The sequence below is a fragment of the Natrix helvetica genome (assembly GCF_964273705.1).
Source record: "Natrix helvetica genome assembly, chromosome: Z".
Taxonomy (NCBI): domain Eukaryota; kingdom Metazoa; phylum Chordata; class Lepidosauria; order Squamata; family Natricidae; genus Natrix; species Natrix helvetica.
The window spans coordinates 26,307,692-26,431,811 of record NC_138554.1 but is presented as its reverse complement, the minus strand read 5'-3'; the positions used below and the strand labels follow the sequence as shown (position 1 = coordinate 26,431,811).

General features: G+C 40.5%; 4 protein-coding genes across 11 annotated transcripts; 3 read left to right on the top strand and 1 right to left on the bottom strand.

The window, feature by feature from the left end:
- The first annotated feature begins 19,526 nt into the window (after window positions 1-19,526).
- Window positions 19,527-41,210, top strand: CD37 (CD37 molecule). The gene is made up of 9 exons (XM_081970807.1): window positions 19,527-19,727; window positions 23,575-23,650; window positions 23,818-23,890; window positions 26,126-26,250; window positions 27,633-27,707; window positions 29,691-29,792; window positions 31,070-31,255; window positions 33,676-33,759; window positions 39,666-41,210. The coding sequence occupies exons 2-9, from the start codon at window positions 23,585-23,587 to the stop codon at window positions 39,741-39,743; spliced, it is 789 nt and encodes a 262-aa protein (XP_081826933.1). The 5' UTR covers window positions 19,527-19,727; window positions 23,575-23,584; the 3' UTR covers window positions 39,744-41,210.
- A 3,086-nt stretch (window positions 41,211-44,296) lies between these two features.
- On the bottom strand, window positions 44,297-70,802 carry TEAD2 (TEA domain transcription factor 2). Of its 5 annotated transcripts, none has more exons than XM_081969684.1 (13): window positions 70,671-70,785; window positions 63,533-63,641; window positions 58,311-58,512; window positions 57,400-57,464; window positions 57,215-57,277; window positions 56,444-56,572; window positions 55,371-55,432; window positions 55,205-55,269; window positions 54,526-54,662; window positions 53,511-53,681; window positions 51,017-51,172; window positions 47,983-48,138; window positions 44,297-44,918 (listed from the first exon to the last, which is right to left on the bottom strand). In XM_081969684.1, the coding sequence occupies exons 3-13, from the start codon at window positions 58,456-58,458 to the stop codon at window positions 44,805-44,807; spliced, it is 1,266 nt and encodes a 421-aa protein (XP_081825810.1). In that variant the 5' UTR covers window positions 58,459-58,512; window positions 63,533-63,641; window positions 70,671-70,785; the 3' UTR covers window positions 44,297-44,804. The 5 variants fall into 5 exon arrangements, with proteins under 5 accessions (XP_081825810.1, XP_081825811.1, XP_081825809.1 ...); XM_081969685.1 differs by lacking the exon at window positions 70,671-70,785 and adding an exon at window positions 67,533-67,651; XM_081969683.1 differs by lacking the exon at window positions 63,533-63,641 and having other exon boundaries at window positions 70,671-70,802.
- An 85-nt stretch (window positions 70,803-70,887) lies between these two features.
- On the top strand, window positions 70,888-82,974 carry DKKL1 (dickkopf like acrosomal protein 1). 4 transcript variants are annotated; one of them, XM_081969690.1, is made up of 5 exons: window positions 70,888-70,963; window positions 78,594-78,771; window positions 79,171-79,302; window positions 80,759-80,845; window positions 82,524-82,974. In XM_081969690.1, exons 2-5 carry the CDS (start codon window positions 78,634-78,636, stop codon window positions 82,854-82,856), a joined length of 690 nt encoding a protein of 229 aa, XP_081825816.1. In that variant the 5' UTR covers window positions 70,888-70,963; window positions 78,594-78,633; the 3' UTR covers window positions 82,857-82,974. The 4 variants fall into 4 exon arrangements, with proteins under 4 accessions (XP_081825816.1, XP_081825815.1, XP_081825814.1 ...); XM_081969689.1 differs by having other exon boundaries at window positions 70,920-71,019; XM_081969688.1 differs by lacking the exon at window positions 70,888-70,963 and adding an exon at window positions 71,087-71,323.
- A 5,875-nt stretch (window positions 82,975-88,849) lies between these two features.
- On the top strand, window positions 88,850-112,194 carry KASH5 (KASH domain containing 5). Its single transcript, XM_081933822.1, has 11 exons — window positions 88,850-88,950; window positions 93,893-93,955; window positions 96,194-96,374; window positions 105,216-105,377; window positions 105,821-105,938; window positions 108,924-108,974; window positions 109,466-109,543; window positions 109,677-109,733; window positions 110,339-110,398; window positions 110,767-110,831; window positions 111,302-112,194. The coding sequence occupies exons 1-11, from the start codon at window positions 88,875-88,877 to the stop codon at window positions 111,408-111,410; spliced, it is 1,020 nt and encodes a 339-aa protein (XP_081789948.1). The 5' UTR covers window positions 88,850-88,874; the 3' UTR covers window positions 111,411-112,194.
- Window positions 112,195-124,120: the final 11,926 nt, after the last annotated feature.

The following is a 124,120-nucleotide window of genomic DNA, read 5'->3' as shown; positions in this document are numbered from 1 at the left end:
AACCGTTCTTTATATATACAATACAATAGTAGAGTTGGAAGGGACCTTGGAGGTCTTCTAGTCCAACCCCCTGCCTAGGCAGGAAACCCTATACCGTTTCAGACAAATGGCTATCCAACATCTTCTTAAAGACTTCCAGTGTTGGGGCATTCACAACTTCTGGAGGAAAGCTGTTCCACTGATTAATTGTTCTAACTGTCAGGAAGTTTCTCCTCAGTTCTAAGTTCTATATGTTTTAGCCTGCAGTCCCCTAATCGTCTTTGTTGCTCTTCTCTGCACTTTTTCAAGAGTCTCCACATCTTTTTTACATTGTGGCGATGAAAATTATGCAGTATTCCAAGTGTGGTCTTACCAAGGCATTATAAAGTGGAGGATGTCGCCTGCTTGCTTACTAATGGTTCAGAGTAGGTGTACAGATAGTCCTCCACTTATGACCACAATTGAGCCCAACATTTCTGTTGCTAAGTGAGACAGTTAAGTGAGTTTTGCTGCATTTTATGACCTTTCTTGCCATACTTGTTAAGTGAATCACTGCAGTTGTTCAAGTAATAACACAATTAAGTGAATCTGGTTTTCCTATTTGCTTGTCAGGTGATCAAATGACTCCAGGACATTTCAACTGTCATAAATATGAATCAGTTGCCAAGCATCTGAATTTTGATTGTGCTACTATGGGGATGATGTAACTGTGAAAAACGATCAAAACTCACTTTATTGAGTGCTGTTGTAACTTTGAGCAGTCACTTAGTGAATTGTTGTAAGTTCAGGACTACCTGTACCTGGTTTATTAGCCATGGCTTAGCATGACATGTAAATCAGATACAAAACATTCTTTATACCGCTCTCCTTATATTCATTCTGGGTAAATGTGATTCCACCTAAGAACCACCAACAATCTCCCATTTAGAGTCCTTCAGATTAGAGCCGTAATGGCAAACCTATGGCACATGTGCCACAGGTGGCACACAGAGCCCTCTCTACTGGCACGCGCGCTGTTTGCCCAGGTCAGATCTCTGTGGCATTTCTTTTGTGAGTCTCTGTTGCATATGTGTGCATGTCCGCACATGCATGTGCGCATGTCTGCACATGCACATATTCATGCATGGTGCACACATACCTTTCTGTTTGGGGCATGCACGTGCACAGTTTGGGCATTGGGTGTCTAAAAGGTTCGCCATCACTGGATTAGGGGATATGAAAGGCTACCAGATCGGGGCTGCAAACAACTTGACAAGCACTAGAGCAGCTATGGCGAAACTTTTTTGGCTCACGTGCCAAAAAGGGGGAGCACAGGGGGGTTGCGCGCGAGTGTGCCACACCCATAATGCAATGCGCGAGCCCCAGCATTGATGCGTGCATGACCAGCGCAACCCCCCATTTTTTGCATGCTTTTTTCGCCTTCCCCAGGCTCCAGAGGCTTTATAGGAGCCTGGGGAGGGCGAAAACAGCCTCCCCCACCCCTCCTGGAGGCCCTCCAGAGGCTTCAGAGGCCTTCCAGAGGCTTCCCTGAAGGCTCTGGAGGGCAGAAAACGATCCTACAAGCAAACCAGAAGTCACTTCCAGTTTGTCCATGGGACCATTTTTAATCCTCTGGAGCCTTCAGGGACCTTCAGGAGGCTTACCTGAAGGCTCTGGAGGACTAAAAATGGCCCTACGAGCAAACCAGAAGTCCGTTCCTGAATTTTCGGTTTGCCCATAGGGCCAGATTTTTGCGTTCTGGAGACTTCAGGGAAGCTCCTGAACCTCCGGAGGACCTCTGAGGGGGGCAGGGAGGCTGTTTTCGCCCTCTCCAGGTTCCTATAAAGCCTCTGGAGCCTGGGGAGGGCGAAAAACAACCTCAAAAAAAGGCTGAAGTCAGCTGGCCAGTGCGCACATGTGTATTGGCCAGCTGACAGGGCAACGCCTCGCGTGCCCTGACAAATGGCTCTGCGTGCCACCTGTGGCATGCATGCCATAGGTTTGCCATCCCGGCACTAGAGGGTAGCAGTGAGATAAAGATAATTTTTTCCTACTACCTAATGGCAATATCTATTATTGCAGCCTAAATCAATTCTGTTCCAATCACTATTAATAAATAATGTGAAATAGTGTGAAATTCAGTACATATTTGATTGGTTTCAGTAGGTAAAGTCTCAATATTTGTTCAGGGTTATACAGTGGTATCTTTATAGTCATTATTAATTGACTATCACGATGAGTACCAAAAATGGTGAGTACTGAACAAAATTTAGCCAACACTAACAAGTTCTAGCTTCTGCACTGTGTACCAAACAAAGGATGAGTACCAGGACAAAATTTTCACATCAAAATGTGTTGAGTACCAAATTAGTATCAAAGCAGTTAAGTACTAAGGTACCACTGTAATTCATGGCTTCTGCACAATCAGGTAATTCATTCAACTCCAGGCATCCATTTTCTGGCAGCTTTTTAAAATATAGATTAAAGAAAATGCAAAAGGGGAAACAAAAGAAAAAAGAGGAAAAGACATACTATTTTGAAAGTAGTGAAGTGAAAAATCAGCACTTCCTAGTATGTAACTCAAACAATGGAATGCAACTGTCATTGTATGTATTGTGGTACTGTATTAAGGAAAATTATTTTATTTATATATTTTGTTAGTATAACATTAGGAAGCCTGAAAGAAAGTCACTTTTCTCCCAAATCTCCTTTTAAGGAGAATTAAGTTTACAAGGCAAATTTCTTGGGAATAGAACCACATTTATAAAATTAACTGAGTTAGCTAGGTACACACAACGCAACGGAGCCATAGTTAACTATATATAGTAAATGACCAGGCTCAGACACAGGGAGGGGTCAAATGCGTCATTAGTTTGGAGACCATTCAATCCCACAAGATATTTATATCCAGCTTCCCTTGACTCCATTGACTCTTTATCTACTAGAAATTTGCTTTGACTGTTAGTAGTTCATATTAAACCTGTACTCATTTGAACAACCCTGATTCCTGATTTCTTGTACCTGACACGATATTTAGGTTAATGTAAAAACCTGATGATTAAAAAATTATATAAGGTATGAAGTATATCATAGCAAAATAATGCATACAGGTGAAACTCGAAAAATTAGAATATCATGCAAAAGTTCATTTATTTCAGTAATGCAATTTAAAAGGTGAAACTAATATATGAGATAGACTCATTACATGCAAGATAGTTCAAGCCATGATTTGTCATAATTGTGATGATTATGGCTTACAGCTCATGAAAACCCCAAATCCACAATCTCAGAAAATTAGAATATTGTGAAAAGGTGCAATATTCTAGGCTCAAAGTGTCCCACTCTAATCAGCTAATTAAGCCATAACACCTGCAAAGTGTTCCTGAGCCTTTAAATGGTATCTCAGTCTGGTTCAGTAGGAATCACAATCATGGGAAAGACTGCTGACCTGACAGTTGTTCAGAAAACCATCATTGACACCCTCCATAAGGAGGGAAATGCTCAAAAGGTAATTGCAAAAGAAGTTGGATGTTCTCAAAGTGCTGTATCAAAGCCCATTAATAGAAAGTTACGTGAAAGGGAAAAGTGTGGAAGAAAAAGGTGCACAAGCAGCAGGGATGACCGCAGCCTGGAGAGGATTGTCAGGAAAAGGCCATTCAAAAGTGTTGGGGACTTTCACAAGGAGTGGACTGAGGCTGGAGTCAGTGCATCAAGAACCACCACACACAGACGGATCCTGGACATGGGCTTCAAATGTTGTATTCCTCTTGTCAAGCTGCTCCTGAACAACAAATGATGTCAGAAGCGTCTTACCTGGGCTAAAGAAAAACCAGACCTGGTCTGTTGCTCAGTGGTTCAAAGTCCTCTTTTCTGATGAGAGCAACTTTTGCATCTCATTTGGAAACCAAGGACCCAGAGTATGAAGGAAGAATGGAGAGGCACACACTGCACGATGCTTGAAGTCCAGTGTGACGTTTCCATAATCTGTGTTGATTTGGGGAGCCATGTCATCTGCTGGTGTTGGTCCACTGTGCTTCATTAAGTCCAGAGTCAACACAGCCGTCTACCAGGAGATTTTGGAGCACTTTATGCTTCCTTCTGCAGACAAGCTTTATGGGAATGCTAACTTCATTTTCCAGCAGGACTTGGCACCTGTCCACACTGCTAAAAGCACCAAAACCTGGTTCAATGACCGTGGGATTACTGTGCTTGATTGGCCAGCAAACTCGCCTGACCTAAACCCCATAAATAATCTATGGGGCATTGCTAACAGAAAGATGAGAGACATGAGACCGAACAATGCAGAAGAGCTGAAGGCCGCTATTGAAGCATCCTTCCATAACACCTCAGCAGTGCCACAGGCTGATAGCTTCCATGCCACGCCACATTGAGGCAGTAATTGCTGCAAAAGGGGCCCAAACCAAGTACTGAATACATATGCATGCTTATACTTTTCAGAGGTCTGATATTGTTCTATGTACAATCCTTGTTTTATTGATTACATGTAATATTCTAATTTTCTAATTTTGTGGATTTGGGGTTTTCATGAGCTGTAAGCCATAATCATCCAATTATGACAAATCACTGCTTGAACTATATTGCTTTGCATGTAATGAGTCTATCTCATATATTAGTTTCACCTTTTAAGTTGCATTACTGAAATAAATGAACTTTTGCACAGTATTCTAATTTTTCACCTGTATAGCAAATTGTAGCTAAGTGGAAACCATGATTTAAAAGTGGGTGATCCAGTTCCTGAGCTGTTGCACCTAAGAATCAAAGATAAAAAAGAACTTTTCTAATTTGTAAGATACTAAAGTTAGCATCCATTTGCCACTAATAAATCAAATAAAAAAATTAAACTTGTATGCCACCTGATTCTTAACAGTTCTGGGCAGCTCACAACAATCAAATAAAAATATACAATAAAATAACTGATGATGCATTGATTATGTTACCTAGTTTGGACATGAAATGTCTGCAATAAACCCACCAAGTTCAGAGTGCACCAATAAATACAATAAAATCAGTAAAACTTTTAATGTTTAGATTGTAAATGTTACAGTGCATTGTAAACCAAACAAATCCCCTTATGATTCAGGACAGAATTAAGCAATCTTTTTCCGAGTGGTGAGGTGTACTTCCTCTTTCTGTCTTGCCTAGAGTTCAGATGAGGCATGACTTTGTGACCCTGGAATGTGGAAATGTAGAAAACTACCATTTTTAAAATCCCTTTTTAGCATGGGGAACAATTTGAGGGGACAACTTTATGTACAACAAATGGTCTCTATTTTGCACCCAGCCCTATGAGTAGGCCAGTGCTGGGATTCAAAGTTATTTACTACCAATTCTGTGGGCGTGGCTTTGTGGGCATGGCATGGCTTTGTGGGTGTGTCTTTATGGGCGTGGCAGGGGAAGGATACTGGAAAATCCCTATTCCCTCCCCACTCCTGGAGAAGGTTACTGCAAAATCCCCATTCCCTCCCCACCCCACTAACCGGCTCTCCAGCTCCTTTCTCCTGTTCAGGGCAACAAAAGAAGATCAGCTGGGAGGCAGCCAGGGCAGGGCCAGCCTATTTGACAGTTCTCTGAACTACTCAAGATTTCTTCTACCTGCTTACCAGAACCTGTCAGAACTGGCTGAATACCATCTCTGGAGTAAGCCATGATGAGTCCAAAGTTACCCCAATGATTGAGGATGGACTGAAAACACAGGTCTTGCCATTCCGAATCCAGTGACTACACTTACTCATCAGGGGTGGGTTCTGACAGAGACTACTGCCAATTTGCTCAGGGGCGCGCTGCGCAGGTGCGCAGTACAATTAAAATGGCATGCGCAGAAGCAAAAAACAAGATGGAACTGGTTTGGGGGCGTGGCATGCTACCAAGCTATTACGAGTTTGACCGAACCGGTCCAAACCAGTAGGAACCCACCACTCATTTTGTTACTCATTGTTACTCATTTTGCCTGTTACTTTATTCTGTATGTAGCAAATTATGCTTCTGTCGGCCAAGAGAGAAGCAATCAAACAGGACACAGGTGGTCCTCAAGTTACAACCATTCGTTTACTGACCATTCTAAGTTATAATGGCACTGAAAAAAGTGGTGTATGACTGTTTTTCACACTTAGATGACCCTTGCAGTCTTCCAGTGGCCATGTGATCAAAGTTTGGACACTTGGCAACTGGCATGTATTTATGATGATTGTGGTATCCCAAATCTCTTTGGTGACCTTCTGACAAGCAAAATCAACGGAGAAGTCAGATTCACTTAACAACCATGTTACTAACTTAACATTGCTGTGATTCACTTAACTTAATTTACTTAAGGTCGTAAAATGGGGCACAACTCACTTAATTACTGTCTTGCTTAGCAACATAAATGTTGGGCTCAATTGTGGTCCTGAATCAAGGATTACCTATAATTATAATTAGACACATAATTCTATTCAGTTCAGTGTCTGTGATCTTAAAAACTTATACTTGTTTGCATTTTTAACCATCCTGCCCTTAGTGCTACCTTAGGTGAAAAACAGAACAAGAAGTAGTTTTCATACTGCTGCTCCGTTTTCTCTGAGGCAGGAAGGAGGATGTTCTTAAAACCATAAAACCACTTATCACGTGTATATATATATTATAGATATAAATTAAATAATTTTTTAATACACTCAAATGGATCATTGCTTAGTAGAGCCATAAATTACTGACTGTGTCTTCACAATATGAATTCACCATAGTTTACTTATACAACATAAAATAAGATTTAATCATAGTTGTCAGTTAGTCTGGTATTTAATTATCTTTGATTATCCTAAAGGTACTCAAAATCAAATGCAGATTTGTTCTTGCATGTAAAACCAGAAGAAAAAAAACGGTTGTTGTTGTGGGGAAATAGGATGAAGGTGTGTTATATATAAGTTATATAGTTGAGTTATTGGTTAAAAAAAAAGGTGGGATACAAATTGTAGGTTTCAGAAATCCATCACGCAGTTTGTGTCCAAAATATCTGTCTGCCTTTCGCAGAGTTTATTTGGCTTTTATAAAGTTTTTACAAGCAAAGCACAGAGCAATAACATATTAGCAATAACTCATTACTTTCGGTTCTGTTAGATCTGGGCAACGAGAGACAGACTGCGGACACGAAGTGACTTAACAGCTTTTTATTAGTAGTAGTAGTGATCCAGCTTGCTCTGTGGTCGGAGGGTTCCCCTTTTATAGGGATCGGGTACGCCCCTCGACCAATCAGAACGATACCTGTTTCCCGCTGTAGCAGCGGACCAGAGGGGAGACTTGCCACGATATATGCTAATATCTAACACCCCTCCCCTCCTAGACGGAACGTTGCGGTAGGTAACATAGTCTTTTAGGTATGTGGGGGGTTGCCTTACTCGGGAGGAACGTCGTGGTTCTGGTTGGTCAGAAATGGTTTCCGGATCGGATGCTTTTCCCGTTCCACGTTCGGGAGGTTTCGTACCCTCGTTGCTAGGGCGTTCCGGAGTCTGCTCGGTTTCATTGCCTGGGGTTTGCTCTGCTTCGTGCGTGTTTTCTTGTTCCAAGCTTGGTTCGCAGGTGTCGTAGTTTTCTATGATGGGGCTCTCGCGTGGCTGACTTTCTGTAGGCAGGAAAATCTCGTCTTCGTTTCGAAGATCTGAGTGTGCTAGGCGACCCCGAAGTTGATCGATGTGCCTTTTCCAGTTCCGCCCATCTTCCAGTTCCAGCAGATACGATCGTGGACCCGTGATGCCAATGACCTTTGCCGGCATCCACAATGTTCCCCCTGCATAGTTGTGGGCGTATACTGAATCCCCTATGCTAAAAGACCGAATTTTGCTTGTGGAGTCTGGGGGAGCTGTGGCAGAGTAATTTGGGTGAAGACAGTCCAGGTGAGACCGTAGACGGCGGCCCATGAGTAGTTCAGCGGGGCTCCTACCCGTCGTTGCACTTGGGGTGATATGCTGAATTAAAAGGTAATGATCAATGCGTGTTTGCCAATCACCTGGACCCATCCTAGCGAGGGCCTCTTTTGCGAATCGTACCATTCTCTCCGCCTGTCCATTTGATGCCGGATGGAATGGCGCGACGAGGGCGTGCCGAATTCCCTGACCTGCTAGATATGTCTCAAATTGCATGGCCGTGAACTGGGGCCCGTTATCGGAGACCAGGAGGTCGGGCAGGCCATGGGTGGCGAAAAGTCGCCGTAGAACCTTAATGACTGCCTCTGCCGTGGTTGAAGTCATTAGGACTACATCTAGCCATTTTGAGTATGCATCCACAACTATAAGGAAAGTCTGACCTTGGAATGGCCCTGCGAAGTCGATGTGTATTCGCGACCAGGGTGCTTTAGGTTTCTCCCATTCTGTGGCGGGCGCTTCCGGGGGTGCTGGTCTCGATTCCTGGCATGGGTCGCAAGTGGCCACCCACTCCTCTATTTCTTTGTCCATGTTTGGCCACCAAACGTAACTTCTTGCTAACGCCTTCATTCTAACAATCCCCGGATGACCCACATGTAAAGCATCTAATACATTCCTACGTAAAACATACGGAATAACAACTCAATCCCCCCACAATAAACAACCTTGCAACACTGAGAGTTCGTCCCGTTTTGACCAAAACACTTTGAATTCCGGGCCCACGTTTCCCTTCGGCCACCCCCTCCAAACCCAGGTTTGAACTTGCTTTATTAAATTGTCTTTAGAGGAGAACCTTGCAACGTCGTATGAAGAAACCGGTCCAGAGTCCAAACAGTCAATGAGCAATACCGGTACTTCTGGAGTGGGGTCTGGCAGAATGTCAGGTAATGGGCAACGGCTGGGTGCGTCTGCGTGTCTGAGAGTGGAGCCCGGTCGATGAATCAATTTGTATGAGTACGCAGCCAGGAAAACAGTCCACCTGGTCATGCGTGGAGAAAGGGAGACCGGAGTGGGGCGGTTTCCCGCCAAAAGTCCCAACAACGGTTTGTGATCTGTAATTAGTTCAAAATCGCGGCCGTAGAGGTATTTGTGGAAACGTTTTACTCCAGCTACAGCAGCCAGCGCTTCCCTGTCCATTTGGCTGTAATTCCTTTCGGCCGATGAAAGAGTTCTGGAGTAGAAGGCGATGGGCGCTTCTTTTCCGTCGGGCATCCTGTGGCTGAGGACTGCTCCAACTCCGAAGGGTGATGCGTCGCAGGTCAATACCAGTGGTAGGGTCTGGCTGTATTGGACAAGCAGTGAGTCAGTGGTGAGCAGGCGCTTTACCCCGGCGAAAGCTGCAGCTTCGGATCGTCCCCATTTCCATGGTGCGTTCCTCTGGAGTAGACGGTGTAGTGGCTCAGCAACGGTCGCCTTCTGCCTCAGAAAAACGCTGTAGAAGTTAAGTAGTCCGAGGAAGGCCTGCAACTCGGTCTGATTTCGTGGTGTGGGGGCGTCCTGGATCGCCTTAATTTTCTTTGAAGTGGGGTGTATTCCCTGACCATCGATTCTATAACCCAGGAATTCTACGCTAGGCACGTTAATTTGGCATTTTTCCTTTTTGAGGCGGAGACCCTTTTCGCTGATTCTGGCCAAAACAGTTCTGACTCTTTTATTTAATTGCTCCTCGTTTGCAGCGGACACCAAGATGTCGTCAAAATAGGGGACGACTCCCGGTATCCCTTGCAAAAGTCGTTCCATGACGCTCTGGAACAATCCTGGGGCAATACTCACACCGAATTGTAGCCGGTTGCATTTGAATGCTCCTCTATGCGTCACTATAGTTTGGGCCTCCGCTGTGGCGCTATCAACTGGCAGTTGCTGGTAAGTTTGTGCCATGTCTAACTTAGCAAATACCTTTCCTGGCCCCAACGAGTGCAATAAATGCTGTACTACAGGCACAGGATATGCGCTCTGTTGTAGCGCGACATTAATTGTGCATTTATAGTCCGCGCAGATGCGGACTGATCCGTCTGGTTTGACTGGGGTCACGATGGGTGTTTCCCAGCGCGCGTGATCCACCGGCTCAAGGATTCCTTGCTCCACTAACTTATCTATTTCCTTATCTATTTTTGGGCGGAGTGCAAAAGGCACTCGTCTCGGTTTAAGTTGGATTGGCGCCACTTTGGGGTCTAAATTGAATGATATCGGTTTACCCACATACTTACCAAGACCGGGGCTGAACACATCCTCGAACTCCTTAAAAATCTGTTCAGCGCTGCTGTTTCTCACGGCGTTGATTCCGGTGACTTCTAACCCCAGGGCTTCAAACCAATCAAGCCCCAGAAGGTTCTGTAATGGCGCGCTGGCGATGGTCACGGGCAGCTGGGCTTCGATGTCCTTGAAACGGATTTGGAATGTGCCTTGGCCCACGATGGGGACTTGGTTCCCCTGGTAGTCTCGTAGCAGGACGTCTGGAGCGCGTAGTTGGCTCTTTCTGAGGCTAGGGATAGCCTGTTTCATGGATGCCCATGAAATAATCGTCAGGGTCGATCCTGTGTCAACTTCTAGCTCGCAAGGTGAGCCCTCCAAGAGGACTGTGACTCTCAGCCTTTTTGGCCGCTTAGGGCGGACCTGATGTATTGTGGTGAGATACGTTCGCAACTCCTCTCTCTGGGTCAACTCTATCTCATCGTCTACATCCTGAAAATACTCTCGTTGAGCGTCTTGATAGAACGCTCTTTCAGCTCTTTGTGTGTATTCTCTCTGGGGATACGCTCGCTCAGCTCCTTGTGAGTAATCTCTCTGGGGATACGCTCGTTCAGCTCTTTGGAAATTTTCTCTCTGGGTAAACACTTGTGGATTTCTCTCTGGGCGCCCTTTTTGATTTCGCCAAGCCCCTGGGTTGGGCTTCTGTTGGTGGTACATGGGTGGCTGCCGTGAGGCAGGGACTCCGCTCCGGCACACTCGTGCGATGTGCCCAAGTTTGTTGCAGTGCGAACAAACAACGTTCCTGAACCTACAAGTAGACCTGGGGTGATTCCCCCCGCAGCTTGCGCAGGGCGGCAAACGGAATCCGGGTCTCCCCCCAGGCCTCAAGTGACTGCTCTGCATCAGGTGACTGTCCTCGAACTCGGGATTCTCGTAGTCGGGGCTTGTGTCCTCATAGTGTACTCTGGTTTGCCTTGGTGCTGGCTGATTTACGTTGGCCCCTCGTTGTATGGTCACCGATGATTTCTCTGCTGACTCTGACGCTCTTGCTTCGTTTAGTGCTATCTGTAAGGTTAAATTTGGGTTTGCCAACAGCTTCTTTTGTAGTGAAATGTCTCTTAACCCACAGATGAGCTACACTAAGATGTGCTCGTCCAGATCCCTGAACTCGCAGTGAGTTGCTGCTTTTCGTAGGGCTGCAACATATTGATTGATGGATTCTCCCGCCTTCTGATTCCTCGTGTTGAATTCCTTGCGGCAGACATGGCGGGAAGGTTTTGGCGCGTAATGAGTTTGCAGGGCCTGTTGCAACGCCGTCCACGATACTGCCTGTATTGGAGTAGGCGCGGTGAGGTCTCTTGCCGTGTTGAAAACTTCTTTTCCACAGTAGCCGAGGAAGATGTTTTTCTTCCTGGCGTCGGTGATTCCCGTGTATTCGTTCGCTTCGAGGAAACACTCGAAACGAATCATGAAGGCTTCCCATTCGTCATTCGCTGGGTCGAATGGAGCGGGGGGAGCGTGCATCGCCATCTTCTTTGCTTGAATTTGCCGCGCTGCGGTGACCTGAGATGGCTGCCGGAATTTCTGCCGAATTCCTGGGCTGGATCAAATCCGGAGATTCTGAAGGTAGCGTTCTTCGTCCTATCTGTCTCTCAATCCCACCTTCGTCGCCAATGTTAGATCTGGGCAACGAGAGACAGACTGCGGACACGAAGTGACTTAACAGCTTTTTATTAGTAGTAGTAGTGATCCAGCTTGCTCTGTGGTCGGAGGGTTCCCCTTTTATAGGGATCGGGTACGCCCCTCAACCAATCAGAACGATACCTGTTTCCCGCTGTAGCAGCGGACCAGAGGGGAGACTTGCCACGAGATATGCTAATATCTAACAGGTTCACTCCCCCAAATCTTCCCTAGTGAATCAAGAAAGCTTATTCATGCCAAGGTTAACTCATGCCTTTGCTCTGGTGAATTAATGAGCTAATAGATAACGGCTGTGCATCACTTTCCCCTTATTCCAGCATCTGGTTCTGCTAATTAGGTGAGCTTGTAGGTTTCCAAGATAGCCAGCTATTGAGATCATGGTAATTTCTAGGCATGCCTTTACATAGCTTTACCTCTCATTCCCACACAAATAAATACAAATAAATAAATAAAATCTGTTTGGGATTAAATATAATTAATAGACATGTGTTTATAGACCATAAACACATGTCTATCATCTGACAAAAATTTAAAAATAAGCACACATAAAAATAATTAAATAAAAATAATAAATAAATAAATAAATAAATAAAATGCAAATCTAATTGTTAGAAATAAATAAATACATTAAAAAGAAAACAAAAGGGCAGCCTTGATAGATCACTGGGTCTTTTTCAGCCCTGAGTTTTCATTTTTTAAATAAATAAATCAAATTAAATCCCAGGGTTGTAGGCTTGGTTGACAAGTCAGAAAATCAATTTGAAAGAAGATGGCAGAGGGCCTTTGGCTTGGCCAAGAGAACTACCTAGCATTCCACTAAATTAACCAGGAACTGAACATGAAACAGACTGTATATTTTTACTAAATTAATTCAGTTTCCCGGATTTCTACAGCAAAGAAACTTAATTATATCATGGTTGCACAGCTGCATATATAAAATTAACTGTCACAAAACCCCCATCCCATTTTAACAGAGAGCATTGCACAAACCCAGACAGTTAGCATTCTTGCCTCTATATGTCTTGCAGACCATTTCCTTCACACGTGATAAGTGGTTTTACGGTTTTAAGAACATCCTCCTTCCTGCCTGATGAACTTTTATGATTTGAAATTTGTCTTAGGGAGGTGGAAAAATGGCTGCATTCAGGCAACATATTAAACTAAAATAGGGTTTACTTATTTGGAATTTAGTACTGTTAGATTGGGTAATGGATAGGCACACACAGGCTTAACGGTAACAACAGCTCTTTATTAAGTACAACAAGTGAGTACAATCCAACGAAGGTTGAGTCTGACAGCAGCCCTTTTATAGGGAGCTGTCAGACCCTTCGACCCTTTAGGATTAAGCCTCTGTTCCTGCCGGAACAGAGGACCTTGGTGGAAACCACTGTAGTTAGAACAAGTATCTAACACTCCTCCCCCCTTGGATAGAACAATCCTACTTGTTACATAGTCACGCAGGTAGGTGGGCTTTTGGGTAGCTCTGCCTGTTCAGTAGGAGGGGTTTTCTTGGACAGGTCAGACGGACCTGTTTGCTCTGCAGCTCCGCTTGGTGGAAGTTCCTGGAAACTCTCACAGGCCGCGGCTGGAGCTTCTAGAACTGGTTTGTTCGGAGCTCGCTGAGGGCCTGCAACAAAATCAGGTAAGTTTCCTGGTACCCTCGGGCTTGAGCTGGCCGTGGAAGGAGTGAGTGTTTGCTTTATTTGGGTAGGGCTTTGACTAACTCGTGCAGGAGTTACCTCCGGTTGTCTAAGAGTGGAGTTAGAGAGGCGGCCACGGAGTTGGTCAATATGCCTTTTCCAATTCCTACTGTCCTCGAGCTCTAGGAGATAAGAGCGAGGGCCGGTGATACCTATCACTATGGCAGGAATCCACAGAGTTCACCGGGCATAGTTGTGGGCGTATACCAAATCCCTTACGCTAAACGTCTGAATCTTGCTTGTGGAGTCTGGGGGCGATGAGGCAGAATAATTGGGGTGTAGCCGGTCTAAGTGAGACCTCAGCCAGCGACCCATGAGAAGCTCAGAGGGGCTTCTCCTTGTAGTGGCACTGGGTGTGATGTGCTGAATTAGCAAATAGTGGTCGATCTGTGTTTGCCAATCTCCCGGGCCCATCCTAGAGAGGGCCTCTTTTGCAGATCTCACCATTCTCTCTGCCTGACCATTGGAGGCCGGATGGAATGGTGCAACCAGGGCATGCCTGATTCCCTGAGCTTCTAGGAAGGTTTCAAATTGCATGGCTGTGAATTGGGGCCCGTTGTCAGAGACTAAGGCAGGCCATGAGTGGAGAAAAGTCTCTGTAGCAACTTGATGACCGCTTCTGCCATAGTGGAGGTCATCAGGACTACCTCTAACCATTTTGAGTAGGCGTCCACAACTACGAGAAATGTCTGGCTGTGAACTGGGCCAGCAAAGTCAATGAGCACCGTAGACCATGGTGCTTGAGGTCGCTCCCGCTCCTTAGCGGGCGCCTCTGGGGGAGCTGGTCTAGACTCCTGGCGTGGTGTGCAAGTAGCCACCCATTCTTCGATCTCCCTGTCCATGTTAGGCCACCACAAGTAACTCCTAGCCAAAGACTTCATCCTGACAATTCCAGGATGCCGTACGTGTAAAGCCTCTAATACTGCATTGAGCAGTTTGGGTGGAACAACAACCCAGTCCCCCCACAGTAAACAACCCTTTACAACCGCTAACTCATCGTGTTTGGCAAAATACATTTTGAAATCAGCCCCAACAGGCCCCTTGGGCCACTCCCTACACACCCAGTTCAAAATTTGTTTGATGGTGGAGTCCTTTGAAGAGTGACGGGCAACGTCACTGCACGAGACAGGCCCAGTCTCAAGGCAGTCAATGAGGAGGACTGGCATCTTGGGGGTAGGGTCAGCGAGAAGTTCAGGCAGCGGGCAGCGGCTTAGAGCGTCAACGTGCCCCAAAGTGGAGCCTGGTCTGTGGATGAGATAGTAGGCATAGGGAGCTAGGAAGATGGTCCATCTGGTCATGCGGGGTGATAATGACACTGGGGTAGGTCGGTCCCCAGCCAGTAAGCCCAACAATGGCTTGTGGTCCGTAACCAGTTCGAAGTCCCGGCCATATAGATACTCATGGAACCTCTTTACTCCAGCCACTGCAGCCAAAGCCTCACGGTCCATCTGGCTGTACTTCTGCTCTGCGGCATATAGGGTCCTGGAGTAAAATGAAATAGGGGCTTTGGTTCCATTGGGCATGCAGTGGCTGAGGACTGCGCCGAAGCCGAATGGGGAAGCATTGCAGGTCAGCACCAATGGCAGGTTCTGGCTGTACTGTACCAGGAAAGAATCCGATGACAGGAGTCATTTTACCATGGCAAATGCAGCTGCCTTGGCTTTGCCCCAGGACCACTTTGCGTTCTTAGCCAGGAGACGGTGTAAGGGCTCAGCAATGGTGGCTTTCTGTTTAAGAAAGACACTGTAGAAATTAAGGAGCCCAAGGAATGCTTGCAGCTCAGTTTGATTGCGAGGTGTGGGGGCGTCCTGAATTGCTTTAATTTTTTGTGTGGTTGGGTGAATCCCAGAGCCATCAATTAGGTACCCTAAGAATTCAACCTTTGGTACGTTAATTTGGCATTTCTCTTTTTTGAGGCGGAGGCCTTTGTCTTTAATTCGAGCCAAAACTGTTCGTACATGTTTGAAAAGTTGCACCTCATTTGCAGCCGATACCAAGATGTCGTCGAAATAGGGGACGACTCCTGGAATCCCCTGCAAAAGCCGTTCCATGATGCTTTGGAACATGATGCTAGGGGCGATACTAACGCCTGAATTGTGGGCGGTGACATTTGAATACACCCCTGTGCATCACAATGGTTTGGGCCTCCGCCGTAGCGCCATCTACAGGCAATTGTTGGTATGCCTGCGCCATGTCCAATTTTGCCAAAAAATTTCCGGGGCCTAACGAATGAAAGAGGTGCTGTACAATGGGTGCAGGGTACGCGCTTTGTGGTAGCGCTTCATTTATTGTGCACTTGTAGTGCGCAGATGCAGACAGACCTGTCAGATTTAAGAGGAGTCACTATAGGAGTCTCCCAGTGTGCGTGATCAACCGGCTCTAGGATTCCCTGGCCTACGAACTTGTCAATTTCGCTGTCAATTTTGGAGTGGAGAGCAAAGGGTACTCTCCTGGGTTTTAGCCTTATTGGGGCTATATTGGAGTCCAAACTAAAGGAAATTGGAGTCCCCACATACTTACCCAGACCGGTGCTGAAGATGTCCTTGAACTCCTTAAAGATGACTTCAGCGCCGTCGTCTTTCAAGGCGTTGATACTGGTCACCTTTAGGCCCAAGGCTTGGAACCAAACTAGCCCTTGGAGACTCTGCAGGTTGCCACTGACCACTGTCACTGAGTTTCCCGCTGAACTGCTTGAATTTCACCTGGAAAGTACCTTGGCCCACGATGGGGACCCGGTTTCCCTGGTAATCGCATAGGCGGATGTCAGGGGTGCGAAGATGCTGCTTCTTTAGGCTAGGGATAGCCTGCTTTAGGGTAGACCACGGCATGATGGTCAGTGATGCCCGGTGTCCATCTCCATCTCACATGGAGAGTCCTCAATGAGGACTGTGATCTTCAGCTTTTTGGGCTGCCTGATGCGGTCTTGGCCGATTGACGTGTGGTAGGTGACTCGTTTGTCTCCCTCTGAGCGTCATGGTGGCTTCTGCCAGGCCCCCTTGGTTGGGCCTCTGTTGGTGGTTTGGTGCGTTTCTAGGCTGCCAGGCAGTGGCAGGGAATTCGCTCCGGTACATCTTGGCGATGTGCCCCTTTCGCTCACAGCGCTGGCAGGTTGCGTCGCGGAAATGGCAAGCCGATCTGGCATGTTCTCTTCCACAGCTAGCGCAAGGCGGGAGACGTGGTTTGAATTTGTGCATCAGCTGAGTGCGGTTACTGCGCATGCGGCAGCTGTCATCTTCCTCGCCCTCTGAGCTCTCGGGCTCTGCAGCCTCGCGATGTACGTGTGTACTCTTTCACGCGTCTTGTGGAGCGCTTTGGCGCTGCAGTCTCAGTAGATTTGACGCCTGATTCAGACGCCCTGGCTTCGCCTAACGTGATCTGCAGAGTGAGGTTAGATTTAGCGAGTAACCACCTCTGTAAGTTAATGCTATGCTTTTTCGGTTCGCCTAGTTGCCTTCCAATCCCATCCTCGTCGCCAGTGTTAAATTGGGTAATGGATAGGCACATATAGGCTTAACGGTAACAACAGCTCTTTATTAAGTATAACAAGTGAGAACAATCCAGCGAAGGTTGAGTCTGACAGCAGCCCTTTTATAGGGAGCTGTCAGACCCTTCGACCAATAGGATTAAACCTCTGTTCCTACTAGAACAGAGGACCTTGGTGGAAACCACTGTAGTTAGAACAAATATCTAAAAATACATTGGCTAACTCCATATGCAAGGAGAAACAAGATGGAAGAAAGTGAATTCTATATTGATTGTAGTGTTTCCTGCCAGTATGTGTGTATTATGTAAGTTACGCTTTCATGTAAGATGTTACAGGAAGAAGTAAATATGAAAGAAGCAAGTAAGTTTGAAGTCGATCTGCAATGAGGGATTGTAATTTAGAGAAAACAGACAATGCTAGATAATATACAGGTAGTCCTCAACTTACGAACACAACTCAGCCCAAAATGTCTGTTGCTGAACGAAACACTTGTTAAGTATTTTACAACCTTACTTGCCCCAGTTGTTAAGTGAATCACAGCAATTGTTAATTTAGTAATACGGTTGTTAAGTGAACCTGGCTTCCTTTGTGCTTTGCTTGTCAGAGGGTCGCAAAAGGGGATCACATGAATTTGGGACACTGCAACTGTCATAAATAAGAGTCAGTTATTAAGCATTCAAATTTTGATTGTGTGACCAATTGTGGGAATGCTGCAATGATCGTAAGTGTGGAAAACGATTGTAAGTCATTTTTTCGGTGCCGTTCTAATTTTGAATGGTCACTAAATGAATTATTGTAAGTCAGGGACTGCCTATGATTTGTTATTTCTCATCCTCAGCCATTTTTAAAATCTGTGGACTTTAATTCCCGAATTCCCAAGCCAATGTTAAAAAAAAAACCCTCTCCTAGAAAAATGAAATATCCTGGGAAATATTGAAAAGACAGAATATTATATTTTCCTGGATCAGAAATGGAGAAATATGTTTTAGGCAGGAAACAGACTCACTCTTAATAGCCCCCACCTTTGTCAATAGGCCATTAAAATGCCTGAATTAATCTATTTTACATAACAAAGATTTCCCCCTTCAGCTCCAGGGTGATGGGATTAAGGCATAACAGCATTAACCCTTTACCCATCTCACCACAGGGCACCTGGGAGGAAGCAATGCTCAACCAAACTTGGACTCAAAGCACAGCCTACAGAGTTGCCCCTGCATGGCCCCATGGGAGTCTGACAACCAATCAGAATACAAGATCAAGATCAAAGCCCAGAGAGGGCATAAAACCAGGAATTTTCAGCATCTCTGCCCTTTTTCTTCTTCACCCAACATCTGGAAGTATGTGACCCCCCTTTTCTGTTCAGGAGCTCAAGTCATGTGAGTCTATCCACCATTAAACCATCTTTCCAAGCAGCCTCCATGTTTCCAGTGTCTTTTCCCCCACTTGGAATGAATACAGGAGGACATTTCTTCCAACACCAGCATCAGAAACAGTACAATTAATTCCCAGATTACTATTTATTCCTAAAGTCCAAACAACAACAACCACCACCAAGCCCAGGCCTCACACCTCTGGAAATAAGAACAGGCAGTCCTTAACTTACAACAGTTTAGTTAGTAACCATTCAAAGTTAAGTGACTGGGGAAAAAGTGATTTATGACTGTTTTTCACACTTATGACTGTTGCAAGTTCCCTATGATCATGTGATCAAATCAGTTGGAAACTGACTCATTTATGACCGTTGCAGCGTCCCAGTCATGTGATTCCATTTTGCGACCTTGTGGCAAGCAAAGTCAATGGGGAAGCCAGATTCACTTAAGAACCGTGTAACTCACTTAACAAATGCAGTGATTCACTTTAACAACTCTGGCAAGAAAGGTAATAAAATGGCGCAAAACTCAATTAACAAATGTCTCGCTTAGCAACATAAATTTGTGGCTCAACTGTGGTCGTAACTCGAGGACTACCTGTACTGTATTATCAAACCTGTTGGCAAAATTTTGATTCCTGCTAAAAACAAAACCTAGTACAAGTTAACAGAGAAAACGTGAAACTTGCCAGTTCTTTTGGATGGCTTTACCTGGGTCCAATAAAAGTTATAATATAGATTATTACACTGCATAAAGTTATCTAAACAAATTATTATGGGGGGGGGGGCAAACAAGAGTTTGCTGTGATCTAAGCGAGTTGACAAAACTAGCAGTTTCCATGGAGAAGCATAGTCAAGAGAATGTTCTCAATGACGCGTATATTTGCATCAGTTTCACCCAGAAAGAAAATTCTACAGAATCCATTGGTATCTTATTTCTATTGTTTTACTAAAAGCATACAATTCATTAAAAGCCGGCCGTGTACAGTATTACATTCTTTTGGAGTTTTTTAAACACAGGTGTGGAAGGCGCAGGAAATCAACGTCATGAAACCATCCCAGCACCCCCCCCCCCCAACAATTCAACAACTGTTTCCCTAATGAATGGAAAACCCTTAACAATTAGCCAGAAAAAAAAATCCGGGGGCGGAGAAAACCGTCTGGAAACTACAAAGCTGCGGATGGAATTTTGGAGTCTATTAATTATTCATGTTTCAGCCACGCCTCCCTGCTTTTACAACCAATGAAAAACGAGAGAAGCCAACGAAGGCGGGGTCTCCCTGGGGGGAGGGAGGCAAGGATGGATGAAGTTTGGAACTAGCTCATCAGAAGACAAAAAGAAAAAAAAGACGATTTGTACTGTGATAGTACAAGTAGTGGCAGAAGCGGGAGGCGAAGCCTGTTTGGCCGATAAGGTAAGTTCAAATGAGCGAGAGGGTTGCAGAGAAGGAGAAAGCTGTTATGATCTAGGTTAGGTGAGAAAAACCTAACCTAGATCTGGTCTAGGAAGTGCTGTTTTCCCCCCCTCCCATGTCTCTATTGATTACAAAGGAGTGAATCACCTTATGAGCCATGCATAGCCATGGTCTGAGTTTGGATGGATATGCAATGTATATGTGTGTGTGAGGAGTTTAGTAGGCAGGCCAGTGTTGAAACAAGGGCCTTGGGGTGTTGAGCTTAAGGACTGGAGAGTTAGTGAGATCTTTGAGACCAGGATATAGATTCATGGTGGTTTAATGCTAGCTAAATAAAACGAATCTGCCTTTCCCAGCCTGAGACTTTTCAGTTGGTTCAACTACAGTCTGTTTGGGCATCATGGAGGGGAAATTTTTGTAGAGGGTTACATGAGGCTGGAGGTGAGTGGTGGGCAGATGAATGCCGTGGTTGAGTGGTTTAAAGGTGGTTGTGTGAATTGTTTTTAGAATGAGTAAAATGAGAACAGGAAAGACAGTGCTCCAGTGAATGAGAATATGAGACCCCACAAAATTGGGGGGGGGGAAGGAATTTTAGCTATGTTAGTGTACTAGTGCATTTGGACAGCCCAGAGAAAAATGTTCTTGAATAGTACTGAGTAAGATGGCTTGCAAGAAAGTGAAACTAATGTGTGAAAGTCCAAATGCAGCTTCGAAGTATGTAAGACAGCATGCTTGCACACACAATCTCTGGTGCTCCTTAATGTGGAGTTATGTAAGTGGCACCAACTGCAGAGACACAAGGTGCAAAATGAATACCATTGTTTCGTCTGAAATGCTTTATGTGAATTAGGGTGTGAACGAGTGGGGCAAAAGACACCTCATGTTTTCAAAGAGACAGGTCCGTGAATCTAAATATGGGCTGTCTTAAATTTTACATTAGAAAATGAAGGGTATAAGTACGGTACAGAAATAATTGTGGTGAACACATGCAAAGAAAGAAACATGGATCTGCAGCAGAACTGAATAACACATGGTACATCTATTCCATATCTTTTGGGAGAAATGTGCGGAAAAAGGGAAATAACAATTTAATAGTGTAATTGGCTATCTTAAAATGGGGATAGTCTGTGAAATGCTCAACTTGCATGAGGATAAATATATGTTACTTAGCTTATATGACAGATGTGTATCAGCAAGGAAGCTAAAATGGCACCTCATCAGTTTGTGTGAAGAAGGGGGGTAGAATCACTTACATCAGTACCCCAGGAAGTGAGTCTATCTTTCTGAGAATCTGTGACACACACTAACTCTGAAATATAGCGCTTCCTCTTCTGCTTTGTTCTGAAATGTCTTATGAAACTTTTTCAGTAGTAGAGAAATATAATCTATCAGGAAATTACGATGAAAGTTCCCCTAGTTTTCTGAAATACCATATCTTGTCTACATCTGGTTTTTATTTAGCTGTTTCTAAAGCTTAAATTCTGGGCATGAGATTAATAGCGTTCTCCTGATATTACTTCAGCAACTCCCATCCAGTTTTTCCTATCTCCTCATCTCCCCCATATTGTGGACTCTCAATATGTTCAGTCCTCATTGGTTTGGTTTGTATTTATTTCTCCCAATTTTTTAAAAAATAAAGTATACTTAGTTTCTTTTTTGCTTTGGTATTTAAATAGACTGTGGAATTCTGCAAGCTTCTGATATTTTTCCCTCCTTATGTTTATGCACATCCATATGAAACATATTAAGAGTTTGATTTTGTTGTTATTGTATAGAATCCTGTTGATGAACATGGGAAGATCTGTACCGTATAGTTGCAAGAACATTTCTAGGCTAGCTCTCATCACTTGGATAACCATACTAATATGTCAGAAGGGAAAAACTGAAGAAGAAAGTAAAATCAGCCTTGAAGAAAAAGTGGATTGAGCTTTTTAATAAATTAATACAAGTAATCCTTGACTTACAACAGTTCCTTTACTGACTATTCAAAGTTACAATGGCACTGAAAAATGTGACTTATGATCATTTTTCACACTTACGAACTTTGCAGCATCCCCATGGTCATGTGATCAAAATTCAAATGCTTGGCAATTGGTTCATATTTATGACAGTTGCAATATTCCAGGGTCACATGATCCCCTTTTGCAAACCTTTAGACAAGCAAAATCAATGGGGAAGCCAGATTCACTTAACAACCTAATTTAACATTTGCAGTGATTCAGTTAACGACTGTGACAAGAATGTCATAAAATGGGGCAAAAACTCCTTTAACAAATGTCTCACTTAGCAACATAAATTTGGGCTCAATTGTGATAAGTGGAGGGTTTTCCTGTAAAATGGAAAATTATGAGAGCTGAAATTCAACAAGCCTGGAAGATATCTGGTTGAGGAATGCTGTGACATGTCTCTAAATATAATTTAATGTCTGTAAAATGACTTTATTCAGATGTTGGGCAATGCCTCGTGTTTCAGTTCTGATGAATTTTCAGGGGCATCCTCGGGATGTGTATGTTTTTGTGTCAAAAAGTAATACCCTTTCCTCTTTTTTATATCTATCACATGCACAATGTATATAAAAAAGGGGTGGGTTTGGATCAGTTGCTGGTATCATCTTGACCAACTCTGTCGATGCTCGCAACCATCTAGTGCTCCTTCTATACTGGAATACTGGAATAATCAGAAGAAGGAAAAATGATATATGCTCTTCTTCAGTAGCAACTAGATATACCTCAGTATTTCTTCAATCTGGCAATTTAAAGATTTCGTATGGTTGAGAAATTTTGGGAGTTAAAGTCCAAACAAGTTAAAGTTGCCAAATTTGAAAAACATTCATGTACAGCCATGTTCTGTTACTGCTGAACCTTAAGCTGTATTCAGAGATACAGCTGCCATGTCTCCTTAAAAAAACATCAAAATTTAACTTAAGGGTGGGGCCTGTTAATCATTTGGAAACAGCTGGCAACTGTCATTGTTATTATCAACAAAGTGTGTCATCCTTGTCAATGAATAATGTTTTCTTACCTTTTTCAAATAGTTTCTGGAATAATTTCTAGTTTTCTGGAACCAAGTGGGCCATTGCTGTGACCTCACCCTGCAAATTTTGAGGTCACAAAATATGTAGTCCTCAATTTATAGCAGTTCATTTAGTGACCATTCAAAGTTACAATGGCACTGGAAAAAGTGACTTATGACTGTTTTTCACACTTACGACTCTTGCAGCATCCTCATGGTGATGTGATCAAAATTGCCAAAATTTGGCAACTGACTCCTATTTATGATGGTTGCAGTGTCCTAAGGTTATCACTTCTTGTGACCTACCGTATTTCTCCGACAATAAGACAGGCTCTAATTTTCTTTTGACCCCTGAAATAAGCACTTGGCCTTATTATTTTTGAGGTGCAGAAGGCAGCGAGCGTGGCCACCTCATGATTGCTGCTGTGTTGCAATATTTTCGGGGAGGGCTTATTTTAGCACATGTGCTCAAAAGCCCGATTGGGCTTATTATCCAGGGAGGTCTTATTTTCAGGGAAACAGGGTACTGACGAGCAAAAACAAGATTCATCTAACAAATTGCGGTGATTCACTTAACTATGACAAGAAAGATCGTAAAATAGGGGAAAATTCATTTAACGTTTCACCTAGCAACATAAATTTTAGGCTCAATTGTGGTCATAAGTCAAGGACTATCTGTAAAGGACTAGGCTCCCATTTTTAGAATCGTTCTTTTTTTTTTAATAAAGTCCCTCAGAGGATGGTCTGGATATCACCTGTATTGATGTAGATGGGGCCTAGAAGGGGAATGGCAGAAGTAGAATAAAAAACCATGTTTTTTTCCCCCTTCCAACAGGAAGAAGATAATGTCTCACAAAGGATGTCTCAATGTTACAAAATACTTCCTCTTCCTCTTCAACCTTTTCTTTTTTGTAAGTACCATGGCTGAGAGCCAGTTGGATAGCCAGTTAGAGAATTATTATTTGCAGCTAGTTATGAAGCTGTGTTTATGCAGGGTGGGAAAAGAGGAAAAAATGGCTAATGTACAGAGATGTATACTTTAAAAATAAAATCAAAAATCTATTTTCCCTTTCTTCAGATTCTTGGAAGTCTGGTCTTCAGTTTTGGCTTATGGATACTTTTTGATCAAAATAATTTTGCTTTTACACTTGGTAAGTTGCAGAGGCTCATTCCAACTTTTCATAATTGAATTGGAATCTTGTGCTAAACCAGTGTTTCTAAACCTTTTTGGACTTAGGACATCTATCCATTTTTTAAAATTATGCAAACCACAACAGCTTAGTTTTCACTAGGAACTATGTAAGCATGATTTACAAACTATAATGGCTATATTCATGCATCGGGGTAAACCAGAATTAAAGAAAATAAACATGGTTTTGCACAATGTATCACCCAGCAAGAGGGGACGTGGTAGCTCAGTGGTTAAGACGCTGAGTTTGTCAATCAGAAAGGTCAGCAGTTTGGCGGTTCGAATCCATAGTGCCATGTAACCGAGTGAGCTCCTGTTACTTGTCCCAGCTTCTGCCAACCTAGCAGTTCGAAAGCATGTAAAAATGCAAGTAGAAAAATAGGAACCACCTTTGGTGGGAAGGTAACAGCGCTCTGTGCGCCTTTGGCATTTTGTCATACTGGCCACATGATCATGGAGACATCTTCGGACAGCGCTGGCTCTTCAGTTTTGAGATGAGATGAGCACTGTCCCCTAGAGTTGGGAACAACTAGCACATATGTGTGAGGGGAACCTTTACCTTTACATTATCACCCAGCAAATTGTTCTTCCACTTAGTACTGTACTAAGTACAGTAGCCAGACTCTACGAGAGCCTTGACCTAAGGGGAAGTTGAAAACATGTTTTCATAAAGGCCACACCTTTGCTTCCCAAAAAACAATGCATTGTGAATTCCTTCATCTTTATTTACTTATTTATATTTCATATTTCTTAACTGTCCGCCTCCCTCAGAGAGGGGCTTCCTTTTCTAAATACTGTAGAGAACTTAGGATCATAATTGGGACTGAAAAAATTCATTGTTAATTGGTATGGTCATGTGACCACACCTTTACCACCTTTTTTGCCATCATCATTAAGCAAACTATCATCCTTGTTTTTTTTTGTATTAGTTTATAATACAAAATACAAAAATTCAAAGGAAAATATTCAGAAAATAGGGGAGGGAGAAGGAAAGGGAAAAGAGTAGGGAAAGGAGGAAGAAGAAAGAAAAGATGTTGATTTCTAACTCCCTTTAGTTAAAGTAAGTTAATAGCGTCAAACCTCAACTTTTTACTTTTACACATGGTAATAGTATAAGTCAATCATTTCTATAACGACAAATCTATCTAATTGGTAAAATCCAAAATCAGAATTTTAGTTTCCCCCACCGCAAGCTCAAAGTCCAGAAGCAGTTTCCAACTAGAAACAAAAGTAATTGTGATTTTTTTTCTTTAATGAAAGCAGTCAATTTAGCCATCCCTGTTAACTCCCATCGATTTTTCATCCATTGTGGGGATCAAAGTACCCTTCCATTTCTGTGCCTAAAGTAGTCTTGCTGTCGTCAACATACAGTATATAACATCAAAGCTCCAACAAATTTTTCCAAGTCTTTTTCCATTAACTATCGTGTTTGTTCAGTGAGATCTGACCGTCCCTGCCAGCTTCCCAATTGACTTTGCTTGTCATAAGTGGCAGGATGGTGCAACAGCTGTAAATACATGCCAGTTGCCCAGCACCTGAATTACAATCACATGGCCGTAGCGACACTGCAGCAGTTGTAAGTACAAGGATCAGTTTTAAATCATATTTTCAATGCCATTTTGATGTTGAATGGTGACTAAATGAATGGTTGTAAGTAGCTCTCTTTCAAAAGACTGACACTTCTTTGGACATAGGCCAGTGAAGCAGGCTTGGCTCCTCCAAACATTTCTGTCAATTGAGGAATAAGAAAAGAATAACGGTAAAGGTTCCCCTCGCACATATGTGTTAGTCGTTCCTGACTCTAGGGGACGGTGCTCATCTCCGCTTCTAAGCTGAAGAGCCAGCGCTGTCCGAAGACGTCTCTGTGGTCATGTGGCCAGCATGACTAAATGCTGAAGGCACACAGAACACTGTTAGCTTCCCACCAAAGGTGGTTCCTATTTTTTCTACTTGCATTTTTACATGCTTTCGAACTGCTAGGTTGGCAGAAACTGGGACAAGTAACGGGAGCTCACTCCATTACGCGGCACTAGGGATTCGAATCGCCGAACTGCCGACCTTTCAGCATCTTAGCCACCGAGCCACCGCGTCCCTAAGAAAAGAATAGAGGCTACTTATTATTATTACAGATTTTTTTCTATAATTTGTATCATTTCAGTTCTTGATTGTTCTGATCTGTTTCTTCCTTTCTTCCCAGGGTCCTCATATTATGCTCTCAAGATATGGTCGTATGTTTTCTCTGGTGTGGGCATCCTAACAATGTTTTTGGGATTTCTTGGGTGCTTGGGCTCTCTCAAGGAAATCAAGTGTATGCTAGGACTTGTAAGTAGCCGTGTGTAAGCAGTGGGCCTCGATTCTGGTACTCTCTGAGAAAAGGAAACAACATTTATTGGGTTCAGCCAGGTGGGAACATCATGTTGCTCCTGTATCCCAAATGATGCTCCCCTTAAATTAAACTTCAAAAAATGCATTATAAACACTTTACCAAATGGAACAGATTTTGAAAAATTTTGTTGATCTTTTCAGGAAGACAAAAACCTTCTAAAGTTTTGGGATGAAACACTTAAGTTCTAAGAAATAGGGTGGGCAATTTGAGAAGGATATTTTAACCATGTGATGCAGATGTGTGGGACAGAGTTTAGGATTGGAAAAGGTTGCCAAATCCTGGATTAAAGCACAATTCAGGAAACTGGGATTTCTTTGGAAACTGCATCTAAAGACTTAGACAGTGTAGCAGTATGTAAGTGAAGAATTCTATGCAATTTAAAGATTACGAAGAATCATTACTGAGGGGGCCTTAGTGCTCTCTGAGCATGGTTGTTTTCTTACGAATATTTCATTGCCAAAACTTCAGCAATGATTAATATTGATGATGTTACCTAGTTTGGTATTGAAAGGTCTGCAAAAAAACTGCCAAGATCAGAGAGCAACAAGGACCCTACTTTCAATCCTGAGCTACAAAAATTCTATTCTATTGGAAACATTATTGTATAAAACAAATGAAAAGGCTAACATACTTTTTTTGGAGGGTAGGTATAATTGTGATAAGATTTATATGCCATTCAATTACAGGGAGAATTCATGAATACTGTATATGGATATTTCATATTTAATATAACACTGATATATTATACTGATAAAATGATGGCACAGCATCCTAGTTAATTAATGGCTCAGGTGATCCCTCAAGACAGAGGTAGAAATCCGGTTGTGTACTTTTTAATAACACAACAGAAAAAAGAAAGGAGAAACCTGTATAGTGCATGATGTGGTAATTTCCCAAGAGGCCTTTGTAGTGGGAAATGCAGAAAGGTAATTACACTCTGTCATATTTTTCCTTTTTAGTTATATATTTGGTATTGTGTGATTTAGCACAGGTGCCTTTGCAAAGTTTATGGCAGTGCTTCTCAGTTATTAATGATGACCGGTAGATTTTTAAAATATTGATTACTTGGAGGTCTGGTATAGCATGTGGGTGTATTTTAATAATATTTATTGAGTATAGGCAAGAATGCAGATTAAAAATAAATGTAGCATGCTTGTTTGTAAGAATCTTGAAGAAATGTTTATGTGATTGGCTAATAATATGATGATATAATGAATGGCTAATAAATGCATGCATGCATGCATGCATGAATGAATGAATAATTGATGCCATGGTGATGTTGACTGATTTTGCTGACCTTTTCTGTCTCCATCAATAGTACTTTGCCTTCCTTTTGCTCCTGTTTGTTAGTCAAGTCATCATTGCAATCTTGATACAAACACACAGCAACACGGTAAGCAGTGTAATAAATCATAGGATTTTTCATAAGATGATCACTATAATCCTATTTCAACAATGCCTCTTTCTACCTGGATAAGTTTCCCCCCTGCTTCTCATTCCGTTTTTTTTTTAATGTTATTGCTAGTCTTTGATCTGGTTTACATACTGGATAACAGCCTTCCCCAGGATCATGCCTTTTGATTTCTAAATGGTTCTTGGCTTAAACAATGGTCCACATGTGCAAGGGAATCTAATGTCCTCTAGATCAGGAGTCCCCAATCCCCAGTCCACGGCCTAATCAAAATTGGGCCGTGCAAGCAATGAGTTTCTGTGAAGAACCATCCTCTCTCCTCCCACGCGCCACTGCAATCACTGGTCCGTAAACCAAGAAAGGTTGGGGACTGCTGCTCCAGATGTTAAGTCACAAACAAACTAACGGTTTGCTGGGCAGAAGAGATTTGTAAAAAAAAGCATCTGGAGAGAAAGGCATTTCTAGGGAGTGGGGGGCATAAGAGAAGATGTGCGGCAGGGTATATAAAAGAATGAGAAAAGGTATCTAGACCTTGTCCAGGAGTAAGTATGATGTTTGTAAATTATGAATGCTTTTTTTTTCTTTTTTGCCAATCACAAAAAGTTCTGCCGCCCTTTTTCTTCCAGCTTATGCTGTAGTCTAGCCAAAGTTAGCAGCATCCCTCTCTCGTTCTATTTGCAGGCTTGGGTTCTTTAAACTCCTTTCCCAAGCATGCATTCTGTACGTTGATGCCTTTAATAATTGGTTTGGTGCCTTAACAAAAGTAATTAAGGCTTGGGGTTAAAGCCTTGTACGATGCAATGAGTAAGAGAACTAGCTCGCTTTCTGGAAGAGCCGGGTGATCAGCAACTCTGTATGGCCTGTTGAGAAGATGGAAAATATTTGGCTTTTCAGTTGCTGTCATCACTGTTCCTCACTGCTGGATTCTCTGGGAAAAGAAAATAAACCTTGCATCCTGTTTGAACTTTTGTCCACTGAGAATAGAGTTGGGGCAGAATCTCCCGTTCTACTCCAAATACAGGTAGTCCTCAACTTACTGCAGTTCATTTATTCACAGTTCAAAGTTACAATGTCACTGAACAAAGCAACTTATGACTGTTTTTCACACAACCATTGCAGTATCCCCATGGTTAAGAGTTAAAGTTCCCTTCACACATATGTGCCAGTCATTCCCGACTCTAGGGGGCGGTGCTTATCTCTGTTTCAAAGCCAAAGAGCCAGCATTGTCCGAAGACATCTCCATGGCCATGTGGCCAGCATGACTAAACGCCCCAAAGGTGCACAGAATGCTGTTACCTTCCCATCAAAGGTGGTCCCTATTTTTGTACTTGCATTTTTTAATGTGCTTTTTAATTGCTAGGTTGGCAGAAGCTGGGAAAAGTAACGGGAGCTCACCGTTACACGGCACTAGGGATTCGAACCGCCGAACTGCCAACTAGATCAACAAGCTCAGCATCTTAGCCACTGACCCACCATGTCCCAATGATTATATGATCAAAATTCAGACACTTGGCAATTGACACTTATTTTTGATGGTTATAGGGTCCTGGGGGTCTTGTGATTCCCTTTTGCGGCCTTCTAAGAAGCAAAGTCAATGGGGAAACTACATTCACTTAAGAATGGTGTTGCTAACTTAACATCTGCAGTGATTCACTTAACCTCTGTGGCAAGAAAGTTCGTAAAATGAAGCAAAACTCATTTAACAAATCTCTCTCTTAGTAGCAGAAATTTTAGGCTCCGTTGTGCTAGTAAGTTTTACTCCTAGTTGGGTTTTTCAAAGAAGTGGATACCTGGTTTAGTGTGTTTGAACCAAGTCCCATCTGTGAATGAAGACTTGTCTCCTCTTCTGCAACCTGGGAGGACTCCAGGAAAAACAGGGTGCTGATCTGTCACTGATAGAGACACCTTTGTTTTTTTATACGATATAAAGAGCCTACCTAAGATTGCTATTCCATCCACATGCAGATCACTTCAACTGTGGCTGGACATGTAAAAACCATCATTGCAGGCTATGGAACAAATACATCCCTCTCAGATGGTGACAGCTGGGATTTTGTGCAGGAGCAGGTAAGCTATCTTCCTGTTAGGACACTCTAGCAGTAATGTTAGTTTTACATCTTTTAGCTCCATTGATGTGATTCTAATGGGGACATATTTGGCCATTCACAGAGAGGCTCATATAATGTGCTAAGCCATAAGTGGTTTGTTTAGATTTGGCCTAGTGCAATGATGGCGAAACTTTTTGCCGATGAATGCTGAAAAGGGAGTGTGCGCGCATACTCACCTAATCTGCAACCTGGAAGAGGAGCTGCCCAGGGGGCATTCACGCACCGGGAAATGAACTTCTGGTTTTCAGCATGCGCGCATGTGCAACAGTCAGCTAGTCTTCTGGTTACTGGTGTGCATGCGCATGCGACAATCAGCTGGCAGGGGCGCATGCTCACGCCAGAAAATGGAAGACCAGCTCTTTCAGTTTCCAGCACTGCCGCACACACAAAGACCAGCTGATCATCATGCGCACATGCACGCCAGAAACCTGGAAGGGGAACGGGCAGTGTGTGTGCCACATAACACTTTGGGCATGATTGCCATTGGTTCACCATCACAGTCTAGTTTATTGGGTTGGACCCAGCCTCATGGCTTGAAAGTCATGATATATGAATTCTAAAAAGACTGGTTGATTGACGCGATCAAAGTCATGTTGGATGAGTAGAGCTATAGAGTTGACCTAACAATGAACTTAGTTCTTCCATCATATATATGTGATGCCATGGTGGCACAATGGTTAAAATGTAGTAATGTAGGCTAATTCAGATCACTTGGCAGGAGTTCAATCGTCACCAGTTGAAGGTTGACTCAGCTTACAGATTTCTGAGGTCGTTAAACCGAGGACTCAGACTGTTGGGACCAATATGCTGACTCTGTAAACTGCTTAGAGAGGGCTGTAAAGCACTGTGAAGTGGTAGATATGTCTAAGTGCTATTGATAAACATGCTGCTTTTCCTCCATATTGGAGCTCAAGTTGGCATAGATAAGAGCAGTTGTTCTCAACCATGGCAATTTGAAGATCTGTGGACTTCAACTCCCAGAATGCCCAGTAAGCGACATCATTTAAGAGTTCTGGGAGTTGAACTCGACACATCTTCAAGTTGTCACGGTTGGGAAACATTGGATAAGGGACTTTATGGAGTCTCCCATTTAGGCATGGTCCATGCTCATATCTGCTTAGCTTCAGCAAAGTTGGGCCAACCTTGTGCTGGATCTTTTCCTCTAGTAGTTTTTTTTCTGTTGCAATGACTGTGCTTCTCTTTCTCGCTGTCTTCAATCCCCTTCCTTGTTCTTAGTTCCAATGCTGCGGCTGGAAAAGCTGGGCAGACTGGATGGAAAACAGCAGAGTCAGAAATGCCTCAAATAAAGAGTACCCCTGCTCCTGTCAAAACACCTCTGCTCTGAACTCAGCCAACAACAGTACAACTGACAAGCCGGCCCTCTTTTGCCGAGCAGAGGCACCGTTGCAAATCAACAATAGAGTGAGTAGCCCACACATTGTTCTTGAGTTAGGGGTGTATGCACAGTGCAGTCCAGCTCCTTTGGGTACTTGTGGTGATAGTTGTATTTCTCTGTTGTCATAAAACAATTTTTAAAAACTTGACCCAAATCCTGCAGGGAAAAACATCATGAAATGTCAGCATTCTCTATGCCCATCAATATTTGTATCCAAAATGTTTAGGCAATTGTTTAAAAGAGGGCAGGGAGGCATACAAGTGATTGTATGACAGTGTTGTGACCTGCTAGTGGCCAGCAGAGCTGGCAGTAGATTCAGACAGTGAGGAGGTTGGGGAGGAAGATGGGCCAGTCCTGGAGTTTGGGGAAGGCTCTGATGAGGGCTCTGTGTCAGAGGCAGAGAGGAGGTCAGGGCCGTATGCCAGTTATCAGTGCCTTCAGAGGCAGACCTCAGTGATGCAGACAAACAGCTGGAGCTGATTCCCAGTGTGCGCATGTGCAGAATTGCCAGACATAGGAATCAGCTAAAGAACAGGGGTCGACTTGGGGTAAGACCACAAGTGGACAATGAATGGCCCCTCCCAGAGGAAATAAAAGAGCAGCGAAAGGGGGGTGGAGTTTGCAGGAGACAATTAGTTCACGCTCCAAGCCAGATAAAGTCTGGAACTGTAAATCCTCCCTTGAAAGACTTTGCTGGATGTGAATGAGCAGAATTCACATTAAATTAATAAAAGGAGTTTTGTCGGGACAAGGAGTTTGCTTCGTGCTCTTCGGAACCCTAAGTCAGAACACACAGTGTCTGAAAAGATTGCCAGTTCCTGCTCATCGGGAAGAGGGAGAATTTGTGCATAAATATTAACCTTGCCATGTTCATTCTCTGGTTTAATTTCTGAAAGAGATGACTTAAGACAGGGGTTCCCAACCCCTGGTCAATGGACCAGCACTGGGTCATAGCATGCCAGAAACCTGGCCATGCAAACAAGCAAAGCTCCATCCATGGGATTTAGCATGCAAAACTATGTCCTCTCAGGTATACAGAGAAAACTCTCTGTGGAACCAGTCCCTGGTGCCAAAAACGTTGGGGGCCACTGACTTAAGAGACAATTGGGTATGGCAGATTTTTGTAAATCTATGTAAAGTAATACATAGGAAGGAAAGTGTACAGTATATGGAACAACTTATTCCAATGCATTTAGAAGATGCCTATTGGAGGGAAATTTTAATAGATCTTGTAGGGCCCTCAACCAAAAAAGCGGGGTGCATATTGATGGTTGATTCCAATTTTGAGATTGCCAAACTCCTTGTCAACTGACTTGTTTACAAATAAACCTTGAAAACATAGCAAGCGAGAAGAACAAAGCTAAGCTAAATTAAAAGATGCTTCCAACCATCCTCTCCCAAGGCCCAGGTGAACATCCAGGTTTTTAGTAATTTCTGGAACATCATAACAGCTTTTGCCCAATTTGGCACTTTCTAGGCAGGTGATTGTTTTTTTTCCCCACCCCCACCTTTTTTTCATGCATTGATTTCCACATCACTGTACCGCTGCGCCTTGTCTTACTTTTTCCAACCATTAACCTATTTGCAAAAAGCAGTTGTATGGAAGAGGATTACGCACTATTTGGGGGGCCACAATTGGTGTATCCTTTTGATGGAAGTATTTATTTCTGAGTAGCATGCTTGTTTACAAAAAATGATATAATAAAATGAGAGGCAGTTGCACATGATTATAATGTTATATAAGAAAGAAACAAGACTACTGAGGATAAAGTACCTAGACACAGCCCAGAATGTGTGTGTGTGTGTGTTCTAGTTTATAATGAAAGCCAAGTCTTATAGTTCCCCTAACCCATAACAGGGTGGGGCTAATCAGATCTCCGGGTTAGGTTATTCCAAAGACGAATGGCTGCAACAGAGAGCAGTCTACATCTTGGGCTTTGTAAACAACCTCCTTAAGGGAAAGGGCTTGGAGTGAATCTCCCCTCAATCTGTTTGGATGGACACAAGCTACTCGGGCAAGTTGGTCTTGTAAATATGTAGGCCCTTAGCCATAGAAGTATTGATTTCAGCCTCTTTCTGCTGAGTCCTTTAAATGAGCCACCAGTCGGTGTGAGAGTGATGAAAGGAAATAGGCATTCATACATTGCAAAAGTAATTTGTGGGACTCAACACTTCCTGATATGGAGAAGGACGGTGCATGGGTGTTTCTGAACGTTAGTAAGCCAGGTTCTAAAAGGAAAGGACTAGAAAAGGCAAGGTTAAGGCCAGAGTGCAGAAAATAAAGGTGAAAGGTTCTTTTCTGATTTTTTTTGGTGAGTTTTTTGGCTGTATCTGATGGGCTTGCAATGTGGGAGCGAGTGAGACGTGCCTTATAATTGATCTGTCAAGGGTTGTCCTTGGAATGGCATCTGACGCTCCTTTTTAATCTATCTTTGTCCATTTTCAGGGCTGCAGGGAGAGTGTCCAAGCCTGGCTGAACAATAACATCATCAGCATTGTAGGGATCTGCCTTGGGATTGCTCTCCTAGAGGTAAGCGCTCCTGAATGACAACTGGGTACAGCTACATTTCTACCAATGGTGCTGAAATAATACAGGGAGGGGCAAATATTGATAGGTTTGGTGACATCCCCAAAATCATTACAAAATCATTCATTTTATATTCAGTTTAGACACCTTGCGTGGTGTTTATTTTCAGGACTGTCCAAAGACATTTTGTAATAATCACAATCTTTTTTCCCCATCAACCCCAATTTATATCTAGGCATGTAGCACTGCCGTACAATTGGGTCTTGTAGGCAGAAACTCACTTACAGTTTCTCACATACAGCCACTTCGTCCTCTGGAATATTAAGCTAAATATGATGCTGTTTCACAGCATTCAGTTTTGAGTATTTGAGATCTAATTTTTTAAAAGACTCCCAATAGTCATAGCTCCTTGGGTAGTTAGCTATTTGATGATGGAATGATCCCAGACCTGATTTTCTTCTGCCTGGCTAAAATGCCATTATATTTCTGCCGTCAGTACTATTATTCAAATCATGTATTTCCAAGTGTTGTCCCTACCAGTCTACTCATTTGGAGCAGTAGGCATTGCTGGTAGACACCAGAAACATTTATATGTGTTTGTGAGTGCATTACGTGATAAAGAATCAAGGTCTTTATTTCTCCACCCTGGATCTTTCTTGTAGTTACTGCAGCTGCTGTGCATGTTGCTGGTCACTGCCTTAGAACACAAGGACCTGCATAGTGGTGGCTCCCAGGAGATCCCTAACAGGTGGCTAAAGGGAGTGCATAGATGTTTCCAGCTTTCTGCCATGCCTTGTTATTTGTGTCTTCCTGTGTTGGGAAGGATGTGTTACTTCCTCTCTGTGCATGTCCTGTGACTTGTGTAATTCATGAGTGCAGTGCAGGAAATACTGATTTTTCTTGGGTGGAAGCATTGGCCCTAAAAGCTGCTGTCATCCCCAAATGCCATGGTGCCATGCTTGTGTATTTGCAAGGAAGATGCTGAGCAGGACCTGGGCTATTGAGAAATCCCATATCAATCCTTGTGAATTCACTTAGGCCAGGGGTGTCACACTCAAGGCCTGTGGGCCAGATCCGGCCTGCAAAGTGCTTAAAACTGGCCCACGGGGCCAGACTGGAAATAGCAAAGGACCAGCCCACAGTGCCTCTGGCAGCCAAAACAGTGTTTGTGTGTCGGGGGGTTTCTGCACCCCCCCCACCCATGCCCTGTTTTGACTGGCAGGGTGCTGCAGGAGGCATATGCCCCGTCTTCTCCCACCCCCAACCCAGCCGGCCCATAGAGGAGAACTACAATGCTGATCCGGCCCTCAAAGAAATCCAGTGATCTAGGCAGTTTCTTCCATCTGGCATTCTTCACATTTGCTGGATTATAATGCAGAATAGTGTAGTAATTGTAGAAGTATGATTTATGGCAGAAAGACCTGGGAGCTGTGGTGGCGCAGTGGTTAGCATGTAGTATTGCAGGCTCATTCTGCTGACTGCCAGGGTTCAATCCTGACCTGCTCAAGGTTGACTCAGCCTTCCATGCTTCCGAGGTCGGTAAAATGAGGTCCCAGATTGTTGTGGGCAATATGCGGACTCTGTGAGTAGCTGAGAGAGGGCTGTAAAGCACCATGAAGCAGTATATAACTGCTATTGCTTTTAAATTTATTCCAACTGTGTAGTTTATTGACTAATGTTGGGCCATTCATTCTTTCAGCCCAAACTTAGAGAATGGTTATTCATTAAAATAAAAGGAGACCATGTGCAGAGCTGCCTTGAACTCTGGCACAAACAAGAGATAACAATTCCCATCACCCCAAGCCAGTACAGCGAATGGTTGCTGAAGATGACAGCCAATGTGGCCCAACACAACTAGAGGAGGCAACAAATAGCTTTCTCTGTGAGCATGTGTGGCAATTACCTTTCTGGGAATCTGTTGTTCTCCTTGCTGACTTTCTGAATTGACTGGAAGACAATAGATTGTGTGTGTGTGTGTAGGATTTGCTTTGGAAGATTACAAATGATTGTGTTACTTCTATTTGTTTTTAAAGAAAAGCAAACACAGCTGTTTGTGCTGTTCTGCAAAGTTTTTAATGAGTTGGCTTATGTCCTAAGGGCCTGGATTTTAAAGGAAGAGGCAGAAGAGGAACAAACTGTTTCTCTGGAATTCCCCAATGAGAATTACATTGATTTGAAAAACCCATGAATTTAATCTACTTTCTGATGCGGATCTAAATTTAGAAATCAGAGATGCTTACAGTTCTTTTTCAAAGTCTCCTTAACGAATTTGGCTTCTTTCATTATTCTTCCTGTCTGCACATTGAATGCCATCCAAGAACAGCTTTTAATCTTTGGGCCTTTTGTGGTAAGCCCTGCCTGTGGTTGCAGCCCAAATATCTAAAACTTTTCCAGTGTGCTTTTGATATGCTGACTGCTGGGTATATGCACTTGCCTGCTGTGTTTCTCAACATCTACAACACCCTATTATTGGCATAGGTCTGGGCATGTCTGAAGAGGTTGATTTGCTTCCCAGAGTGATGCATGATGCATGGGTTATGTTTGTACTACTCCTTAATTCTCCCTCATTTCTGAAACCTTTTTCCATGAGAGTGGAAGTTCGTTCTCCGAGCTTGTGGGTTGGTTTCTGAATGTTTCATTACCAGACTAGGTAACATCAGCAGAGTTTAGGAGATGTCATTGTCAGTGTTCTTCTGTTTGTAAGAGCTTTCTGTGGTCTTGTAATGGGTCAGGTATGGGTGTGTCAAGCGAGGGTCTTGTGTGGGTCAGGTTTGAGTCATCAGTGAGACACTTTTGACGTGTCTTGTGATGAGGAGGTTACACCAGGTCAATGTCATTGGGAGGTGAACTGATGGAGGGGCTTGCATGGGTTGGTTGAGAGTTGATGCTGTCTCTGGTTGGCTGTGCGGTTGATTTGGATTTCATAAGCTGGTTGTAGGTCCATGTGTCTGTTGATGAAATTGCTTGTGGAGTGTCAGGCTTCAAAGAACTCATAAGCGTGGTGGGTAGTAGCATGGCCGATTTTTGTGTTGCTCCAATTGAACTGATGCTGTTTGGTGTCAGTGTGGGTAGAGCTTAAGATGGTTCTCCCACAAGTTTGGAGAATGAACCTTCACCCTCATCCTACCCCCGAACTCCAGATATTCGCCACTACTGCAAACCTCTTTTCATTTTTATAATCACTTAAATTATTTCACATACCTGCTGCACAGGGACAGGTACCTGGAGTTTTGGCAAGGTAATTCATTCCAGGGCATTGTCAGGCCTGAATGTTCCTTTAGTACAAATGTTACTGCCTGGAGTGGGAAACGTGCCTGAAATTTGAGCACCTCCATAAATAAATCAGGGGTAGGAATCTCTTCCTTTTCCACGTGTGGCTTATAAAAGGGCCCCGTCTTGGTCCCCCCACTGGAGGTGGATGCAGTAGCAGCTTGAGAAGGGGCTGGGGTGCTATCCAGGTCTGCAGTAGCCCTGGCCTTGCGAAGCAGGGAACCAAACAAGGAGGGAGGAAACAAGTCAGCAATAGCAGGGGCCTCTGGAACCTGGGAATCTTCGTCCTCAGAGAAGGCCACGTTCTTCTGCCCCTCTTCTTCCAACCCCGACCCCTCACTAGCCGTGGAAGGGGAAATCGATCTGCGCTCTCTAGCTGCAGAAGATTGGGGTTGGTCTGGATGACCTCGTGGGGTCCCATGAAAAGATTTTTCGTCTAGAGGCCTGAAATTGAGGCTGCATGCCTGATGAGATGCCCTGAGCAATGGCACGGGCAATCACATTCTGAAAACCTTCAGAAAGCTCTGGATAAGCCGGTGAAAGGCTAGGGGGCTCAGCAGATTGAGGAGCCAAGCGTGGCCTGGAGGAAACAGCTGCCCTGCAGCCGAAGGGGTCTCCCAAGTGCCCCGAAGACTGGGCAGGAGACAGAGGGGGGGATAGGGGGCTAGCCCCCCTTGCAGAGCCAGGTGGGGAACCAGGAGAATCCAGCTGGACCTCTGGCAAAGGTAAAGGCCGAAGAGGACAGCGTGACCTGGATGGGGAAGGGCTGATTTCCTCCCTTATCCTTCTACCAGCTGCCCTGGTGATGCGGGGCTCCTTGCTAGGCTCTTTCCTCCTAGCAGATTTAGAGATGGCCTTCTTTGAGGTAGACCTCCCCCTCATTACAGGGGTAGTTCCACGGGTGGTCCCCTCGCCCGGATCTGAATCCCCTGTTGATCTAGGGGCAGCCATCCCCCTGCTCCTCTTGGCATCCGCCATCGCTTTACTCACAGTTGTCGCCTTCCCACCTCCTCTCACGCTGCCAACCAGCCTGGGCTTCTGTGCGCGGTCCGGAGCTCCTTCAGACCGGTGCCACCTACCACCACGCCGCTGATCCGCAGCCTGAAGAAGCCGGCCCACCGCCAAAACAAAGGGGCCCTTCCCAGATTAGCAGCGGAGCACAGGTCCAAAGGATCCTTCCCAGCAGTGTTCCTGGGTGCTTGCGGCTGCTGCAGACAAGCACGCTGATCTCCGCGCCCCACCACGTGCATCCCAAGATGGCCACAATCCAAGATGGCGACCACCGACCACACAGTCCAATTGCGAGCCGGCTCCAACTGAGCCGCTCCCTCAGAAGCCTCCTGAGTGCTCCACAACCCCCTCCGATGGAACCAGGGGTTATGTGGACAGCGCCCTCCGGCGCGTGGCCTGGAGCCTCCCCTTTAACCGACCAGCGGCTTGGGGGTTCCCCAGTAACGTAGGAAGCCCAGCTTGTGCAGAGAGAAAGGCTTAAACAACACAGAGATGTAAGGAAGAGAGGTGGAAGGAATCACAAGTGGGAAAAAAGCTAGAGGCAAAATTAAAGTAAGCAAAAGAACTTGAAACCAATGGAGAGTCAGAGAAAGTACTCCTTCTGGGCTGAAGACTGAGGTTAATCTGGGGAGTCACGAGGAGGAAGTAGAGGGAGTGGCCTCAAAATTACCTGTCTCCGGGCAAATGGGCCGTGATGATACCCACATGTGACTCCTCCCACGCCCCGCTTCTGAGATTGTCAATGTCCACAATGCTTCGTTTTCCCCACCTCATTACTCCTTTGCAGGTTAATGTCTTGCTTGCACCTTGTGCTGTTGCAAAAAGAGCTTTGCTGGCTCGCCTGGGCCCAAAATATCATGTCAGGGGCCCCAAGAACTGCAGTGGCTGCATGAGCACCAATAGGGAGAATTGGAGAGGGCAAATGTAGCAGAGAACAAAAACAAACAAACAAACCCATAAGATGCTACAGGGCAAAGACCCCTTTTTAAGCATTGATAGACATCTTCCTTCCTTTCAGCAAGATATATTCTAGGAGCTATTCTGCTCTTCGTAGCTTCTTTCCATCTTGTGTATTTACTTTCTCTGTGGTGGATTATATTTCAAGAATTCCACAGTCAGCCTGACCATTGCTGATGGAGCAATGGTGTCTGGAGAGCACCTAGATAAGGGGAAGGCCTTCAAGGATAATGGGGATTGTAGTTCAGCACACATGAAAGACACCTGGTTGGGTTCAATAACTATCTCTGAATAGTTACTGTACTCATGAGTTGTAATTTCAGGGGTTAGGTGTAGACGAGGAATGGGCAACTGTGGCTTCTTTACAACCTGTGGGCTTCAGCTTCTGGCTGGCTCAAGAATTCTGGGAATTGAAGTCCACAAATCGTGAAGGGCCCATCCCAGTATCCAACCTTCCCAGTGTACTGGATTCTCAACAGCCAGGAATCTAAAGCAGAAATACTGGAGGTTGAAGTCCAACACATTTAAAGGGCACGGGATCAAATTAAGAATCTTATTTAATCTTATTTTTAAGTTGCTTTACAAACTATCTCAAACATGGAGTTTAGCTTTTCTTATGATAGATCTGTGATTGATGTTTCTGTAACTAAAATCTCTTTTCCCCCCCACAGCTCTTCCTCATGATGGTATCGATGTTTCTGTGTAGAACCATTGGCCCCAACTACGACAAGCTTTCTCGTTATTCCTAGGCAAAGAAACTTTTGGGGGAAATGGCATTGAAGAACATTGTGTCTTATTCAGACATTCAACCAGGGTTTTATAACAGTATATTGTACGACTGCGGTTATGTTCAGCAAGTTTACTACCTAACTTTCTTGTAATCCAGTTCTGGAAACTGAGATGAAACTTTCAAGAATCAGAACAACCAATAAGAAAACAGAGTACTATGAAACAGGTTTTTACCTTCACTTAGCTAAAGATGTCCTCCAAAAATTATAGCTGTATCGGCTTTTGGCTTTACAGTAAATCCCTACAATAAGATACGAGTTCTTTTTATATTGCATTGTCCTGGAATGCACAGATTTTAACAGCCAAGCCCCGATCTACTTTTGCATGAGAAGAACTATTTAACCATAAATCACTTATTGCAATACAACCTGAGGAAAAAAAATTTTTTTTTAAAAAGCATATACATATTATACATCCAACACTTCCCCAAATCTTTTGATATAGCTATTTTAGACCTAAAGCTAAAAAAGTTACTTTTTTTTTAAAGTGAAATTTGCAGCATCTTATTTAGTCAACAATTCAGGTTGTGAATTAACAGTGGTGTTGACCCACCTGATTGGACCAAGAGGTTTTTTTTTTATCATTCCTGCTACCATTGAGGTATGATCTATTCATCCAGACTTCAAGCATTCTCAACCATAGGTAGAATATAACCACACCTCAAAGTTGCATGTTCTATGCTATTCTTGACATGTACTTTAATAGTCTTTTATATCGCAATCTTGTCTTGATTTGGTTGAATTAACCTATGTTGAAAACAGGCCAGTTAAGAAGGCTGCATTTCTCCCTTACGCTTGGACTAAACTGTTCCATCACCAGCCTTTTCTTCTTGTTGGATAAATGGCATGAAGAACCTGAAATCCATCTGATATTTTTTCGCTGGTGGCTCCTAATTGTCCCAGCCTTTACAGACAGTAGTAAGGAATGTTGAATGACAAGTTCCACAGCACTGAATCTACAAATCTTCGGAGCTTATGACTCCATTAGCTAGTTCAGAGGCAGGATATACCTGGTACGGAATGAGGAGGTCCATTTGCATTGGGAATGCATTGACATAGCCATTAACACTTCTGTGGATTTTTGGATAGTGTCTCTTTACTGCCCCAGCAGGTGTAAACAAAGAGGACACCTTATCTTTGAACTCAAAAAAATTGACATGGTTTTGTGTTGCGCCTTGCACACTTATAACTCTGTTCAGGTCAGATGAGAAAACCCCCCCTCTTGTTTTTGCTTTTTTGGTGGTATTTATATATTCAGCTTGAATGTTTAAAACAGAAATATAAAAGGGGAATTATTTTGAGGAAGGGGATGCAGGTGGAATGAGGTACATATACAATTTCACCCCCTTTCTCAGCTTACTGTGGTTTGTTCTTTGCAGAGTTAAGCTTTTTAAAATTTCTATTTTATAAATAAAAATTATCCATAAATGGTTGTGTTTGATTCTTTGCACTTGGGTGTAAAATAGCTTTTAGCTAAATACAGGTAGTTCTCGACTTTAGTTCATGTAGTGACTGTTCAAAGTTAAAATGGCACTGAAAATAATTATGACGATTTTTCACACTTGCAACCGTTGCATTGATCACATGATTTACATTCAGATGCTTGACAACTGACTCACCTTTATGAAGGATTGCAGCGTCCCGGGTCATGTGATCATCATCTTCTGACAAGCAAAAGAAGCGGGGAAGCCAGATTCATTTAGCGACCATGTTACTAATTTAACAATTGCAGTGATTCTCATGTGGCGAGAAAAGTCACAAACGGGGAAAATTCAATGTTTCACTTAGCAACATACATTTTGGGCTCAATTGTGGATGTAAGTAGAGGACTTCCTGTATTTGCGATTGTGACAATTATTGTAGGGAGGGTGGAGATTCGTTCTCCAAGCTTTGTGGGCTGGTTTCCAAATGTTTCATTGCCAGGCTAGGTAACATCTTCAGTGGAATTTGGGAAGGTTATTTAGCTATTTCCCCAAAAGAATTGATGTACTGTTGATAAGGGACTCAGTGGCTAAGACGCTGAGCTTGTCGATCAGAAAAGTTGGCAGTTTGGTGCTTTGAATCCCTAGCGCCGCGTAATGCAGTGAGCTCCCTTTACTTCTGCCAACCTAGCAGTTCAAAAGCATGTAAAAATGCAAGTAGAAAAAATAGGAACCACCTTTGGTGGGAAGGTAACAGCGTTCTGTGCGCCTTCGGCATTTAGTCATGCTGGCCACATGACCACGGAGACGTCTTTGGGCAACGCTGGCTTTTCGGCTTTGAAACGGAGATGAGCACCACTCCCTAGAGTCAGGAACGACTAGCACTTATGTGCGAGGGGAGCCTTTACCCTTACCTTACTATTGATAGGATCCCTTGTACAATAGCCAAGAGCGAGTAAGCAGAATAAAAGGCTTGGCTCCTGGTCAATTCTACGCTATGTCCCTTATTCCAGTTGATCAGTCATTGTCAATTGGCTGGTTTTGAGTAATGAAGGAGCCTCCTGAGATGTAACAGACCTCTTAAATGAATCTGGCTTCCCCACTTGGCTTGACAGAATGTTGCAAAAGTGATTGCATGACCCCAGGACATTGTCATAAATATGAACCAATTGCCCAGCACCCAAATTTTGATCAAATAAGCATGACAATGCTACAACGGACGTGTGAAAAATGGTCATAATTCACTTTTTTTTCAGTGCTGTTGTAACTTCAACTAGTCACTAAATGAAATTGTACATTGAGAATTACCTGTATATCGTCCCCCTTTCCTACCAAAGAGGAAGAAGCACCTATGAATGCCAAAAAGATAATAATTACGAACATACATTTAGCCAGATAAGGCTTCAGATTGAACATATAACAAAACTCAGTTTACTTTTATTTTTTTGTTTCATTTAAGAGTGGGATTATGTGTGGAATAGAACAAGGTGGTATTCTGATTTCATTCATTTTTTAAAAAAGAAATGCTTCCTTAGATATAAAACTAAGGCAGCAGAAGACAAGAGAAGGAGGGTTTAGAAGACTACTTTTTCTGTTTCCAATTGTTAATGCTCTTGCTAATCTTTAATCGCTCATATGAGTAATATTAAAATGCCTCCCACCTGTACTTCAAAGATACATAGCTGACTACATGATCTCATGCTCAGTGTGTAAATGAAGCCTGAGTTTTGCAAGGTAATACCTTCCTACAGTGTGAATTCTTCTCTACTTTTGAAACATGAGTCTTAAACTCCTAGGCAGCAAAGGAAAAATTAGACAACGGAGTCAAGAATTTTGCTAAGTAAGATGGTTGTTAAATGAGTGACATTCAATTTTACATATATATATATATTGACCATGGCTGTTAAGTGAATTGTCATTTAAGCGAATCTGTCTTCCCCTATTGATTTTGCTTGTTGGAAACCAGCTGGGAAGATAGCAAACGGCAATCACATGACTCCCAAATGCTAAAACCCTCATAATTATATGCTGGTTGCCGAACACCCAAATTTTGATCACATGATCATGGGATGCTGTGATATTGCAAGTGCAAGGAATGGTTGTAAGTCACTTTTGAGTGCTATTGGTAACTTCAAAAGGTCACCACGTGAGTAGTTTTAAGTCGACTACTCCACAAAGGAGATTAATTCAATACAGGACAAGAATTCAAATTTGATTTAAAACTTGTATTAACCAATATCATTACTGCCACTGTATATAACAGTCTTCAACTTCAGTCACATTAAACCCTCCTGTTTGTGGTGGACTCTTAAAAGGATCCAGGGAGACCTGTGAATTAGGAGCACCAGTTTATGAATTCCTGATATAAACCTTTCCCTAGCAGTGATGGCGAACCTATGGCACACTTGTCACAGGTGGCACGCGGAGCCATTTGTCAGAGCACACGAGGCGCTGCCCTGTCAGCTGGCCAGCTGAGTTCACCCTTTTAAAGCTATTTTTTGCCCTCCCCAGGCTCCAGAGCCTTTATAGGAGCCTGGGGAGGGCAAAAAGAGCCTCCCCCACCCCCACGGAGGCCCTCCAGAGACTTAATGAGCTTCCCTGAAGCCTCTAGAGCGCAAAAAAACGGCCCTACAGGTAAACCGGAAGTCACTTCCAGTTTGCTTGGAGGTTTGTTTTGACTGCTCCAGAGGCTTCAGGGAAGCGTCCTGAAGGTCCCTCAAGCCTTTGGAGTGCTCAAAACGACCCTCCGAGCAAACCGGAAGTAGCTTCAGGGAAGCGTCCTGAAGGTCTCTCAAGCCTCCGGAGGACTTCCGGGGGGGCAAGGGAGGTTGTTTTCGCCCTCCCCAGCCTCTTATAAAGCCTCTGGAGCCTGGGGAGGGCAAAAAAAGCATGCAAAAAATGGGGAGCGCCTGTAGTGCACGCATGCGCACTGGGAGGGTGTCGCACATTGCATTATGTGTGCGGCACGCCCGCACACTACCCCCCTGCGCTTCCCCCACTTACAGCACGCGAGCCAAAAAAAGGTTTGCCATCGCTGCCCTAGAGTCTGACATGATAATGAAGGAATAATTCACTCTTCAGCAGTTTGTGAGAACTAAGTTTTAATGTACACCAAAGCCTGACTGTCATACAAAACAGGAGTCCTAAGAAATATCGTTTCTTCTTACAATGGAGTGTTAAATCCCAAGAAGCAATGACATGAGACAATGTTCTCCCAGGAGATTTAGAAAGATACACATGGAGTTGAGATTTAACTATTGTCCTCAACATTCCCCGAGATGATTTGACCAAAAGAATATTCTTCCAGAAGTACACCTGTTCAAAGGACCATCCCACCTGTAACATGGTCTACTGAGCTATGCCACCTTTAAGGTGGTCTACTGAGCAATGGATTCAAGCCTTTTAAAGGTTTAAGTCTAAAGCTTGGTTTTGTGGTCATCAAAGAGAGAAAAGTTATCTGTTAGTAAACTTAAAAGTTGGCATGAATGGGGTCAGCAGTTTTTCAGCCATCAGTTCTGCCATCTAGTATGATGTGATGAGATAAGAGGACGATGGCCTAGTTGGCTGTGAGATTGATTTGTTGAGCATGTTGAACTATTTCTCAGTCCCGGCCCAGCCGGTAGATATGATGCTGTGCTCCCCGTTCGCTTGCAGACACTTCAAACACAAAGGCCACACACAGTAGCAATTCCTGAGTTTCTTGATCCCGCAAAATCTGTTTAAAAAGTGAGAACAACAATTTTTAATGGCAGAGTTCCCTACTTGGCTCATGAAACAAACAAACCCATAACACAGAGCAGATGCCTTTAACCTCCTAACCCCCTTTCCAGGGAAATTAACACAATATAAAAGGTACAGCTGGCCCTTGACTTGCAATCATTTGTTTAGTGACTGTTTGAAGTTACAATGGCACTGAAATGCACTGACAATGGCACTGACTTACAATGGCACTGATTTATGACCAGCTTTCACGCTTACGACCATTGCAGCATGCACATGGTCTGCTATAAAATTTGGGTGTTTGGCAACTGGCATGTATTTATGACAGTTGCATTGGGATCATGTGATCACCTTTTGCAACCTTAGATAGCTTCCGATAGGCAAAGTCAATGGGGTCAGATTTGCTTAGTGACTGCATGATTCTCTTAACTATGGTAAAACCGGTTGGAAAATGAAGCAAATATCGCTTACCAGCTGCCTTACTTAACAACAAAAATGTTAGGCTTAGTTGTGGTCGTAAGTTGAGGACCACCTGTAATGTCAAGGCCTCCAGAGTCTCCCAGTCAGCTCTTTTATGGTAGGGAGTAGCCATTGAAATTCTATACTTGATTATGGGCTGCTCTTGACGTTATATTCCCTTATGTAACATGTCTTTCCTCATTGGTTGATGCACTGTAGCGTTCCGCTATAGGCAGTCCTCAACTTACAACCACAACTGAGTCCAAAATTTATGTTGTTACATGAGGCATTTGTTAAGTGAGTATCGTACCATTTTGTGACCTTTCCAGCAATAGGAGCTAAAGTGAATCACTGCAGTCATTAAGTTAGTAACACGGTTGTTAAGTGAATCTGGCATTTACTTTTCTTGTCAGGAGGTCCCAAAAGGGAATCACATGATGCCAGGATACTGCAACCGTCATAAATATGAACCAGTGGCCAACTGGCTAAATTTTGATCACGACTCATGGGGATGCTGCAACGGTCGTAAGTGCGAAAAATGGTCATAACCACTTTTTTCAATGCTGTTGTAATTTTGAATGGTCACTAAACGAACAGTTGTAAGTTGAGGACTACCTGTATTTTAACGAGAACTATTAACCAATTGAATCTAAGTGTATTACGAATGTCTATGACAGGGGTGTCCAAACTTGGGAACTTTAAGACTTGGCTGGCTGGGGAATTCTGGGAGTTGAAGTCCACAAGTCTTAAAGTTCCCAAGTTTGGACACCCCCGGTCTATGACCATTCCAGAAGACAAACTTTTGGACCAATAGTTCCTGGGACCACTGACTGTCTCCTAGGAATCTTTCAAGTGATTCTTGGTGCAGTCGCCAACATCAAAATAAAATATTTAAAACGGACAATTTAACATCTCAACATTTCCAAATGTCATTGAATCTAGGCCATATGGAAGGTATATCTTGCATATTATTGATCTTGCGATTTCAATTTATAAAAGAATAATTAGCAATAGAAATTAGCAATCCTCGAGGCATCCCTGGGAGTATGATGAATCTTGGCTTATGGAACAGTTGCCTCAGAAACACTTTCAATGATGATGGAGAAAGTCATAGAAAGAAAGGCTGGAAACCGATATTTTCGATGATGCATGTGTGAATCACACAGCAGTCAGCACATCCTTTAAAAAGGCATTTACATTCTTAACCCAGGATGCCTCTGTCAATAAATGGAACTGATAATTAGCGGTTGTTATATAAGCATATGAAATATCTTTTTATCTGCTCAATTAAGTCGGGGACATATTTAAAGCAACAAAACATTTAATGACTATTCTCACTATTTAATTGATTAAATGTTCCAGACATAGACTTAATTGCACCTTACTCATTTCGGGATGCTGAGAAAGAAGGGATCAGATAATCTCCATAAAGACTAACAGGAGAAGAGTTTCTAGAACAGGTTTAACTTGCCTGGCATTCCCAGAAAAGCGACTAGCATAACTAACTTTTGTTTCTTGAAAAACAAAACCTATCTAGCTTAAATATGCTCTCAAACAGGCCATAGCAATTTTGCAAAAATTTTTACAGTCCCTCGGAGTCTCCTGTGGTTCCTCGCTGCTGCGATTCCTCAGCGATCGCAATGAGTCACCACTGCGGCACGTGGCCTGCAGCCTTCCCCCCCCCGCGACTGCTCAGTCGCTTGGAGGCTCTTTGCAAGCACAGCCTGTGTAAGCTAGCAATTAGAGAGGTGCGAGTGAGGAGAGGTGGTAAGTAGAAAAAAAAAGTTGAAATTAAGCGAGTCTTTGAAGTGAAGGGAGAGTCAGGAAAGTACTCCTTCTGGGCCGAAGACTGAGGTTAATCTGGGGGAGTCAGGAGGAGGGCAGAGGTGTGGCCTCAAGATTTACCTCAGTCTCCAGGAAAATGGGCCATGTTAACACCCAGATGTGACTCTTCCCAGGCCCCTCTTTGGAGACACTAAAGTAAAACTGAGGTTTGGGCAAAATTTTATGTCTAACCATTGCTTCCGTGGAAGTATACCATATTTTTTGGATTATGAGACGGACCTTTTTACCCCCAAAAAGAGGCTGAAAATCTGGGTGCACTGAATACAGCATTTTTGGCCTCCCGAAACCCCGCCCCCTTCACAAAAATGGCTGTGCTGAGGGTTTGGGAGGCCTGCAAAGTGCTCCTGGGGCCTGAGGAGGGCAGAAATGAGCAAATAACAGGCCGCTTGTTGCTCATTTTTGGCCCCCCAACCCCCAGGAGCACTCTACAAGCCTCCTAGAGGCTATGCATGCCCTTTTTTTTTGGCAAAAATGGGCCAGTTTTCGTGAAAAAAGGGCCATTTTTGCTTGGTTTTGCCCCCAGCACCCAGGAGCAATTTGCAGGCCTCTCAAACTCTCCGCATGCCCCATTTTTCACAAAAAATGAGGTGTGCAGAGGGTTTGGGAGGCCCGCAGAGTACAAAACTTAAAAAAAAAAATTACCTCTTCAAAATCTTGGTGCGTCTTATACTCCGGTGTGTTTTATACTCTGAAAAATATGGTAGTTTTGACTTAACATTCTTTCTCACCCTCCCCATAATTCCTTTCCCGAATACCTGCAGGATGGTGAAATTTTCAAGCACGCTATCCATCATTTGTTTTTCTGGTAGTGTTCGTAGTTTGCGAATAAAATTAATGAGGTACTCGCAGAGTGCTGAACGTTGCATACGGAAAACAAAACGGCCGTCTTCCCAGTTTGCAGGCTCAGCTGTCTGGGAAATCAAGGGGATGAAGTGGGGCAGATAATAGAAAGTAAGACAGGTCAGAGAGAAACCCCAAACCTACAACCATACATGCATTACTTTCAGGAATCATTTTTTAAAAAACTTTTTTTATTCCACCGTTATTACTTTTATAAGTAATTTAAACCAGCGATTATATATAATACTCTTTCGTCCTCCTATTTTCTCCACAACAACAATCCTGTGAAGTGGATTGGGCTGAGAGAGAGTGACTGGTGCAAAGTCACGCAGCTGACTTTTGTGCCTAAGGTGGGACTAGAACTCATAATCTCCTGATGATCAGTCCAAAATTATCCAGCTGGCTTTTGTGCCTAATGCCAGATTAGAACTCACAATCTCCTGGTTTCTAGGCCAACATCTTTACCACTACTTCCAAAATGGGGATACCTTACAAAAGTAACATGAGATTTTTTTTTTATTTTATTCTAAATAAAAAACAAATAAAGGCAAATTTCATTGACAACAGGGACACCTTAAAAAAAGTCCAACACTACCACCTTGCCCCAATTCTTTTGCCTTTCTCCTTTCAGGTCTTGATAGCATCCAGATCTTTCCATCACTGTCTTAAATCACTGCAGCTTCATTCCCCAAGCCTAATTTTATGAATCCCAAACCTTTTGCTTCTATAGGCAAACAAAGCTAAAGCTCTGATTTCCTGTTATTGGGCAACGACCAGACATGTGGATTTCAACTCCTAGATTCCCACAGCCAGACTAGAGCATTCCGGGAATTGAAGCCTATACATCCAAAAGTTGCCAAATTTGAGATACGCTGTAGATAAAATAGCACATCAAGGCAGTGGTGGGATTCAGCCAGTTCCCACCACTTCAGGAGAACTGGTTGTTAGTTTTCTGAGCAGTTTGGTGAACTGGTTGTTGGAAGAAGTCATTTGGGCAGAGAACCGGTTGTTAAATTATTTGAATCCCACCACTGCATCGGGGGAAAGATTTTAGCCCATCCAGTTATTGCTATGGTAGCTTTCTGCCCAAAAATAATCTGTAAAATAAAACCAATCCAAAACTTGTTCTGTATTATACCTGTGGAGTTCAATATAGCGGTATACATATATGGCCTAAAAATTAGTGGCTTTTGAGCTCAGTTTTTTTTTTTTAAACAGTGCCTTTGATCTGAAAGCCTTTCCTGCCTAAGCCCAAAATAAATCAATTCCTGGGGTTTTGTTTGCTTAAGATGCAAAAAGAGATGATTATGTGGAACTCACATTCAATATGAGGGCTTGGTTTAATTATGATACCCCCTGACGCGATGGATCCGATCTTAAAGTCAGCAACCAGAACAGAGTATGATCTTGCTGATTGGGGGATTATGGGAATTCGTCTCCAGTACAGGTAAAGAGCACAAGTGTTAGAAAGACTAATCTAGACCAAGACATTCACAGCGTGAAAAGTAGCCATAGTTTGGTTCTCTGTATTGAGAATCCTAAACTTTGTCTTGGAGAAGAATTGAGGAAACCCAAAGGAATTACAAGGAGCTCCTCAGAGGAATTCCTAGCGAACTTTCTCCTATTGATTATTTCCCTCACCCATTCTTTATCTTCTAAGATCAGGCAAGATGAACTTTGTGTAGTCCCTCCAGACCACAATTCTTTTGCCAACTCCATAAGTCAGATTCCAAAATAGCAATAGCAATAGCGTTAAACTTATATACCACTTTACAGTGCTTTAAAGCAGTTTACAGAGTAAGCATATTGCCCCGAACAATTTGGGTCCTCATTTTACCCACCTCAGAAGGATGGAAGGCTGAGTCAGTCTTGATCCTGGTGAGATTTGAACTGCCAAATTGCAAGTAGCCGGCAGACAGCCCCCAGTACTGCATTCTAACCATTGGCTCATATAAAGTGCTACAGATTTTGCCTCTAGCCAATGAACACACAGAGAAAAACCCCATATCTTTGTGTCTATTTATTTTTATCTTATTTATTTGTCAAATGAAAATTACAAATTTGAGCAAAATGAAAAAAATAAAAATAAAATGTGACAGGGATGATAGGCACATTAGTGCTCTTACACATATACCCTTAGGAATTAGTATTACAATAACAGAATTGAAAGGGACTTTGGAGATTTTCTAGTCCAAAGCACTGGTTAGGCAGGAAACCATCTAATCTCTTCTTAAAAACTTCCAGTGGCTGAGCATCCACAGCTTTTGAAAGCAAGTTGTTCCATTGATTAATTGTTCTAACTGTCAGGAAATTTCTCTTCAGCTCTAAGTTGCTTCTCTCCTGGATTAGTTTCCACCCATTGCTTCTTGTTCTACCCTCAGGTGCTTTGGAGAATAGTTTGATTCACTCTTCTTTGTGGCAACCCCTGAGATATTGGAACACTGCTATCATGTCTCCCCTGGTCCTTCTTTTCATTAGACATACCCAGTTCCAGCAACTGTTCTTTATATGTTTTAGCCCCCAGTCCCCTAATCATCTTTGTTGCTCTTCTCTGCACTCTTTCTAGAGTTTCAATATCTTTTTTACGATAAGCTTCCCAGAAGTTGATTACAATTAAAATGGTGAAATTTCGTAGCTGAGACAATGTAATCAGATAAGATGTTCCAGGCTTTGACCACTCTGCCTGTCTCCTTCACTTTTTCTCCTGGAGAATGTAATGTTGCCCCATCAAGCCAAGGCCAGATAATGCTATACACAGGCCGAATACAGTAAACAGACTTGGAATAAGGCAGCTTTTTAGCATAGTTGCATGCAACAACCTTGACATTCTATGGGTTTCTTAGCTATACATTTAAACACTCTGCTCCCCATATCCCACCCTGGCTTGTCTCAACATGGCCACCCTCATCTCTGCCCTCAATCTCAGTGCTCCACCCTCACCTCACCCACCTCCAGTTTTTCCACCACCTGTTTGCCAAACGAGCAGACTTTGGAGGTGCAATTGAGAGTCAGAGCCCGTGGGCCCTCGTATCGACTGCTCACCCCATAGAAAGCCCCTCCTGTGCCTCCAGGTTCTTCTCCAAGGAGGGAAAAGCTTAGGTCAGCCTAGAGCAAAAGATTGGAAAACAGAATCAGAACTATTTTTACAACTAATGCAAGGTTGGGACAAAGATTATTGTTAGTCTCTAAAGCAGTGGTCCCCAACCTTTGTGGCCCAGCTGGGGAGAGGAGAGGGGGACTGATCTGCACTAGCAGTACACTGGCACACGTATGTGCAGCTCAATTTACATGAGTGGTAGGCTGGCGTGCATGTATGCAGCTGAACTTGAGCAAATGCCAGGCTGGCATGCACGCATGAGCGTGCCCCTCAGCCTGTTGCTTGCACAAGTTGAGCTTCATGTTGTGCATGCACATGCTCCAGCCAGCCACTCGCATGGCCCAATTCCAAATACGCCACGGCCTGGTAGTGGGCTGAGGCCTAGGGATTGCAGACCCCTGCTCTAGGGTAGTGCAATGACATCCCCAGTTATTAAAACAACATATCTATCTATTTCAGAAGCTGGGACAAAACAGCAGGGAAAAAGACACTGCTCACCGTAACGGCCCTGCTTATCATTTTCTTAGAAAAATACAGGTAGTCCTCATCTTACAACCACAACTGGGACCAGAATTTCTGCTGTTAAGCAAAGAGGTTCAGTGAGACGTGCCCAACTTTGCAATGATTTTAGCCATCTTTGTTGAATCACTGCAGTTAAGTGACTCACACGGTGGTTAAGCAAATCCAGCTTTGCCCATTGACTTGCTTGTGATCCCAGTTCACTGCAGACATCATATAGACCAGCTGCCAAGTGTCTCATTTTTGAGATCACATGACCACAGGGATGCTGCAACAGTTGTAAGGGCAAAAACAGGTCATAAATAACCTTTTTTAAAGTGCTGTTGTAATTATGAACAGTCACTAAACAAATTGTTGTAAGTCAAAGGCTGCCTATATAGAATTCTGGATTAAGTGCAGCATATGTCCCAGAGTCTAAGAAAAGCATAAATAATAAGAAGCAGAAGCAATAATTATTTCTGATTTAGCACAAGTGATAAATATCTTACATTACATTCACCTGTTGTTGATTTTAAAAATAATGATGTTATTTGAACATGAGGATGTGACTTGGAGCACTGTATTGTGGAAGAGTGAATATGTGACTGGGAAAGTAATATAAAGATTTAATGCATCCAACAGTTCTAACATTTGTTCTTGATATAAAGTTGTCTAAGGTGACTTTTAATTATACCCAGGGTCAGAATACAAATATCTCAGCAACAGTTTTATTGACAAAGCCTCCCTGTTTCTAATTTACTAGCTGTGAGGAAGTAGGACTTGAGGATTGCCACTCTTAATAATTGAAAAGGGATTTGGACTGAGGTCAAATACCAACCAACAAGATGTTGTTTAGTTCATTAGCTTAGTTTTAAACTTAGTCTTGAGAATGACTTGATTGCTGCTGTTAACCAATAAGCACGTGTATGTTTCAGCAAGCCATTTTGAGAGGTGCGGGATGGCTGTCTTCAGATGTAGGTAGTCCTTGACTTACAACAGTCAATTTAGTCACCCTCAAAACTTGCAATGGCACTGAAAAAAAGTGACTTATGACTGTTTTCTACAGTTACGAATATTCCCATCCTCATGCGATCAAAATTCAGACGCTCGGCAACTGATTCATATTTATGACAGTTGCAGTGTCCTGAGGTCATGTGACTACCCTTTGCGACAAGCCAAGTCAATGAGGAAACCGGATTCGCTCAACAACCGTGTTACTAACTTAACTACTGCACCGATTCACTTAACAACCGTGGCAAGAAAGATGGTAAAAGGGGGCAAAAGTCACTTAACAGTGGTCATACTAAGCAACAGAAATGTTAGGGCCGAATGTGGTTATACAATACAATAAATACAATACAATAGTAGAATTGGAAGGGACCTTGGAGGTCTTCTAGTCCAACCCCCTGCCTAGGCAGGAAACCCTATACTGTTCCAGACAAATGGCTATCCAACATCTTCTTAAAGACTTCCAGTGTTGGGGCATTCACAACTTCTGGAGGCAAGCTGTTCCACTGATTATGTGTCAAAGACTACCTGTATAACCTAAGTACCAGCTCAGAACATCTAAAACATGGATAAGCAACTTGCAAACGTTTGAACTACAACTCCTACAAGTCCTTGCAACTTGCCATACTAATCAGAGCAGACAGGGTTCAAAGCCCAAAACATCTGGAATACAACAGATTGGTTGCCTGCCTCTGCTCCAAATCTATCTACTGACCCCTGCTCTCTGGATACTAATACCAACAAGACACACCGTTTCACGCGAGCTCTGATGGTAGGTCTCAGGGGAACATGCTTGTATTCCTGATGATTTGGGAATTCAATGAGCAAAAGAGTTCTTACCCAGAATTTAACTAAGAAGAAAGCATGAGGAGGGCCTTGATCGTACAGATCTCGCAGTCCACCTCCTTCCTCTGGAAATTTGTCATAGATTTGGCGTATGTCCACCATCTCCAGGGGTGGCTCACATGTGGGTGTTGGGTCAATGTGAACAAAACGATGCTGCTCCTGAAACTATGGAGAAGAGAAAGGGAAGCCAGAGCTGTCAGATGAACATAGCCTGCCTAAACCAGCATAGTTTTCATACATGCAGAAGGGAGTTGAGAGGCAGAAGTTAACTAAAAAGCAGCATCTGCACATTGTATTTGTATTTGTATGAATTCAACCTTTTTTGTTTGAAATTCATGCTTTCAGACCTTAGTGCAAGGTTTATCAATCTTGGCAGCTTGAAGATATGTGGACTTCAACTCCCAGAACTTAGCCAATGCAGAATTGCCTTAATGTGTTGGGTGAAACCAACTATTTATGATGTATTCAATAAATCATGGTTAAGCAAATGATCCTTAGCATAACACATAAATACATTTACCTACTATTACTAAGACCTAAACTAACATTTTCATCCCAAACTTCCTGCCAAAATCAGACGATTAGGTTTTACACTGTACGATTTTTCAGGTTTGACTTCCAGATGGTAATGGACCTGCTAGCATCTTAAAACTTAAATTCTATCTGTACTGCATTGGGTTCCTTTACCTTTGTTCCCAATTTATTCTAATTGATCGTGATAACCTATCTTTCCTCCAAGAACTCTATGCTATTTATCCTGTCTTTCCTGGATGAAGTAAAGAATATTTTTTTTCCCGTATGATTCTCTTAATAACTCTGGAGCATCAGGTAGGAAGACTGTTACTCTCCCAAATTGGTTACTGAGTTTCACATACCAAGCAAGACTAAGCATCATTTCTCTAGCTTTAATCTTATAGTCAGTTTTAAAATTCCTCAAACTTTTCAAACCAAGTTTAGCAGATGTTAACAGCACGGGGGCATTGAAGGGGCATATGTGCACCGGTTTTACCATAGCTAGTTCATTCTGCCACTCCATAAAAGCAGTAAACTCCACCAGTCGAAGTGTTTCTGTACCAATATGACTTCTTGGCCAAGAGGTAGTTGTGCTGGGGAGACAAGAGCCCATCCCTGGGGTTGTGGGATAACCTGAAAAGCCAAGAGAAAAAGACTTGTGGCTAATGGAACACATCCCCATGTTTAGTAGTATAGGCAGTCTTCACTTAATGATGGTCATTAATAATGGTAATTGGGACCAGCAAACAATACAGTTATAAAGAGTGGCATTATATGACCGCATTGACTTATGATGGCAGTTGTGGCAGTCCCAGTTGCTATTGTTAGGCCAATCCTGCAGGGTTACAGCTTCCCGTGTTTATGGGATTGCCATTTGCAATCTCCTGCTGGCTTCCCCATTGACTTTGCTTATTGGAAGCCAGCAGAGAAGGTCACAAATGGTGATCACATCATCACAGGAAGCTGCAGTATCATAACTGCAAGTTGGTTGCCAAGCATCTGAATTACAATCATGTGTCTATGTGGATGCTGTAACTGTCACAACGACGAGGACCTGTGTAAGTTCCCTTTGTTCAGTGCCATCGTAACTTGGAACAGTTGCTGAACGAATAGTTGTTCTACGAGGACTACCTGTAAGGTAACAAATGGGTGTTGGAAATAGGAGTAATCCTTACCTGGGGCAGCAGGTGATGCTGCAATTGGTGTGATGGAATATGGGGCCTGGAGGATGGGCTTGATACTGAAGAAAGGGAGGACACATAAAAGTAGCAATTCAGCAGAAAATGCTCCAGAGATAAGACATAAACATGCTGGTTGCAAAAAGATCAATCCAAAACTTACTCTGGAGTAATTTGGCCTTGGTTTATATCCCCAGCCCAGAAATGGAAAAGGTCTGTGGGTTGCTGAAACCAGAAAGAACATTTAAAATATTCCTACCATTTCTGTATTATATAATATAAAGCAAATTTCTTTTGCAAATATGGAAATGTTATTTAGTTGACTCAAATAGTACCCATGATTAAATGTAATGATAGTTAAATGTAATGAATTAGTTTTTAAAGGCATTTAAGTTTTATAGATTGCAAACACCAAGTTAGAAAAAGCATTCTCTTATATTAATAAAACAGAATACTTGCTATGATAAGAGGTGTAAATAATCAGAAAGCATGATTTGCTTAAAAATATTCTGATAAACCTGATGCCAATTTATCAATTACGGGTAGTCCTCAATTTATGACTATAATTGAGCCTGGAATTATGGTCATAAAGCATGCCAGTCATTATGTAATCATCATGTGACCAACCCAATTTAATAGCTTTTGTGGAGATTGTTAAATGAATAGTCATGATTATTAAGCAAAACCATTGTCTTTGCTGGGCATTTTGTGCTGGAAACCGGAAGCAAACACCAATTTCTGACACAAAATGTCATAAATCATGGTGATGTGACCACAGGATGCTGCAAACAGCTGTAAATATGGACTCCCCAAGCTCCCAAAATACAATCACATAACTGCAATGGGGGACTGCGCATCAGAACTTCGACTCTAGGTCATAAGTATCTATTTTGGGGTCTGTTGTAAGTCGAGGACTACATGCAGAGGCAAATAAATAAAGTCAAGGACTACCTATAGAGAGCCATATAACTAATCAACAGAGAGTTATTTCACCAGACAAATGTCCTACTTAAGCAGGTGACTTAACAATGTGGTCTTCCCTCAGACAATGCTTTCAGAAAAAGCATGGAGAAAATTCCTGGAAATTCCCCAAACTGCAATTTCCCAGATTCTTTAGGGGAAACTAAGCATTAAATGCAGAAAACTCCAATCTGAAATCTGCAGTATGAGAGTTCCCCCCAAAAAGAGCTCCAGAGAAATCCCAGCTCACAGCTTTTCCCCCCACATAATGCTTACAGTGGTGGTGCTGGATGGATAGTTGGGTTCAGACAGGCCTAGTTTCTCCTGGAGGACAGTGGCCGAAACAAGCTGAGCAGAAGACATGGCTGCCATACTCTGCAGTGCTTTGTCCTTTGCCACTTGATCCTGGGAGGCAGAGTGAGGCAGGAAAGAGAGACGCATTCTGTGTTTTAGGAGATCATTTCTCTTGCTTTATGAACCCATGTTGCCCTTTCCACATAGATTGCTCTACCAAGGAAATCTTGCATGTATTGAAATTGCTGTGGCCGTCCTCAGGAGAGTCATTCTGGGATATCCACAATTTTGCCTGCTTTTCTTCCTTCCTTCCTTCCTTCCCTCCCTCCCTCTGTGTTCCTAGCACTCCTCTATTCATCACCAGCCTCACACATACGTACCTGCCAACTTGCTGCTCGCATGGCCCAGTTCCCCTATCTCCACCCCCCCAGCTAGATCGCCAAGCCGCAAAGGTTGAGGACCACTGGTATTTGGTTATATATTTTTACTGGAATGCAGTCAAACTTATATACCTGAAACTATCTCTTTCCTTATCTGCTGTCACCCTTTCAACCTGCCCTGGAATGGATGGGTACAGAAGATTAGCAAAAGATGGCATTTTGCATAAATACTGACTTTAGATACTTTATCAGGTGCAGAACCAATAAAATATTAATACACTGTGTGCACCCAGTTCATTATGTGTCATTCTTTCAGCAGGACAGGCATATGAGCTTAGCATGAATTAGTCAAAAGTGATAGCAAATCTCTCACTTTGAGCTTGGTTTGAATTTCTCGTGTTTTTCTCCGGGCCAACACCTGGATGTGACTGGAGACCTGAGAAAGGATTCAGAGAGAGATAAAAACATAAAACGGTTTGAAGGAGAAAGTGGCAGATTTCATTCCAGCTCCCTCAATTCTTATGGCTTACAGCTCCCTGTCCAAACCTTCTTGTTTACCTGTTTTCTTGTCCGTATTTTCCCAGTCCTCAACTTGATATAACGGGCAATGAGCTCATTACGACCTGCAAGAAAAGAAAAGAAATGGGAAAAGAGAAAATGAGAAAAGCAGCTGGAAAATAAAAACAAATATTATCTGCCATTGTGAGGTCCATTATTGGTAAACCAAATGGCTACATTAGCAGATGGAAAACGTGGATCTCAGATGTATGAAATTATGGATCATTTGGATAAGTAGGTACCCAGATTTTATATTTTACAGATAGCTAGCTAGCTGGCTGGTTGGCTGATGGATGGATGGATGAGGGGTGACTGGATGGATGGATGGATGGATAGCTGGATAGATAGCTAGACAGATAGATCTGCCCATATCATGTACCATAAATCTGAGTATACACAGAACAATAAAGTCATAAAAAACACAACAAAAACTCCCAGCACCCCAAACACATTTTTATACACCCAGATTCAAATGTTATTGGGCTCTTAACTTCATTCATCACTCTGGCTGGAGAATTCTGGGAGTTGAAGTCCACATGTCTTAAGGTTGCCAAGGTTGAGAAACGTTGTTCTAACTCTAAAACGATGGTTCTGCTTTGTTTTTATGAGAGCCTGGAGAAGATTTACTGCACACAATTTTGCTTCATTCAGGACTACGCCATCCGAACATGATCAACTGACTTTGCATTTACCTTTATGTCTTTGGAGGGATTAGAACCTTGTTCATTGTTTTTTAAATTTTTAAACCTAATCCTATGTATTTTTAAAAAAATGTATTCTGTAGTATCCACAATCATTACCATAAGGAATCATAGGGTTGGAAGGGATCTTAGAGGTCTTCTAGTTCACCCCTACTCAGTGCAGGAATGGAAATTTGGGATAGGGAAGCAGAGGCTCACATGTCTACCTACCATACATCTTCCCTTCATCTGAAAGAATGATTTTGCGCCTCCCGCAGGGTGGGTAAATTGCCAGTGCCTCCTGGAAACTCTGCTCGATGTCTGGGCTCCACACTCCTTCTGCATCATTATCCAGAACCTTTTCCCCAGCATCCCCCATCTCTCTGGAGGGGCTGGTCACCTTTGCCCAGCTCTATAACGCCAGGAGAGATACCTAGAAGGAGAGAAGCCGAAGAAATGCTGAATCTGAGTTAAGGCTTCGCAAAGCCAATTCAACATCAGCAAAAGAGAAAGCGGTCCATTCAAGGAACTCTTTCCAATCTAATCTTTTCTAGATACAGGCAGTCCTAGACTTACAACCATTCACTTACTGACCATTTAAAATTATAACAGCATGGAAAAAAAAATGACCTAAGTTCATTTTCACATCCCCATGGTCATGTGATCAAAATTCGGATATATGACAATTGGCATATATGGTAATTGCAACATCCTGGGGTCATGTGATCACCTTTTGTAACCTTCTGATAAGAAAATCAATGGGGAAGCAAGATTCACTTAGCAACTGTGTTACTAACTTAACAATGGCAGTGACTCACCAAATAACTGTGGCAAGATGGGGCAAAATTCACTTAACAACTGCCTTGCTTAGTAACAGAAAATTTGGGCTCAATTCTGCTTCTAGGTCGAGGATTCCAATGGATTACCATTGGATTACAGATCCTATCACGTTGAGCCAGCAGAGTCAAAACAGAAGCATTGAAGTAGAAAAAAACCCCTAAAAACCAGCTCTCCACACATCCTCAATTTGGGTCTCCTAGTTTTATTGCTTTGATCATTGGTTGAGGAGAGAAGAACTGGACTCCACCATCATTTCAGGGCCCAAAGCCAAGAACATCAGAGATACATGATTTTGTGTGGCAGCTCTGAAAAGACAGAATGTTTGCAAAGCTGATATAAGTCAAGAGTGAGAGCACCGGCTTATAGATGGGCTAAGAACCAGACCTTCATCAGAGTTGGCATCATTTATTCTAGACCAGTCAGGCTTGAAAAACAGGGTTCAGTTCTCCTGTTTTAGAAAGACAACAAAGTATTTGGTTGCTGACAACCCATCACTATGCACACTTTGTTTTCACCATTTTTGTTTAAACAGGAAGATGGTATCTGTTGGTATAAAAAAAAAATTCCTTCCTTCCTTCCTTCCACTGTATTTACAATCTACCCTAATCCCAAAATACTCAGGGCAGCCCTCAAAATCATCCAAGAGAAAACCAAAACCATCATCATAAGTAAACTTGAACAACAAAAATAACTACAAAAAGCAAAGTTTAGACTCCAGATAAAAATTAAGTTTGACCTACACTCAGCTGGGACTGAAGATTGAAACAAAACCATTTTAACCTTTCTTTTAAAAAAAAATTGTGGTAAAATGGGGGTCGCATTTAATTTGTGTGCGTGTGTGTGGGGGAAATATACCATAAGCAGGCGTTGGCTGACATATCCTGATGCGGTGGAGTTGCTTTAAAGCAGTGATGGTGAACCTATGGCACGCGTGCCACAAGTGGCACGCGGAGCCATTTGTCAGGGCATGCGAGGCGCTGTCCTGTCAGCTGGCCAGCTGAGTTCACCTTTTTAAAAGCTATTTTTCACCTTCCCCAGGCTCCAGAGGCTTTATAGGAGCCTGGGGAAGGCGAAAAGAGCCTCCCCCGCCCCCCCGCCCCCCCACAGGCTTCAGGGACCGTCCGGAGGCTTCCCTGAAGCCTTCGGAACGCTTAAAACCACCTTCCGAGCAAACCGGAAGTGACTTCATATATTGATCGTGTCTCAGAGGGTTTTGGTCACTTCCAGTTTGCTTGGAGGGTGGTTTTAAGCGTTCTGAAGGCTTCAGGGAAGCCTCCGGACGGTCCCTGAAGCCTCCGGAGGGCCTCTGGGGGGGCGGGGGAGGATCTTTTCACCCTTCCCAGGCTCCTATAAAGCCTCTGGAGCCTGGGGAGGGTGAAAAAAACATGTAAAAATGGGGGGGGGGGTTCGCACGTTGCATTATGGGTGCGGCACGCCCGCACACGACCCGCCTGCACTCCCCCCACTTGTGGCACGAGAGCCAAAAAAGGTTCGCCATCGCTGCTTTAAAGAATGCCCAAGTCTTTGCATTGAGCACAGAAGCCTAACAGCAAAGGAAGAAGTGACTTTAATATATATGTTATACTGCCAATAATCTTGCTGCTAGAATTTATACTAGCTGCAGTTTTAGATTATCTCCAAAGTCAGCTGCAGATAAAAGCCCATTGTGAAGACCATCTCAGTAGTGACTGAGACACGATCAATATATGAATGAACAATAGTGGCAGATATTGAAATCTCCTGGGGTGGTAATCACTTACCTTCCCTACCAGTTTGCAAAGTGAGCATGCACGCTTCGCTCGCACACACCACGTCCATGCATGCCCTCCGCCTTCCGCGCATGCACTTTGCCTAAAAAATGGTCTAAATGGGATGCTGTAGAGCCAGGGCAGATGGGCGAGGGCACCTATGATTTCCACTATGGTTCAGACAAACTGGTCTGAACCAGTAGAATACCACTCTGGAAATCATTAAATAACCAGTTCTAAAATCAGCAACAAAAAAGGATCTTTAGACATATCCTTATATCCATAGAGTTGAAACTAGAGATAGCTATAAATTCAGAGACAGTTAAAGGTTTTTTTACCAAGCAAATGTAAATTCTCATGTGTAAGCCAATATAATTATTTGGATTCTGCCCTACATATTGTACCCTGCTGTGTCTCCGAGACAGTCAAACTGCCATGTAAAAAATAACCCAAACTGAATAATTTCATAACAACCACGTAAGAGAACTTAGCTTGCAAGGCTAGCTTTTTTCAGTCTAGCTCAGAAGAAGCACATAACTACATTCACTTCTATTGTTAGATATTTGTATAATTCTCAGGAGACTATAATAGCTTCTGACATCCAGTTATTCTAACAGAGAGATATTAGACTGCTGATATCTGTAGTCTTGGTTGCTGAATGTTTGTTGGAAAATGTTTGTTGGAAAACCAGGGGTGGACTTCAGTGTCAATGGTGGAACAGTTCAGTGCTGGTATTCTTATTCTTAGCTGCTGATTCAGTTCTACAGAGGAATTATTGAGATTGTCATCTGCACCTCTATAACTGTCTGGTTTGGCTCTGCAACCCAACAAGACAGACACGGACTTCAACGGATAATTAGAACTGCAGAAAAAACAATTGCTACCAACCTACCTTCCATTGAGGACCTGTACGCTGCAGGAGTCAAAAAGAGGGCTGTGAAAATATCTACAGACCCCTCACATCCTGGACATAAATTGTTTCAACCTACTACCCTCAAAACGATGCTATAAGGCACTGCACATCAGAACAACTAGACCCAAGGACAGTTTTTCCCCAAATGCCATCACTCTGCTAAACAACTAATTCCCACAACAAACTATTTACTAAGACTGTATTACTATTATTCTTCTCATTCTTCCTATTACCTATGTCCTCCCAGTTATAACTATAATCTTGTTGCTTGTATCACTACGATTTATATTGTTTTTATTTGTTTCCTAGTATGATTTGATTGCTTATTAATAACCTATGACTATCACTAAGTGTTGTATCATGATTCTGGATGAATGTATTTTTTTTTCTTTTATGTACATTGAGAGAATATGCACCAAAGACAAATTCCTTGTGTGTCCAAAGAATTGTGTTTTTTGTAGGAAATAAGGTCTCTTGAGTGTTTCCCAACCTTGGATACTTGAAAAGTTGTGAATGCCCCAACACTGGAAGTCTTTAAGAAGATGTTGGATAGCCATCTGTCTGAAACGGTGTAGGGTTTCCTGCCTAGGCAGGGGGTTGGACTAGAAGGCCTCCAAGGTCCCTTCCAACTCTACTATTGTATTGTATTGTATTGTAAAATGTGTGGACTTCAATTCCAGAATTCCTTTGCCAGAATTGGTTGAAGCTCATACATATTCATGGGGCTTAGATTGCGAAATATTGCTATAATGGATGATTAGGTGATTTAATTGGATTGGAGACCCAAATAAATTTGTCCATTTGGTTTCTCTATCAATTTTCCATTTTTAGCTTTGTTTAATATAATCAATGTTGGCAAATATATATATATTTCATATTGTTATACATAAACATTTTGGGGGTGGAAGCTTTTCCACTCTATACATCTTTTATTACTGGCACACTTGACTGGAAATAAAAGTAAAATCAAGCTTCAACTAAACTTTGGCCTACAAATCAGATAAATCCATCTTCAAATGCTGACTAAATAAATGTATACCTTATTCATTTAAAAAATTTACTTAGTCACCCATCTTCTCTCAAATTCTGGATGGCTCCCTATCAACAAATAAAACAACATCACTAAAAACCAGCATTATACATAGCAATAGCACTTGGACTTCTATGCAGCTTTGCAGTGTTTTACAGTCCTCTCTAAGCGATTTACAGAGTCAGCATATTGCCACCAGCAATTTGGGCACTCATTTTACCCACCTCGGAAGGATGAAAATATGAACATTAAAAACCTGGCACCACAGTAAGACTTCCAACATCCTGGTTAAATCCTCTCATCTGCCTCAATCTATGAAAGCACTTGGAAGAAAAGCCAAGTTTTAAAGGCCATTCAGAAGGCTGGAGATGGAGTGGGTTTGAAGCCTCCTGAATCTCAAGGGGAAGAGGGTTCCATAGGGCAGGGGCTGCCATGGAAATCACATTTTCCTTCACCCCATAAGAAGGTAATGTTGAAGGGAAAAGATTAGGAGTGTTCCCATCTCTCTTACCTTGTAGGAAGAGTAGACATCCTTAGGGAGAGGTTGTCCTGTAGATAACCAGGCGCTGTGTCATATAGCCAGCTACAACCATTCATTTAGTGACCCAAGTTACAATGGCACTGAAAAAAATGACCTGCAACCATTTTTCACACTTACGACTGTTGCAGCATCCCCATGGACATGTGATCAAAATGTGGATGCTTTGCAATATCTACAACAGCTGCAGTGTCCTGGTATGATCACTTTTTGCAACCTTCTATTAAGCCAGTCAATGGGGAAGCCAGATTCACTTAATTGTGTTACTAACAACTGCTGCAGTTTATTTACTTAACTGTGGCAAGAAAAATTGTAAAATGGGTTAAAATTCATCGTCTCGCTTATCAGGATAAATTTTGGGCTCAGTTGTAAGTTGAGGATTACCTGTGTAAGGGTAATATCCAGCACCTTGAATTGCACCTGGAAGGAACCTGGGAGCGAACACAGTTTGTGCAGCAGGGCTATTATACAGCAGGGGTCCCCAGCCTCCAATCTGTAGATTTGAGACAAGCATGCAAAGCTTCATTTGTGCATACACGGGGTCTAGGTTGCATGTGTGAAACTGTCTCCCCCCTCCTCCTGCCACCAGACTGTGGAGCCAGAAAGATTGGGGACCGCTGTTGTATGGGCAAATCCAGGGGCATTCAGCACTGTGTGCAACTCCACATTCTGGACTAGTTGTAACTTCTGGGTGGTCTTCAAAAGTAGCTCCATATAAACTGCATTGTAGTACAGGTAATCCTTGAGTTACAACTGTTTGCTGAGTGGCCATTTAAAGTTATGACAGATCTCTCCAGGGATACTTGATTCTTAAATTCTAATAGCTGCCCCAACAACTTGACAACTGGCCCACATTTATGGCTGTTTGCAATGTTCTGTGGTCACACGACCACCTTTAATGGCATTTTTGCCAAAACCTGGTATTTACTTCTGGGTTTCAGCAAAATTGGCCCATAACAAACAATTGGTTTGCTTAACAACTGCAGCATGACTGCCACAAAAAAGTCACAAACTTGGACCAGTCACATGAGTGACTTGCTTTATGACCATCAAAATTTATTATTTTATTGGGCAGGCTCCATTACAGTTGTAAGACGAGAACTACCTGTAATTCAAATGGGAAGTGACTAAGTCATGAATGACCCTCTCCTTCACTTCTCCGACATCCTAAGTGAGGGGGCATATAGTAAAAAAAAAGTCAGGATAGTAGCCACCACAGCACAAAGCCCCCCTGTTCTTTACAAGCATTGTCGCACATAAAACAGGCAGAAATCTTATCACACTGCAATGGCTGCCATCTTGATTTTTTTGAATTTACTCTGTGGATCTGTAGATACCCCTGGAGAAAAGCTTTCCTTACATACACTCAGTGGACAGCCAAAACTATGAATTATACTGCAGAAAGTATTCGAGGAGTGTAATAATAATAATAATAATAATAATAATAATAATAATAATAATAATAATAACAACAACAACAACAACAACAACAACAACAACAATTCTGTAGGGAAGGGGTATCAGAAGGAAGCAGGATTATGCTTACCAGTTAAATATGTAAGTGTTAAAGAAGCAAGCTTCCAAAATGTTTTTTTAAGTGGATTAGAACAAAAGAGTAGAAGAGAATAACAGAGTTGGAAGGGCCTTAGACAACTTCTAGACAAGTGGTTCCCACACTTTTTCAGTCCACCGCCCCCTTGGTGCTACAAATTGATCCTCAATGCCCCCCACCCAGTGGTGGAATTCATTTTTTTTTACTACCGGTTCTGTGGGCGTGGCTTGGTGGGCATGGCTGGGGGATCATGTGACTGGGCGGTTTGCACGACGGAAAGAAGATAGTAACAGTAAAATTCAAAACTGTAACAATTAATTGCACATTTATTCAAAATCCAATTTAAAAACCTTTTTAGTTAATGTTAATTCAACAAAATTGTTGAACATTATCCAGTGATACCAGGTTTTCAAAGTCTGATAGTCATTTATCAAGAATCTTAGTAACTAGTAACTTAGTAAACTCAATAAAATTTAGTAACAACTTCACTGTTCTTAGTAGATGATAATTCCTGTGTAGATATTGAAAGAAGTAATCTCAGTAAGGTATTATCACAAAGCACAAAACTGCAACAGATATCATTAAGATATCACAAACTTACACAAAAAGATGTTCTTGTAAGAAACCCAAAATGGATAATAAACACTTTTGTCTTTTATCTAAAGTTTTTCATCTTTAGATCAATGACCTTAATTATTCTTTCTCTCCCTCACAAACATACACATATGCAAGTGGTGGGTTTCAAAATTTTTTAGAACCTATTCTGTAGGTGTGGCCTATTTTGTGGGCATGGCTTGGCAGTCATGTAACCGGGTGGGAGTGGCTAACTTGTAAAATGTGGTGAAACTCATTTAACAATGCTCTTGCTTAGCAACCAAAATTTTGGGCTCAATTGTGATCATGTTATCTTTCTTTTTCTTCCTTCCTTCTTTCTTTCTTATATCGCTCTTTCCCTCTTTCTTTCTTTCCTTTCTTTTTTTCTTCCATCCATTCTTTCTTTCTTGTGTGTGTCTCTTTCTTTCTTTTCTTCCTTTCTCTTCCTTCCTTCCTTTGTTCCTTCTTTCTTTCTTGTCTGTCTCCCCCACTTACTTTCTCTTTCTTTCTTTCTTTCTTTCTTTCTTCTTTCTTTCTTCTTTCTTCTCTCTCTTTCTCTCTTTGTCTCCCTCTTTTTTCTCTCTCTCCCCCCTCTTCCTTCTTTTTATTCTCTCTTACTCTTTCTCTCTCTCTCACCCCCACTCACTCTCACATACACACATACCTTCCAGTTGGTGAAAATTTCTGTTTTGCCAGCTGGGAAGCTGGCAAAGAAGCCTCGTTTTCCCTGCCACCTGCAGCTCTTGGAGGAAGGATGATGGGAAGCGAGCCCCGGGCCTCATCTCTGCCTCCTTCCTCGAGAGCTGGCTTCAGGGACAGCCAGCCTCTCCCATCACTGCACCCTTCACTTGCCTTTCACCCGGAGGCTCTGCTAGCGGGGTGCCTGCCATTTCAGCTCCTGAGAGAAGCTCAGGAGAGACATGCAAACGGCCGCAACTTGAGGCTCCTGAGGAGGCTGCTGGACACCAGGGTTGGCAGTGGCTCCCGCTGCTGCTCTTCTGCTGCTCCCGGTAATGCAGGGTTCTTGGAGAGCACTAAGTTGCAGGTGAACTGATTCCAGCAGCTGCATTTTCCCTTGAAATTTGCTGTCCCAGCAACCCGAAGGGGACATTCTCCCATTGGCATCTCAGGCACTCCCACCCTTAGCCGCGAGGGAGTGAGGATGGCTGGGCGCAGTTTGGCACCTCCCGGCTCCCCTCAGATCATCGAGGGGCCTCGCGCCCCTGCTCGTTCATATGGCCTGCATGCTTCCAGCAGAAATGGGAAGCGCGGGGATCTTAATGTAGTAGGGTGGGGGAGGCTGGAGTGGGAGGTTAAATAAACAAATTTGGCTTTGTTTCCTTGAGCAGCAAGAGAGAAAGGTGCCTGAGACACCGCTGGGAGAATGTCCCCTTCGGGTTTTCCCCTTAAAGCCCCCCTGCCTCTTAGCGCCCCCCCCTAAGTTATCCCACCCCTCCAAGGGGCAGTACCGCCCACTTTGGGAACCACTGTTCTAGACCAAGAGTCTCCAAACTCAGAAACTTTAAGTCTTGTGGACTTCAACTCCCAGAATTCTCCAGCCAGCCATGATGGCCAAGGAATTATGGGAGTTGAAGTCTACAAATCTTAAAGTTGCCACGTTTGGAGATCTCTGTTCTAGACCAATCCTCTGCTGAAGCAGGAAACTCTGTACCATGTCAGACAAATGGTTGTCCAACTTTCTTCTTAAAAACCTCCAATAACGGAGCACTCACATAAAGCCTTCCAATTTATAGATACTATAAATGACCCATTGTGCCAAAAGTTTTGCTTATCTAGAAATTAAGCACTGATTTGTGTTTATGAACCATGGCTGTGGCTTAACATAACATAAACCCAACTGATTGTGGTTTATTTAATAAACAATGGTCAAACTTAACTCAGATTACCACAAGGAAGGAAGCTGTAACTAGCTTTCAGTGCCTCTTTGATAATCCCTGAGGCTGGCACTCAGAAAGTATCATGTTGAGAAATGACATAGATCTGAAATACAATTTTCTAAAGGGCAGATCAAATTCCCCCTCCCCCCTCCCCTTCCTGAGTGGAAGTCCAACATATACTAATTAAGCTTCCTCCAGAGAAACTATATCCCTCAAAGAGAGAGAGAAAGAAAGAAAGAAAGAAAGAAAGAAAAAGAAAGAAAGAAAAAAAGAAAAAAAAGAAAAAAAGAAAGAAAGAAAGGAAAGAAAGAAAGAAAGAAAGAAAGAAAGAGCAACCCACCTTCTCTTTGTCCCCCTCCCAAACTTTGCTGTTTCTTGTCAAGTTGAAACCCAGTTCTCTGCTTGGTTACTCCAGTTCAGATGACCTCTGGAGCACAGCATCACAAGACAAAGAAGCCCTCCAGCCTGGATTACATCTTGCATTAAAGACAGGAAGGGGGTTAGCTCTTTCATCTCCAATCAGATTTTCCCTCTTCTTTTTTACACACAGCATTCGGGCCTCTGTTTCCTTTGCTTCATCAGCCAAAAGACTCCCAACAGCTAGAGACAAATAACTTTTTTTTACAGTATTATGAATATTTTACAAAGTACTAAATCACTTCCCTGGTGTAAGATTAATCACAGCCCCCAGCTTTCTGAAAGCTGGGCCAAGGACATGGGTTTGTGGAAGTTAAAACAACTGGTTTGTTTGGACTGCTCTGAAGTTTTTTGCCTGCTTTTGAGAATCAATTTCCAAGTAGGGTTAGGGAGGAAAGCTGTTATTTCGAGGAACATCCCTTCAACAAAACTGCACTTCATATCCTGGGAGTGTTTCCCACGCAATTGGATTTCCTGTTTCAACCCTTGCAACTTCAAAACCACTAATATATAAGTTAATTTTCAGAAAGAGGCCTAGTTCTGAAGCAGTGAGCCATAAAAAGATTTAGATCAAAGGTAACTGTGTGTCCCTCACAGAAAAAAAAAGTGAGTCCAAAAAAAGAGTGCCTGGCAAACAATTTACCAAAGAAAAAGGAATTAAAAAAACCTGAAAGATGCAGCGATTTGCTTCTTTATGGTTAAATATTTTCAAAGCAACAATATCAAAACAAACAGGGGAAGAAAATGGATGCTGAATTGGGCTTGGTAAGTGCTATTGGAATGCATACCTAAAGTAGTAATTGCCAAAGAAGATGACTGTACAGTTCAGCTGTGACAGTACAAAGCTAAAGAGTTTTACTATAGAAATGAGTCAACCATTCTAAGATGATGCCAATTGCCAACCAAATTCTATATTCTTGCTACAGCAAGTCCACACATAAAGATAAAACAAAGAACAGGAAAATGTATGAGTGAAGGAGTGAGATCACTCCAGGTAATTGTAATGCAGAAGTGCGCCACTATCAGCGTTTCGATTTACTTTATGAAGGTTTTTTTTTAAAAAAAAATTAAGAAATGGTTTGCAGTTGCACAGGAAGTTAAGAAGAGCAGGCTGCTTGTGCCCTCCACACAGCAGTAATGGGCCCCAGCCTTATCCAGTAATTTGAGTAACATAAGCACCCATGTGAAAGGTCATGTTTGTTTTTGGAACAAGTCACATCAAGGTCTTGGGCAAATGGAAGCTGCTGTAGCCAAATCCCTCTCTGTTTTAGAGAGAGAGGGAGAGGGGAGAGGGAGGGAGGGAGGGAGGGAGAGAGAGAGAGATAATTAGGCCTTCTCTCTTTTGAAAGCAATCATTACAAATGCAGAAAGCACCACACACTCACATTAGTAATCACCATATCAAACATCCCATATGAAACATGACAATCTAATCACAATTCTATGTTCATCTCTGCAAGAGAGAGAGAAAACTTTGGAGAGTACCATAATGACATTGCTGGTGCTACCCGTATTCTGAAATAAATCGACTTGGGAAACATTTTTTTCTCTTTTAAATCCCTGCTATCAACCCAAGATGCATCATTAAAAAAAACACAGTCCTCCTAGAGGCTGTCCTAAAATCTCTTCCTAACTCTGATGTAGGCATCTGTCAGAACAGCATGGGGGAAATTGAACCGACAAAGATAGAAAACTGGAAGATCGGGATCTGTCAGTACACCTCCAAGATGATTTATTGTATATTGTCAATGTTCTCTGACCCCCATGAGGTTCAATACAACAGCAATAGAAAGGCTATTGACCTATACCTGTACATTTACTGGAGCCTCAGTATTCCTGGCTATAAAATGAGGTTTTATCTATGCTGGCAGGCAATTTTGTTCCTCAAAATTGCAAGTAAAAACGAGCAAGCAGAAAATAGGTACACGACTAGATCTCCTGAACCATGTACAAAAATCACTAGGAATGGAACTTAAAAGTTTACTTATTGATAAATCCCTGCGTTCTATTAAAAAGCAAAGCTCATTCCCTCCCCCGCTTTCCCCCCGTTATTTTCTTCTGGCATAGAATACAATCCCTGGAAATTACACACAACAGAATGTCAAACTTGGGACTTCCTACTGCCACAGAATGCAAGAAATTACTTTTGCTTTAGCCTGCATGGATTCAGATTACAGGTTCTTCGCTGTTCACTGAATTAAATTATTTTTTAAAATGCTCAGTCTAATGATTTATAATTGGAAAAGTTTTCAATTTGTTAATATCGTTCTGAATTCTGACATGCCCACTGTTTTAAAGTTATCTTCCGTCATCCCGTTCAGGTTTATCATTATATGTACTCACAAATAAGAAATATTATTCTTGCAGCTCTTATTATTACAGCCCAGTTTCCCAAGACTAATAAAATGTAATCAACAGTGTAGAACTTAAACACCCTCAATTGAAACTATCAAAGCAGATCTTGTTTGCCCAACCATCCCACCACCACCACCACCACCACCACTGTTGCACACTCAGGCTTGGCTTAAAAACAAAACATTATCAGTTCCCTCCCCTTTCTCCAAACAAAGAAAAACGTCCAGGTACACAATCCATGTATACAAATGATTGATCCTTTTCTCCAGCTTTTCTCTATAATACTTTTTCCTCATGTAAACAGAGCTCCCCATTTTCTCTTTAAGAACACAGAACTAAAGTAAGCCATACGGTATTTGAACAATCTTTTGCAAACGGGCACTCATATTTAGGTTAACAAAATTAGGTGACAAATGCTGGTTTTTAGAAATATCAATTGAGAAATAAAATCAACAGTTCTACATATATACCTCCTTAAAATCCCAGACCATCCTCCCCCATTTAAATTCAAGGGTTAACATATTTCCCCCCACCTCACAAACACAGAAAGTTAATTGCAGTATTACTTTCCTGCTCTGCAGCAGAATCCATATTTTTAATCAATATCTCTTGTAATAGGACTTGTTCCCAACAAGAATCTGATTAATCACTGATTATTATTATTTTTTTAAAAGGATGCATTGGAAGGGAAAAGAGTCTTACTTACTTTCAGAAGACACTCAAGAGCTTGGTTTTGTGTGTGCTAGTGGAGGAGAACAGGGGAAAAGGAAAGGAAAAACTTTATCTGAACTTTGCTTTATTTAAAAAAAAGTTGTGAAGGGCAAGGGAGAAAAAAAAGTGAGAGATAATAATGAAGCGCTCCACTGGCAGGGTTAATTTTGGCTCCTCCAAGAAGTTACTGCCCACTCATTAGGATGCAAAAAAAAAAAAAAAAGAAGAAGAGCTAAGATGTGGTAGTGTACGCAAAGAAGCAACAGGCCTGCGTGGTATTTTGGAAAGGTGACAGTTTTCCTCTGGAATCCTTGGAATGAAGCAGAGGAATTAAATTAGCAGCAGTGAGTCAGTTTCACAGGGGGAGGAAGGGGCGGGGTTGGAGGCAGAAGGGGGCGGGACCTAGAAGACTGATATCACATCCCCACGGGAGGAAAATACTGGACGGCAAAGGAATTGGGAGGAAGGATGGGTCGTACCTTTATTTATGATGAGTCTTGAAAATGCTGGGACAAAGTAACCCATGTGCAATCGGGTTCTGCACTGATAATTTTCAGAAAATTTAGACACTTTAGATGGCATTTAAAAGAAATCTGACAAACTAATATTCATCGATGAGTGCCAGCTAAAACTCAAGCAGTATTACAGGTAAATACTATTTTGACGGCTGAAAACTGCAAGAATGTACTGTTTCCTACAGATTCTTCCTGAAGCATTTAGTTGGTGATGGAGTGAAGCATCCATCACCAACTAAATTGAAATAAAAGTATTATATTGGCCTAGATTTGATTTATTTCCTGCCTTTATTTTTACAAATAACTCAAGGAAATGAACATATCTAATTTCTTCCTCCTCATAGTTTCTTCTCAACAACAACCCTGTGAGGTAGGTTGGGAGAGAGAAAAAGTGATTGGCCTGAGGTCAGCCCAGCTGGCTTTCATAGCTAAGGCAGGATTTGAACTCCCAGTCTTCTTCCTTTTAGACTGGTGCCTTAACTACTAAACTAAATTGATCACCCGAGACATTGTGGGTTGTAAACATGAATTATAAAACACAGCTTAGAGGACCAGTGTTGAGTTTCCTTATTCAATGCCACTGTGACGTCGAGACTTCCGGTTCCGGCGGCTACGGCGACAGGCAGATCGCTGCCTGCTCCAGCTCTCCCGGTGGGCTTCCCCCGCTTCTGGGGGGGCACAAGACGCCTTGGAGGGGCGTCTTGCCGAAGGAACGGCTCGCGGAGGGTCCTGGCGTCGGCGGCGGCTGGCGGGGGCTCCTCCGCTTCGTTCTAGGCATCGGGGAGCAGTTTTGGAGGACGTGCGTGCGCACGCGTCTCGCCCCATGCCGATCGGAGAACACACTTCCGAACGAAGCAGCGGCAGTATGGTGAGAGGCTTCCTTTCTGCATTCCTTTGCTTTTGAATTGATGAACTTTTCAGCACTTTTAAAAAGTTAAACTTTCGGATCCCTGCTGGAGGTGCGGCTAGAGGGAGGGGGATTTCCCCCCCTCCCTCGGACAAGCGGCTTGAAAAGACTTTCCTTCCATCCCCAGAGAGGAGGAGGGGGGAGAGCCAACTAATGATGCCTCACCCCTATAAAAGTGATTTTCATTCGACCTAGCTCCAGAACTAATGGATGAACTGAGAACTTTTTGAACTTTTAAAAATTTTACTATGCCTCTGAGCCCAAAGCTGGCAGGGCAAGATGGCACACTTCCGTTGTCTTCATGAACTGTGAAACCTGACTCCACCTTTAAAATTCAGGCTTCCGGTCTTTGTCTCCGAGTCACCCAGAGGAATTTCTTGTGGATTGCTACTTTTTGAACTCTCTGGAGAAAAAAAACTTTCATCTACTGCTAGAGTGACTAAAGAAATCCCCATCTGTTTGGATCCTCTGCCTTCTGAATTCGCCTGCCTGCTCTACCTCTCCAGCTGCCCAGTCTCTACTTTGACTGATCTCCTTGCTTCATAAACCATGTCTCCAAAAAGACCACCTCCTGGAAAGCCTGGCTTTGCTACTTCTGCTCCAACGTCTGCAACGTCTAGTCCAGCTACACAGTCAAAGATATCAGAATTGATGCAACCCAAGACTACAGAGATAGACTTCCAACAAATGCTTCAACAAATTTTACAAGGCCAGGAGGAAATTAAGAAACAGTTAAGGGAAATGAAAGATGAAATTAAACAGAATCAAGCCCAAATCTTTAAGAACTCACAGAGACTGGACCTTGTGGAGGGTGGGGTGGCGGAGGCGAGGGGGGGGGTAGAGGCCTTACAGAAGGGGAACAAAGAACTTGATATCCAACAAATGAAAGCAGAGTTTGAAAGAATGTCCTTTTATCTTAGATTTCAAAATGTAATAGAAGCAGATGGGGAAAATATAAGGGACATTATGACTAACATTCTAGCTGAATACATACACAAAGATAAACAGCAGATGGAATGGGAGATAGATCTAGCTTATAGAGTGAATTCAGCATATGCCAGAACACATAATGTACCCAGGGAGGTTCATATTAAATTTCTTAGGAAAACCACAAGAGATGAAATTCTGGGTGTACAAAGGGGGCAAACACTGACATACCACGATAGGGAGATAACCATCCTAAAGCAGATTCCCAAAAAAATTAGGGAAAAAAGGAAAAGTTATTCGCAACTGGCGAATAAATTATACCAGAAGGGGGTGTGGTTTAGATGGTTGATGCCTGAAGGTATGCTGATATTCTGGGAGGAGACAAGAATCAGAATCAACACACCCATAGAGGCACAGGCCTTTATGGAAAAAAACAAAGCGAACCTAGAAAAAACAGATGACACTACAACAGTTATACAGGACACGGGAGGGGCCGGAGCTCTGCCAGCGGGGGGTGAAGGGGCAACACCAAGAAAGCTCAGATCACAAAAATAAATAAGAAAACCACAATGTTATAAACAGACCGAAAGTATTAATGAATTTACAACTAGACTATATACTATAATTATATAAACTGATTGAAAAGTATTTTTTCTAGAATTAATATGCTGATTTTTTTTATGACTATGTAATAAGGTTTGATATTTTGATGTAACCTAGGAGTCTGGAGGGAGGGGGCGTCTGCCATACTTGCAACTGCCAAAATTTGTAACTATTCCACTTACCCTTTTCCGCATAAATGTTTTTAAAAAAACCAATAAAACTTCTTGAAAAAAAAAAAAAAAAAAAAAAATGCCACTGTGACGTCGAAAAGTTGCTGAATGAATCAATGCTGAATGAGTAAATTAAACCAACCATTTATTCAGTAAAACATGCCATGCATGCAAATCAGGACACAGAATAGAGACAATTGGTGAAAACTGTCTAGGTTCACACATGCTTTAAGCCATGGTTTTGTTGGAAGAAATGTCCTTCTGGGTTCGGCTCCAAGTGGGGAAAAAGACACTGGAGACATGGAGGCTGCTTGGAAAGATGGTTTTAATGGTGGACGGGACCACATGGCTTGAGCCCTGAACAGAAAAGGTGATCACATGCTTCAGTGTTGGTGGAGAAGAAGAGAAGGGAAGAGAAGAGGATGAAGAAGGGCTTGCAGGGCTTTTTATAATCTGTTCTGTCCCACCTATCTGTTTCCTGTTCCTGTGTAAGAAATGTATTCTGATTGGTTGCCAGACTCCCATGGGCCCATGCAAGGGCAACCCTCTAGGGTGAGTTTTGAATCCTGGTTTGATTGAGTTCAGATGCCATGTGGTCAGTTGAGTGAAGGCTTATTATCCTGCCTTAATCCCATCACTCTGGAGTTGAAGGGGAGAACTCTTTATTATGTAAAGTGGACTAACTTGGCCTTCTTAACGGCCCATTGACAAAGTGGGGATGGGCAGGAAGCTGCAGGAATTTACTTTGTGTTTAAAATGTGTTTCTCCCTTTTTCACATCCAGGAAAATATAATACTCTGCCTTATCAATATTTCCTAGGATATTTCATTTTTCTGGGAGAGGGCTGCGTGATAACTTCCTACAGTTTGTTTTAATATTTTTTTAAACTATCACAATTCTTCACATTGGACTAAGCCAGGAGTGTCCAAACTTTTTGCAAGGCGGGCCAGATTTGGTGAAGTGAAAATGTGTGGGGCCAACCATTCAGCCTGACATTCTTTGAACCATTAACATTAAATACAAATGAACTATTTATGGAAGACTGAACAAATAACTCCAGTGGGGGGAAGCGTTCCAATTGGCCCCCGGGCCGGACTTTGGACATGCCTGGACTAAGCCATAAACATAGCTTGTTGACCACAATGGCTGGATTTACATTCTAAGCCAAAACCAAAGAAATCTCTTCATTGTTGTAGCTTGGTGAGTGAACTCAGACTCTGACTGGCAACTGCTTTCCAAGAGTTTAAGATAAGGCTGGGAAAGACTTATCTAAAGTTTCAGATAAAAGTGATTTTGGATCTTTCAGTTCTAAAGTATGCCCCATAGCTATAGCATTTCTATCCTGCAGCCACAGACAAGATGATCTAATCAAACAAGACTTATTCTTTACTGTTCCCAGGATTTTTTAGGATGCATGTAAAACAAGAAAAAGATAAGGCAGAAAGGATAAAATACTTAAAAATGGGGGATGAGTGATAAGACTTGGGGGACAGAGTACAATATGTTCATTCAAGTGAAGTATTGGAATTCAGCCACATGTATTTGAATATAAATTCTGGACCAACAATCCCCATTATTGCTCTAATCACTTCCTGCCTTGACTATTGCAACACACTCTACATGGGGCTGCCCTTGAAGAGCAACTGGAAGCTCCAGTTAGTGCAAAATGCAGTGGTCTGCATGGTTTTCTGCAGACTCCAGTGTGCAGGAGCTGCATTGGCTGCCGATTTGCTTCCAGGTGCAATTCAAAGTGCTGGGTTTCACCTTTAAAGCCCTTCCATGCTTGGGACCAGGTTATCTGAGGGACCGTCTCTTGCCGGTCACATATATCCAACCCGTAGAGCGGAGAGGCAGGGAATGCTGCGGGTCCCATCCCTGAGGGAGGTACACCTGGTGGGACCCAGAAAAAGGGCCTTCTCCATGGTGGCTCCCTCTCTGGAACATAATTCCCCCAGAGATTAGAACAGCCCTCACTCTAATAGGGGTGTGCATAGGCACACCAGCATGTCTACTGTCCCTGTCTTATTGTCCCCATTTATCTATATTTATTTGTTCATGTTTATGTTCATACCTATACTTGTTATCTGATCCATGATCCCAGTCTATGTCAGAGCACAGCCCCCTAATTGAAAGACCTGAGGTTATTTCATAATATCTTCTCTATGGATAGCTGCTCAAGTTGCATTTAAAGGAGAAGGTTTATAGAACTGTAGAAAAGTTTGATATTGTTCACAAAGACCATCTGTCTTGCAGATTGAATGAACAAAATATATACCGATGCATACAATGCATAAAAATTGTGTGCCATTTTAAAAACAAACTGGTGCCCTGGTCTTTTGATGTCCATTTCAAAATGTGCTGCTTTAAATCTGTTTTCTTTTAATTAAATAGATGAATTAAATTTTCATGATGTATAATATAAACATCAAACTATGGAGATTTAAACCTCCTACTTGCTATTTGCAGTTTGAGAGATTTGCTGCAATGAGAAAAAAAAAGGTGAAATCACAGGTGCTATGCAACCAAGGCTGATTTTAGAATTTAATCCCACAGAACACAAGGATATAAAAGTATAGGAAAAATAATGAGTTTTCATGCTTATTTGTTCACAATTAAAAGATGTCAACAAAAATGTATATGTCTATGCAAACTTTTTATGGTTGTATATCAGTACAATATTCTTTTAAAATTATGTTTTGATTACATTGTTTTTTTATCATTCTTGTTGAGGGTCTTCTGTTGGCAAAAAGGCGGACTACAAATCCCATAAATAAATAAACAAAATAGTAAGTGCTGCAATATACATGTTGCAAGTGAATTTTCAGTATTGTTTGGCTAGTAGTAAAGGAAAGGAAATTCTCCATTTGTTCAGTGGCATAAACCTCAAAGTTGTAGAAAGTTGGACACATATTATAAATAACTGCCCTAATAAGGAGATTCAAATATTCTGTCCCAGATCAGCGTAAGTATTTCCACTCTCAGGTTTGTAATTTACTATATGAACTCAGGAAGGGAGTTCGGAATGATGTAATCTCTTTTTCTCAGTTATGAATATACTCCCACTCACTCAGTTTTTCCCTGGGGGTTGGGGGTAGAACACATTTCCTGACATTTTGAACATTCAGTAGTGAAAGAATCTAGGGCCAAGACCTACCAGCTTCATCAAAACTCTAGGCTGCCATCTAATGGTAACACAAGAAAACTGGGATTTTATCGGAATTGAAGAAGCTTCTTGGATGAGAAGCGGAACATTTTCAAAGAAAAAAAACAAACCAGAAAGTCCAGTTGCCTTTTGGAAAAGCACAACCATGATCTGGATGATTGAGAATCTCCATAGTATTTTATCAAAGTTCTTTGTATTGTAGGACTATCACGAACGAAAGTAAATATACTTGTCCCAGGATAATGTTGCAGGATCCAATCTAGGTTGGTCACTGGGACTAGAGGTTTAATCTTCTGAACTTCTGAACTGGTGCTGGAGTCCATCCTCAGGGAATTGCTCTCTCATCAGATGTAGATGTATCATCTTAGCTACAAGTTTATTGTTATATGAAATGGCTGATTTAATTCTTGGATTTCAAAATTTCTGTCTACAAGGTACCTTTAAAAAAGAAATCCTGAAAATATCCGTTTCATTGACGATCTTTGTGCAACAGACCCAAGCACAAGGTAGCCAACTACCTTTGACATGCCACTTCAGGCAATGGTTGGTGTATGATGCAACGCACTATGTGATCAGAGAAAATTGGGTTAACCAAATAAACTATATTTTTCTTAAGCATGATATTGTTTTTGTATATTGTTAGTGTTGAATTGTGGACTTGAAGGAGTCATCTGTTACTGTTCGCTCCTAACAGGAAAAGTTTGAATATTTAAACTGAGAATTCTTTTATCCTGTGTCTCATGTTCTTGTTTTATCTGTGCATACACTATAAATTGTAATTTGTTAGGGCAATAGGCCTTAAATAGCCTTCTTCAGATGTGTTCGATCAATGTTTCTCAACCTCAACAACTTTACAATGTGTGAACTTCAACTACCAGAATTCCCAGCCAGATGAGAATTGAAATCTACAAATCTTTAAAGTTACTGAGGTTGAAAAACATAAACATCTGAGTATGGCTCTTGTTATCTCCAACTATACAAGCTGCTTGGTAATTATGGGAATTATATCAAATACCTCTGGAATGGACCCAGAATAGAGAAGAGTGAATTTAAAAATAACAGTCTCCTTCTAATCCAGACTAACAATACAGCATGTGGGCAACTAAGGTTCCTTTATGACCTGTGTCATTCAACTCCCAAAATTCTTAAGCCAGCCATGCTGGTTAAGGAATTCTGGAACTTGAAGTTCTCAGGTCATAAAGATGTCATAGTTGCCCTCTCCTGATCTATAGAGAAACAATAACCTGACACATGTTCAGTGATGTCGGCAAGTTCTGGAATTGTTTTTTTTTTCAAATCAACTGTTGGCTGAAAGGAATGGATTAGAATTTGGTAGAGACGGTGGAGAGCTAGCAGGCTGATCACTAAATCCAGACACGAGAATAGCTTGCGCTATTGAGAAGTGACTGTGGATGGCAGAACTCTTTGTGAGTTGGATTTGGGGATGAGACATGGGGCACTATTTAGGCTTAGTTTCACCAGTCGGATATATCAGTTATTATCCGAGAAGATGATGGAGGAATATTTGGAGGGGATATATAAACAAGCAGGGGGCTAGGGAATAGCTAGAAGGAGCAGTGTTTGTAAGGCATTTCTTCTCTGATCTTTCTTCCTGTTTCTGCCTTTTATGCAGGTCTAGTTCAGGTAGTTGCAGTACGGTGCACTAGGCAAAGATGCTGCTACTGGTAGTTTTGTGCTGCCTGTGGGGACTGACATCTCTGAAGCAGGGCGGTACAACTTCTGCTAGTTTCCTGCCCTCCAGCATGGATACACTGTTCCAGAAAATTAGCCACCTCTTCGAGCAAAGTCGGGTAAGGAAGGGGGGAAAAGGGTCCAATTCCTTCTCTGGACAAATGGAAGGGAAGTTCTAGCACTGTGCAATTATCAGATACTTTCTAAGAAGCTTTGATGTTTTAAACTAAAGTACTACTCTATAGTATCCTTTTAGAAAAAGGAGACTCCTCATAATAAATGGACAACATACTTGGCTGCTCTGTAGAGAATCTAATTTACATTCAAGCTGATGTAATAATTGCATGCAAATTTTTGTCTAATTTGTGTTCTGAAGTTTACACATTTTAGCAAACTTTTGGCAAGTCCATTCTTGGAAATATTTTTGAGGCATAGGATTGTCTGTGCACTTTTTAATTTTCATTGACTTCCTTACTTTCTCTACACTGTACATAAGGACCATTCTTTGCCTTTTGTAGGAAGTGCTGGGGAAAGATCAATTTGATACTCCAGTTGACATTGATAAACTGCCCCCCAACTACCATCATGAGGAGAATAAGCAGCGGAGAGTGGGAAATTCCACTTTTTCCAGACACTATGAAATCAATAAAGTGAGTAAACTATAGAAAATGGGAAAGAAACATATAAGTTATTTAAACATTAAGAATCTTGGAGAGCTATATTCACTTTGATACATTGATAGATGTATGCTATATAGAGCTCTAACCTACGTTCTGGGGTTTGTTTCTCAATGCCTTAACGTTAATTCTGCTGCATTTTGATGAAGAGTCAGCTATTAAAAGTTTTTACACATTTAAAGTATTAATAACCTGCTGCCTTACTTAAAATAGGAAGCAGATTAAAGTTGTGGGGCAAACTGCACCAGAATGATAGACGTGGGATGAACTTTTGCTCTCAATTTTAAAGAAAATTGTCTGTGGATATGAAAAAAGCACATTAAAAAGGATCATTCTAATTTGGCTTTCCGCCTGATAGAAATATTCAGCAAAGTTCAATAAAGCAAACTTTACTGACTGAAAGAAAAGTGCTTTTTACTGTGCTGACTGAAGTGACACAATTGAGTCTATCCCTTTGGCATTTTTTAATCTTATTCTGTTACAGGTATAAAGAAAGTCCAATATCAGTTAGCATTCTTTGGTAGTAGCTATAGTTTCAGTGGCTTGCCAGAGGCCTGCACTCCCCTTACAGATTTGAGATTGCCCTCATTCTTTGACAATTAGTGCTGCAATTCACCATTTTCATTTCAGCAATGTCCCAGGGAAAATTGGTATCAAGAGCCTTATGGGAAATCATACACATGGTTTTGAGACATCTATACTATCCGATGTGAGTGCCAAGTAGTTCCCTATCCAACAGTGCTCTAACATAGAGTTCCAGGATGACAAATTGCCACAGATCTTAGCTAAGCTTGAGGCCAGCCATAGCAGGGACGTGATTTAAATGCTCCCAAAACTTGTACTTTCTTGGCTGTGGCTCTATATAACCTGGAGCATATTTGAACATACACATTCCTCTCCTGTCTACTTCAACACCATCAGACTCTAAGGAAATCATATTGCCCTCTGACACCACTGGATGACATCGCCAGATCTCTCTGCTTTAGCAGAGTAAGGAAGATACTCAGAGATGATTCACACCCTGGTCGGTGTCTCTTTGCACTTCTACCATCAGGCAGAAGGCATCAAAGTATAGCCAGCCGAACAAACAGGTTTAAAGATAGTTTCTATCCTTGGGCTGTGAGACTTTTAAATACAACCACAATCACTCCATGCACACACTAGTTTTTTTTCTTTTTCTTTCTTTTTTCGTTTCTGTTATAATTTTGCACCAGTGAGGTTAAAACCAATTTCATTGTATTTAAGTACAATGACAATAAAGATTATACTTATATTGCTGGAATGTGTATTTTCCTGTGCATCGGAGGGGACTGCATGGAAATTCTGATCAAAGGATCCCATAGCCATGCAGTGCCTCAGCCACTAGGGAATTTGAAAATGTATCCTTTCTCTTTGCGAATCCTATTCAACCCTATATTGTTCTTTGTAGATGACTGATAACCATACAGGTGATATGATGTTTTCAGAGAAATCTGTGACCTCTATTGAGCAAAAAGAGATTGATCCAAAGGAGGAGGTCAGTATGCAAAATATGAACATATTTCCTTACCTTTTCCTGCCAAATTTAACCTATGTACTGTACATGTTTGTGTGTGTGAGAGAGGAAATGAGTGTGTTGGACAGGTATATTAGAGGTAAGTAACATGTGACCCTTGAGTACTCTCTCTCTGATCTTTGGATTTTTCTGACTATAACTGATGAAAACAGACACCTTTCTTGTTATTCTAAGGTGAAAAACCCATAAAAATTATGGTGCAAATCTTGAAATTGGCATATTTCATTACAAAAAACCCTCTAACATCCAACCCCTTCACCTGCCATTATGAGTTATGTAATTTTGCTTACTTTTTCATATAATTTTTCATCTGCCTTCTTGCCCCCAAAATATAGATATAACCACCTAAAGATCGGATACTTTACTGCAGGATTCTAAAATGGGTGGTGCAAGTGTGACAGTCATATGAGTAGACTTGTTATCTTTTCTAAATGACCATATTGAATTCGTTACAATGCCTGCCTGCCTGCTTTAACAAATGTACTTGGGAAATTAATGTTATATTACATGTGAGCTATATCTACTTTAGAATATTAAGGTTAATGGGATTTTCGGGGAGGGGTGTGTTTTTATGTAACAGTAGCAGTCAAGAGCATTCTTTCTCTTCTATAATTTGTCAACTGATTATTACCTTCTAATGGACTCTGCTCTAAAGGACTTAAGGCAAGGAAATGAAAAAAACCCTGCCAGAGCAATGAAGTGAGCATTATGATGTCATAATCAAGTTTTACCATTTAATACTTGTGCTTTGTTGCATGCAAGGATGTCAGGGCCATAACTTACATGTTTGTTTTATCACTTGTCCACCTTATCTATTATGAATCAAAGAAATTAGTACAGTGCTGTCATTTTTAATATCTCAACTACCACTTTTAATGAAATACAAAAATTTTATTAAAATTGAAGCAAAATCCAAACTGGTTAGATATGAGATAAAAAAGGTATAGAAAACTTAACTGATTATTCCTGACTTGTTCTAGGATTTTGTTAGTCTTCCCTCATTAGGAACCTGACAGCAAGCTACTATATCATTTCCCAAAGTGAGAAAAACCACAAGTTAACATACATGGAATGTTTTGGATTTTTATTCACATGTCTGACTGCAGGCAATTCAATACCGCTTAAAAACTTTTAAGCAAGGATCAAAGGCAATAATTTCTTTGTTTTCTGACACTTTCCCAGAATTTGATACTAAAGCACAGTATTACTGAAGATGATTTATTCAATTATTAAAGGTAACAGCATTTGTTAAACCTAAACCATCTGTCCAACCCATTTTCATAATCAGAACTCATGAGTCCCTTCCTTTTACTAATTTTTGATTAGATTTATATTTCCGTATCCTAGAGTTAAAAGGAACAAAAAATTTGGATTCCAAAATCACCCCCACTCTTAACATACATTCTCTGACCCTATAGGTTTAACAAATTCACATAAATCTTCAGGGCTACCCTTCTCTAGGATCTTCCAGAGGAGTTGGACTATATGTTCTGGCACTTCTGGGCAACATAACTATTTTGTATTCTTATAGAGGAATTTTTTTTTAACAGAATATAGGGTGAGGAGGATTAGAAATGTAGAGCGCTCAGAAGACAACAATAATACCCATTTTCATTGCTTTTTATCTCCATCTTTCCAGGACAATAAATCAATGTCTAATGAAGAAGAAAACAGTGTTGAGCCAGAGAGAACAACTGCTGGGCTTAAGATCTTCAAGCTAGGTTTCCCTCAGCTTCGGCCAAAGCTAACTTTTCTTATTTTTCGCTTGCCCCAGCATCTTAAGAATCAGCAGATGCCTGAAGCCAAACTAGTAAAAGAAGAGCCAATCAGTGATAAGAGGCACAGATTGCTGGCCATTCGGAATGGGCTTTTAGCAGCCCCCCATCCAATTAAGAAGACTCTGCCTGTGACCCCAAACCACAAGGTCACTCCACGAAAGCGTCATTTCTTTTTCTTCTGGAGGAAGATATAAGGCATTAAAAACAGATGAGGCATTGGGAAAACATAACACCTGGGCTAGTGGAAAATGTTCTAGCTTCCCAAATATTTTATTGTCACATCAAAAGCTTAAAGTGAGGTTAGCCCTACAAAAGGGGAAATGTTTTCTTCAAGAATTCAAAATAAAAGTTCCTTTTGAAAAAGCTCTTGAAGATGAAATAATGTATTGTTTTTTTCTGGAATATTATGATGGTGATGTTATTCATTCAGTCGGGTTCAGCTCTTGGGCAATTCTATTGGCTAGATCTCTCCAATCTTCCAATCTTGCACTACTTGAGTTCTTCCATGCTCTGGCAGGCATCAACTTTGATGATGTCCAGCCACTATATTCTTTGACGGTCTGGTTTCCTTTTATCACTAACTCTTCCAATCATGATTGTAGCTGTATGAATCTCTGGGGGCACATTGTATTTCAAATGGTGGGTATTGCAAACAAATAGACACACTACTTAGGTTCCATAAGATGACACTGTTTGATGGATAGAATCTAAAGCATACCTACAGTATCCTCCTCGATCACATCAAACAGACCACAGAAATATACAATCCCTTAGATAGCCAAGCCCTGTGCCATACAGTTCTTTGAAACTGATAATCAACAACTTTAACTGCACCTAGAAACAACTGGTAACATTATGAAGCAGTACAGGTTCATGTGCTGGTCCTATCAATATTTGTGCTGTTATATTCTAGACCAGTTGTAGCTTCTGGATGGTCTTCAAGGGCAGCTCCATTGCTGTAATACAATTGTGAAGTGGCCAGGGCATGACTGACTGAAGAGCCTTCCAACTCAGAAAAAGGTGCAAATGTGTCTGTGCAAACCATCTTGGTTACAACTGCCACCTGCTCTTTGAATAGGAATTGAGAGTCCAAAAGATTCAAGATTGACTCCTTTGGGACACAATCATATGGAAAAGCATCATCCTATTGAGAGTTAAAAATGGAATTGTATTCCTAGGAGTGGTGGTGGGGGGGGCATATTCTTTTCAATATTGAGCTTGAGTCTGTTCCTCCCATCCAGACCCACATGGCCTCCACATACTGGGCTAGGACTTCAACAACATTGCCTACATGACATAGGATTAAGACTTAGAACTGGATATAATTAGCTTACTGATAATACTGGATCTCAAAACAATGGATTACCTCACCTGGAAATTTCTTGTAGATGTTAAACGAAATGGGGAAAAAGCATTGTATCCTGCAGTACTGCCAAAGTGCTTCAGGCTCTGTCTCTCTGCCCACCAATGCTGATTAGAATTGGCAACAGAGAAAGGAGGACCATTGTAAAACTGTTTTCACACCTCAAAGCCAATCCAATAGGATACCAGGATCAATGATACTGAAAGTCACAGAGAGCAAAAGGAGTACAAGTTGAAATGCAGTGTGTGTGTGTCTGTGTGTGTTCTGAAGAAATCTTGATTGATGGAGGAGGAGCCAACGTCGTGATGTTACGGATGTGTGGTCTCGATGCTCCGAGACCGCCGCCGATACTTTTGCTGCTGGGTGGTCCAATCGGACCTAAACCGTCCCAAAGAGACGGTGAACAGGAAGACTACATCTTGCTGATCTCAAGGACCCCGCAAAGTCCCTGATTGATCCAAGAGGTTTTCAAGCTGGTGGCAAAAGGCAGCCTAGGCTGATGAAGTTGGGACGGCTCCGGAATGGAAGGAAACAGAAAGAGAAAGTGTGTCCATCTGGTGAGGAATCCTTTTTCTTTTGAAAAAGACTGCCACAAAAAACTTTTTTTTAAATGCTAAATTAAATCCTTAAGCAGAAGAAGTAAGCAGTGAAATTGATCTGCATTGGATTGTTCTGGATAATATGCTTTTTTTCCTTTTGTAATTACACTTTGTGGATTGAAATGCTCGCAACTTTTCCCCCCCTCTCTTCTTCTTAAAGTGAACGGACCAGTTTTTTCTTCTTTGACTTTTTCTTGCTTTACTTTTTAACTTAAGGATTAAAATCTCCTTCTCTACTGTAACAAAAGTTTTTATTATTTGCTATTAAACTCCATTTAAGAACTTTGTTTCCCTTAAGTCTGAGACAACATCAGAGAGTGAAAGGAAGCAATACTGCCGCTCGGAGGCTAGAGGCTAGAGTTTCTGAAACTATGCATTAGTTCCTGTTTCTCCTTTGATTTCACTCTCTCTGTACTTCAAAGTTCCGTAATTAAAAGTGATAAGAGCCAAAGGCACGAAGTGTTTACACAGGTGTCCTTTGAGAGCCTTATCGGCACTGGAAGAGGGGGGGGAACGGAACCTCTTTCTTGTGAAGATTACAAATGATCTTGTGTTTAAGCTAAATATATATATTTAAAAAGGTCTGGAAAGCTAGAGTGGCAGTAATTTACAATCTTGAAATATGGATCAATTTTCAGAAGAGGAAACTTTAATTTTGCAAAAGATTTGGGATGGAACTCAAAATTTATTGGAGGTAACTGGGAGAATTGAGAAGAAGATGGAGTTTATACTAGAAAAAAATGATGGAGATGGAGCCCCAAAAATTGAAGAGAAAAATGAATACAAAGATAAGAAAACTAATGATTTGATTTGTGGAGTGAAAGTGGTTGAAAGCGAAAAAATGGGAGTATGGAAAAGGGAATTTGATGGACTGGAGCCCTACCCCAAATTTCAAGGTACAGAAGAAAAAAGGGGAAAAAATGATGGTTTTAAGGAGAGAAACCGTACCAGAAGCACGATCGACAACCAAAGATAAATTAATTAAAGTAGCAAATGGAGGGCGCCGAGACTACCTGAGAGATGCAACAAGTAACAAGGTGCGGAGAGATGTTCATAAAAACTTTACTAAGGAAATAAAGAGAAGACTAATTCCACAAATGGCAAAAGAAATAAGACAATATGCATTCTGGAAGGATACAGATTGATATATGAAAGTTGATAATAAAAAGTAGCTAAGTTTGGTGATTAGTAAGTAGGAATTTAGTAATTTTTAGATTGCCTTTTAAATAAATAGTTGATAATGGTAACAAGGTATATATTTATGTTGGCTGGAGGTGAGGAAGTTGAATATAAGTAGTAAATGATTTTGTTAACAAATATTAATGATAACAACAATAATGAAATGATAAAAGATATAGTTAATGATATATATATATATATATATATATATGTATGTATGTATGTATGTATGTATGTATGTATGTATGTATGTACGTACGTACGTACGTACGTACGTACTGGTTTAACATAAGGAATTTGGATATAAATTGCAAACAATGATTTGGGAAAAAAGGCTTTGAAATTATGTTAATTAATCCTTATTTTGAATATGTTATAATGGTGTAATGTTATTGGATATATGAAAGTTGATAACAAAAATTAACTAGGTTTTATAATTAATAAGTAGTAATTTAGTAACTTTTAGATTGTTATGTTAAATAAATAATCGATAATGGCAATAAGGTACACATATGTGTTGGTTTGATGAGAAGAAAATGGATACAAACAGTAAAGGATTTTCTGTTAACAATATTAACTATAACAACTAATAACGGAATGATAAGGGATACAGTTAATGGTACTACCATAACAAAAGGAACCTGGACATAAATTGTAAACAGTTACTTGGAAAAAAAGAGCTTAGAAATTTAGTCAACGAATCTGTATTTAGAATGTTATAAAGGCTTAGGGTTATTGGATGATTTTTGTAATAACTAATGAAATGCCAACAGGTGGCTGTGTTTTTAACTATGGATTATTTTAGGCAAAAGGACACTAAAAGAACTTCAGTCAAATGAGAACTATGCTATGTTGATAGTAAGATTCATTAAGAATCTTTGACATCTGATATGAATATAAGTAATGACTGTTGGAAGAGATGCAGGAAAGCTAATTGTAACCAATTGACACACTTTCCACAAGACGTAATGTAAGATGATGATTTTTTTGTTGTTTGTTTAATAAAAATAAAAAAATGCAAAAAAAAATCTTGATTGATGAATCCCTCCCCCCCTTCTTTTCATCACTTTTTAATAGTAAATTAGTAGGACATTGAAAGACCAGGCTCATCTCTACTCTTCTTCAGTAAGGGAATAGTGAAAGAATCGACAGAAGAGAATATTTGTAGCTTAGGATTGATCAGCGGAGTCATTGAATGCTCTCGGAGTTTGCCGATTTTCCGGCACGTTTCATTATCAAACTAGATAATTCACTAGGTAATATCAGTGCTTTAAGTCTAATCATCTAGCACTGATGATGATTTTATTACTTTGGTAATAAAACATCAACAAGAGAACCACCAGATTCATAGAACACCAAGGTGAAAGTGAAAGGCTAGAACTTCTTTCCTTCCATAGTAAACCTGGCAAGAATTTTGTCATTTTTGCCTTAGAACCTTCCTGTCCTGGGATCTTCCTTGGACTCTATCCCAAATAACCATAGCTGGCTGGAGAATTCTGTGAGTTGAAGTACACAAGTCTTAAAGTTGCCAAGTTTGAAGAGTCTGCGAGGTTTTCCCGCCTCCCCACCCTCACTCCAAAGCAGCCGGAATTAGGCGCGCGCGCCCAACTGCCAAACCCCTCCTCCATCTTGGCTCGCGCCTTGGAAGAGGAATCGTTCTCCCCTTCTCTCTCCCCCCCCCCCAATTTCCTTTGTTGTCTGAGGGAAGAAACTCCTTTCCTTCGACATCGCTCTTTCTTTTCGCCAAGCGGAGGAGCGGCCTTTTTCATATGCGCATCCCAGGCTGAGGTGGTCGCCGTGAACTCTTGCTGTAGTGATCTTTCCACGCGATGAGCGAAAATGCCTTCTAGCGTATAGCGTTTGAAGGACTACGGTGCTCGGTGGCTTGGTAGTTCCCGGGTTTCCCTCTTCAGTCAATTTAATGCGTGCAGATTTGTAATAACGCTGCAAATTGATTGACAAACCGATCCGCTTTCTTAACTGTTCCGAACCGAATCTTAATAGCATTGGCTAATCTACTAGTACAACATGGGATTCATAGCTATTAGCCCTTACAGTGCCTCGTGAGCTATAATCTCTATTATAATACAATCCTCAGATTTGAGGACTGCTTTAAAAATCCTTCTGACTTCCTTAATGAACATTATTCCACAAGAATGATTGTACAGTTGCTAATATACTACCATTTCCTTAAAAAAGGGTGTCTCAAATGTTCTAGAATCTGCCATTTATATTGGACTAATTAATTGATTGATTATATGCCACCTTTATCATCAAATTTTACCAATCACACATGGATTGGAAATTCTAAATCATTTGACCAAATGAAATAATCTGGTCAGATGTCTTCATGGAGAGATTTAATTCTAACTTCATATTTATTTAAATAAACCTGAATTTGTGCCTAGTTTATCCTAGGAACAATTTATTTCTTTGCTAATCCCTCTGTGTGTGATGTGAAAGAAATAAAGTAATATTTTTTGTTTCTTGATTGTCATACTAGGAAACCTGGTCCAATAGCATAAAAATATCACAGTGTGCTTTAAAAAGGAGGAAAGTATTGTTCCTGATTAGGGGGATTTATTACTACATAGTAAATAATACTGGAGGAAAGTATTGTTCCTGATTAGGGGGATTTATTACTACATAGTCTAAATACTTCTCCAGTTCTAACAGTATAAGGCCTAAAACAAAGGCTTTTGTTGCACAAATGTAATATGTATACCAACCAAGACATGAATGTTGCAACCACTACCAAAAGCATAAAAGTAAAATTTAAAATATTAACTGATTTTGTAACATTCATATTTTAAATGTTTATCAGATTTTTGCACAATGAATACATGGGAAGCTTTGATGCCCAATTTATAAATGACTTATTTGTGGACATTCCGTTGGATATTTTATTACAACCATAAAGCCTGCTATGGGTATTAACTAAAGAGATTTCTTTTTTAATAGGTTGTAGAACTTATGGTTTGTTTGTTGCAATATGATAAAAATGTCATTTTTTTCCTATGAAAGAATTCTATTGTAGATCAAAGCCTTCAGTGAGGAAGTACTCATTAGTGATGATGGATCATGCTTATCACAACACTCTTGAGAATACAACAGTTGTGCAATTAACTGCAGTTTTGTCAGCAGATAGTAAGTATTAGCTATTCCTGAATTTATTAATATTATAGCAGTTTATATTTAGTGTAGTGAGTATCGGCTTTATGAATCATTATTCCTTCCTATTTAACTGTATTAAAATTAATGTATACTTTAGTTTTTATTGCCATCTTATTTTTTTTTTTTATTAAAAGAGTTTTGTACAAACAAATTTTCCCCCTTTTCACCCCCCCTCCACACAATATAAATCTCATACAAATGCTATACCCCCCCAACCCCCCCGCAAAAATTCACATTCAAATATTATACCAAACACTTTACCCCCTCCCCTCCCCCCATCTTAAAATAGATTACTCATAACCCCTCTCCTCCCAACAAAAACTATATAAATTACTCTTAAATTAATAATAACACATTGATCATTTTCTAAGCTAATTTAACATCTATAACTCTTAATATAAATTTCTCCTAGCCTAACAATGTTTCATTAGTCCCATCTTCTAATTTATTCATACATATATATTGCCCCACCCTCCACCCTAACCCTCCCCCACCTCCCACACAAACCCATCCCCCTGACTTCCGCTGTATACCACTCTAACAATTCCAAACATCCCATATACTATTTACTCAGATCATCTATCGGTCTAAACATTCTTACCTAAAGGCTAGATAATAACTCCTAGTCTGGTATTTATTCTGTATATAATCAATCCATTTTGCCCATTCCTGTGTGTAATCCTCCTGTTTCTGAGCTTTTAAGAAAGCTGAAATTTTTGCCATTTCAGCGAACCCCGCCACCTTCTGAATCCATTGATCAATTGTCGGCAAAAAATCTTTTTTCCAATGTTGCGCAATCAACAACCTAGCTGCTGTAACCATATACAAGGCCAATTTTGTTTCCCCTTTGGTAAAATCCTTAACTATACCCAATAAAAACATTTGCGGAGTGAATTGTATTCTTTTCTTAAATACATTCTGCATAACCCACCATATTTTTATCCAAAAAGCTTTAACCTTGTTACAAGTCCACCATACATGAAAAAAGGTAGCATCTAGACACCCGCATCTCCAACATTTTGGTTGAACATTTGGGTACATTTATGTATGACAAAGTTCCAGATACAACTGGCTGCCAGTTTTATTTAAATGAGAAACAATTCAGTAAGATATCATTACGACAATTGGATGAGATATGCATAGGCTGTATTTGGATATGCAATTTTTTGGAGGTCAGTAGCATTGGGTGTGTGTGTGTTGGACTTTGTCCTTGTGATTACCTAGAGACTCTAAGCTGATGCCCTGCTTTATGCTCCCCCATGGCTCTGCCAGTCTCTGTCCAACAGCACCTAGATAATTAAACATTTGCATACTTTGACTCAAAAGAATGTTTATTCTTAAAGCTTTTGATTCTTTAAATATAGGGGTATAACTAACTTATGTGCTACCAAAATTGCACAATTCCTGACAATTTGTGATTATAAAAATATAATGCACAAAATGTAAAAAGTGATAATCAAATTAAACTTGAACATTGAAATAAACCTTAACAAATTTTAAAATGTGATGGCACCCATCCATATTAGGGCATATCAATTTTTCAGAACCCTCTAGAACAACTCCATTTGACGGGTTTTCAAAAAAGATAATGTGACCTCTAGAAGAAGAATATTCTTCTGATTCAGGTCTCTCCTAGATTTCATCTCTTGTAGCCTGGGAACCCACCCTCAAATAGCAGAAACAAATTGGATAAGAAGAGATGGTTTTGCAATACTAGGAACCAACCATTTAGGGTTTTAAAGGGTAACCCTTTCAGTCTGGAAACCTATTAGAAGCCAGTACATCACCCACAATATAGAGGGTATGTTTATATGGTTACATTCTGCACCAATTCCAATTTTCAGGTTGTTCTCAAAGCACATTGTAGTAGTCTATCCTAATGGTGTTGAGGGAATGAATGAAAATATTATTTGCCAGGTATTTTCACTCAGGGTCTCTGTATACTAGATGAAGCTAAATTAAGGTGGTCTTTATATCCTAGCAATGACTTGGAGTCCTGAAATGTCGCAGACTTGCTCTTTCAGGAAGAGTGCTACCCCATCCAGAGTAATTGCTGGAACAGACAGCAACTGCCTTATTAGAGTTCAGTCTCACTCGTTTTGTCCTGTCTAGATCCTCACAGCTTCCATGTACTGAATTAAGATAGTCATGATATCTGTATTGGAATTTGGAAACAAAAAAAAAAGCATGGAAAAAGAGGGTTATTTCAGCCTTAAGAAATCAGCAATGCCTCAATCTAGGAATTTATGGAGGTGGGATGAGGGACAAAGAACATGCATTTATGTACTTATTAACAAATGACAACTATGGGCTTTTCTTAATTTAGTTTTCAAAATAAGTAAGTTATTCATTTCTTCCTGAAATTAAACTCATTATGTGTCAATCTTGCTTCTTTGGATATACAGCTGTTGGGGGTTGACAATATTTGGCTCAATCCAGGGTACAATATACTGCTGAGTTTAATCAGCATTCTGATGATATCAGTCTTTGAAATGATGGGTGATTAAACAGAAGAGGTAAAAGGAAATCCTCTGTGGGACTATCAAGTGAGTGCCCAAGGGAATCACCCACTTAGGTAGAAGTGGAACCACAATAAAAAGTTCCTCCAGTTTTCAATCCTGGATATGATCATATGGATCATATGACCATTTATCATATTATGATACATATGATCATAATATGGCCAGTGGTATTAAATGAGCCTGGAGATCACCAAGGATCAGAAGCCAATTCACAGTTCAAGCCATTCCTGCCCCATGCCCATGTCTGAATTCTAAACTGAAAAAAGTTCAGATATTTCATTACCCCTAAAAGACTTTACAGCTGGAGTCAAAGCATCTTTTTAGCACTCCCTAAAAAGGAGATGTTGGAAACAGTAGTGATGTAGTAATTAGCAATGGTTCAGATACTTTTTTTTCTTCCTTTAGAGTAAATACAGGAATTTGACAAATAGAGACTGTAGATCAGTGGTTCCCAAAGTGGGCGGTACACCCTCTGGAGGGCGGTGGAATGATTTAGGGGGCGCTAAGAAGCAAGTGGGGCGGCAGGGGGGCACTAAGAAGCAAGAGGGGCAGCAGGCGGCAGAGAAGGAGCTGTACTGAGACTACAGCTTCAGCTGGCCAGCCTGCCATAAATGCCCTTTCTTCGTTGATCTACTCGATACTACCACTGCTGCTGCTGTCTGCCGCGGCAACTTAAGCAACAACAGAATCGATCCTAATTATCAGCGGCCTCAACCACCACCCAGCAAAAGAGAGAGAGAGAGAGAACATACAAAGAGCGTGCAACCGAGGAGGACAGGGAGTCGAAACAACTAAATCGGAAGACACCGAACCACTCCCACGCGGCGGTTATGCACATGCCGCTCAGGCTTTTTTCCTCCCCCCTCTCCAGACCGAGCACCATGGCTCGGAACGTGCATGCTCCCTGAGCCCACTGCAAACATGGGCCACTCCCGTCCTCCCCCCTCCCCGTCCAGTCGAATGGTTGCTTCTGGCCTCTTGCATACCGCGCATTCCATGGGGTAGGCAGTCAGTCGGCGTACGTTCCGCCAATCCGCGCACTGCACCAAGGATGGCAGTATCGTGTTCCGCAGGCAGGGAGCCCTCTTTTCTGCGGGCGCGCGAAGGGCGATCCCAGGACCAGGGATTCCCATATGTACATGTGGCAACAAATCCTCCGGCGACAAAAAAAAGGGGGTCGTGGGTGATGTTCCTTGGGTGGGAAGGGGGCAGCAGGGCAATGGCCAAAGGGAATTTTGACGTGGGTGAAGACGAAGCAAGTTTTGTATGAACTCCAGGGGCAAACTGGTAGGAAACGGGCTGCTCTTTTTAAGTGTCTTTTAAGACAAACCATCACCCAAAACTACTGGAAACTAGAGCCAGGAGTTAATTCCACCAAAAAGGCTCCTCTGATATAATAGGAGAGGAAAACAGTTCTGATGCTTTTAGAGCAGTGTCTCTCAACCTTGACAACTTGAAGATGGCTGGACTTCAACTCCCAGAATTCCCTAGCCAGTATTCCCTGGCTGGGGAATTTTGGGAGTTGAAGTCCAGACATCTTCAAGTTGCCAAGGTTGGGAAACATTGCACTCTGCTAAGTGACTTAAAACCAGACATTGGCAAACTGGTATCACTTCATCAAGCCCATCCATCACATTAAGAATTTACTGAACAGTGAAGTAGTTACTAAATTTTACTAAGTTTACTAAGTTACTAGTTACTAAGGTTCTTGATAAATGACTATCAGACTTTGAAAACCTGGTATCACTGGATCATGTTCAACAATTTTGTTGAATTAACATTAACTAAAAAGGTTTTTAAATTGGATTTTGAATAAATGTGCAATTAATTGTTATAGTTTTGAATTTTCCTGTTACAAACCGCCAGGCCACATGACCCCCCCCAGCTACGCCCACCAAACCACACCCACAGAACCGGTAGTAAAAAAATTGAATTCCACCACTGGGTTGGGGGCATTGAGGATCAGTTTGTAGCACCAAAGGGGCGGTGGACTGAAAAAGTTTGGGAACCACTGCTGTAGATATGTAACCATATATATGTATAGCTCAGAGCAAGTATCATTGAAATCAGTTTGATTTGTATTCCCACTGGCAAATGTAACATCCTAAGATTTTCTATGTATGTTCCAAAAGAAAAAGCTAGCAGTCATTTTATACAACCGAAAGAGATAGATTTCAGAATCAGTTATAAAAAGTTCAGAATCACTGACCATAGAGAACCAGTTAAGATTTTTCTTCTTTGATTTTTTTTTAAAAAGAGAAAAAAGGTCAAGAGTAGGCTGAGCAAATCTTAAGAAAAACATCCACATTTTTATTAAATGTAACTTCCTAATGCCTTAGCAATACCACGGGATAGCATTGGTATCAGCAATAAGAATATCATTTTGAATGCAGGCCAGTACTCGGAAGAACACGTTCTAAAATGCACATTCAAAGCATGTGATCCAGAAGAAACAGGTAAAAAACATTTTAATATCATTTGGAAGCACTTAGCATTTAATCAAAGAACTGCTCTTTATTTTGCTAAGAGGTTTTGAGAATATAATATTATTTTACCAATGTACTCCAACAGAAAATCTCAGTTAATGGAGTTTGATTTAATGGTAGTCCTTGCTTTACAAGTAGCCTATTTAGCAACTGTGTGAAGTTACGATGACATAAGTAACTTTACAAATGGTCCTCACAGTTAGATTCCCATGGATACATGATTGCCATTTATGTGCTTCACAACCAGCTTCTGACAAGCAGAGTCAATAGAGAAGCTAGCAGTGAAATCTCAAGTCACAGTCATGTGACATCTCACTTAATGATCATGTTGCTTAGTGACAGATTTACCAGTCTCAATTGTTAAGGGACAGAAAGTCCCAGTTCTTAAGTAAAGACTATCTGTATTTTTTTAGTCTTAGATCTTGCTAGCCATTATCCAAGTATATCTTCATTTTAAGAGGGATATAAGTTTGAAAAACAAATGAAACCTACAATGATGATGAGAAACTAACTGATGAGAATGAGAAACTAACATAATTTTTCATGCTTATGTACTATAGAAGCATATACGACAGAGTCCAGGATGGCAATGATGTTTCGTTATATGCAGGTTCTCCTCATTCTAACTAGTGAATTCTGTAGTAAAATATTTTTGTAAGGGAGTAGGTAAAGAGCATTCAAGGACATAAATCATTTTGTCACGACTTAAAGCATTTTTATATCACCACTCAGCAGTTGATGAACTGCTGTAGGGTCTTTCTGATAGCTCAGTAAGAATACTATCTACCAGTCCTTGACCTGATAGAAAAGTATGTTAACATAATACCCCATTGCAATCCTTATTCTGCCACAGTAAAAAATTTTTGTGAATGGCTCATCTTTATTTATTGTGGGTCAAGTTTAAAAAAACATTGGATTCTCTGGTTTCATTTTCCTTACCATCAAATTTTTACCTGCTAGCAGAAGAAACATCTACCAGTCACTTTTCTTATGTTTGATGAGGAGTGCTTAAATGGGTACTTAGAATCCTCTCATGGGTCCTTTTGCAATCCCTCTTCTGCACCTGTGACCTGTCACATTATTTCTTAACAAGTTCTAGTGCTATTCTGAAAGAATGCTAAGCCTGAGCAAAAATAGCTCAGCTGATAGGTAAAATATAGACGAGGGATGCAGAGTGAAGTGGGAGGGAGTGATGACAACAAGCAAACCCAGTCTTCAATTAGTGCTACAAGGGAATAGTCAGGCCTGCAAAAGGGACTAAGCTTAGTCAATTCTGAATTTATCTGTTGCCAGTTGCACTCACTCAATAGCTGAATTAACCTTCATGTACTAAGCACATTCAATACCATAGCACCAAAGACGTAGTAGTTAAAAGTAATTAAATGGAAAAAATATGGCCACAAAAAACTTCAGCACCTAAAAGGCCAATGCAGTACTGTGCTGCATCAACAGAAGGATAGCATCAAAATTCAAAATAATGAGAACTGATAATACTGCTTTATACCACACTAATGAGGCTGCATTTGGAATATTGTGTACAATTCTAGTCACCATTATATAAAAAAAGATGGTGAGACCCTAGAAAATGCAGAGAAGAGCAACAAAGATACTCTCTCTCTCTTCATCTCTCTCTTCCTCTCTCTCTTCCTCTCTCCCTCTCTCTCTCTCTCAATCAGCGTAGCTGAAAAATGAACTTATTTTATCTTTTTTTTAAAAAGGTTTTGTTATTAAATGGCATGTATAAAGTTAATGTAGAAAAGATAATATAATTAACAGGGAAATGATATATTATGCTGAAAATGTTTTAAAATTTAGTGAAAATGTTTAGGGTATTTTAGACCTTTCTCTACTTAAATACTGAGGTTTCAGAACAATATTTTGCTGCAACTGATTTTTTGTGTGCATAAGAAACTTGTAAAAAATGGAACAAAAATTATTCTAAATTAAGCATTTCAAACAAAATTTTCTTCTGTGAGTTTTCTAAGATTTTATTGATTTACTGAACAGCTAATTCACATAGTTTATTGTAGTGGTTAAAGCACCAGGCTAGAAACATGAGACTGGTGTTCTAGTCTTGCACAAAGCCAACTGGTGAACTTCGACCAGTCGTTCTCTGTCAGCCCTAGGAAGAAGACAATGGCAAACTACCTTTGAAATCTTGCCTGGATTTTATACTCATATTCATGATCCACTTTATTTTGATTATAGGACAGGTTTCGGTTTTTCGCATCATTGAATACTTGCAAGAAATGACAGGGCAAAGCTGTGAAGACTGGAGGCTTCAATCTCTCTACAAGAGATTAGACCCTGAAGAACAAGGGCTTGCTGTTGATTTTTTTACCTTCTATACTGTTATGAAAGATTGGATTGCAGACTGTCAACAGGAAGGGTGAGTATTAACAGTATTCAGAAATTGTCTTACACCAATTTGATCTGGCACCAATTTTAACTTTCCCTGATAAATCCATTTGTACTATAAGAGTTCTCAAATGTTGTGATGTTGCGATATTATATTAAAGAAAGTTAGGCATGATAAAAAAAATTGTTTGACTTTATGTGCATGTCACCAATTTCCAAAGGCCTTACCTGTCACGATGTTAAAAAGTTTGCTAGGCCTGAACTGACATTCAAGAGTTAAACTAAGAAAGAGTTATTGCGCAGGTCATAAAAGTTCTTATCTGAAAGTGATTTATTGCGCATGCGTCACACATTCCAGAATTCCTTTCTTCTTTGTTCGGCTGCCAACTTGGCAACCGGAGCTTTTATTATCAAAATGTAACCAATTAGTTATTTTCTGTTTCATTTACTTTTATTATTTTATTATTAAAGTTTGTTTATTAATTAGAATACTTCTTAAAGACTTTTATTTTTCTTAATATCTCAAAAGATATGCGGAAGGGAATCAGCCCGATCCATTGATCTCAAATTTCTCCAGGGCGTTTTTCCCCTGACAACTTGGTATGCAGAGGTTGGTTGATGATACCAGCTGAGATGGCTACAATTTATGGCTGTATTTTCCCTTCATGCTATCTTATGATAACCGACTAAAAGCTAATTAGCAATGTCGAAGAGAAAGAGAAGAAAAAAACGCGGACATGGAAAGCGCTCGAAAGAATCCATTCCCTCAGACACAGAGGAGCAAGATTCTTCAGGTGCCGAGCCAGATGTGGGGGAAGGAGCTACAGAAGGCAAGATCTACGGACTGAGGTCAGTAAATCTCCCTCATTATCAAGATACAATTAATGAACGGCAAAAGTCTAAACGGCAACTGCCGGCAGAAAAAAAATCCTCCCACGCAGAAAGCAGATTTTATGAATCCTCCCCAGATGATTACGAAGAAATGCAAAGCTACCTTTATCAATTAAAACGTTTTGAAAAATATGCTAGGGACGCGAGAGAGTGCTTTGAGGAGATGAAGAGGAGTAGGAGGAGCTCCCCCACTCCCAAAATGTCTGAGGACGCCATCTTGTCTTCAAAACAACAGCCTAAGACACACCCCACAGAGTTCATTGGTCAATTAGAACAAAGAGACATGTACACGTCACCGAGGTCACGTGGTCCCTTTGAGTCAACTGAACTTCCGCACACGTATAGACGACTGCAGCCAAAAAGTGAGGCTGCACTGCCATCTGCTGGCGGAGAAAAATCATTACAGCAAAAGATGATGCAGCTTCGTGAAAGTTTTAAAGATTTAGCTATGAGCCCTTTAGAAGCCAAAACTTTGCCTCCAAAGGTTAAGTCTTCAACACCCCCTGGCGGTGCGGAATCCTCCCTAGATGGAAAAAGGCAAAGCCAAAGGCGAATTCGAGGAAGCCAATTTGATGTTGCCACGCAAAGGCCAATGAAGCAACCCCAGCATCCCCTGGTTCAACAACCAGCTTTGCAACCAGATCAACAAATTGTTCCGATGCACATTCCTCAGCAGGTATTCACAGTCACCCCCTTGACTGGTGAGTCCAAATTAAAGGAGTCAGGAGAGAATTATAAAGCCTGGGTCAGTGAAATTGCGCTCTTGCTTCGAAGAGAAAGCACACATTCCATGATTTTTAATCCTCCTCCTCAGCCCTGGACACCTGCAATGAGAGACCTGGAAAACAGAGCAATCACGACTTTACTCATGTCAATGGAAATTGAGATCCAAGGTATCTTTCCACCTGATGCAACTGCCCAAGAAATTTGGGCTATTTTGGAAGATTGCTACAGGCCCGTTTCAATTGAATCTTCATGTTTGCTCATGTCTGAGTTCCATGGTTCGAAGTTGAAACCTGGTGAACGAATTGGTGGACATTTGACCAAACTGAAAAGAATGAGAAGTGAATTGAGACAAAATGGCCATGTAATCGATGATATCCAAATGATTAGCATCATCATTAACTCATTGAATTATGAATGGAAAGATGCTGTTGCAAAGATTAACTACGTGCCTATTGCTCAACGCACAGTTAACCACGTTTGCAGACTTTTAGTGGAAGACGAAGCTATCAGGTTAGCTACACCACATCTGCAACGGCCCCCAGCATCAAAGGCTCCAGCCAGACGTCCCTTCCGAGGAAGAGGCTACGCTCCAAGGATGCCAAAATGCTACACCTGCAACCGTGTGGGACATGACGCCCGGGATTGTCCCCAACGAGTTCCAGCTCCCGTCACGTACCAGCCCAGAGGAACAGATTCCAGAGGCAGAGGTAGAGGCGGAAGACAAGGTCGTCGTGGTCCAAGGCGTAATCCACAAGCTCCACTTGTAACACTGGCCATAACCAACGTTCCACAACCTGATCCAAAGTTCGACAGACGTCTTTTGTGGACTTTGGACAGTGGAGCAGCTGTGCACGTTACCCACAGAAGGGAACTTTTCACAGAGATGGGCGAACCAGAGCCCGAGTATCGAGAACTGTATTCCTTCACCAACCACACTTGCAAGGTTATGGGAAAAGGAACTGTTTACATTGAAGAACTCGATACACACATCCCTGATGTTTATTACATACCTTCAGCAACCAGTAATTTGCTTAGTCAAAGTCACTTGTCTAGAGATTTAAAGTTCCAGGTTCACCACCTCGAAAAAGCAAGTTACTTAGTTAAAGATGGAGATATTGTTGCTGAAACTATGCTGATTGGTGGTGTTTATTACTTAAAGCCAAAGCCTAAAGGGCAAGCACAGGCAAGTATGCAAACTCCAAAAAGGCACAACGCGAACCCAGAGAGAGTTGTCCCAGAGAGAGAAAACGTTACTGTGCCAAAGGCTCCTAAAGCCAACAAACAGAGAAAACAAAAACAGATTGCTCAGAGCAAGCCTGAGGGTCCTCATGAAACTGTTAATGTTGAGAATTCACTAACTGGTAAACCTTTACATTCCAGGTGTATTCACAAGTGGCACAGAAGATTGGGACATGCCAGTTTCCGTGTTCTTAGAAAGATGCCGGAGTTCGCAAAAGGTTTGGATCTAAAGGGGTGTAAGGTGTTTTTGGATTGTGCGGTTTGCAAAAAGGCTAAATCCAAGGCGGCAGCAATTCCAAAACACGCTACACGCCGGTCAACACGCATTTTTGATTTGGTACACACTGACATAGTGGGTCCTTTCCCACCAACACTTGGTGGCAGAAAGTATTTTTTAACAATTGTAGATAATCATTCTAGATATGGATTTGTATATCCTATGAAAGAGAAATCTGAGACCTTTCAGATCTTTAAAGACTTTGCAGCTTTTGTTTCTACACAATACCAAGTTCGCATCGCCAGAATCCAGAGTGACCGTGGTGCAGAATTCATGTCTCAGCGTTTCCAGGACTGGATGCGTAAGAATGGAATTCTTCATCAGACATCTGCTCCATATACACCGGCTCATAACGGAGTCGTAGAAAGAAGACAAGGGGTTCTACAAACCATGATGCGTTGTCTTCTAGAAGATGCCAATCTCAGTAACACATACTGGGGTGAAGCAATCAAGTATGCAAATTACATTGTCAACCGTACTTGGAGCAGTGTAATCAATCAAACTCCTTTCTACATGCTGTATGGCTACAAGCCTGATCTCAAGAACCTACACATTTTTGGTTCATATGCTATGGTGAACACTCCCTTAAGTCAAAGAAGAAAGGGAGGTACAGTAGCAAAGAGACTGAGATTTATGGGTATTGATGATAATTCAAAATGGTTCAAATTCATTGATACTAAACATGTGATTGTTATTTCACAATCTGCTAATTTTGAGGAAGATATTGACTGGTCCAGGATTCATTCCAATGATCCTGAAGTTTATTTTCCTAGAGATGGTGTTCCAGATGCCACGCAGCCTGATGACAATTCGCAGGCAGATATTCCTTCTACCAGTTCTTCACAACCTGATGTTCCGTCTTCGCAAGCCGCGGATGCTGATGCTAGCGACGAACGTGAGGACGAGGATGATGATGAAGAAGAAGAAGAAGACTGGACTGATGTTCCTAGACGTTCCAAGAGGGCCACAAAAGGAATCCCTCCACAACGTTATTCATGGCAACTGACAAAGTCACCATTACCTTTGATTTGCAACGTTACTCTTCCTCCTGAGACATTCACACAAATCAAACAGCTTCCTGATTCAGAACAAGACAAGTGGTATGATGCAATGCAGGATGAAATGGACAGTTTAAAGAAACTTAATGTATTCACACCTGCAAAACCTCCAGCAAACAAGAAAGTCATTGGCACTCGATGGGTCTACAGAATCAAGAAGAAACCGAATGGTGAGTCTTTATACAAAGCCAGACTTGTAGCTCAGGGTTTCGCTCAACGTTATCCTGAGGACTACACAAACACTTACTCACCAACAGTCAGAACTGAAAGTGTAAAAATTGCCTTAACCACTGCAACTATTCTTGGTTTAGAAGTTTTCCAATTTGATGTGGACACAGCTTATCTACATGCAGACCTAGATGAAGAGATCTACGTGAGAAGCCCTCCAGGATTCCAAAAGCAAGAAGGGAATACTTGGTTCCTGAACAAAAGTCTTTATGGTCTGAAACAGTCAGGTTTAATGTGGTATTTATGTCTTACTGACAAACTAAATTCAATGGGCTTTATTAAGTCCGAAACTGATGAATGCGTGTTCACAAAAAGATCTAACAATGCATATGAGATAATTCTTGTTTATGTTGATGATATTGTTTATATTGGTCCAAATAAGAAAATGAGTGAGATTTTTGCCAAAAGTTTGCAGAGATACTTCACACTAAAATCTTTAGGACACATTAGCACTTATTTAGGTGTTCAAATTGAAAAGACACAGAAGAGGTTTAGTCTTTCACAAGAAGAGAAAATTGATCACATTCTACATCATTGCAACATGAAAGATGCTAGCACAACAAAGACACCCATGCAAACAGATTTTCACAACTTAACACATGAACCAAGTCCTGAGTTCGAGGATCAAACACTTTATCGTTCAGTCATTGGTTCACTATTATACATTAGTAGTTGGACCAGACCTGACATCGCACTTAGTGTTAATCTTTTATCACGACACGTAGGTAAGGCAACACAATTTCATTGGTCATGCATTAAGAAGTTGTTGAAATACCTGAAACACACTAAACACATGAAGTTATTGCTAGAACCAACACACGCTGATCAACCAAAGTTGATTTGTTTTGCTGACGCCGACTGGGCGAGCGACAAGAAGTCACGCAAAAGCACTTCTGGTTACATGATGTTCCTGAATGGTTGTCCTGTTTACTGGCAAGTGAGAAAACAGAGTTTTGTTTCATGTTCATCTACGGAAGCTGAATATGCTTGTGTTTCAGATGCTTGTAATTCTCTAACGTGGTTTGATGCTTTGATCACAGATATCTGGACACGTCCGATTCGACCAATCACCGTGATGGAAGATAATGTATCTGTGGTTTATATTTCTGAGTCACATTTTACAGGTTCTAGGTCCAGACACATTGACATTCGTTATCAAAACACAAAGCAATTAGTTAAGCAAGGTTTTGTTAAATTGCAATATGTTTCTACACATGATCAGATCGCAGACATGCTTAACAAACCACTTGCCGCAAATCAACACGAGTATCTGCGAAAGAAGATGTGCCTTAATTGATGATTTGATGACGTCAGCCCAGACTAGCAAAAGAAGGGGTGTCACGATGTTAAAAAGTTTGCTAGGCCTGAACTGACATTCAAGAGTTAAACTAAGAAAGAGTTATTGCGCAGGTCATAAAAGTTCTTATCTGAAAGTGATTTATTGCGCATGCGTCACACATTCCAGAATTCCTTTCTTCTTTGTTCGGCTGCCAACTTGGCAACCGGAGCTTTTATTATCAAAATGTAACCAATTAGTTATTTTCTGTTTCATTTACTTTTATTATTTTATTATTAAAGTTTGTTTATTAATTAGAATACTTCTTAAAGACTTTTATTTTTCTTAATATCTCAAAAGATATGCGGAAGGGAATCAGCCCGATCCATTGATCTCAAATTTCTCCAGGACGTTTTTCCCCTGACATTACCTGGCTAACAATGAACAATAAACAATGAACATTTAGAATCCTCCAAAACCAAGTACATAGAAAATCAAAATCTATATAAATAAGCCATGTGATGCAGATTTGATTTGCATATTATGGAGTTCCTCTATTGCTATCTGGAAAGGAAAATTTTTACAAGTTTTTCTGAAAAAAAGGGATGAAATTAAAAAATTGCCCTGTAATTATTGCATTCTCAGTACTGGTATTAGCTACTCGGTTTGGAAATGGAAATGTTGGAAGTTGTAATATAGCATTTCTGGAGGGCATCTATTTAATTATGCTTACAAATATCCTGAAGGCAGGCAGCTAAATCTCTTGCCTTGAATCTCAGAGAGGCTGTTAATGGAGTTAATGTTGCATTTTTGGAAGTTTAATCATTAGTATAAAATTGCAGAGTTTAAATTTGTCATACCAGGAGTTATTTCAAGCCAAGAAATCAAAATGATTCAAATAATTGGCATAACCGTGCATTCTAAACATTGATAGAACTGAACATAATCAATAAATGTTACTGCCAAAATGGAATAAGTAAGATAGGGTGTTTCCAAACGTTTTGCTTGTTGATAATAAAATATGGTATACGTTTGTCATCTGTTGATACTTCTGAATTCCTGTTCCTGTTGAATATGGCATTTTTTATGTTTCTTTGCCCCCAATTTAATAAGGATTTATATTTTCATCAAATCTTCTGCAAATGACCTCTTTATTCCAATAGCAAGTTTCTCCTACCCAAAGAGTGAACATTCTTGAATTGTTCATTAAGGTGTTCTACCCATACAGGCAATATTAATTCTGGTTTCTTTAGTCTTTCTTTCTGCTATCTGTTTTTTCATCTATGTTTCTGTGCTTGTAACTGAATATAGGTAGTCTTGAATTAGGAGCATAATTGAGCCCAAAACATTTGATGCTAAGTGAACCATTTGTTAAGTGAATTTTATCCCATTTTATGACTTCGTGCCTCAAGTTTTAAGTGAATCATTGCAATTGTTAATTTAGTAATACAGTGATTAAGTGAATATGGATTCCCCATTGACTTTGCTTGTCAGAAAGTCACAAAAGATGATCATATGACCCCAGGGCATTGCAACCGTCATAAATATGTTTCACTTGCCAAGAATCTGAATTCTGATCATGTGACTATGAGGATACTGCAATGGTTGTAAGTATGAAAAACAGTTACAAGTCACTTTTTTCAGTGCGGTTGTAACTTTGAACAATTACTAAATGAACTGTTGTAAGTCAAGAGCTATGTGTGCTGTTAGTTTCATAATATATCCTCAATCTGAATTTTGCCATCAATATTCATTCATGTTCTGCAATACCCATGCCCTTGATCCTAGGAGATGAGATGCCCTGGTTTTGAAAAGTTAAAATGCATTTGTATAAACATTTTGGTCAAAATATGGCAAACATGGTCTTTTGTTTATTTTAATGACAAACATGATCTTCAGTTTATTTTTATATCAATTCAAAGTGTTATAACTCAAGAAGGTTGGATAAATATTCTACTAACACTTAGTAGGGCAAACAAATTAAGGTTGTGACAAATCAAAAGGTTATTCAATGCCAATTTAGTTCCTCAAATTACTGATTTTCAATGGAGAGAATATCTTTCCCCTTGTTCAGATACAGTATTTATCCATGTGTATAGTATCCATTTGGACCATTAATAACTGGACTTCCAGTGAGATGGTGATGCAGAGGACTGTACACAATTGAATTTCATTTGATACTTCTAAATTTTATTCCATAAATTTTGTGTAGGAACTTTTTTAATTGAAGCACATAGCATGAGTATTAGCTGTTGTTTGACTGCAACAAGCTAAGTTTGCAGAAATGTGGTATGCCAGTAATAAAGAATGTAAACTAAAGGTGGAATGCCAATAAACCTATCTCACATAGTATCAATTTTGAGAAGCATTTGGTAATTATAAATACAGATTGATAAGAATAGTTTTATATTTTTGTTTAGTTTTCTCAATAATACTTTATTAACATGAGTAACTAAATGCTATCAGAAATAACAATATATAGTAGTTTGAGTACAATCTCTTCAACACAATGTAGAAAAAATATGATATACATTAATGCTATTTCAAGATGTAGTATCTTCTGTGAATTCTTATATTCAATCCTTAATCTCTTGCTAAAATAGTTTTAAAAGGATTTATATGCCACAACATGTTATGTAACAGGATAAAAAAAGTTTTTTTAAACAAATATTCTGCTTACTTTGTACATATATATGGTATATGTAGTGATCTGGCTAACTGACTTACTATTTGTCAGCCACTATGAGAACTTTTTGAATAAGAAGTGAGGTGAATAATGTTTTAAATGTAAAATACACATAATATTTGCTATAATAATTGCAATAGTGAAAAGTTACTTGCATTGAACCTGTAGCTTATTCGGCAATAGGAACTATTCATCCACAAGTATTATGAACCTCATAGTTGTAATGAAAAAATTAATGGCTTAAGATAAAATATTTGATCCAATGTTACATACCATATACAGAATATGCAATGCTGAGCGTGGTATAATTAGAATTGTAATAGAATAGAATAAAAATCTTTATTGGCCAAGTGTGATTGGACACAAGAAATTTGTCTTTGGTGCATATGCTGTCAGTGTACATAAAAGAAAAGATACAAGAAAAGATAATGGAATATAATGGCAAAAATCACTTTCCAATTTATTGGCTTTTTCTGTTTTTTCTAAAAAAGGGAAGAAGCTATTGACTTCACAAATAGCATCAAGGACTTACAGCATGACAACAAACAGTTAGCAGTGCAGAATGTTAAACTACAGAGAACTATTGAGGCTGCAGAAGAGCTCAATTCAAGACTCTCTGAAGAGATTTCTCAATTGAAAGGGAAGCTGAGAGGGTAAATGACAGAACTGCCTTACATGGGGCCATTGATAAGGATTAATCTGAGAATGCAACTAATACATTAAAAATGTGGGAAAGCGCTTAGGAAAAGGAAAAAATAATTTGAATATGTTTATGCAACATTATGCATATATTGCTGAAAGTTAAACAGAGAAGTAACTCAATGAGAGATCAGTATAGAGAATCTTTGAAATATTCTCACTCCACTGAACATGTCTTATGCCTCATATGTTTTTCTCTGTCAACATTTTGTTCGCTGTTTTTGGCTTCTGTCTATAGTGCCAGTTTCCCAATATAAGTTTATGCCTAGGTTACCTTCTTTCTTAATTTTGAACTTAATATCTAATTTCTTCCTTTCATTTTCAACTTTGTTGACAGTTCATCACAAAGGCAGAGTTCAGGCTATTATGACTGAACACAATCTTTGTTATATTACAGTAACCAGCAAACACTGGAACAAGCTAAAATCTCAGCAAATGAATTGGAAGATCTGAAAATTTTTTCAAAAAGTATGGAGGAGGAAAATAATAGATTACACACACAAGCACGGCAGTTGGTAGGTCTGTTTGTACATTTAATTTATGTTGTAATCTACCAATATTTTTTCTCTTTTAGGAAATCAAAGTGCATATTTCTTTTACCTTATATTTATTATTTGTTTGGTCTTTTAATTGGAAGGTTCTGTTCTGACTGAGCCTTAGCAGAAACAAGAAACAGACCTGTCCTGAAAAACCCCTCATTATCTCCTGTGAATTAATGACATTCACACACCAAAAAGTCCAGGCAATAATCATTCAAAGAGTTAACTGCAGTAACAGACCTTATCAGTTCCTTGAGATAATTGCCAGACTGGGAGCTTCCAGCTGTAGAGGTGGGAAGCACATGAGCTAAATCATTTGAAATCCCAATGGTTGTCTCCTACAACCACCACTCCCCTTTTCTTTTATTTATTCCCCAGCCAGAGGGGGGCCATTCAGCCTGGGAATGTGTGCCTTGCTTCCCAAGTTGACTTCTTGTCCTTAGTTGTTTTAACAGCTCTACACATGCATCTGGAACAAGCCCCAGCTGTTCTTCCTCCCCACTTATCTCAGCTTCCGAAGGCAGCTGCCTGTCCAGTGGCTGGGAAATGTCGGATGGTCCTGGCTCTATCTATATGCACATTGAGGTTGGGCAGCAGAACTGATTAATTTTTTAGCAGTTGCATGGGAGGTATCACTGCAAACAGTTGGTATATGAAATACTTGAAAGCATTTATTTTCCATTGGCACGTACTCCTGTCACACTCCAGTACCTTGAATCTCCTGCTTCAGACTGGATTTAAGTTACAATTTTAAATAGGAAAGTTAGGAACTCAGAATTCATGTCCTATGGAGTGATTATTGTTCTGACCAACCTTAGCAGAACCAAGAAACAGAACTCCTTGTCCTGAAAAAAACCTTTATTTAACTACTGTGAATTCATGGCATTCATACACAGCAAAGTCCAGGCAATAATCCTTCCAAGGGTTAACTGAAATACAGACCTTCCAGACACAAAGCTGTAAATAAAATTCTCTCAAATAGTCTCTGAGACACAAATCACAATGAACAAATCTCCCTAAATCGAACTGTTGTTTCTCATGATGCCACTCGCCTTCTATGTATTCCCCAGCTAGGGAGGGCCACTCAGTGTCCACGCATGTCTTTCTTTCTGAGTCAGTTCCTGGTACTCAATTATTCTCTCCTGACAGCTCTGCGCATACGCGCATCTGGAACAGGCTCCAGCTGTTCTTCCCCAATTCTCTCTGAGTTTGAAGGCAACTGGGAAATGTCGAATGGCCCCGGATCTATCTCTGCCTCCAATGCAGAGCATCCATCAGAGCCTTCCCCAGACTCCAGGGCTGGCCAAGTTCCTCCCCAACCTCCTCATTGTCTGAGTCTGCCGCCAGCTCTGCTGTCAGCTGGCGGGCAACAACACTATCTCTTACCGCAGAGCCCTTCTCCTGAGACTGAGGATCCGGGTGCGGCCGGGATGGGAATTGGTTGTGGAAGGCCTGTACCAAAGCAGGTGCATGCACAGAGGTCGCATCCTCCCATGTGAAATCCTCCGGCCCATAACTCTTCCACTTGATCAGGTACTGCAGCTGTCCTTTCAGCCACTGGGAGTCTTGAACGCTGCAGTTCTCGTACTTGGGTGGCCCATCTCTGTCACTTGGTTAAACATGGGCATTGGTGCAGGCCGTCGGTAAACCACGACATGGAATGAAATGCATTATCTTCATCAAGCATGTCTACCACCATGAACACAGTCGTAAATCCAGAAAACTGCGGCAAATTCGTGAAGAAGTCCATGAAAATGGCACCCCAGGGTCTCTCTGATGTCAGCAATGGCTGGAGCAGTCCGTCACCACTGCTGGCGCCATACACAGAATGTGTTGTAGGCTTGGACATCATGTAATCGGGGCTACCAGAAAGTAAGAGAAACGAGGTTCAAGGTCTTGAAGAGGCTGAAGTGCCCCATCGCAGGATTGTCATGGCACTGCAAGAGGATAAGTCCCTGGGCATCCCACAGGCACATATACTCTTTCTCAATACTACAAGAGCTCCTTGGTGAATGTCCATGGAGAGGTGGGCCCCATCTCTTCTTGATGTTGCTCTACCATGTGTCATGTTGCTGCGCTTCCTATATCTGAGCCCATAAGTCCACTGGCTGCTGAACCACAGAGAAGGACTCCAAGGAAAGAACCGTCCTGGGTGGGAGCTAGTCTTCGGAGTACTCTGGTTTTGTAGAGAGTGTCCACCCTTTGGTTGCGATTACTCGTAATGTAGGTGACTCGGAAATTTAACCTGGCAAAGAAGAGGGAACACCAAAACCGGCGTTCGTTTAATATCTGGGTGGTCTGCAGGAATTGAAGGTTTTTGTGGTCTGTCCAGACCTCCAGTTGATGTCACCCCCTCCAAATGATGTCTCTAAACCTCAAACGCTACCTTAATGGTGGGCATTTGTGAGTTGCCTCAGGATCAGCACTCGTCTCCCTTTTTAACATTTATGTGAACTTATTGGGAGAAGTCATGCAGAAGTATAGGGTACAGTGTCGATATGCTAATGATATCTAATTCTGCGTTGCCACCCCAAGCTATTATTTCCCAGGTTTTGGAGGCTGTCAAGGTCTGGATGACAGAAAAACTGAAATTGTATTCAATCAAGTTTGAATTGCTGTTGATACATTGAGGTCCTTTGCCACAACGAGAGTTACTTTAGATTTCCTTCATTGAAATCAAACTGCTTTTTGATAACTTTTAAAAATCAAATTATTTTGGTGAACTTTCCTGTAATATGAACATTGTCATTTTTATTGATATTTTGTACTTTTTCAGTTTATGTTACACAGGCATGGTTTCTTTTCTCACTGTGTTAGCAGTTTTTATTCTCTACTGTGGATGTTTCATATTGTATCTCAAGCTTATTTAAAGCTTTACAGTCATGAAAATGTTGTGTTGACAGAACTTTTTTCAAAATTCTTGTGACGGCCATTCAATCAATATTTTTTCTTCTACTTTAGGAAAAAGAGCAGCAGCTTCTATCTGTTAAGATGGATAACCTTCAGGATGAGGTGAGGTAAAGAGGGGAGAGTTCAGAAAATGAAGTTATAGTAGTTATGCCTGAAATAATTGCAGAGCTCACTAATCACTTTAACAGAATTTCAAAGGCAGCAGAAAATTGTACCAGCTTGAAATTTTCTATGCTCATTGCTGATCCCTATCTAACCTCGTTCCAAGTCACTACAATTGCCTAACCTCCCTCTTAGATATTGGATAACAAAGTCTAACCAACATTCTATACCTTAAGGCTGCCTTTGGATAGTGTCAGAATAAAAGTGAGATATTCTTTAACAACTGCACAGGTAATTTTTTATTTCCAAAAGAATCACTGCATGAAATTGCTTAGTCCCCCATAAAAGTGTAATTGTATATATTATCTACTTGTACATTGGATTTTAACATCTTCCTCACTCAGCTGAAAAAGAAACTTGAAACCCATCAGCACCTACTGCCTTGAAACAAAGGTAAGAGACATTAATAATCTGTTGAATTTGTCTTCCAGAACAAAAAGTTGCTTCTAGAAAAAGAAAGGTCAGAGAGTAAAATCAAAGAGCTATTTACAAAGAAAGCCAAAATGAAGGTATGAATGAGCTGAGTTGTCTGCTTAGCTTATTGAAAATGTCATTGTACCACTAGTTGGGTAGTTAACTGCAGTACTTGTAATTTGGCTATATGATTGCAACTACTATATTTGTATTTTTATTTCCTCGTAGTCACAACTCTCTGAGTATGAACATCATATCTTTTGCAAAGAGGCTGCCCTTAATAAGGTCAGTTGTTTGTCCAGGGTATGCTAAATTGAAAATGTAGTTATGTCATAGTGTGGGGAGGTGTAAAATAACTGTGGGTCTTAGGATATTTTGTGCTATTATGGATGATTATAGTAGTTGAAACAACTATTGTTTTAAGGTGATGAAGAGGTTTTGCTATCATAGCTACTATAATAATAAATGCAGGTACCATTTTAAAATTCATCAGCACTAATTTATTAAAGTTGCTTCACTTTCAAACTTTTGCTATGAACCTGAACATTTTTTGCTGCATTTTACAGTAATTCACAATGATTCTTCAGATGTTAAAATAATTGACAACCTCAGCCTAACTTGTTTTGTCTCCCTGCATTTAGGAATCCCTAGGTGTCACTGCAACTTCAAATTTAAATTTAATTTGATTATGAAAAAAGAAATGATAACTAGGCTCAGATCCTCTTCTTGTTGTGCCATATCCGTCATTCGACGTTGGGGATCATGTTGGCAATCCTATTTTTACTAACTAGGTTCAGATAGCTACTTTCAAAATCTTCACTAGAGCACAGTTTGCTTTGTGATGCTGAGTTACTTTCTTGCATGGATTTTATTAATGTTTATATTTACAGAAAATAAAACAAATTGAAGAGCTTACAATAACTCTGGATGAATATCGAATGATGGTACAGGTAATGTACATTTTAATTGTGACAAGAAGGAATCTGTCCAGAGTGTCATTAAGCAATCCAGGCACAAGCTTGCTTGGAATGTCCACAGATTATTATCCTAAACTTTCCCATTTCAGTTACATAATTATAAAAGTATTGGTAACTCAGATTAGGAAGGTGAAGGTTTACATATTTTTCGACCCTTTCTTCAGCTTATTGCAAGTGTTTTACATCAGTGAAATTACTGAAATGTTAATGAAATTGAACATTTCTGTAAAGTAAGTCTATGCAACTTTGTAGATATTCTTGTTTAGCTACTGTCTTGCTTCTTTCCTCTGCACTATTATAGCAGCTGTTGTAAATATTCTTATATTGTACTGTCCATATAGGAATTGAAACTAGAAGTTAATAGGCTTCAAGAACACTTATGTCAATCCTATCAAGACTTAAAAATGTAAGTGCTATCACCATTGGATATTTTTAGTGTGAGAGTTTTAAGATGTACTGTAATGCCTATTGGATACTAATTACTATAATATTTGTTACAAACTGTATTTTTAAGGGAAGACTAAAAAGTGTTATTAAATAAATGTATATATTCCAATAAATTTTGAGGCTAATTTGTAATTACATTATTCCTTTTCACCCTGAATCATGGTCAACCTCATATTTATTCACAAGAAATTATGTAATGCATATGTAATATAAAGGCTTTTTATTATATTAACTTAACTATATCTTAATTTTGGGAAGACTTTTTTATTAAACAAGGAGAAATAAATGATTAATAATATCATATTTTCCAATGTATTTAGTTTTATTATATATATTTAAACCATTTTTCATACCAGATGTATAGCTGCAGAAATGTAACAGAAATGGAAAATTTTCTACAACTCAGCAGTAGTTATTTTCTTGATGCAGGCCACCAACAAACTCTCTACAAAACATGAATGGTCCCATACAGGCATCTGCACAGTCACTCTACAAAGAGATTGAAGAATCACGTAGAGTAAGAAGCATTTCAGTTTAGAGAGTTATGCCATTGCTTTAGATGAACTGATGATAATTTTGGGTATTTTGAACATAAATTGGGAATGTATAAGAATAGAAGACCAAACATGTATCACAAACTTTTTCCATTTAACTGTATCTTATCCATAGAATGAAATGAATAGACAATTGCTACTTGCATTCTTTGAAGTATAAGCAGAGCCAAGTAAGCCCTAGCCAACAAAACTAACTCTGTTAGAATTCTGGAAGACTTGTAAGACCTGGCTGTTTTCCCAGGCCCAATGTTAATTGGAGCCCTTGTGGTTTTGTTTCTTTGTTTGATTCTTTGACTATTAAGACTATGTTTTGTTGTTATGATTTTAATTATTTGAAATTGTAAATTTGCTCAGGATCTTTAAGAGTGGGACAATTATAGTAATTATAGTAAATCTAATAAAACAGTAAACACGACAACTATTAAAATTAAGAAATTTATGAAATAGTTGATTAATCTTTGGAAAGTGTGTAAGGATTGGGATTGTTTGAATTTAAGGGCCAAAAATCACTTTTAAAGTACCTGCTTGCAATTCTTTAAAGCTGTCAGAGTTTCACCCAGGATTTGACAAATTTCTGAAAATTCAAACCTGCAGCCTGGAGCAATATGAAGAGACAAAGACATGACTCAGATCAATAAGTTACTTTTACTGCAGATAGAAGCCCAGATAACTAAGGTCAACTATGTGATCAAGCCCTTGATAAACAATTCATGGTTTAAATATTACAATTCCTCTGCCTGTTTTTATACAATAATGGACAGTCCCACTCATTTCTTAGCCCTGAATGTGCAGGTAATAATAATGCATGTTTTGGTAATAGTACTGTTTGATCTCACATTGTTTGTTTTTGGCTTTAGTCAGTCCACACAAAAATAACTGCATCTTTTCCTGGAATTGTATAATTCCGTTCATATTCCTTAGAAGTTGAATGTAAGGAATTGCAATTGTGTTATCTGTATCCATGTTCCAAAACACATCTTTTTTTTTAGATTTAAAGCTTTGCACAATACCTGAACTGTATATGTTACTATTAAATTATAATTAAAGTTGGATGATCACACCTATGCTGTCTTATAGTGAATTAGTAGTCATTACCAACTCAATCAGCATGGAGTTGTCACACTACAGTCCAGTACTAGAATGGAGTTATCACATTACAGGCCAATCTTAGATTGATACAGTTATAATATATATAACGTATGTAGTAGAAACATGGAGGGGAATAGCGTTTTGCCAAGAACAAAATATTTTACTCTGAGTGTTAGAAAAAAAATCTCTCATGAAATGCTATATTAATAAGTATTAAATTGTATACAACATTCCTCAAACTATGACTTGATTATACCTTTGTTATATGTAGCAGGAAATCAGTAAGGAGTGTGGCTTGCCTAGTCCTTTGTATAGGATGTTGAATTCTTTGGTGATACAGCCAGTAGCTGAAGGAAGCATTGATTGCTTGGCAGAACAGGTAAATATAGAATCACAAGTACATTGGGTTTCCCCTCCCCTCTTTCCCTGAAAACCTGAATTATAATGATACATACTCATAGCAGTGAGCACGAGTTTGATTCCTGCTTTAATAACGGCAAATGATTCCAAAAGTTGATTTGGACACATTTCTTCAGTAGCCCCTACTTCTGTTTTTAGGTTTTTAAAAAAAAACAAATTAATTCCAAGTGATATCTGCAGCTAATTCAACATTGCATGTCCAGCTTTCAGCAGATACTGTTCGGGATTTCAATAGACATGTGAACATCCCTTCAAGTCTATTTAGACATATTCCCATCAGCAGAAGGTGACTGATCAGCCAACAATGACTGATTTTCAGCCCTTTTGCTTTTGGAAATCTGCCATAATGGATTAAAACAATCCAAGTTTATCGCCAAGATAAACTTATTATTATTAATTTGGAACTATTTGGATGAACAATGTAGTGTTAAAATTAATATATGCTTAATTAGAATTCAAAGCATCACCTTTATTCCTTCATATAAAAGATAGAATCTCATTTTCTTTAACTATCTGAGCAATAATTGTCTGGATATTTGAAACTTATATATGATAGCACTACTTTCATAACCTTTTTAAGTAGGTTAAAAAGTTCTGCTCTCAGTCTTCTTAAGAACTGATAAAGAACCTAATGTGAGATTTATTGTTTTGGCAACTATTCTTTTTCTTTTTCTCTAGGAACATAACAAGAAAGGGTTAGATGATATCAAAGCATTACTTCCAGTTTCACATAGCTTGTCTCAGTTAAGCCTTTTGGCTGATGATAAACTAATATTGAAGATTCAGGAACATACACAAAAGCAAAATAATCTTCTGTCAGAGAAAGGGGGAAGGTAGGAATGATGGTGACATTGCTGAATAAATGAGAATGTTTTAAGTCTCAAAGAGTGATTGAGTGGCAAGTGATTGAGAATACTCAGATCTCTTTCGAAATATTTTTTTTGATAATTGAATGCTTCTAAGGGATGGATGTAAATAGGGACAATAACAAACCAATATTGGAAATATTGGAAAATGAGAGCAACAGATGTTACCCCAGTGAGATTTTATGGACTCCCCAAGATAGGAGTCCCTCTCAGACCTATTGTAGTGCTACAAGATATCTCTACCTACAACTGGGCTAAATGGCTGCACAACGTTTAAGCTTCCTGATCCCATCCCTGAACTTCAAGATTTAAATGTGGGTCCTGATTAGATCATGGTCTCCTTTGATGTAGTACCCTTATTTACATCTCTCCCTCCTCACTTAGCATACAAAGTAATAGATAAAAAAAACTAGAAGAATAAAACAGAGATCACAATAACCTAACCAGGACACATATCATGAAGCTACTCCAGAACTGCCAACATGCTGTCTTCACATTCAAAAGTATGAGCAACTAAAAGGGACACCTATGGGATTCGCAATATCAGGAATCATTACAGAAACTGCCCTGCATGAACTAGAACTAGAACAACATGCATTTAAAAATGACACTCCTAAATTTTGGTTTTTTTTCTTATTTTTTTATGTTTTGAATAGACACAAACAAGACACAACAAACACCATAAAAACATATTCCATTACAAATTATAAAAAGTGTCAATTGGTTACAAAGAACTTTCGTGCATACCTTCCACAGTCATCATCTATAATCCATATCAAATTTTATATTTTACATCAAATATATTTATATATATTACTAGCATCATACCTCATCCTTCATATGACTATAGTTGTTTTAACATCCCTTTATAAAAAATCTTCCAAAATTCAAATTAAAACCACATAATTGCATTCCATTGTCTATTTTCAATATCATCCAACAACATTCTGTCTTCGTGAAAAGTTCAAAATGAAAATTAATTATGTTTGATAACAAAGTTTCTAAACCTCCTTTCTTAATCACTGTTTACAATTTATATCCAATTTCAATATTATAGGCTTTCATACATAACTAAGTTTCAAAACTTCCTTTCTTGGTCACCATTAAAAATTTATACCAAATTTCCTCTTGTCAAACCAATACATATGTATACATATCATTATCAATTATCTATCTAGCTATATCCATTATCACTTCATTTTTAACATAATGCTCTAATTTTAACTATTTAGTTAGTACTTTGTTAATAGTTTTCATGTCTCAATCTGTGTCTTTCCAGTAGTAATACAGTCTTATTTCTTTTACCTTATGTGGGATTAATCTTCTGGTTATTTCCTTAATCAACTTTGTGTAGACTTCTCTTCGCACCTTGTTGCATGTCTTATAAATTCTCGAAACCCTCCATCAGCTTCTTTAATCAGCTTATATTTGGTTATCAGTAGTGCTTTTGTCAAAGTTCCTCTTCTTAAATCCATCAATTCTTCTCTTTTTTCTCCTTCTATACCTTGAAATCTGGGGTAGAGCTCCTTTCCACCTCTCTTCCCTTTCCATGTTCCATTCTTTCCATTTCTAACCACGCACAGATCACTGTCAATATCCACAGTTACCTTGCCTCTTTGTTCATTTTTCCCTTGGGTTTTTGAGACTCTAACCTCCACTTTTTCCATTAGCTGGCTATCTTCAATTTCATCAAATTTTGCTATATTACCATCTATATTTTCCAATTTCTTCTTAATTCTCTCTGATGTTTCTAATAAATTTTGAATTTCAAACATAATGTTTTGTAATGTTATGGTTTTTTCTTGGTATTGTGTCATTGTCCAATTTATAAACACTGCCACTCTAGTTGGAAAACAAAGCTTTGTTTTTCACTTCTCTCTCGCTGCCAAAGAGACATCCAAAGGGCACCTGCATAAATAACCCATCTTATCTCTTTGCAAGCTAAAACCTTTGAAGTGCTAGGTCAAAATGATCAAAGAAAAGAGAGAGAAAATTATTTCCAGAACTCAGCCTTCAACCTCCAAGTGGCAGTGTAACTTCTTTTCCCTCTGCTGTTACTGCTCTCTTTATATTCCTTTTATATCCTCTTTATATTCCAAGCTTAAAAGAAACAAGGCTCTTAAATAGAAAAAAAGAAAAAGAAAAAAAAAACCATCCAAGCCAGTAATGTGGAAAAAAAAAAGATTTAATCCATGGGTAAAAAAAAAAGTAGAAGAAAGGCCAATACTTTCACTTTAAAAAGTAGGAAGTGTTTGCAAAACTTCCATCCATAGAAGACAATTTTTTTAAAAAGGATAACACACTGTCCAGAATAGCTTAAATTCACCACTTATTATAGCTTAAATTCGCCACTTATTTTCTTTTCTTTTTTTTACAAGTTTGATTTGGTTTTAATCTTTTTTGGGCAGTCTCTTTTGTAAAAATAAAATTTCCTCACCAGATGGACACACTTTCTCTTTCCGCTTTCCTCCAGTTGCGGAGCTGTCTCGACTTCAGCGGCTTGGGGCTGTGCTTCTATCACCGGCTAGAAGAGATTTTCTTGGATCAATCAGGGACTTTGCGATGTCCCTGAGATCAGCAAGATGTACTCTTCCCTGTCACCGTCTCTTTGGGACGGTTTAGGTCCAGATAGACCACCCAGCGGTAAAAGCATTGGCTGTATCGTCTCGACGTCAGCTCCTTTTTTGGTGCCATTATGTGGCTGACACATTTTTCGTTATAAACAGAAATGCACTGAAAGACTTTCATGCCCTACTAAAATCCATCTTCCCAAATGTACAATTCACAATGGAAGAAGAAGCGGCTAGACAATTACCATTCTTAGATGTGCTTGTCTAAGCACAAGCAGGAAGAAACCAGTTTATTTCAAGGTCACCAACACTCCATGCATTCTTAGTTTCAACAGTAACTATCCACTGTCACACAAAAAGAGTTATGTCAGAACACTATATGGGAGAGTGAGAACCCGCTCTACGGTAGTACCCAGCAAGCTTAATCAACTGGAGAAAAGGTACCTACAGGAAGAATTCAGGCAGAATGGGTACCCACAAGCATTTATTACAAGATGCCTGTGTAACATACAAGGAAGAGAAATGAAGAAAGAAGATATAGGACCAACTCTATGGCCCATCCCTCCATACATCAAAAACATTTTGGAAGCAGTAGAAATCAGCTTCCGGGAGGCCACTGGGCACTGTACCACAAAGAGGCTACGAGGACAAATCATGAATTGCAAAGATTGCTTTCAGGTGGGAGTACTTCTAATGTAATCTACCAGATCCCCTGCATGGATTGCCCCTATGACTACATAGGACATATGGGGAGGAAGCTAACAACCAGACTGCACAAACACAATCGGTCAGATGAGACCTAAACTCGTTGGTAGCTTCACACTGCCATGAACAAGGACATATATTTTCTTTCGCAGCTACTAAGATTATTAGCTGAGCAGGTACAAAGGTAGCCGGGGAAATGATTTAAGCCTGGGAAATGGGCCCTTTGTCAGTGAACAGGAGTGCTGATTTACCACCAGCTTATTAGGTACTTGGAGCCGAGAACTCGGCAACACAAGGAAATAACAGCCAATAGTCAGTCATCAGCACATTAGTCAAGCAATAGGAAGCCACACCGACCAGGCACCACATAAATATGATGGAGCCCAAATAACATTCTGGTAGAGAGAAGTTCCATGAAGATGGGCTCCAGCACGAATCTGAAAACTCGGAAGACTAAACCTGGTGAATGATTCATTGGACCCTGCAAACTTATTGTAACTATTATAGTTCTGGATAGCATTCCAATTCCTCCTTTGTTTATTGTAGCTTACATACCTAGCAGGTATATATGATGAAGGTGAAGATTATATTCCTAGAAAATTTGTTTATGACTTATGCCTGCTTAATGGAGAAAACTACTTTAAAGTTAGAACAGCTAAAGACAATTTAAGACTACCTTATGTATGAATTACCAATGACTTAAGGATATGGCACAAGAGTTTCCAGGGCATGTTCTGCTATTGCTATCTAGAGAATGGAAAAGTCCATATATAGTGAGCATTTTAATCTTGTGGCTAAAAGTTTCTTCATATCAGACTGAAGAAGTTTACATTTTCTGTTGTATCTCTGTATCTATCTGGGTATAATAAATATCATTTTTTTTCCAATTTAGCAGAGAGGAATCAAAACAAATCCTGACAAATGAACATGTTGGCAATAGCAAGACTCTTGAATTGACTCTAAAGAACATGGATCTTTGGGCCTACCCATCTAATATAGAGTCTCAGGTACTTTCTTGTACTTGCAAAGAGAGATAATGACAGAGATTTCTAATCTGGAAAGGGGATATTTTTAGACAGAATGATTGGCAGCTTCTATGCACTGAATCAACTACAAGAATATCTAAATTGCAGTTGCTATATACATGTTTAAATCTGTGAACAACCTGCTTGCATTCATATCTCCAGAAAAATAACTTATTTTACAACATAGAATTTAACTAATTATAACAGACTTTTCCATAAATTGCATGGTATCTCATGTAGTACTGTTTTATACTCCTTAGATATTTTCTTTTATGTTTGAACATACCTATATTTTTCAATCTCTCTTCATAAGGCTTAGTATTACATATATTTTAATATTCTATGTTTTGGAGTTACTTTTCTTAATTTGACTTTTGTGATAATGAGTCAGGTTATGGAATATGATCTGATTTATTGCTCATCTGCTGTATAGTTAGTGAATTTTGGCTTTGTTAATTATGGTTTATCAAAATATAGTTAAGTAAAACAAGAGTTTAGTACAGTGTATAATATAAATAGGTCTGAAGTAATCTCCAAGACATTTTTAGTTAAAGCTAAACATCATAACCATTATTTGCACAATTATTTTCTTCTGTTACTATCTGTTGTTCCTTATTCATACCATATTCCTGTATGACTTTGAACCTAAGCCAGGGTATAATCGACAGTTGATTCTCCTTCAAGAACGAAGGCTTTGGAGTGACCACAAAACAAGACTGATTATTTTTTCTTTGTCTGTTAGCCCTGTCTGTCTTCTCAAACTCTGAAGAAGAAACAAAGAAACGGAAACAAAAGAAATTGAGGGCAATAGGAACTGAGATTTTTTCAGTCTGTCTACTGTAGTTGTGTTTAAGAAATCTACAGCAGTAGTGAACCTGTCTTTTTCAATTTATACTGCTATCCATTGTTAGAATTAATTCTCACAGAGCCAAATGAGGTCTTTTACAATCATTTCCTATTTTATTTAATTGCCTTTTCCTAGGTAAAAGAGTTATCTTTGATTTATATAGTTGCAAGTATCTTTTTTTAAAAAATATTTTTTTATTATTTTTACATTTAAAACAATGCAGTATTGCGAAATCGAAGTGACCATACATTCACATTATATACAACTAATTCAACAATTAACTATTAGTCTACTTAGTCTATTGTCTATCCTTCTGTCCAATCACAATATATACAGTTCCAGTCTTGTCACCTTGTCTTATACCAATCATAAAATCTGTTCCAGATTTCAAAATATTCTGATTCCCCTTTATTTTTAAGTTCAAGAGTGAGCCTATCTGCTTCCGCACAGGCCAACACTTTTCTGATTATATCTAGCTCTGATGGTGTATTTTATTTTTTCCAATACTGAGCATAAGTTATGCACGCCACAGTTAGTACATGTATAATTAGATAAAGTGTATCTTTCTTAAACCCCTCTGGTATAATACCTAGGAGAAAAATTTCTGGTTTAAACAAAATTTGGTCTCCCACCATTTGTTTTAACCATGATTGAATCATTTTCCAATATTTTTTGCCTCATTGCATGTCCACCACATATGATAAAAAGTGCCTGGTGTTTTTTTACACGTCCAACAATTGGGGGCCAGATTTTTAAACATTTTGGAGAGCCGTGCTGGGGGGAGATGCCATCTGTTTATACACCTAGCTGTTATTAGCCAATTCTGCATTATAACCGAAATTTTTTGCCCAGGTGACCATAGTTTCTTTGACATGTTCTTCCTCTAGTTTATGTTCCAACAAAAAACTATACAACACTTTGATCAACCTGTTTTCTGTCTCTATCAAAAGGTTATCTAATATTGTGTAATCTTTGGCAATACCTTCCTTCTTCCTATCCTGTGCAAACCTTGATTGTATCTGTAAGTAGGACCACCATTCTACTTTTACCCCTTGTGATGCCAATTCTAATCTAGTTTTAATCTCCCCGTCTGTTCAATAACTCTTTATATGTAACAATATTTTCCATATTAATTAAATTTGGGTGTATGTATGCTTCCATCGTAGATAGCCAAATGGGTGTTTTGGTATAGTAGTCACGTTTAATTTTGTTCCACATTAATAACAGGGTTGTCTGATGTAGTGTCTATTGAAATATTTATGTGCAGATCCTTTTTCATACCATAGGAAGGCACGCCATCGTGCTTGGAGATCATTACCTTCCAATTTGAGTAATCTTTTATTTCTCAACATTATCCATTCTTTTAACCATGTTATAACCGCAGTATAATAAAGTTTCCAATCTGGTATGTCAAATCCTCCTTTTTCCTTAGTATCTTGCATAGCTTTGAGTTTTATTCTTGGTTTTCTTCCCTGCCAAGTAAATTTCGAGACCAATTGATTCAAATCCTTAAAAAAACCTTTTTCTAATTTAAGGAGAATATTCTGAAATGGGAAAAGAAATTTTGGTAGTACATTCATTTTTATGACCACGATCCTACACATCAGGGACAATTGTAGGTTTTTCCACCTTTGGTTTGGTTTTATTGGACTTACATGGCACCCTTCTCCCAAAGGACTCAGGGCGGCGTACAACATAAAAACACATATAACAAAAGTTTAAAAAGATTAAATAGGCAATCCAATAAATCAATCCATTGGATTAAATAGGCAATCCAATAAATCAATCCAATCCTTTCTAAGTCTTTCTTAGTTTTATCGATCAGATTAGTATAGTTGTCTTCTTTAATGGACACACACCTTGCAAATAAATGTATACCTAGATATTTGACTTTTTTGACACTCTGGATACCCAGTTTGTTCGTTAACTCTTTCAATTTAGATGTCATATTTTTAACCAGCATTTTAGTCTTTGTCATATTTATCTTTAACCCCGCTACTTTCCCATACTCTATCAATTCCTCAATAAGTTTCATACCAGACTTTATAGGATCCTCTAACACGAAAACTAGATCGTCTGCAAAAGCCTATAATTTAAATTGTTCCTTTTTAATTTTTAGTCCCTTTATTTGTTCCTCTTTACGTACATTCCTAGCTAGAACTTCTAAGGTTAATATAAACAGCAATGGGGATAGGGGACAACCTTGTCTTGTACCTTTCTGAATTAATTCACCATTAATTATTACTTTGGCTTTTTGATTTGTATATATTGCTCTAATCATATTTATAAATTTATCCCCAAATTCCATGTGTTCCAATTGTTGATGCAAAAATTCCCAGTTCACATTATCGAATGCCTTTTGGGCATCGAGAAAAAATAGTGCAACCTGTTTTTCATTATGCACTTCATAATATTCGAGAATGTCCAACATAATTCTCCAATTTCTTTATTGAGCATATCTTTTATCTCCTCTGGTATCTTTGGTAGATCTGACTTTCAAATTTATTATTATTATTATTATATTGTTTTTAATTTGTGTTCTGGGGAGGAATCCATTTTGATCTGTATGGATGAATGATGTGAGGAATTTTTTCAACCGTTCTGCTATTATTAGAGCAAAGATCTTGTAATCTGTATTTAGCAGTGAGATTGGTCTGTAATTTTGTATAAACATATGATCTGTGTTCACCTTAGGTAATAATACAATGTGATTCTCCATCCATGATAACGGTGTCTTCGCCTCTTTCAACATAGCATTATAAACTTCCAACAGCGTTGGAACAAGCATATCCTGGAATTCTTTATATATTTCCGCTGGCAATCCATCCGGCCCTGCAGCTTTATTATTCTTCTGTCTTTGTATGTATCAGTTATCTCTAATGTTTTAATTTCTTTATTGAGCATATCTTTTATCTCCTCTGGTATCTTTGGTAGATCTGACTTTTCCAGGTATTGTAGTATTCCTTCCTTTGTATAGTCTCAGTTTTCTCTATATAGTTGTTCATAGAACTCCTGGGTAATCCTTTTCTTTTCCTCTAGTTGATAGCAGATTTCACCTTTTTCATCTTGTAATTTATTGATCCAATTCTCTTGCTTCTGCTTCCTCAGTCTATAGGATAGCCGCTGTCCCGGTTTATTTGCATTCTCAAAGAAATTTTGTTTTTCTTTTTTTATAGACTGTGCCAATTTTGCTTTTTCAAATATAGCCAATTCATGTTTAATCAATTCCATACTTACTTTTATACTTCTATTTATATAGTTCGATTTATATAGTTGCAAATATCTTGTGGAAAGCTAATAGGTTTTCTCTTAGGAAAATATAACATAAAAGGGCACATTTTTGCTTAATACTATTTAGGCTGTAATAAGAATGATGAAATATTAAATATAGTATACAGAACTATTTCCTGCAAATGGGATCTGTTTTTGTAAGCTACCTCTTGTCTATCTTCTCTAGATATGTATTTGATTTTACTGAGTTAATATTTGCTAGAAATAGCTTCAATTTGACTGAATAAAAGAAGGTATGTAAGTAAATTTGGGCAGGTAAAACAGTCCCTGGATCTTCCCCATCTTGCCTCTAGTCATTGCATAAACATGCCCTAGTAACATCTATTTTCTTCTATATGCTCTTGATACTGCTTTCATGTCATTTCTGGCCCATGAGTCAGAGATTTAAGTTATCCTAAGCTGTACTGGAATTAAAGGCTCATGTACTCCTCCCTGCAACATGAACATGCCCCAATAACATTTTTTTTTAATTCCATGTCCTCATGACATTGTCTTTATCTCATCCCTCTTACACAGCTGAACTAGCTTAAAGCCATATTTAGCTGTTCCAGTTTTAAAGCAGTGCCTTCTAGATGTTTGCCATGTGGCAAAAGCTACAGCATGCTTCATCCACAATATAGTTTGAAATAGTCAGGGAGAGAAACTGCCATATTCATATTTGAAATTTTAGGCTGCAAGGGGGACATTTAATACAAGAGATATTGGATGGTGTTATTTTTGCCTATATCATTTCACATTTATGGCAATCTATGGGTTATTTCTTGGTGCTCCATTGCCCCAAACATGTGAATTTGCTGCAATTTCATTATTTTCATTATTTAAGAACAGAGTTCACTTGCCATGGATTGCTCTCTTCAGTTTCACTCTCATTCATCCTCACAACACAGTCTGGGCATTTGGGACTTGAGTTTCATGTTCTTTCTGCAGAGCACTTAGACACAGCTCACAGATGTGAAACATACCTTACACTGATAACTGTAAGCCAGATACCTCGACAGCTGGCTAAACATGTTCTCTGCACTTGCCTATTCTTTTCCAATCTCATCTGACTGCAAGTTATGGGCAGTGAATGGCAATTGTTTACCTGCTGGTAGGAGACAATTTGGGGGAAAGGAAACAAACCAAGGGAATCAAGTAATCTCTTCTTAGTTTTGTATTCATTAAAATAATAAGCACAATGTCAACCTAGTTACTGTGGTACAATAGATATTGTTAAGGATAGTACATTTCATGCTGGTATAGTATTTAGATGTTATGATAAGTACCTTGAGGACGCACCTGCATAATATTATTTTGAAATAAGAGTTTGTGGGATAAAAGAAATACTAAATTTTTAAAATTTATTTTTCTAATGGGTTTTGTCCTATGTTGAATTATTTATCTTAATCTCAGTGATGCCTATTTCATATTCATACACACATACATACATACATGCATACATACATACATACATACATATTCAGATTGGGAGATAAGGAAAATGCTTAAAATATTGAAAAACCTATTTTCATATTTTCAATAAGCATTAATCAGCATTAACATGTTATTCATCATTTCCCCTCAAGATGGTGCATTTTAACTTTCAAGAAATCAAGGTTTTCAGCTCAGCAGAATTGTAAGTGCACATGTTGAATCCATTATGCAGAACAAGGTGTTGGTCTACTGTTAGTAGCAGAATTTGTGCTTTTAATGAAGAACAAATATATATTTTGAAGACGCAATTGTTCTTGCACATGGGGTATTCATGCTGCTTCTTGTTTGGTTCAGCACCTGTGAACTCTTTTTAGCAACTGAGCCACTTTAGTGGAAAAGGAATTTTTTCTTTAGCTATCAACCATCAAGAGTTGTGGGTTATTTATCCATTAGAGAATTTTTGCTTCA

What these genes read in the sequence shown, in the direction of transcription:
- CD37 (XM_081970807.1), top strand. Translation starts at nt 23,585, where the DNA reads ATGTCTCACAAAGGATGTCTCAATGTTACAAAATACTTCCTCTTCCTC. An exon ending in TCAAGTGTATGCTAGGACTT is followed by an intron (nt 26,251 to 27,632) that starts GTAAGTAGCCGT and finishes CTCCATCAATAG; the next exon opens with TACTTTGCCTTCCTTTTGCT. An exon ending in TACAAACACACAGCAACACG is followed by an intron (nt 27,708 to 29,690) that starts GTAAGCAGTGTA and finishes ATCCACATGCAG; the next exon opens with ATCACTTCAACTGTGGCTGG.
- KASH5 (XM_081933822.1), top strand. Translation starts at nt 88,875, where the DNA reads ATGATGGATCATGCTTATCACAACACTCTTGAGAATACAACAGTTGTG. An exon ending in TGGATAACCTTCAGGATGAG is followed by an intron (nt 108,975 to 109,465) that starts GTGAGGTAAAGA and finishes TTTGTCTTCCAG; the next exon opens with AACAAAAAGTTGCTTCTAGA. An exon ending in TCCTATCAAGACTTAAAAAT is followed by an intron (nt 110,832 to 111,301) that starts GTAAGTGCTATC and finishes TTCTTGATGCAG; the next exon opens with GCCACCAACAAACTCTCTAC.
- DKKL1 (XM_081969690.1), top strand. Translation starts at nt 78,634, where the DNA reads ATGCTGCTACTGGTAGTTTTGTGCTGCCTGTGGGGACTGACATCTCTG. An exon ending in ACCTCTTCGAGCAAAGTCGG is followed by an intron (nt 78,772 to 79,170) that starts GTAAGGAAGGGG and finishes TGCCTTTTGTAG; the next exon opens with GAAGTGCTGGGGAAAGATCA. An exon ending in GACACTATGAAATCAATAAA is followed by an intron (nt 79,303 to 80,758) that starts GTGAGTAAACTA and finishes TGTTCTTTGTAG; the next exon opens with ATGACTGATAACCATACAGG.
- TEAD2 (XM_081969683.1), bottom strand. Translation starts at nt 58,458, where the DNA reads ATGGGGGATGCTGGGGAAAAGGTTCTGGATAATGATGCAGAAGGAGTG. An exon ending in AAATTCAAACCAAGCTCAAA is followed by an intron (nt 56,573 to 57,214) that starts GTGAGAGATTTG and finishes TCTGCCTCCCAG; the next exon opens with GATCAAGTGGCAAAGGACAA. An exon ending in CAAGGCCAAATTACTCCAGA is followed by an intron (nt 55,270 to 55,370) that starts GTAAGTTTTGGA and finishes CCCTTTCTTCAG; the next exon opens with TATCAAGCCCATCCTCCAGG.